This window comes from Coregonus clupeaformis, chromosome 3, assembly GCF_020615455.1.
Source record: "Coregonus clupeaformis isolate EN_2021a chromosome 3, ASM2061545v1, whole genome shotgun sequence".
In the NCBI taxonomy this organism is placed as follows: Eukaryota; Metazoa; Chordata; class Actinopteri; order Salmoniformes; family Salmonidae; genus Coregonus; species Coregonus clupeaformis.
The window spans coordinates 8,292,090-8,436,268 of record NC_059194.1 but is presented as its reverse complement, the minus strand read 5'-3'; the positions used below and the strand labels follow the sequence as shown (position 1 = coordinate 8,436,268).

Genomic DNA, 144,179 nt, shown 5'->3' with positions numbered 1-144,179 from the left:
TCCTTTACACGGATCAGTCGTCCTGGTCCCTTTGCAGAAAAACAGCCCCAAAGCATGATGTTTCCACCCCCATGCTTCACAGTAGGTATGGTGTTCTTTGGATGCAACTCAGCATTCTTTGTCCTCCAAACACGACGAGTTGAGTTTTTACCTAAAAGTTATATTTTGGTTTCATCTGACCATATGACATTGTCCCAATCCTCTTCTGGATCATCCAAATGCACTCTAGCAAACTTCAGACGGGCCTGGACATGTACTAGCTTAAGCAGGGGAACACGTCTGGCACTGCAGGATTTGAGTCCCTGGCGGCGTAGTGTGTTACTGATGGTAGGCTTTGTTACTTTGGTCCCAGCTCTCTGCAGGTCATTCACTAGGTCCCCCCGTGTGGTTCTGGGATTTTTGCTCACCGTTCTTGTGATCATTTTGACCCCACGGGGTGAGATCTTGCGTGGAGCCCCAGATCGAGGGAGATTATCAGTGGTCTTGTATGTCTTCCATTTCCTAATAATTGCTCCCACAGTTGATTTCTTCAAACCAAGCTGCTTACCTATTGCAGATTCAGTCTTCCCAGCCTGGTGCAGGTCTACAATTTTGTTTCTGGTGTCCTTTGACAGCTCTTTGGTCTTGGCCATAGTGGAGTTTGGAGTGTGACTGTTTGAGGTTGTGGACAGGTGTCTTTTATACTGATAACAAGTTCAAACAGGTGCCATTAATACAGGTAACGAGTGGAGGACAGAGGAGCCTCTTAAAGAAGAAGTTACAGGTCTGTGAGAGCCAGACATCTTGCTTGTTTGTAGGTGACCAAATACTTATTTTCCACCATACTTTGCAAATAAATTCATAAAAATCCTACAATGTGATTTTCTGGAATTTTTTTCTCTCAATTTGTCTGTCATAGTTGACGTGTACCTATGATGAAAATTACAGGCCTCTCTCATCTTTTTAAGTGGGAGAACTTGCACAATTGGTGGCTGACTAAATACTTTTTTCCCCCACTGTATTTGCAAGACCAAATGGGAATATCCCATTTAAAGTGACATTTAGAGACTATTGACATTTGGGGTGACACTGACATGACCTTCTCCCACCCAACATCTTCTCTAATTATAGATATGGAAAATATTTCGATACGAGCACGTATGTTGACTAACATTGTATCTTCTTAAGGCTTGATATCTTGCAGTTAGACACAATACTTCCTTGCTGTTTGACCATTATTGGAGCTAAACATGTTTAATATGTCACGCTTTCCTCTCAATGTCAGTTTAACAAATCTTTGGTAGCACAATGTCCTAAGGGCTACAGAAACAAGTTGAGAGGAAAACTCAAGTGTCATGATTCAACAGAGTACTAACACCCCTCAAACAACGAGGGCAGTTGGCTATTTCAAGGCCATTGAGCTCCACTATGTTTGAGGTTAAGACATATCATTGTGTTTTGAGGACCATAGTGAGTCAGCTGCCATCAGGACAGAGAAATAAAATACAATAGGCCTACTTTTAGTTTTGCTACTGGGTTTTTCTACTGTGTGAATTCACCTCAACTGACGTGAAGTGGTTTGACAGGATGTCAGAAATCACATCAAGGCCAAGCCAGGCAATTAAAAACAAGACCTACAGTGGCTTGCGAAAGTATTCACCCGCTTGACATTTGTCCTATTTTGTTGCCTTACAACCTGGAATTAAAATGGATTTTTTGGGGGTTTGTATCATTTGATTTACACAACATGCCTACTACTTTGAAGATGCAAAATATTTTTTGGGGTGAAACAAACAAGAAATAAGACAAAAAAAACAGAACTTGAACGTGCATATCTATTCACCCCCTCCAAAGTCAATACTTTGTAGAGCCACCTTTTGCAGCAATTACAGCTGCAAGTCTCTTGGGGTATGTCTCTATAAGCTTGGCACATCTAGCCACAGGGATTTTTGCCCGTTCTTCAAGGCAAAACTGCTCCAGCTCCTTCAAGTTGGATGGGTTCTGCTGGTGTACAGCAATCTTTATGTCATACCACAGATTCTCAATTGGATTGAGGTCTGGGCTTTGACTAGGCCATTCCAATACATTTAAATGTTTCCCCTTAAACCACTTGAGTGTTGCTTTAGCAGTATGCTTAGGGTCATTGTCCTGCTGGAAGGTGAACCTCCGTCCCAGTCTCAAATCTCTGGAAGACTGAAACAAGTTTCCCTCAAGAGTTTCCCTGTATTTAGCGCCATCCATCATTCCTTCAATTCTGACCAGTTTACCAGTCCCTGCCGATGAAAAACATCCCTACAGCATGACGCTGCCACCACCATGCTTCACTGTGGGATGGTGTTCTCAGGGTGATGAGAGGTGTTGGGTTTGCGCCAGACTTAGCGTTTTCCTTGATGGCCAAAAAGCTCAATTTTAGTCTCATCTGACCAGAGTACCTTCTTCCGTATGTTTGGGGAGTCTCCCACATGCCTTTTGGTGAACACCAAACATGTTTGCTTATTTTTTCTTTAAGCAATGGCTTTTTTCTGGCCACTCTTCCGTAAAGCCCAGCTCTGTGGAGTGTATGGCTTAAAGTGGTCCTATGGACAGATACTCCAATCTCCGCTGTGGAGATTTGCAGCTCCTTCAGGGTTATCTTTGGTCTCTTTGTTGCCTCTCTGATTAATGCCCCTCTTGCCTGGTCCATGGGTTTTGGTGGGCGGCCCTCTCTTGGCAGGTTTGTTGTGGTTCCATATTCTTTCCATTTTTTAATAATGGATTTAATGGTGCTCCGTGGGATGCTCAAAGTTTCAGATATATTTTTATAACCCAACCCTGATCTGTACTTCTCCACAACTTTGTCCCTGACCTGTTTGGCGAGCTCCTTGGTCTTCATGGTGCCGCTTGCTTGGTGGTGCCCCTTGCTTAGTGGTGTTGCAGACTCTGGGGCCTTTCAGAACAGGTGTATATATACTGAGATCATGTGACAGATCATGTGACACTTAGATTGCACACAGGTGGACTTTATTTAACTAATTATGTGACTTTTGAAAGTAATTGTTTGCACCAGATCGTATTTCGGGGCTTCATAGCAAAGGGTGAATACATACAGTGGGGAAAAAAAGTATTTAGTCAGCCACCAATTGTGCAAGTTCTCCCACTTAAAAAGATGAGAGAGGCCTGTCATTTTCATCATAGGTACACGTCAACTATGACAGACAAATTGAAGAAGAAAAATCCAGAAAATCAAATTGTAGGATTTTTAATGAATTTATTTGCAAATTATGGTGGAAAATAAGTATTTGGTCACCTACAAACAAGCAAGATTTCTGGCTCTCACAGACCTGTAACTTCTTCTTTAAGAGGTTTCTCTGTCCTCCACTCGTTACCTGTATTAATGGCACCTGTTTGAACTTGTTATCAGTATAAAAGACACCTGTCCACAACCTCAAACAGTCACACTCCAAACTCCACTATGGCCAAGACCAAAGAGCTGTCAAAGGACACCAGAAACAAAATTGTAGACCTGCACCAGGCTGGGAAGACTGAATCTGCAATAGGTAAGCAGCTTGGTTTGAAGAAATCAACTGTGGGAGCAATTATTAGGAAATGGAAGACATACAAGACCACTGATAATCTCCCTCGATCTGGGGCTCCACGCAAGTTCTCACCCCATGGGGTCAAAATGATCACAAGAACGGTGAGCAAAAATCCCAGAACCACACGGGGGGACCTAGTGAATGACCTGCAGAGAGCTGGGACCAAAGTAACAAAGCCTACCATCAGTAACACACTACGCCGCAAGGGACTCAAATCCTGCAGTGCAGACGTGTCCCCCTGCTTAAGCCAGTACATGTCCAGGCCCGTCTGAAGTTTGCTAGAGTGCATTTGGATGATCCAGAAGAGGATTGGGAGAATGTCATATGTCATATGGTCAGATGAAACCAAAATAGAACTTGTCGTGTTTGGAGGACAAAGAATGCTGAGTTGCATCCAAAGAACACCATACCTACTGTGAAGCATGGGGGTGGAAACATCATGCTTTGGGGCTGTTTTTCTGCAAAGGGACCAGGACGACTGATCCGTGTAAAGGAAAGAATGAATGGGGCCATTTATCATGTGATTTTGAGTGAAAACCTCCTTCCATCAGCAAGGGCATTGAAGATGAAACGTGGCTGGGTCTTTCAGCATGACAATGATCCCAAACACACCGCCCGGGCAACGAAGGAGTGGCTTCGTAAGAAGCATTTCAAGGTCCTGGAATGGCCTAGCCAGTCTCCAGATCTCAACCCCATAGAAAATCTTTGGAGGGGAGTTGAAAGTCCGTGTTGCCCAGCGACAGCCCCAAAACATCACTGCTCTAGAGGAGATCTGCATGGAGGAATGGGCCAAAATACCAGCAACAGTGTGTGAAAACCTTGTGAAGACTTGCAGAAAACGTTTGACCTGTGTCATTGCCAACAAAGGGTATATAACAAAGTATTGAGAAACTTTTGTTGTTGACCAAATACTTATTTTCCACCATAATTTGCAAATAAATTCATAAAAAATCCTACAATGTGATTTTCTGGATTTTTTTCCCTCATTTTGTCTGTCATAGTTGACGTGTACCTATGATGAAAATTACAGGCCTCTCTCATCTTTTTAAGTGGGAGAACTTGCACAATTGGTGGCTGACTAAATACTTTTTTTCCCCACTGTATGCCCGCACCACTTTTCCGTTATTTTTTTGTTGTTGATTTTTTAGAAAGTTATTTTTTTCATTTCACTTCACCAATTTGGACTATTTTGTGTATGTCCATTACATGAAATCCAAATAAAAATGCATTTCAATTACAGGTTGTAATGCAACAAAATAGGAAAAACGCCAAGGGGGATGAATACTTTTGCAAGGCACTACAATAGTGTAAAAGTATTTGGTTCACTTTCATCTGTCTACCTGGAATGGGTTTAGTTTTCTCATGGAAAATAAGCTTTTGTTCCTTGCAGTGTTTTGGTCTCTGAAAATAAATAACCACTGCCTACTCCAAAGAAGTTGGGGATTGGAGAATAATGCTGTCTATCACTTTATGACAGATTCACACAGCTCTGGGGCTAAGTTGACTCTTTGTACAAGGTTGTCCAGCAGACTGGAACTAACAACAACTACTCTCTGAAATATTCATATCCCTGGAGTGAGAGTGTGTGTTGGCTGTCGATGGAAAATTGGCACAACATTCAGGCAAACATGTGTGATTCATTACTAGAGGGGGAAGTCTTTTCTCTCTCTCTCTCTCTCTCTCTCTCTGTGCCTTCAGGCTACATCTCCCACTATCGATGCTAAAGATCCTGTGACTTCCCAGCATTACTATATTTGTCATACAAAGGCCCTGTGTATTGTATACAAAATGCATCCACTCTTTGTCCCTTACTTGGAGTAATCACTGATCTGACAAGGTTTGATTGGTCAAAGAAAGAGAATGGAAACTACACTAACCATCCACATACAGATCAGTGATCACTTCAAGGAGTATATTTTAAAGTATTTAAGGGGGCCATTAAATGTAATGAATCCCAGAGTGGACAATGTATGGAATGTTAATTCTCTGAGGTAATGCTTTTAATGGATGCTTTTAATGAAGTGTGGTTTTAAAATAACTGTCACAGGTTTATGCAGTCAGCCGTCATTCTTACTCTTTCCCAATGAGACATAAGGTATGGTATCCACATAGGCTATATCATTGAATTTAGAGCAAGGGTTATATGAGTCAACATTCATGTGAAGGCACCCTCATAACAAGCGAAACCACTTTTTTTATTGGGATTCTATTGCTGCACTGTTCCCAAATTCTATACCCAAATTCTCATTGTAAATTCATAACCTCTTGAGTACTGAATTATTCATTCTAAAATAACAGTATAAGATATGAAACAACAACATGTCATCTTCAGAAATCTAGGACATGGACATTGAATCGTGAGCATGTAAACAATGCAGACTTAAATAATTGATGAAGACTTGGTGGAATTAAAGGACTAGTGATAAGCCCCTAGACTGCGGTGGATACTCATGAGAGTATTAGATGTCTCTGTCTATGTGTCTATGAAGGACTCCTTTGAAAAAATAACAGCTTTGTCTCTGTATTTCGCTTATGTAACTGGCTCATCCAAGGCTACAAGTTTCACTCTTTATTTCCTACTTTCCGTCTTATCAGACCTATGAGATACGAGCGCCTGTGGAGGAGAAATATTTTGTGCAATGACTCTTTTACATCATGGCGCACTAGCGACAGAGACGGAAGAGGAAGCGAGACGCCCCACTCGCTGTTTTTTTCTGGTTCAATGAAAGTCAATGATCTAAGTAGACCAGACCCAGCTGCTATTGCATTGGTGTCTATGTGAGACACCCACTTACGTAGACCAGAACTGACCATACATTTTTTTTTAAAGGAAACCGCCTGAGTGAACTCTTCATTTATCCACCATCTTTGCTAGCGAGTCACTTGAGATAAACCCATAGAAGAAAAAAAGTACATTCACAAGTAAAGAGCATGGCATTGTGTCTGGGTGCGAAGTGATGACCTCATGCATTCTCTCTGGGTGCAGAGTGATGACCTCATACAGACAGCATAAATTCTTGGTGCTCCACCACACCATGTTACCATTGTTTGCATGGTAAGTGACACCAGTCTGGTTCCTCATATTGCACAAAGGACTAGAAGTTGTTTCAGTAGTGGTGAGAATATGTAAAACAGCCTAGTTGTAAAATCAATCTGAATAGAGGCCAAAAAGGTGCGGGTTGAGACCTATGTTGGCCAAAAACCTAACCAGTAATTAATAATGTATTACTAGTAATTAGAAATGCATTATGCTCATTTATGTAACATTAATCATTTGGGCCACACGGTCTGCAGTGCTGTTGGGTTGTATCCTTTCCCACTACTCAGGGATTGAGAGTAGACTTTCTGGCCCATTTGTGATATAAAGAAGTTAAACCAGGGAGAAATTAAAACCAGCAGTACTACGGACATTGAGGCAAGTATTTGGGTATCGGTATCCCCGACATACCCAGATATAATAAGTTATTTGATTAGAACTCTTAGAACTGCAGAAGTTCTTTGGCGATAGAGGTAGATTCGGGGTTAGGGGTGGATGGATACCTTAGCTGCTCCTCCGCCTGGACAGTCAAACTTCCTTCCCCTTGCAGTGACCCCCAACTGGCCTGGAGGTGACATGGCTGTCTGTTGTTTTGCCACACTGCCGTCCAGTTTAACGACTAGTTCAGCATGTTGTGTTTGTGCAGGCCATAAAGTTAATCATTCTGAGGCTGCAAGCTGCCTATTTCTTAGCTGCCTATTTCTTAGCTGCCTATTTCTTAGCTACCTATTTCTTAGCTGCCTATTTCTAGCTGCCTATTTCTTAGCTGCCTATTTCTTAGCTACCTATTTCTTAGCTACCTATTTCTAGCTGCCTATTTCTTAGCTACCTATTTCTAGCTGCCTATTTCTTAGCTGCCTATTTCTTAGCTGCCTATTTCTTAGCTGCCTATTTCTTAGCTGCCTATTTCTAGCTGCCTATTTCTTAGCTGCCTATTTCTAGCTGCCTATTTCTAGCTACCTATTTCTTAGCTGCCTATTTCTTAGCTACCTATTTCTTAGTTTTCCTATTTCTTCGTTTTCCTATTTCTTAGTTTTCTATGCCTTTTAAAAAGGAGAAGGACGCTGTAAAGGACCTTCATTATAAGAAAGACAATTTGGAAATGTGTGAGAAGACAGGTGACATCAGTTTTAAAGTCTCTTGCATTTGTCTTATTAGCTTAGTCTGACTTTCAAGGTCAGTGATGACTGGAGAGATACCATCAGGGATATCTGTATCATGGTGACTGGAGAGATACCATCAGGGATATCTGTATCATGGTGACTGGAGAGATACCATCAGGGATATCTGTATCATGGTGACTGGAGAGATACCATTAGGGATATCTGTATCATGGTGACTGGAGAGATACCATCAGGGATATCTATATCATGGTGACTGGAGAGATACCATTAGGGATATCTGTATCATGGTGACTGGAGAGATACCATCAGGGATATCTCTATCATGGTGACTGGAGAGATACCATTAGGGATATCTGTATCATGGTGACTGGAGAGATACCATCAGGGATATCTGTATCATGGTGACTGGAGAGATACCATCAGGGATATCTGTATCATGGTGACTGGAGAGATACCATCAGGGATATCTGTATCATGGTGACCTTCTCAACAAATGGCCCAATTACCGGAGAGGTCGAGGTTGGACCTGGCGTCATGCATTCTCTGATTAACCTCGGCCTGTTCAAGTGTGTGCAAGCCAAAGGGTCAAATGTTGCCACACTTCCAGAAGTCTTAATATGTTTTCCAGAACCTATGACTAATCTGATAGTTGAACAACCATTGCCTTCCACTGGCAGTCAAACTTCAGCACTGGGTCAGTTGAGCATAGCAAATGCAGTCATTAAACTCATACTGTAGACAATATGGGAAATGTTTAGATTCACATTTGCAATGTTGTGTATATGGCACTTCAACTACAAAAATACTTATTCTAGATTTGTCTTATGTTATTTAAAGTACACTATCGGTGTATAACATGTTTATTTCAATTGTGAAGCACTACCTTAATGGATAGCATAATTCTACCCTCTACGATTCCAAGACTCCGCACTAGTGTTGTTGGTGTTTTCAGAAATATACATGATGCCTAATACTTCTCTCTCTTGTTAACCATGTTTCAGCATACCTTTGCTGTGGTTTCAGTATTGCTGAGGAGATTACACTGTCAGACTCTCTTAAGGTAGCCATTCACAGGGTGGCATTTCCTTTTCCTTACCCACTATGCAATTACTGCCTAAACTGGGTTCTGTCTGAAGTCTTAGCAGGTGCGGCTGGAAATTGTGTGTTTGGCAAGAATGCCATCCGTTCAGGGAATACCAACATTATCATCTCCCTCACGGGCCTTTTATGGTTCTCTGTCATCGATAAAGCTAAAGAAACACAGCTGGCAATCTTGAATATTATGAATGCACTGTTACATATAAACAGTAGTTGTTGGCGTTTATACACTCAGTCCGAACATACAGTATATTGTAATGAATGTGTGCCATTGTATCTCAGCAGATGCAAACTGCATTCACAATGTAGGCTACCCATCTGTCCCTGGCACAATACCACTCTACTCTGTACACTGGTGTCAAGAACTGCCTGTTGACAAATGGACGAGAGCACGTTGGCTAGAGAAAAGCTCGCTTCACGTCCAGATAGCCATGTCATGCTGTTGAATTGTCTCCATTAGTTAGAGTGAAAGGGTAGATTCAGACGTTTTTCTTGCAGCGGAATAATGTACATTTGGATTTGATATACTGAACGAAACAATGTTCACCATGTAAAACACGCTCTTGTTAGGTGTTCATATTATTTATTTAGACTTATTGCAAAACTGATCATCCTCAGTTATATGAACAGTCCATTTTGAGTGGGAGAGGAGGACAAGGAATAGGGATGCCTCAAAGCTATGAAACATAACATGATGAAATGGAACGCAGGCTTGGTATTGTCAGAGGAAGTGAGATCCATGTTGTTCTCTGGGCAATCTGGAGAGGCTGTACAGAGATACGTATGGCTGTGCTGCATAGGTGGAAGAAAGAGAACATATAGCTTGTCAACCTCACCAATGTAGCTCAGTTGGTAGAGCATGGGGCTTGCAACGCCAGGGTTGTGGGTTCATTTCCCACGGGGGGCCAGTATGAAAATGTATGCACTCACTAACTGTAAGTCGCTCTGGATAAGAGCGTCTACTAAATGACAAAAAAATAATTTAAAAAATGTGGGTCTATGAGTGCTGTGATGCCAGCCTTGCAAGCCTATTCAAACATGTTCTCCTCCTCATTAAAATAGAAAATAAGTGAAAAGAGGGTTAATGAAGGATTTCTCAACGTCGTTTTGTTCTCTGTGGGGTAGCAAAGCGTTCTGTGATGCTGAAGACAAATGCAAATCTTGTTCGTGGGTCATTTGATTCCTAAGCTTTATCTAGCTGCAAACCAACAAGCTTTAACTAGCTGCAAACCAACAAGCTTTATCTAGCTTTATCTAGCTGGTCATGGCTCACATCAACAGCATAATCCCAGAAACCCTAGACCCACTCCAATTTGCATACCGCCCCAACAGATCCACAGATGATGCAATCTCTATCGCACTCCACACTGCCCTTTCCCACCTGGACAAGAGGAACACCTACGTGAGAATGCTATTCATTGACTACAGCTCAGCATTCAACACCATAGTGCCCTCTAAGCTCATCACTAAGCTAAGGATCCTGGGACTAAACACCTCCCTCTGCAACTGGATCCTGGACTTCCTGACGGGCCGCCCCCAGGTGGTAAGGGTAGGCTAACAACACGTCTGCCACACTGATCCTCAACACGGGGGCCCCCTCAGGGGTGCGTGCTCAGTCCCCTCCTGTACTCTCTGTTCACCCATGACTGCATGGCCAGGCACGACTCCAACACCATCATTAAGTTTGCCGACGACACAACAGTGGTAGGCCTGATCACCGACAACGATGAGACAGCCTATAGGGAGGAGGTCAGAGATCTGGCCGTGTGGTGCCAGGACAACAACCTCTCCCTCAACGTGACCAAGACAAAGGAGATGATTGTGGACTACAGGAAAAAAAAGAGGACTGAGCACGCCCCCATTCTCATCGACGGGGCTGTAGTGGAACAGGTTGAGAGCTTCAAGTTCCTTGGTGTCCACATCACCAACGAACTATCATGGTCCAAACACACCAAGACAGTCGTGAAGAGGGCACGACAAAGCCTATTCCCCCTCAGGAGACTAAAAGATTTGGCATGGGTCCTCAGATCCTCAAAAAAATTCTACAGCTGCACCATCGAGAGCATCCTGACTGGTTGCATCACCGCCTGGTATGGCAACTGCTTGGCCTCTGACCGCAAGGCACTACAGAGGGTAGTGCGTACGGCCCAGTACATCACTGGGGCAAAGCTCCCTGCCATCCAGGACCTCTATACCAGGCGGTGTCAGAGGAAGGCCCTCAAAATTGTCAAAGACTCCAGCCACCCTAGTCATAGACTGTTCTCTCTGCTACCGCACGGCAAGCGGTACCGGAGTGCCAAGTCTAGGTCCAAAAGACTTCTCAACAGCTTCTACCCCCAAGCCATAAGACTCCTGAACAGCTAATCATGGCTACCCGGACTATTTGCACTGCCCCCCCCACCCCATCCTTTTACGCTGCTGCTACTCTGTTAAGTATTTATGCATAGTCACTTTAACTCTACCCACATGTACATATTACCTCAACTACCTCAACTAGCCGGTGCCCCCCGCACATTGACTATGCAACGGTACCCCCCTGTATATATAGCCTCCCTACTGTCACTTTATTTTACTGTATATATAGCCTCCCTACTGTCACTTTATTTTACTTCTGCTCTTTTTTTCTCAACACTTTTTTTGTTGTTGTTTTATTCTTACTTTTTTGTTTAAAATAAATGCACTGTTGGTTAAGGGCTGTAAGTAAGCATTTCACTGTAATGTCTGCACCTGTTGTATTCGGCGCATGTGACCAATACAATTTGATTTGATTTGATTTGATTTTAGCTGCAAACCAACAAGCTTTATCTAGCTGCAAACCAACAAGCTTTATCTAGCTGCAAACCAACAAGCTTTATCTAGCTGCAAACCAACAAGCTTCATCTAGCTGCAAACCAACACAATGACTGGAAAATAGTTAGTGTGGCTCTATCCATGTCAAATGTTTCAACTGAAGATCATTTCCACGTTTTGCCACATGATGACCATTCAATAACATCATTGTATCTTAACCAAGTGGATTATTGTCATTAGCATGGCCCAGTTTTGTGCACATTTACACAGAATCCTGATGATCCTCAGATGATCTGAGCCTGACGTTTTCCGCTGTTCACACGTCATTACTAGTTGGCGACATTGTCACATGAATGTGGAGCAAGACGTCACCTCGACTGGAGGAGTGCTTTATACTGACACAACAGAAATAAAGCCAAGTTTCACAGCTATCCGTCACATCTCGGAGACGTGTGAACTATGCGTGATAAAGTAGGGACTTGTAGGGATCCATAAGTGGAGCACACAAGTATGTATTGTTTGATTATACAAGGGTGGGTCTAATCCTGGATGCTGATTGGTTAAAACCGGCATTCCAGCCGGTGTCTATTCCACAAGTTACCACTGGCTAAAGCTATGACTTTAAAATGACTATTTACTCTGTTCCATCTCACTGCGCAATTCACTGTCTCATCAGCCCAACCAGACATTTTATAAACTTGATCTCTACTGTAAAAAGCATCTAGACATTACCTCCCATTTCTTTTAGACTAGCATTTGGTTTTCAACAACAGAGATTTGTATAAACCTTGTTGTCTGTCTCTCCGACATTTGCAACATTGTTTCAATATTGAAATTCGATCTCTAGCTGTCCTATAGTAATCAACTTGTTGGGAGCTGGGACGAGACAGACAGGCAGACAGCTTTTCTCAGCCAGTCGAAATCATGAATCAGCTGGCATCATTTTAATGGTTTTATGCAAAGACATGCCAATAGAAAGCAGGTAAAACAAAATGAAATGCAGCTAGTTTGCAGTCTTTCCAGCTTCAGTTTGAAGTGATTGTGTTAGCTGTGTTGTTGGCTAGCTCCTCTGAACAACAGTGTCCTGACGGAAAAGCACATTTTCTATGCCAGGCGAAATCGTGCATCATTACTCATTGTTGTGTATCCAAATAATTTAAATGTCACTAGAAAACAGCTTAAACAAATGCAAATGCAGCTACTTTGTTGTTATTCTGGCAGCACTGTTTGACATGCCTGAAAGGTTAGCCGTAGTTGGCTAGCTAGCAAGCAAAGGATGAGAACATTGCTAGCAGCCAGTATGGCAATAGAACATTTAGAACGAACGACTGATACAGAACAAAAAGACTTAACGACTGGGTCGCGTCTCTGGCAACCGAACCGATATAACTAATGACCAGCCAGCTTGGGTACCAACCTTAGATTTGTGTCAGGACTATATCTCGTGGAAGGATGAAATATTATGAATACATTTATCAAAATAACATTTTTTATGTAAATATGTTAATCATTATTTGAATACGTTGGTAACCCGTTGTATAAAAGTGATAATGCCCTCGAAATTGGTGTTTGGAGGATATATTGGCACCCATGCCAATAATATATATCCTCCAAACACAGGCTTCGAGGGCATTACCACTTCACTACAGCCCAATTGTGGATGATGGAGTCAGATAATGGTTGTTTGACTGAGTAGCCAGAGGACAGTTTGGAATAGCAGACCTTTCAGCATAGAGAATTATGTTAATGTTTTTTGTTTATCTGCTTGTTATATCATTCAGTGCTATATCATGCTGCTACTAACAAAAAAAAGTAATTTTCAGATTGTCTGAAACAGTCGTGAAATTGGATTTAGTCTGTTACAAAAAGAAAGGGGGGGGATTTTTGTTGAGTATGCAAATAATTACCGGAATATAGATACACAGTAGCTCTAGCAAAGGGTTGATAGTAGCCTCAGGGTTGCCTGGGAGCTGTCCTTGTTAGCTCCTGTCGAGGTTAGAAATCTTTAGCCTTAACATTTATTTTGTCTGTTGCCACTTTACAGTATGCCTACTGATATGAGAAAACATCCTGGACGCTAAGAAGCATATCTAGCACTCTACCTCATAAATGTGACAGTTGTAAAAAAAAACAGTTATCATATTTTTTTCTAAAACCATGTTTTGAGAAAATGCGTTATTTATAAAGTCCAGATTACATATGCTGATGTTTATTCACCACAGACTGCCATTAGTCAGGCTACCCATGGTGTAGTATGAGACCATTTGAACATTACCAGAAGTGAGTTTGTCTGAGAATGTTAGGCATCTGGGTGGGAGGGTAGACTGATTGACAGATAAGTAATTATTGACCATTGAGAGGACTTGCTCCTTGGTAAATTTAAGGGAAAGAGGGAAAAAATAGATACATTAAAAAGCCTCACGTCTGCAGCCCACTCTGAGAAAAAGACAGCACACATACAATTTAACACATGCACACACACACACACACACACATGTGCACAGGCTGCTGCTGTCACAACAAACAAAGCAGTGAGTGACCCCGAGGTGTCGTGGAGGCGTCACTGAAATCAGCTGTCTTTATGTAAACACACTCACCCACTGGTAGTACAATAGACCAGACTGTATCTGAGACTGTCCCGTGTGTTGCAAAGCGTGCCAAGAGTATCGAGCCACCATAATGCACGTTTATAGATTTTTTTCTCAAAAAATATTTGCATTAATGTTATCTGGGTCCCACTTCAAAACTCCTATATTTATATACAGTATTTATAACTAGCCTTCGGGTAGCCTCTGGAAACATGCCCGTCAACTGTAGGCAGCAATGAAGCTTGCCATTGGCCCACTAATAGAGGCTGTATAATTTTACATTTACATTTGAGCAGAGCCCTCTCAGTGGCCGTCTGAGCAGTCTGCAGCCTTCCTTCCCAGCCTGCCTTGCAGCAGTGTCACCCAGCGCTGTTGAGGGCCCTGAATCTTGTCTGCAGCTCTGCCAACAAGCCAAAGGTGTCCATCTCTCACAGACAAAAGTAATTAGGCTTCCACTGAATCCTCAGTATACTGCAGGCCAGGAGTTTGCCTCTCTCCATCCAGCCCTGAATCAGACTCCATCCTGTTTCCGTGTGTGCGTGCGTGCACGGAGCCATTGAGGGCATTCTGTGTGTTCTGTCATTTCACGATTTTGGACAGCAGACAGAAGTAGGGCAACAGGAAGTAAGACATTTTATAAATGACATTTCTGGAATACACTGGTCTGGCTTTCAGGCAGAAGTAATGTTTTTGCTTTAGTCCAAAAATGGAAATGATGCATCTCCAAGTGTATTTTCTAGGCCAGAACTGTAAGCCAGAGTCATGGCAAAGCCCACTAGGCCAGTGAGAGCAAATCCATCTTGGTGTTTCTCTACATCAATGCTTGCACAAGCCTTACTATATCTGTTCATGTCAAATTCTGGCATGTCTAATTGGTTCCAGAAGTTCATAAACATCTGCCATCAGAAGTTAGCTAGTGTGTGTCACTGTCAATCTAGCCTGGCTGCAGTGAGCGTCAAACAAAACGTCCTAATAGAGGTAAGCATGGTGCTGTGAATTGGAGAGCAGTAGAGGTCCGCCAGCTCACACATTCTCGATTAGAAGGACTTGGCTGTTGACAGGGGTTAGCTAGTTCAGATCTACTGATAGAGCCCCTGAGAAACACAACAGCTGCCTTCTCAATCAGAGGTTGTTCAGAGAGAGAAAGAAAATGTCGCTCAACATTAGCCTCTAAAATAAAAATGTCTGTTGAACATACTACACTGAAAAAAAATATAAACACAACATGTAAAGTGTTAATGTGTTTCATGAGCTGAAATAAAAGAGCCCAGAAATGTTCCATATGCACAAAAAGGTTATTTCTATAAAATGTTGTGCAGAAATTTGTTTACATCCCTGTTAGTGAGCGTTTCTCCTTTGCCAAAATAATCCATCCACCTGACAGGTGTGGCATATCAAAAAGCTGATTAAACAGCATGATCATTACACATGTGCACCTTGTGTTGGGGACAATAAAAGGCCATGATGAGATCCTGAGGCCCATTGTGAGGTCAATTCTTTTTTAAAGGTATCTGTGACCAACAGATGCATATCTGTATTCCCAGTCATGTGAAATCCATAGATTAGGGCCTGATTAATTTATTTTAATTTACTGATTTCCTCAACTGTAACTCAGTAAAATATTTGATATTGTTACATGTTGCGTTTATATTTTTGTTTAGTATATATTTACATGTTGAGTAAGGCCAAAGCTTCACATAGCATAATAAAACACATGGGCAGCACTTTTACTTTCACCTGAAATGAATGAACCAGCTTGCATTTAAAGGGGCAATCTGCAGTTGCTACATCCATTTTGGACATATAAGTTAGCTTTAGATGAGTATCAACAATGCCGGTGTGTGTCCAATCGCATTATCTCTTACTGTAGTTCACCCATCTCGCCCACTCATGTCCGTGTGGCTCAAGGCATCCATATTAGGACATCCTCAGTCATCAGCCATAGATAAATAATAATGTAAAAGTTATGAGAAAATCAAACATTTGAGGCTTTTTAATTATTTGGTGTTTCAAATCTAGTTTTGTCCATTGTGCCATTTAAATAAATATATAAAATGGTGTACTGTTCAAATGAACATAGTGTGTCAGGATTGTTTGAAATCTACTTCTGGTTATGAGCGGAGTGATCTACATTTCCATGCCTGGTATTGGATGATTGCAGGCTATGCTGTTTCTACTTTAGGTGCTTCTTTAGGCCATGATGGCCCAGGGAGAATACATGTTGACCATTCTGTAAGAGCCACCCAAACTGACTGAAAAAGGGAATATACTGAAATTGCATCAAAACACAGCTTCTACTCGAACAAATAATTGCTCTTCTCTGCTTTAAAAGCAACATTTTCTCCCATCAATCAACATTTTGTCCCCGCAATGTAACTTCAACTGACTCCTTCCAAACCAGTTATCCTGATAAAAAAGCAGACACTTACACATGACCCCTGAAATAGTCAAACTCCCTCTCCCAGACACCCAATAATGTGCAATGGTGTATGTATGGCCATCCCAATAACACTAACCCTGCACAACATTAAAATGTGAGAGTGTTTTATAGTGATTGAAATCTTTGTTGGCTACCATTCATGCTGAATCCTCTGAGCATTGCCATTCAACCGTGTATTTGTCTCAGCACAATGTTTGTTTTGACTACAGAGGTTCAGATTCTATCTACAAGAAGACAAAACTCTTTATGCATCTGCTACCTTAAGAGAAAATCTGGTGCCACTCACTGATATAACCGTTTATGACACATGTTGCAAACGGGGACCTACTTAACCTAAACCATTTACAGAATTTCCTATGGATAATGCAAAAATAACCAGGAAAAAACTAATAGACCATAAGAACTATAACAATCCTCTTTGTACTCCCTGACCAAGGCCATGCTGCCGAAACCCATCAGCGTTTTAAACTTTTTGTTCTATTGAACATGCCATAACTTAAAGGCATTTTAAACTAATTATATGAAGAGTGCCTCTGTCCTTTAAAAATAAAAAAGACAATTTAACCCCTTTACCAAAGAGCACCTTCTACCTACAGAGTTCTACTGTTGTATCCCAGCAGCGTTCCCCTTCATTCTTTTTTCTACTAAAATAATGAATGTTGGAATTCATTTGATGATAGAACAGTGTTTACTGTGTTAATAGACAAATTCTACTTTCAACGGATTCAAATGTGACTTCTCACAGAGCAAGACAAATCTTGTCCAACCCCAGCGAACCTGGATATAGGTTTTGATTGAATAGGGCATCGGGTCTACCACAGCTGTTGTTCACACCATGCTTTTGGCTGGACTATTCTCCGTCAACAGTGCCAATCAATGATATTTCCTGTTTTACGGTTACATAAGCTTCTGTTCCGTTAGCGTCCTTTGCTAAGTGGCTCATAAAAAAAAGGGTATTCAGTTAGCCATGGGATGGATCCCAGAGCAAGTGTTGTGGCATAACTGATGTTGATTCATTTGAAGCTGAGTGAAACAGTGTAGATGAGATGTGTTATAGCTCACACAGGTAATGGTAGCTTATGTCTTATCGGTGATGATCTTGAATACATTGTCTACAGCCAATGGGCTGGCTTCCAATGAAGGAAGTTAGTATGATCCTCCATATCAACATTGCCTCAGGTTGTAAAAACAAAACACTAGCAGCATCCAGGGCTTGTTTCAGACACCCTGCTATAAGTCTTATGATACACAGTCTAGATGTGTCATTGTCAAAATACATGTGATTTCACCTGGGACCAAAACAAATCTTACTCGCAAATTCTTCATGTCTAGATTTCATATTTTCCACCACAAATGGATCCAATTCTTCTCAGAAAACCACTCCAGGGCCCAGTTTTTCAAAAGTTATCTGGATTTCGCTTATCAGATGGGATTAAATGCATAGAAATGGAATGAATAGAATGGACAAACAATTGACTTGAATGGGGGATCCTCTTTTTTTTGCTCTTCTATTCATTCTATTTCTATGTATTTAATCCTATCCGATAGGCAAAATACAGATCACTTTTGAAAAACTGGGCCCAGGGCATTTGTCAGATGAACATCCTAGATTCCCATTGTTCCAATGACATAAAAAAAACAACTCACATTTTCATTCATACACAAAAGGCCAAATGGAAATACATTCCGCTTGATCTATGGAATACGCATTATTCCCCTTTCTAATGAGCCATAAAGTCAATAGCATCTGGCAAAAAACCATTGGAATACTGAGGGAACAGGGTCTATACTCTAGAGGCTAGACCTGCTGCTCTCTGCTGAGCTGTAATACCCTCCTCCATCATGGATGAGCTGGACTCAGACACCACAGGACCAAGCAAGTACTGTAGAGATGAATATACATCTCACTCAGTGCATTATCAAGGCCAGACCTGGTGTGCTCACTCGATTGAATTCCAACTCTGCACTCGCTGATGGGGTCTGGCAGTTTTAATTGAGTTGTTTAGTATCTTCAAAATGGCAATTTCATCCTGGTCTGCATGTCAAAGGCTTGAAATGAGGAGCCTGGCCTAACTCAGTGATTAGGAAATGGGGTATCTCCGCTATGTTTTAATTGAATATAATTATTATTTACAGGCTGATCTCTATAGGGGACTTAGGGTCAGAGGATTAACATTTTTGTTTGACATTTAATTGAAACGGTCACTCTTTGTACGTTGGCACAGAGAATAAGTCTAAATTGATTGTGGAAAACAAACAGAACCTTAATCCTTCTTAATATACGGTACTTCTAAATAAAATATTGGCTAGTCAATTTGATTCTTGGAAGCCGCTTCATGCGTTGTAATTCTCTGTGACGGAGCCACAAGGCTTTTCCTCTCAAACTGGATTGCTGGTGCAAGATGTTAGCAATCTTATTAACGTGGCCTGTCCAAGCAAACAGTAAATTGATCCAGCCGGGATCCCACCGCTGCCATCTGCAACCTCCCCAACACCCCACCGACACCCTTTCCCTCACCTCAGAGAGATGTAATTGGCTGGGTGTCAGGTTTGCTTACACTCCTCTGTGGGCTGTGGTAGGTGTATAGCACAGAATTAATAGCAGACGGAGGTCAGCTCATAATCACCCTGTTGAATATGGAGGACCCTTTTGGTTTACACAGGAGGGCTGCCAAAAATGATAACGACCCCATTTGTGCCTCCTCTGGGGTCTATATGTTCTCATCTGAAGGTTGAGACCGACACACAGCCACTGGCTTAAGAGGAATGGACACTGTTGCCTTTATCTAGATGTGTTTGTCGCCATTTTAATACTTTTGCTAGGAAAGTGAAAGATACCTTGTTGCAACAGAACGTGTTCTCAAAAGCATTAGCCTTGCAAATTGAATGAGTCTCTCACTGTCCTATGAGACAAGGAGAAAGGCGGAAACAGTGTATTGACTCCCGAGTGGCGCAGTGGTCTAAGGCAGTGCTAGCTGTGCCACTAGAGATCCTGGTTCGAGTCCAGGCTCTGTCGCAGCCGGCCGCGACCGGGAGACCCATGGGCGGCGCACAATTGGTCCAGCGTCGTCCAAGGTAGGGGAGGGTTTGGCCGGCAGGGATGTGGGTTCGTTTCCCACGGGGGGCCAGTATGAAAAAAACAAAAAAAAACATGTATGCATTCACTAACTGTAAGTCGCTCTGGATAAGAGTGTCTGCTAAATGACGAAAATGTAAATATATCTCTCATCACAACCAGTGAAAATTGAGGTGGCGAGGAAAAACTGTAGCATACCAAAGTGGTTAGATCAGGGGTCGTCCATTTTTCAAGTGATTTTGTCGAGCCACCAGTAAGTTAGGTGGCTGTGTCAGTTCAGCTGTGAGTTATACAGGCTAATTAATATGGGCAGCATGCTGTGACAGGCTGAGCGTTGGCGGCTTTGGGTCCAGTCACTTCCCCTTATCTCCATCAGCCACTCTTGGCCACTCAGCAACTTCACACTCCTTTTCATGGCCCCGCCATTAGATTAGATATGTTGGGCTGGGTGAAAGTGGTCACAGTTGTCCTGCATGGCTGCATAAAGATACTACTGAGCTACTAGTTACCACACTGTCCTTCGTCAGCCATCTTGAGCTTGTGACTTGTTGGACACTAGAGGCCTGGTCAGACTGGCTAGACTTCTCCTGACCAGATTCCCTTTTAAATCAGTTACTTCAAGAGATTAATTGGAATTAATTTTGCGTGTTGGCTAAATGAAATTGCCCTGCTCCTGACTATCAAGAGAAACATTAAAGATGTAGAGATCAGCACGATTTGGCATGACCCAAGACTCTTTCAAGGAGATTGTGCCAAGGTTCAAAGTTCTGCAGATGAGACTCTGGTGGGAGAGCCCATCATCTCCACTCTAAACAGGGCATTAACTTTATGAAGTTTCTATGGCTGCCAAAGTCAATAAATTGTGCGCTGAGGTACATTAACTATAATCGATATCATCAGCTGATGGAAATGGGGTGTTTGAAGGGCTAAGGGAGCACATTATACGCATCATTGAATTTACCATAGGAGAGCTTCAACCCAATACTGTGCCAGGGAGGAAGGTTATAAACGGAGAATAATTTAGCAGTAGTTGGCACAGCAGATAATCCACAGCAGATACAGAAGACAACAAGAGCAAATGCATGCAGCAGTTATGCTGTAAAAGTCTCCATGCTGTTTTGCCCAACAAAACTATGTCTTAGGACCATCACTCCTTGATCTGATTGGAACATAATCTCACTGTGCTTTCAGAGCTGTCCCATCTGACTGCTATCACATGGGTTGGTACTGTATGTATTTATCTCTGGGGGAATGAAAAGGCCCCATCAACAGTTGAGATGCCCTGTCAGGCATAGCCACACAGAGGCCACCACCATCCCACCCAAAACACAGGCCACCACCACCACCCCACCCAAAACACAGGCCACCACCACCCCACCCAAAACACAGGCCACCACCATCTCACCCAAAACACAGGCCACCACCACCCCACCCAAAACACAGGCCACCACCACCACCCCACCCAAAACACAGGCCACCACCCCACCCAAAACACAAGCCACCACCACCACCCCAACCAAAACACAGGCCGCCACCACCATCCCACCCAAAACACAGGCCACCAACACCACCCCACCCAAAACACAGGCCACCACCACCCCACCCAAAACACAGGCCACCACAACCCCACCCAAAACACTGGCCACCACCACCCCACCCAAAACAAGCCCTAGCCACACTCCAAAACATGGTTGCTTTCCCCACTCACCAGACGCTCATAGATATGTAAATCTGTTTTTGCTTATGTTTTTGCTAAGCTGACAGACGTTTTGCATTGTTTTGCTATGGTTCTATTCATCAATCTAGCAAGAAGGCAATATTTTGAAGAATGTAGTAGTGTTATTCGACAGAGAAGCCTCTGAGTGTCTGTTTTCTTTGTATTTTATAAAACAGTGAGAAATGAATACAATTTGTCATGTAAACATTTTATCAGTAATCACCAGTAAATCTATTTCCTGAAATCAGGCACTGTAGTCTTAAGAGGTTTGCTTAATGTAATTTCCCTGTTGTGATCTAACACATTACTTACTATGTCAATTATTTATTGAATTGTTCCTGTTACTAGCTGTTGTGTTATATTCTCACAGCAATAAAACAACCCACAAAGCCAACTGATCGTGAGAGCATATACATCTGAAATCCATAAATGATCAAATATCACTTACTGTGCATTAACCTTGTTTGATTCTATGGTATGTGTCACATGTTGGCTCTTTATTCAGCTAATTTTATCCACAGCACAACCAGGTGTGCACAGCTGTCCTTTTCCTGCAAGTATCTATTCAACCTCTGTTCAAATGTTGTGTCACCTGCTCTCCAGTGGCTACAGCTCCTGGTTATTGATATTTATTTCATTATGCTACACCACTTAGTATACTGCTCCAACTCCCCTTCATTGGGTTGTATAGGAACGACTAACTTGAACAGAATTTACTTGAACACAAAACTGCATTAAAAAAAAGCAATTTTAGTGCTCGAAAATGACTTATTTCTTACAGTGTCATTAATTACTATTTCGTCAACGTATAGATCGAATATATTTAACAAACAATTGTCTTTGCTATAAGAAGCAATGTGTCTTCAACAAAGGCAAAACATCGCAGGCAAAACATTTTAGTGGCCCCCCGCTTGACTGCAGAGATTTAGTTGTTGTTGTGGTAGTTTTAGAGTTAATTTCCTGCAATTCTACAAATTTTTCCATGACTTATGCCATGTTAATATATCTGTGTGAGAGTGACTAACAAAATCAATGGGGGCCCCCTGGAGGTCAGGGCCCCTGGGCATGTGCCCTGCGTACCCGGTCGGTAATTTGACCATGATTACTACAAGTTAAGATAGCTGGCTAGACTAACTTAACAATCTAAACAATGTTAGCTGACATGGGCTAATTGAGTGATTGTCAGTGACTGAAATAACAAGAGAAAAACTGCTGATGCACAACCACATTTAGAAATTGTACCTTGTGTATTCTATTTTTCTAACTCTCAACAGTAAGTTGAGACCCGACTGAGATCCTATTTTTTTGGGTCAGGGGCCGCGGGGCCCTAAGCGGTCACTTATATCGCTTAGTGGCTAGGGCCAGCTCTGACTGAGCTTCTAGAACATCTGAGTTGATCTCATGGTAAGGACACTGTCAAATTACCGAGAGCAGCTGCAAGTATGTATCAGCCGTAAAAGACTGTTGACAAACATCAACATTAGTTTCAATTAGCTCTCAGTTTCCAAGTATCAGATCATCATATTTGACATGCTCTGTGCATTTATTTTAAGTGTCTTTCAATCTCAAAATACGATACAACTCTGCAACCCCAACATAGTAAGGAAGGTTGATGATTGAGGTGGATGGCTGGTGCATGATGATGAGGAAAGAAATGAAAATAAAGCAACATTTGTCAACATTTCTGGGATTGTAAGATGGCTATCCAATAAAGAGAACTGTAATGGGACTCTCTGCAGTTGGTGTTTTAATTTTCTCCCTCCTTTATGAGTTAGCGAGGAGGGCGGTCTATCCTGGCAGCTGCTACTGCTGCACTTATCTATTGATCCTCTTCAAGAAGCATTTAAAGAGTTGTCTTTAAGGCAAGATGGACTCAGGAAGCAGTGGGTTGACATGGACTGGCTGAACTTTTTGTTGTGACAGATGAGACGTGTTAGCTAATTAAATAACTGTTTGGAGAGATTTGATGCATGCTAAAGTAATTGAGATTGGTGGAAGCCATGTCGGATGAGAGAAAAACAACGTCTGTCCGTATTAATGTCTTACGGGATTTGTTTATAGGTGTGTGGTGCGAGGGACAGCTGGTTACATCAGCTAAAGTAATCTCACTGTCAGGTTTATCCACTGGAATAGTGTAGAGTGGGTCAAAGGAGACATCTCATACTGGTACAGAAGCAAGAGAAGGCCTAAACATCATAGGAGCGTGTACAGTAGCCTTAGTAATTTTATTCCCTATGAATTGACTCCTTGACAAGACAGTTGGTTTTAAAACTAAGTGTCAGTTATGAAATGGGCTGTGTTCTGATAGAATTCACCCAGCTGTTTGCACGTCTAGACTAACAGGTGTGCGACATCAATCTTGCGAGAGGACCGAAGATGAAAAATCGAATGCCACTAGGTGCTGATGTAAGAAGTGAAATGTTTGAGCAGCTGTCTTGTCTGAGGTACGTGCTGCTGAGTACTGGATGGACAATGCACTGTTCTTGTCATGAATAAATGAATTATGAATCTTTCTATACGCAGCAGTTGAAGACTTTGCATATACAAACTGACACACAAGTGTCTACAGAGAAGCACGGCAAGAGAGAAATAAGAGGATGCTGTGTTATCCTAGGCAACCACCACACACACACACACACTGTCCACTTCATTCAGACCACTCCCACTCACTCTGAAAGTGGAATGCTTTTGGCAGCTGTTTAAGTAGGCTTGAATCTGAACCCTCGACATAAAGCGAGATAAGAGGCAACGGGTGTTCATGTGCTGTGTTTTCAAATGAGCACTTAAGGATTTGTGTTTGCTAACACTCTACAATGTAGCTTGTATTGTGGGCTGCACAATGCAAATGTGAAATTGTACGAATCAGGTAATGAACAAATAAATACAGTCTGTGTGAAACAGAAGGGAGTTTGCTTTTATGTCAATCATACAGCCTACCTGTAGTGCTGAAGGAATATAATTTTGACCTCCTACACCTGGTAACTGTGTTTAATTGAATAGGGCCCCTAGAACATCTAGTGATTGAGGATGTTAAATAGGAACATGAGCAGGATAAAAGGTGCACTGTTCGATATCTGAATAGTTACTTCTGTTCACGCTGCCTCCGGGCATATGTACCTGGTATTTCATTACAGTCACTTAATAGACGGGCTGCGCTTTCTCTCTCAACCTCAGGTGTTGCTGCCATGCTAGCAGAAATGCAGATGTGTGACATTGTTGCGCTGACCACAGAAATGCTATCTACACCGGGTTCCAGAGACCACACAGTCTTGTTTACCACATTCCAGTTGCAGTGATACTGGCTTTGATTGACACCTGAATCCCAGCTAAGCCACGTAGTCCACATAAAGACGACCTCAGACCGCGCGGTAAGGTAATCCGACAGACATCTACCCAGCCTCCCCCTCTCTCCTCCTCGCGTCACCACCCCGCTCACCTGGGCGGCCAGATGACCTTGGGCTATCTTAGTCACGGAGGGCTGGCAAACACACACACACAGCGCCAACTGCGAGTCAGTCACACACACTTCAGACAACTCCCGTCTCTCATCGCTCTTCTTAACAACATGAGAGATGCAGGTGACTTGTCTTTCTGATTCCTGCATCAAAAAGCTCTGACACATTTTGATGCCTAAGGACCCACACGACGGCCTTAGGGATGAAATAACACTTTCCTGCTATTCAAAGGGGCCACTGTTCCTGAATACTTTATCATGTTTTGTGTAAACAATGGGGAAGTCTCTCCCTTAATTAGTAAAGAAGACTGATTTGCCTTGCTGACAGTTGGCTCAATGGACCTAATTGTGAGTCATTTCACAGAGGCAAAATGAGCTGCTTGGCTGATGGCCTGAATGCCTCTATTTTACACAATTATGAACTATATGGTTAATTTACATACAACCTTCTCACAATGTTCTTGCCTTTGGAACATTCTCAGCACATTTAAGGAACTTGACAAAATAATGTAATTTTCTTGGTATTTCATTAATTTAACAGAATGTTTACTGAAAGTTCAAACATGGTTACATTTAATTTAGTTTTCGGTAATGTTCTAGGAATGTTCTCCAACTGGTTTGACATTGGGAATGTTCTCACATTTTTCAGAGAACGTTAAGAAACAACGTTCTTCTGTGGGAATTTCAATACTTCATCATAACGTTTTCTGCAGGTTTCTTCATGTTATTTAAAAACATATACATTCCATTCTCAGCGTCAATACATCTCTCTCTATCCTCAATCTTGTTAAGTGTAATCAGGTGTGTTGGCCGCGACCACTAATTGGCCACACCTGATCTTAATGAGTGCTTGTTTCTTTTGAAATGGGGTCTGTTTGAATAGACAAAAATTATCAGCTTTTGTCCACTGCCCCACAGCTCCTGGTGGGGCAGTCGACTAATTCCATGGATAGAGAACATAAAATCCTAGGTTCGAATCTCACTGATGCCGTGCCACAAAAATAAATGTGTTTGCCTGAATAATGCCTAAGCAAATTACTTTCCAGGTGTCCTATATGTGCTTGGAGTTAAAAACAGTTAACCCAAACTAAGCTAGCAGTTTTATTAAAAGTCTTATTGAAATATCCAGTGAACGTTTTGAGGAAGTTGTTCAAAAACCTCAAAATAACCTTAACATTTCATTCAAAACATTCAACATTTAGAGAATATTCTCAGAGCATTATTTTATTAGTTTTAAATAACCTATAATTTCCGTTCTCAGAATGTTAATTAAACCTCCCAGGAAAACTTTCAGGGAACCATAGTAAAATATTCTCAGAACCTCCCTGCAACCTAAAAATGTACGTTCCCAGAACAGGCCAAATTTGTACTTTCCGTTTTACCGGTCAGAAAACATATGGCTTTGTTCCCAGAACCAATGGGGAAACAAAAACATGCGTTCCCACAACTCTGTAATGGAAAAGTTACAATACAACAGTGTTTTTCTGAAGTAAACTATCTTGATTATAACCAACATCCTTCTTTCACAGAGTGAAGAAAACAATGCTGTGATTACAACACTAGTCACTTAAACGGTGATTAAGTCAATAATCGACTCCCAAAGGCAAATTCTGTAGGGAAACCTCATTCTAGAATGGCAACAACACTGTATCAGAAGATATGTTGTAAAGGAAATCATTTTAGCCATTTGATTTGTGTAGTGTCAGATTGAAATTGCACTTGTTAAAATCCATATGTGGGTTAACAAGAACATGATGACTATAAGCTTCAAGGTAGCAACCTAATAAACATGTAACAACCTAATAAACATTATTCTATGATTACGTTTCACCGGTAATTGCATATTACACATACCAAATTGCATTAACCTACACTGACATATAATGCTAGCCCCTAATTTATTTGGGGTGTTTTGCTGGGTATTAAATGGCTAACATGGACCATGGCAAACACACTAAAGCAAATACTTGTCCCGCATTTAGTTAATGCTGCCGCAATTAACACTGTTATGATATAATAAAATCCCCTTGGCATCGCGCAGCAGCACCATAATCAGCTAAAATTGCTTTGTGCCACCTAAGCATATTCAGGCCTCTCCCACTGCCTTGGTCACAGACCATTTTGTTCTGTTGACAACTCAAACCCAAGTCCATCAAAACAAGTTTGATAAACGGCCTCTGCTTGTGTATGGAGAAACAATGGATCATTTACTGAGAATCCATCCTTGTTTCCAGAACAATAGCTTAAAATGGCATTCCTATTTCTACACAGTGCATAATGCACACACTACTGTACCTACACATCTCTATGTGGATGTTTCTCAAAGATGCACAAGACCAATAATACATCCGATACATTGTACATGTAATAAAGCTTAATTACATGAACTATAACAATACTCCAGCATGGTAAGGTATCTTGCTGCATCACTGAGGCGTGAACAAGCATCCGATAGAGCACAGCTGTTTTCATGTTGTTGGACGTGATGGATGGCACTGGAGATACACTCTCAAGGCAAGAAGGTCTACACCTTTGATCAAAGAGATCCACTGTACAAGCAATGCATTCAAGAGAGTAGAGGTTTTGTGTTTATACAGTGACATTGAATCCCATTTTGGGGAGAGGATGTTTTTCCAAGGAATGTCAGAGATAAAACGGGATTTGTTACATGATACAGATCTGCATTATGGTGGGAGTATTGCACATTATTGCCCCCAAACCAAATGAATATATTTTAGATGGATGGAAAGTTCTCCTCAAATCATTATCTGTATTCCAAAAATAAACAAAATGGGCTGTCATTAGCGTTGAATTATATTCACCCACATTTACCTTCTGAACCTTTTCTCCGTTAGCTAGTGAAGTCAGTCTGTCACAGTCATTTAGTTCAGAATAGACTTGAGGTTGTTCAACTAAGCATTCACCATTATAGCGCCACTCTACAGTATATACTGTAGCTTTCGGTAGTCATAGAGACAGATTTTGTGCACATCAATACTCCATGTTATGCATGTCCAGGGGTTTTGTCACTATGCCGACAAACATAAAGTGAAGCTAAAGAGGAGGAAGCCCTCACAGAGGCCATTATTGCTCCTAACCCAGTGACTTCTGTGGAGTATTTAATTAGCTCCTAATCCTGGACTTACTGAAACTCCTGTTCCCTTCTCATATGGGTAAAAAAGGGTTTTGTCCAGGCTTATTGACCAGAATTTTGATATTTGTTTTGCTTTGTACCTGACAAATTTGTACCATGACAAATTTGATCTAATTCATTGATTTTAACCAAATGGGGCTTTTAAAGTTTATGGGATTGAGGCGGAATGCCCCTCTTCTTCTATCTTTAAAAATGTAATCTCAGGCACCTTATTGGTTGCAGTACATTTGACACCGGTGAAACTCAAAAAATGCTTACATGGTTGAACTTGGTTTAATGGAGTGCCTCAGGGATTGGTCCTTAGGATATGTATCACTGAATCAGGGAAGACAGTGTTGTTCTTTCCTAGGAGATTTACACTACCGGTCAAGCGTTTTAGAACACCTACTCATTCAAGGGTTTTTCTTTATTTTTACTATTTTCTACATTGTAGAATAAGAGTGAAGACATCAAAACAATAAAATAACTCATATGGAATCATGTAGTAAACAAAAAAGTGTTAAACAAATCAAAATATATTTAATATTTGAGTTTCTTCAAATTGCCACCCTTTGCCTTGATGACAGCTTTGCACACTCTTGGCACTCTCTCAACCAGCTTCACCTGGAATGCTTTTCCAACAGTCTTGAAGGAGTTCCCGCATATGCTGAGCACTTGTTGGCTGCTTTTCCTTCACTCTGCAGTCCGACTCATCCCAAACCATCTCAATTTGGTTGAGGTCTGGGGATTGTGGAGGTCAGGTCATCTGATGCAGCACTCTATCACACTCCTTCTTGGTAAAATAGCCCTTACACAGCCTGGCGGTGTGTTGGGTCATTGTCCTGTTAAAAAACAAATGATAGTCCCACTAAGCCCAAACCAGATGGGATGGTGTATCGCTGCAGAATGCTGTGGTAGCCATGCTGGTTAAGTGTGCCTTGAATTCTAAATAAATCACAGACAGTGTCACCAGCAAAGCACCCCCACACCATAACACCTCCTCCTCCATGCTTTACGGTGGGAAATACACATGCAGAGATCATCCGTTCACCCACACCACATCTCACAAAGACACGGCAGTTGGAACCAAAAATCTCAAATTTGGACTCCAGACCAAAGGACAAATTTCCACCGGTCTAATGTTCATTGCTTGTGTTTCTTGGCCCAAGCAAGTCTCTTCTTCTTATTGGTGTCCTTTAGTAGTGGTTTCTTTGCAGCAATTTGACCATGAAGGCCTGATTCACACAGTCTCCTCTGAACAGTTGATGTTGAGATGTGTCTGTTACTTGAACTCTGTGAAGTATTTATTTGGGCTGCAATTTATGAGGCTGGTAACTCTAATGAACATATATTTTGCATCAGAGGTAACTCTGGGTCTTCCATTCCTGTGGCGGTCATCATGCGAGCCAGTTTCATCATAACACTTGATGGTTTTTGCGACTGCACATGAAGAAACTTTCGAAGTTCTTGAAATGTTCCATATTGACCTTCATGTCTCAAAGTAACGATGGACTGTCATTTATTTGAGCTGTTCATGCCATAATATGGACTTAGCCCTATTTGGTAAAATACCATCTTCTGTATACCCCCCCCTTGTCACAACACAACTGATTGGTTCAAACGCATTAACAATTCCACAAATTAACTTTTAAGAAGGCACACCTGTTAATTGAAATGCATTCCAGGTGACTACCTCATGAAGCTGGTTGAGAGAATGTCAAGAGTGTGCAAAGCTGTCATCAAGGCAAAGGGTGGCTATTTGAAAAATCTGAAATATAAAATATATTTTGATTTGTTTAACACTTTTTTGGGTACTACATGATTCCATATGTATTATTTCATAGTTTTGATGTCTTCACTATTATTATAAAATGTATAAAATAGTAAAAATAAAGAAAAACCCTTGAATGAGTAGGTGTTCTAAAACTTTTGACTGGTAGTGTATGTGCTTGCCACAGCAGTCAGAATACTTAAAAAAGGCTTTTGGGCACAGCTTTTCCATGGGCGTTATATTATCGAAGATATTATATTGCTCCTTGAGAAATATGGAATGCATTTGTTGGGTGATTTGTAGAACTGTGTGACGTTATGAAAAGCAACAAATGTGGAATAAAATTAAACACAAAGTAACACGAGGCAATCATTTAATTATGTGAAGGCTGTTAACCAGCATGACACCCACAGAAAAATAAGAATTTCACATTTTAATACTGAAAAGGTTGAAATATCGACGCCAACAGCACTGTGCTGCATGATGTTGTTTTTCCATCTGGGTGAGAATTCAATATCTCACTGTCATTAATGAATGGTAATTAAGAATGCTGTAAACATCAGAGTTGATGTACTGCCCTAATAAAAACCCTAACCGCAATTCTTGCTTAATGGAATATCTTTATGGCTTGAACAACGTTGCCCTTGACGTGGCATACAACAGGTCCACTGCAGTTTTCTTCATATCAACATTTTGTGGTTGTGGAGGGGTAAGGGTGGTGGTTTATGACACCAAGCACAACTTTGTATTCCTAAACCCTTGATGAGCTACGACGAAGCCTCAAACGTATTTACAGATACACATTTTTTTAAAACACTTACATGGATTTACACGTCTCCTGCGATCACACAATGTCCAACAAATTATTACATTTGCAGATACTACAAACAAAGTGAATACACAAAACACAGCATTATCATGCTCTTAAATGGATTGCGAATACTGGGAAGACAATGTCTTCTTCATGTTCCATATGAATGCTTAACTGTAGCTGTAATCTTTATATACTATCAACTCAACAAGCATTATATAGTGTGCAGTTCTCTGTTTCTCTTTGCACAGTTTCTCTTTTATAGCACCTACTGTGAGGTGCCTTTTGAAAATGTCACTTTCTTCTTTTCAATGACCTTGTAATAATATGCCTATCCATCTCAAGTCCCTTCGCATGGTCACAGGAGCTGCATACATGAGATACTTGAATATGACATTGGTTAAAGCTATCCTCACACTGCACCTCAGGGATTTTTACTGAAGTTCTACTCAGGGTCATCCAAGGAATCCATATTATCCACCCCCAATGCGAGTGTGAAATGGATACGGACCTAATGAACAGAACCACACTCCACTTGCAGCTATTTGTCACTGTCCTCCTAACTACTCTGCGCTGGGTTTAAAGTTTCAGATTGTTTTCAAAGGGATAAAAGATTGTGATCTGTCTAATCACCATCATTATCTTATCTTGAAATATGATCATTTTTGTCAATGGAACAATAGTAAATGCATGTAATAGGAGGGTTTAAATTACATTTCTATGCATGGATGGAGGCCTGGTAAAGATGAAAAAAACATTACAAGCACACTTCTCTGGTATTGTTTGAGTATGAAGTTGTTTTGCATGGTGATACAATGGCGACATCTGGCGGGCAAATGCCGACATAGGGACAGGTTTTGGTGCTGCATGGATTTAATGAATAACATTTATTTCTGGATGGACACTAAGGTTCATGCAAAACACTCTCTACTCCTTTCCACATCTCCTCACGCCCAGTCACCTCCAGTCTAAAGAAAAAATGTCTATGTAATGTTAGACTCTACACAAGTGGGATATTTCAAGAAAATATGACCACAATATTCTGGTTTTCCTCCAAAAAAGACTTACAGAGGATTGTTCAGTGAGCTCTCACACAAATGATCTCTTGTACCTGCACCACAGATGTATTCTAACGAGTTGGCTGATTGATATTTATATCCCGGTGCTGAGACCTGCTTAGCACAACTGGCCAGGGAGATGGAAATTCATGGTTGTACGCCACGGGAAAAACAGACCTTGTTGGGTAACAGGAGGCCCTTACAACTTACTTAACAATGAGGGGTCCAGGGAAAATCCCTGAGAAAGCATGGACGACAATTTAAAACCTGGAGGCATGTTAAACAAATACAGACACGCAATAGATCCACTGTCAGCGTTAATGCCTGGCCGTTCACACACTGGTTATTTGAAAAGGGGGACTTGTGTTTCACTGGCTCGTGCTTCCTGGTTGTACAATAACCTTTTGTGACTTTCATTTGAACTTATTCTGCCCTTGCTTGAACACTCAAATAAATTATTCTACTGTACAACGAATGATTTACTCTCCGTGTCTACTTGAAGATTGAGGTGAAAGAAGGCCTTGAAACTATGTTTGAATTAAAATAATGACTAGAATCTTATTAACAGTATGTTCCTACTGTATGTGTACTTCTCCCATTGAGTTAACGCTTCGCCTTTTAGACCCATTCTGTCGGCTGATGACAGTAAAAGTTTTCAATGAGGCACATCATGTCTGTTTTGAATTATGGCACTCCTTCATCCTCTCATTGACTGCTGCGTTTGATCTTTATTACTGGGCCTTGGCTTTACTGTATGTTGACAGATTTTACGAGTACATGTCCTGCAGGGTTGTGCTCATGTGTTTTTAAAAGGAAGCAGGCTACAGTATTCCAGTCCTTGAGGGGGTCAAACAAGGTAATCAGATCAATCACTTGCGATTCTGAGACGATAGGTAGAGAAACATCTACAAGTGTTGTGGTGATGTGCTTAGATGCAATAGCCATAGCTATCAAACAGATGATCACTGGGATAAGGTTATATTGTCCCTGCTTTAAAAAAAAATCCATACTGTGTACATTGAGATGTTAAAGTTAAAGAAACCAAAGTCACTGCTCAATAACAGAAATCTCATGACTCCAGTGACTGAGGGCAAAAGAGTGTGACACTGCCACAAGTGTGAGGTGATAGGCACATAGACAGATACAAGGCTAGATTAAACCTTTCCATGCTGTTTATGTGATGTATCTGCCTGACTACATTATTTGCAACAACAAATCAAAGATGGCCACCATAGCCAAAAAATATAGACAATTAGGAATATATTGCACATTTTTGTGGATTATTCTTATCCATCAAAGGAGTACATTTGTGTTGGTATTGTAAGGCTATATGAACGGTGAGCCTTCTGAAGCATCTGTGCTCTCTGAACTCTGATTGATTGGATTTTGGACTTCCTTATTTAGTTGGATATTAAGACCTTTGGTTGGGATTCTATTTGTTATTTGAACTTTTATTTTGGACTCTAATTTAAAGAAAGTGCATTTTTTATTTGTTTGAAACTCTGATTTTGTGACTATGCTTATTTTTGCTCACTTTATAACACTTTGTCTGTTTTGTTTTTGTTGCTCTCATACTGACAAAGTATTTCCTTGAACTTTAAAATTGTAACTTAGTTTGAGATCCAAGCTGATTGTTACAAGAGGTAAGACTTGGGTCAACTAGTCATCTGAGTTGGGGTTCGACTCCCCATATGGACTGAAAACCGTCAACTTTGAAATAGCTCATGAAGACATCGGTCCAAGTTTTTTTTTTTTATAGCACAAACACAATAACAAGATGATTTTTGATGTTAAAAGAATCCTGCAAGCTTCAGGCTTAGCATAATCAGTTTAACTGGCTGGCTGTCAGGCAGGAAAGACAGTGTGGGAAGCTAATCTGCTTTGATACGGTCTGTCTCTGTCTGGTAGGCTACTGGAACACTGAATGGGTGCATGCATTGGCTGTCAGTCCATGCAGTCTATGCCAACCATCCTGTTTGTAATTCAATTAAGATGGTTGAGTCATGTCCTCTTTGATTCTTCTGCACATCTACAGTTGAAGTCGGAAGTTTACATACACTTAGGTTGGAGTCATTAAAACTTGTTTTTCAAACACTCCACAAAGTTCTTGTTAACAAACTATAGTTTTGGCAAGTCGGTTAGGACATCTACTTTGTGCATGACACAAGTCATTTTTCCAACAATTGTTTACAGACAGATTATTAAATTTATAATTCATTGTATCACAATTCCAGTGGGTCAGAAGTTCACATACACTAAGTTGACTGTTCCTTTAAACAGCTTGGAAAATTCCAGAAAATGATGTCATGGCTTTAGAAGCTTCTGATAGGCTAATTGACATCATTTGAGTCAATTGGAGGTGTACCTGTGGATGTATTTCAAGGCCTAACTTCAAACTCAGTGCCTCTTTGCTTGACATCATGGGAAAATCAAAAGAAATCAGCCAAGACCTCAGAAAAAAATTGTAGACCTCCACAGGTCTGGTTCATCCTTGGGAGCAATTTCCAAACGCCTGAAGGTACCACGTTCATCTTTACAAATAATAGTATGCAAGTATAAACACCATGGGACCACGCAGCCGTCATACCGCTCAGGAAGGAGACGCGTTCTGTCTCCTAGAGATGAATGTACTTGGGTGCGAAAAGTGCAAATCAATCCCAGAACAACAGCAAAGGACCTTGTGAAGATGCTGGAGGAAACAGGTACAAAAGTATCCATTTCCACAGTAAAACGTGTCCTATATCGACATAACCTGAAAGGCCGCTCAGCAAGGAAGAAGCCACTGCTCCAAAGCCGCCATAAAAAAGACAGACTACGGTTTGCAACTGCACATGGGGACAAAGATTGTACTTTTTGGAGAAATGTACTCTGGTCTGATGAAACAAAAATAGAACTGTTTGGCCATAATGACCATCGTTATGTTTGGAGGAAAAAGGGGGTTGCTTGCAAGCCGAAGAACACCATCCCAACCGTGAAGCAACCGTTGTGGCAGCATCATGCTGTGGGGGTGCTTTGCTGCAGGAGGGACTGGTGCACTTCACAAAAGAGATGGCATCATGAGGAAGGAAGATTATGTGGATAAATTGATGCAACATATAATATGCCATTTAGCAGACGCTTTATCCAAAGCGACTTACAGTCATGTGTGCATACATTTTTACGTATGGGTGGTCCCGGGGATCGAACCCACTACCCTGGCGTTACAAGCGCCATGCTCTACCAATTGAGCTACAGACATCTCAAGACATCAATCAGGAAGTTAAAGCTTAGTCGCAAATGGGTCTTCCAAATGGACAATGACCCCAAGCATACTTCCAAAGTTGTGGCAAAATGGCTTAAGGACAACAAAGTCAAGGTATTGGAGTGGCCATCACAAAGCCCTGACCTCAATCCTATAGAAAAGTTGTGGGCAGAACTGAAAAAGCATGTGCGAGCAAGTAGGCCTACAAACCTGACTCAGTTACACCAGCTCTGTCAGGAGGAATGGGCCAAAATTCACCCAACATATTGTGGAAGGCTCCTGGAAATGTTTGACCCAAGTTAAACAATTTAAAGGCAATGCTACCAAATTCTAATTGAGTGTATGTAAACTTCTGACCCACTGGGAATGTGATGAAAGAAGTAAAAGCTGAAATAAATCATTCTCTCTACTATTATTCTGACATTTCACATTCTTAAAATAAAGTGGTGATCCTAACTGACCCAAGACAGGGAATTTTTACTAGGATTAAATGTCAGGAATTGTGAAAAACTGAGTTTAAATGTATTTGGCTAAGGTGTATGTAAACTTCCGACTTCAATTGTATGTACTGATCAAGACCTCACTGCGCAAATGGTCACATATGACTGCCACAATTGAACAGACACTGTAATGGTTCAGTATGAAATGTTTTATATGTTTAGTGAGTCTTTCAGACCTTTTGAAGATACACATATATGTAAAGTCACATGACAAGCCAATTGAAAGTTAAAATGTTTAATGTTACATACTAATAACATATTGGAGTCATTTTGGTATTTGGAGTCATCTATTCAGTCACTTAAGAATATTATTGGAACGTTAGTAAACTACAGTATGTGTGATGTTTTAGCTGCATATTGGCTTTTATCAAACATAGGTGGAGTATTATTTTACCCTCTTGCTGCTTGATGATTTAATTAAGACACTAGATGGCGCTACATACACATATGTAAACTCTACCTCATAAGAAGACACTTGATACTGTCTGTATATTGATACATTTCCAAATTGCAATCCTGTTTTGCATTTTTACATTAAGAGTAACAAGATGCATTGGGTAACATCTATGTTTAAAATGTGTGACTATATGATACATGCAATTGGTAGACTTTCTATTGAGTTTAAACTAGATACTTTTCTAATCAACCTGGCCTAACTATGTGGTTTAGGTAGATCAGTGCATTCCAGATTGTAACCTAATAAACTACATTTGTTACAAACTAACGGTGCACTCATTACCTGTCTCTCATGGCATAATGACCTTTCTTTAGTTTGATTGACGTTCACCTCCACAAGCCACGACAAGGGCTCCGGTTTACAATAGAAAGGAAGGCAAGTAGGGCGCGCAGGAGCACCGTTATCCAATGGGATCACAGGTGGGAGGGAGTTTGCCTAACTCGAGCTTTGTTCTAAGTTACTATGGACCTAAGCGTATATGACGGAAGCTTCTGCACCGTTATTCCACGGGACATTGCATTGGTACAGCTGAGAGTATTTGTGCCTGGCTTTCCGTTGTCTATAAATACAATTATTGAATCACTTTTAACTTTTGGATACACTTTTGACTACGGAGAGGAGTTAATATTGGCATGTTTTTTTCACTTTTGTAGTTCCTATTCATCAGTAATTGTATTGCGCATATGAACCATCATGAATTGCAGCTCACAGACGATGCGTTTTGCTACAGGGGGAGTAGTGGTGAAACTTAATTGACAAGCAAGGGACGTCCGAGCACCGCGGATTCATTGCATCCCAAGGATTCAATTACTACATCTAGATACGGGAGAAAATACTTCAGGGTACTCAAACAGTATCCTTATAATTTCTGGAATTATCATAGTGAGTCGCTCAATATTGGAATACAATGCTTTAGTGTTGCCCAAACTCGAATAAAGTTGATGCATCTTCGTCATGGACTTTTTTAAATAAAGGTGGACTGGGATTTTGACCATGGCGCTCACAGGTAGGGGTTTAGGCCGGTTCCATTTGATTTTATTGATGCTATGGACTCTGTCGCAATATTCTTCATCCAGTCAAGTCCGTCAAGAGTTTCAGGTATTGGAGGAACAACCGATTGGTACCTACGTGGGAACGATAGAGACGAGGCCCAGCTTCACCTATCGCTTCAGTGAAAACCACAAACTTTTTGCAATTAACGGCACAACTGGAGTCATTTACACCTCTTCTGTGATTGACAGGGAGATTTTGCAAAGTAATGTCATCAATGTGGTGGTCCTCTCCAGCCAACCTACCTATCCTACCGAAGTTAGGATTGTTGTACTGGATATAAATGATAATTCGCCAGTGTTTCCCGACGCATCAATTGTAGTTTCGTTTAAAGAGGACGCCACCAGTGGCAGACAAGTGATTCTGGACACCGCTACAGATTCGGACATTGGGAGTAATGGAGTGGATCACACCACCTACAGAATAGTCAATGGCAACGAGCAAAGGAAATTCCGTTTGGATATTACAGTCAATCCTAGTGGAGAGGGGGCATTCTTGCACCTCGTTTCAACTGGAGGCTTGGACAGGGAAATAACTCCCTTCTACCAACTCTTGATTGAAGTGGAGGACAAAGGAGACCCTAAAAAGTTTGGGTACCTGCAAGTAAATGTAACTATTCAAGATATCAATGACAACCCCCCTATGTTTGATCATGACCAATATCAAACTAGTGTTTTTGAAGATGCAGCAGTTGGTTATAGTGTTCTGCAAATAACAGCATCGGACCAAGATGAGGGAGCTAATGCAGACATCAGGTACTTTTTAGATGAGGGAACACCTTTTCAAATCGATCCTAAAGCAGGTACCATCATTATAAAAGAAAGTTTGGATTATGAGAGTAAGAAAGAATACTCTATGACTATTCATGCTATGGACAATGGTGTACCTTCTCTGTCAGGTAGATCAGAGGCCACTATCAAACTACTGGATGTCAATGATAATGACCCAGTTGTGAAATTTAGATATTTCCCCACCACATCTAAGTTTGCCTCTGTTGATGAAAATGCTCAGATTGGTACAGTGGTAGCCTTATTGACAGTCTCAGATTCCGACTCACCCACAGCCAATGGTAATATATCTGTCTCAATATTGGGGGGCAATGAGCAGAGACACTTTGAAGTGCACACTTCCCCAGTTCCCAACCTAAGCTTGATCAAAGTGGCTAGTGTTCTAGATAGAGAGCGCATTTCCTCCTACAACCTGACTGTGTCTGTATCAGACAATGGCAAACCCATGGCCAGGTCCTCTTTTGCCAGCCTGGTTATTTTTGTGAATGATATCAATGACCACCCGCCCATATTCCAGGAAGCCCTATACAGAGTAGATATCAGTGAAGACATTCCAAAAGGCAGCTACATTAAAGGGGTCTCTGCAACAGATGGCGACTCCGGGCAGAATGCCAACCTTCGCTACTCCCTGGTGTCTGGAAACGGTTTGGGCTGGTTTGCCATCAGTGAAAACAGTGGTCTGGTTACCAGCGCCACTTTGTTGGATAGGGAAGTAGCATCTGAAATAGTGCTCAACATCAGTGCCAAAGACCAGGGGCTGCAGCCCAAAATCTCCTACACTAAATTGATAGTCAACATAACTGATGTGAATGACCAAGTGCCCACATTTACACAGAGCACGTATCATGTGTTCCTGGTGGAGCACTCTCCGGCCGGTAGTGAGCTCCTAGTGCTGTCAGCCTCAGATGATGACCTTGGGGCCAATGGAACTATACGGTTCTCTTTTGACCCGGAGACCCCGTCTAGTGTACAAGAGTTGTTCCACTTGGATGTTGTATCAGGCAGGTTGAGCACAGCCACAGAACTGGACAGGGAGGACCAAGGGAGTTATTTACTTTACATCCAGGCTACAGACGCCGGCTGTCCCCCTCTCCACTCCATTGGTAAAGTAAATGTCACCCTGAGTGATATCAATGACAATAGTCCAGTTTTCTACCCAGTCCAGTACTTTGCCAATGTCAAAGAGAATGAACCCACAGGCTCATTCGTAACCACTGCATTAGCCACGGACCCTGACCTGGGGAGAAATGGCACAGTGAAGTATATCATAACCGCTGGAGACACATCTAAATTCCACATTGATAGTAACTCGGGTAAAATCACCACTCAGGTGCCGCTAGATAGAGAGGAGAAGACAGCCTACCAGCTGCAGGTGACAGCAGCAGATGGTGGTGGACTCCGTTCACACACCCAGGCCATCGTCACCATTAATGTCATAGACACACAGGACAACCCCCCTACCTTTAATCAGGATGCCTACAGTTTTGTCATGTTTGAAAATGTGGGCATTGGCACAGTTATTGGTACTGTATCTGCCTCCACTGTTGATCTGAATACAAATATCACATATTTAATCACCTCAGGGGACCAGAGGGGGCTATTTACTGTCAGCAGTGCGACAGGTCAAATCAAAGCATCCAGTCAGATAGACAGAGAGGAGCAGTCTTTTTATCAACTCAAAGTCATAGCCAGAGGTGGGGAGGTAACGGGCGAGGCCCTCGTCAACGTCACAGTCAAGGATTTAAATGATAATGCGCCCCATTTTATCCACACCACCGAGCATGTCAGTGCAGTGGAGAACTGGAGCACAGGGCATCTGATATTCCAGGTTAAAGCCTCAGACCCTGACGAGGGAACCAGTGGCATGGTGGTCTATAGCCTCAAGCAGAACCCCAAAGGCCTGTTCCACATCCATGAGAAACATGGGCTTATCACACTGACAGGGCCGCTGGAGCTTACCACAAGCTCCTACCAGGTGGAGGTCCTGGCCTCTGATATGGGGGTCCCCCTGCTCACATCCAGTCTAATGCTAACAGTCAGCGTGTACGACGTCAATGATAACTCTCCCATGTTTGATCAGCTCTCATACGAGGTCATTATTTTAGAGTCTGAACCTGTCAACAGTCGCTTTTTTAAGGTGGAAGCCACCGACAAAGACTCAGGCCTGAATGGGGAGGTTATGTATGACATAGTTGACGGGAACACAGCCAACATATTTGGGATCTTTCCGGACGGGCAGTTGTATATTAAGGCTGAACTAGACAGAGAGGTCCAGGACAGATATAACTTAGTGCTGGTGGCCACAGACAGGGCAGTAGAGCCACTAAGTGCCAGTGTCAATGTCAGTGTAATTCTGGATGACGTGAACGACAATCGTCCCCTCTTTAACAGCATTAATTATGTGTTCCACTTTGAGGAAGAGCAGAAGAGAGGGTTGCTGGTAGGGCGAGTGTTTGCAGTGGATAAGGACTTTGGCCCCAATAGTGAGGTCAGGTACACGTTTGAGACTCCACAGCCCAACTTTGAGCTGAACGCTATCACGGGGGAGTTGACCAGTACTCTGCAGTTGGACCGTGAGTCACTAATGAGACAGAGAGGCGCTGCAGTGTTCAGCTTTACAGTAGTCTCCTCAGACCAGGGGCTCCCCAAGCCTCTGAGAGACCAGGCCAAAGTGCAGGTTTACATCCAAGACATCAATGACAACCCGCCCAAGTTCACCAAAGACATTTACCAGGCCTCCATCTCCGAGTCGGCCCAGAACATGACGCAGCTGCTGAGGGTGTCTGCCGTCGATGTGGATGAGAACAGAAACGGACTGGTCCGCTACCACATAAAGGAGGGCAACGAGGAGAGCCAGTTCACCATCGACGGCAGCTCTGGACAGGTCACACTAGTGGGAAAGCTGGACTATGAGGCAACATCCTCCTACTCATTAAAAATTATGGCTGTTGACTCTGGAACCATGCCCCTCTCCTCCTCCTGTATGCTCAGCATTAGCATCCTGGATGAGAATGATAACTCCCCCTCCTTCCTCAAATCTGCCATATCTGTGGATGTTCTGGAGAATATGAGGATTGGAGCGCTGGTGGCCTCAGTGACAGCCACAGACTCCGATTCGGGTCATAACACAGACATAACATACAGCATCACAGCCACAAACAACCATGGGACATTTAGCATTAGCCCCAACACAGGGAGCATCTTCCTAGTAAAAAAGCTGGATTTTGAAACTCAGTCTTTTTACAAACTGAATATCACTGCAAAGGACAATGGGAGACCACCAAGGTCCTCAACAATTCCTGTGGTCATTCATGTCAGAGATTTCAATGACAATCCTCCTATATTTACCCCCGGTGACATTTTTAAATCCATTCCTGAAAATATGCCCCTCTCTGCATCAGTAATGACAATCACTGCTCATGACACAGATGCAGACATCAACGGCCAGCTGGAATACTCCATAGTTCAACAGACACCCAGGGGAGGTCACTTCAGCATTGACCCCAGTAGTGGCCTCATATACACAAACAAGGAGATTGACAGAGAGTTCTCCAATCTCTTTGAGTTGACAGTTAAAGCCACTGACCAGGCAGTTCCTGTGGAATTCCGGCGCTTTGCCTTGAAGAATGTCACAATATGGGTGACGGATCTGAACGACAATGTCCCCAAGTTTGTTTCCCAGAATGCTCTGGTCGCAGAGTCCACCATAGTCATCGGCTCCATACTCACGACGGTGGTGGCGTTCGATCCCGACGAGGGCTCCAACGGCGAGGTGGAGTACGAGCTGGTGAAGGGGGACTCGGACACGTTCATCATGGACCGCTACAGCGGGGATATCCGGTTGGCCTCACAGCTGGTGCCGTCTCGCCTCATCTACAGCCTGACCGTGTCGGCCACCGACCACGGCTCGGACAGGAAGACCTCCAGGACCGAGCTCGCCATAATCCTCCAGGGCGCTGATGGGCCCGTCTTCTCCCAGCCCAAGTACATCACCATCCTGAAAGAGGGCCAACCACCAGGCACCAACGTCATCTCCCTGGACGCCTCCAGCCCCAGGGGCTCAGCCACCAAGGTGGAGTTTTTCATAGTGTCGGTCCGCAGCGGAGGCAAGGCCGTGGGACGCCTGTTCACCATAGGCCGTCATACTGGAGTGATCCAGACCGTGGCCGAGCTGGACCGGGAACAGGGCTCTGACCTCTACCTGGTGGATGTGTACGCCATCGAGACGGACGCCAGTCAGCCCAGGACACAGAGAGCTGAGGTTAGTAGCGCGTTTATTTATCTTCTCTTATTCTAGGGCAATGGCTTTTTCGTATTGTGGTCGATGGCTTCCAGACAATCTGAACCCATACAGCCGTTGAAGTCATTTAGTGGGATTAAATGAAATGAGATCAAGGTTTCGACTGGAAAACCTGGGAGTGAAAGGAAAATATCCAAGTCGCACATAAAACAGGTCTACCTAGTGCATTCGTACGCACATTAATTACATTCCTTTTTTAAATATATTGCTGAAAGTTCTGTGTTACATTAAATCTAAATTGCCTTGGATATGAGTAAGTAGGCCTTGGTCTTTGGCAAGATAATTGTATTGTTCCAGTTCCCAAAAAGGACTGGCCATAACAATCCTTCTAGCGTTTGTCTGTGTTTTCTGGGAGGGGAAATGAGTGCCTCGTATCCTGTGTTTCTGCTGTGCTCATGCTGTTTTGAACTTGGATATTCTTATCAGTGAATAAGAACTACACAAATCAAAACTTAACACTTTTGCTCTTTGCAGGCATTAATCATGCTGGGTTGCTTCATATGATAAAGTTCCATGATTAATTTTTATAGATTTCTATAGGTAGTAATGGAACGCACAATGAAAATATAATGATGAGTTAGTGCAGGTAGACTATATCAGGCCAATATCACGTTGGAGTTTGGAGCCTGAGGCTCTTTTGGTTTAAGGGTGTTCCTGTGGTACTCTCCTCCACCACTGGGCCGGGCTCTGCAGGCAATATGTGACCATTAAAATTGCATGACCTCCTAAGATTGTGAAAAGATTTTTGGGGAGAGAAGAAGGGGAAAATATCTGGAAGACTGAAACCTAAGCTCTCTATTCAGTTTGCATTATGTAATGCACCTCTTGCTCTTCGTTTTATCCTTCCCTTGGGGGTGGAGTTAAATTCTCTGAAGTTGAGCGCTGAAACTGTAAACCCAGCTTTGGGTGGTTAAGCCCTAGCCACTCCTCAAATGAAAAACAAATGTGATTCTATATGCTATATATGTGTTTTGGAAATTTCAACTGGAACCTAGAATTTCATGTTATTACAGGCTTGATGATACGCATTTATAAATTTGAGTTTTCTGAGCGCAACCAGAAAAGATTTCACTGCTGCTTCCTTTAAGAAAATGTGTTTTTTATTATTGCTTTGGAAGTTGCTGGCAAAGGGCCTATCCTGAAACACTCTAAGAGTATGACAGTAATCGGATGCTTTGACAGTTTTTGTGGATACCACTTGAACCATTACAAATACTGAAATTGAAATCCAATACAATAATCGGTTATTTGGAGGCAAACTCAAATATGATTAAAATCACAGATTTGGCAAAATCGCGTTAAGTCATTTAACTTAATGTTAGTATGGTCAAATGGGGATATCAAATGCTCTCCCATTTTGCCCACAGCACGGCAGATACTAATCTCTTCTTTTGAAAACTCTGCAGTCGACATAATGAGAGAAATAATGCTTAACACATTTCTTACGTTTTCCCTGTACAAACCCTGTTCTCAAAGTCCAGTGACGTTTTATACTGTTCTGTCCTCTGAGAGATGACTTAAACATACCCCATGACTGGACAGGCACTCTCTTTATTAAAGTGTAAAAGCTCAGTCACTTTGCTGGTTTTAAACTGCCTTTCCTGTGGGTGATATGGCCTTCTTTAAAGCAGTCTCAGGTACTGCTCAGCAGTGTGGCATCTGACAGGCTAAGGTTTGGGTTTTAGACTGATACATTTCAAAATGAAAGCGTAACTTTTAAGGTCCCTAAAGAGGGAGAGGCTTTCACTTTCTCAGCTTTAAATCCATTAGCCTTTTATAAGTATTCGTATTGATTATTGAGAGAACTTTGACAACCGCTTTTCTTGTGCTTTGCACTGTGCACAATGTTTTGGAAAGACTAGAACAAAGAATTCAGTTGAGTATGCCGTATCAATGATTGGTATCATAAACAACCTGACATAGCGCTGAGCTTGTTATGAAACAGAAGTTGCCGCTGACTTGTTTTGAAAATGCCTCTTGGTATCAGATTAAGTGAGTATAATTGCCATTGATTGTTGATTTGGTTTCTGTCTTTTGGGATTTAGAGTTTGCTTTGATAGCAGAACATGTTGTAACAACCTGCTTCAGAACATGTTGTAACAACCTGCTTCAGAACATGTTGTAACAACCTGCTTCAGAACATGTTGTAACAACCTGGTTTATTGCTTGACCTTTCAGTCAATATTGGTCAGGGTGTCTGGCCCTCGCTCTCTTTATGTCTTCCACTCTCTCACTCACTCTTTCTCACCCTCCCTCCCTGTCTGTTCCCCCTCTTTCCCCCTCTTTCCCCCTCTCTCGCTCTCGCTCTCTCTCTCTCTCTCTCTCTCTCTCTCTCTCTCTCTCTCTCTCTCTCTCTCTCTCTCTCTCTCTCTCTCTCTCTCTCTCTCTCTCTCTCTCTGTTCTATTCATTCTCTGGCTCTTCCTCTCTCTCTCCACTCTCTGCCCTTCTCTCTCTCCACTCTCTGCCCTTCTCTCTCTCTCCACTCTCACACTCTCAAGCCCACTCCCTCCAGCTCCAGCCTTAATTGTTTTATTTTGCTCATTGTGAAAAAGAATAAAGGATCTTTTAGGAGAGAGCCTGAAGTGCTACATCACTTCTTGCCCCCCCGAAAGCATTGTTCCCTCTGGAAATAAACACTGCCGACCGCAACAGTCCTTCCTTTGTTTAGCCTTCACAGATATAGTGTTGCTCCGCTCTGACACTGATTCAGTGGGCTTTGTTATTTTTTGTCTGTGCCAGCGTCATTCACTGACAGATTTAGGGTTGTGTATTAGACCCCCTCCTCCCTGACGAAAAAAAGAATACTTGGGATACGTTTCGGATCATCTCACAAACTGAGGAGGGGGGCATCAGCATTCTGCCTGGTGGCCTGGTGTTCCGGTGGCCTGGTGTTCTGGTGTTCTGGACATCGCAACAGGGGAATGCAGATGGCTAGGCTAGATAGACAAGTCTTATTAGTGTTTATTTTACTCAGGACAGTGGAGCTGACCCCCTTTCTTCTTTATTTTCTCCCTCCCATCTTTCTCTTCCTCACACTTTCTTTTTCTATATTCCCCCTCTCCTCTGCAAGGAACGTTTTGTCCAGACAATAACCCTCTATCGTCTTGTACACTTCGAAACAGTTGGGAAAACAGACTGTTTATTAATGTTACCCCGCTGTTTGAAGCATACTTACTGGATATGAAATAGACTGCGACTCAACCTTGAATGCCTTTACATGCTTGGTGTCAGTGCAGCACACTTAAACCAGACCTGGGTTCAAATAGTATTTTAAATACTTTAGCTGTGCTTGATTCAGCTCAATCAAATGCTCAAAGTATTTGAAAGAAAACAACTACTATTTGAACCCAGGTCCGATAAACTCCTCTGACTTGAACCCTGAGGAAATGTGATTAGGGCATTAGTGGCGGGTGGAGTGCTTGATGTTGTGTAGATAGGAAAAAGCACTATGAAACACAAAACCTCTACAGGCAGGTCAACAAGGTAGAGCGAGGGCTGCGCTGCCCTGGTACCATATGATATGTTTGTTGGTATGGGGGATGAAGGGTTTCTGAGGCGAGCAGAACAGTACATTCATGGGGTAAATTAAATTGGCTGGACATGTGTTTTGTAGCGGTCATCGCCAGGTTCCTCACAGCCTTCATGGAGTTGATGCGTATGCTGGTCCTCCCATGTAGGTGGTCCTCTCTGAGGCCAAAGTTGAGACAAACGGGAGACTCTCTAAGTGCCTGTCTTTTATGAGACACAAACTATAAACCCCTCCTCACATGCATGCAGGGAGAAACACACACACACACACACACACACACAGCTGCCCTATTATTTAGTTTTCAGTGTTCTATTTAATAGGTGGATTACAGGGGTAGAGGTCAAATATTGTGTTCAAGTTCACACATATTATCTTCTATGCCAAGAAACCAACACTCCAGTTTTCATGCTACCACTTTAAAGCATTCCCCCTGGAAGAATTACTGTAACTGTTACAATATCAATGCTGTTCCAGTGATAGCATTGTGGGGCATGTCCCCACAACACAGAAGCCACAGTAAGCCGTCTCTGTTTACTTGTTAAACTTTCTCTCTATCTCGCCTGGTTTCAAAGCTAGCGGCAATCGCGGCTCACAATGAGCGTTTGTTTAGCAACGATGATACCCTCAGGGCTCATGTTGAAAACAAGGCTGTAGGTCCTTATCCAGGCCATGTGTCGCTAAGTCTCTTTCTCTCTTTCTCTCTTTCTCTCTCTCTATCTCTATATCTCTCTATAAATATCTCTCTGTCTCTCTATCTATTTCTCTTTATCTCTCTATCTCTAACTATCTCTATCTCTCTATCTCTATCTCTATCTCTCTCACTATCTCTATCTCTCTATCTCTCTCTCTATCTCTATCTCTGTCCCCCCCACCCCCGTACTGTATAGACACCATAAAAAGCAGACAAAATTGCAGATCAAACTTATATTTAGCATTTTAGCACACATCAATTCAGTAGTTTTATTAATAGAATAGAAGTGTCATTGAAAATAAATGCTATAAGCACTACATTAGGTCGACTAATGTCAACAAAGGGTCAACCTCAGACCACAGACTGACCATATGTTTCAAAACGTTTTTTAAACGGTCTTTAAACGGTCTTCTCTGTCTGCTGCCTCATCCTGCTCCTCCATTTGACTCGGTCGTCTTCCAAAGAGAGCACAGGTTTTCAGTTAGAATAATAAATGAATGTGGCGAGAGCTGTGCACGCTCGCATGGACTTTATTTTTACTTCAGAGATACATTTCTCTGGTTCTGGGAGTTTGATTGTCACGTCTCATTTGCAGGTAATTCCTAGTCTTCAGCACACATGGTCCGAGCACAGAGGCTGATCTACTATCGGGTCCACTGGGAATGTCCTGCTGCTTTGGTCTATGGAACAAATGATCAAACAACAACAGGGCCATAGGCTTACTGAGTAACTTTGAATAGGAATGTCTTGATTGGCTCACTGGTGTAGGTGTAACACGTTGTTAGCATCCAGCCGATATAGAAACTGGATCAAGCTGATAAACTGTGTCTTCAGGTGTTGTTTACTTTCTGTTATTAAAGTTGCTCTCATGATAGTACTGTGTAGTAATAGGATACTAATGTAGTCATCTACAATATAGTTATTGTAATAGCTATGCTGCTCAAGTCCACTAAACTTGACTGGTCTGTAAAGGAACTGTTACTGTAAATCTTGTCCAATTCCAGTAAAAAAGATTCCACTACTTAGACTAGTAAGAAGTTAGGAGTCAGAGAAAGAGAATGTGCAAGGAAGATTGGGGAGAGGTGTGGGGGGGAGGGGAGGTTGATTTTGGCTCATTTTCAATGCAGTAATAATGGATCCCAGCTATGGAATGATTTGTTCTACACGTGACTGACACTGCAACAAACACACACACACACACACACACACACACACACACACACACACACACACACACCTCCCCCTAGACCTCCATTGTTTTCTCTGGACAAAAGTACACTGCATCTCCATTTTATCTTGAAAGAAAAACGCTCCTGTACTTTTAGAGATCTTCATTCCCAGACCCTATATCATCAGCACCTTCTAAGTGCCATTAAGTCACGCCACCACCCCTGTGACATCAAACGAGAGGGGGGAAAGAGGATTTGGGGCAGGAAGGCTATCTCCCGCAGGCAGACAGATAATTTAGGAGTGGAGAGCGAGATGGGGGAAAAGGAGGGAGGTGGAGAGGAGGAGGGGGGATTGAGGTTTGAGCTGTGGGAGAGGGCCAGAGCGAGTTTAGCAGCGTCAGGCCTGGAGACAAGGAGAGAGACTGGTACCAGAGAAGAAAGTTCATGTTATTGTTGTCTTCCCTCTTATTTTAGGAGGTTTCCATTAAGAGGGGAAAAAGGTGCAGAGCAGTCTACTGTGTCCTGGCTGTGTCAGGAGGTTTTGACGGTGAAGGGTGATTTAAGCTTTACCAGTTTTTACAGTGTTGGCTGGTGTTTACTTTAAAATTATGTATGGAGTAGTGGGGGGGGGGGAGGGGGGGAGGGTTGCGTGCATGTGTGCTTTGAAGCATCTCTCTAAATTCACTTTTTATTAGCTTTCATTATACATGCACACCAGCGTGTAACTGAATAGTTATGGCATGTTTGGCAATTGATAAAAGAGGAACTACTCTTGAAAATATGTTGGCCTTTTCATATGACTGAAGTAATGCTCACTAAAGATAAACCATATTATGCTATATTAAAAGTGAGCTGAATCAAGCAGACAACTTTGGCTTGTGAGATATTTTTCAAAAGCTATTCTCCCAAAACGAGTTTGTAGTCTCCAAGAGTTTCTAAAGAAGATTTTAAGGTTCGCTGCACGATTTATATTGAAAAATGGAGATAAGACTATTTTAGACTTTAAACAAATGGTTTGAATTCGCACGGCAACAAATAAACCTTGCCTTAATAACAAAACAACACTTTTGTTTACACAATTCTAACAATTGATGTCTCCAGTTTGAGTGAGAAACAGAGCTCTCCTCTCTGCCATTTTGGTGAGTGCAGCCTTTTTCTCCCCCCTCTGGTAAGACTGCCTAATTGAAAACATCTGGGTGAAGCACTTTTTTCGGGGCAGCAATGTTGGGGCCAGCCAACGTGACTCAGGCTCTCATTCCTGATTGGGTACCTAAGCAGCTCTCTCTGAGCTTTGTTGTCAGGCAAAAGTGATGCTTTTATTAAACCGGACAATATCACAAGGAGCAATGGGAAACTTTTTACTGTTTGTGCTCCGTATGTTGGGACACAGAAACAGTCCCTCTGCTTTCGATTACACACGTTGACATTGTGCTATTTGTACTATTTTTTCCCCCTCAACTTTTCCTATGGCTGGAGTGGCCTAATTAGACCAGCTGTATTGTATCTGATTCCATTGGTGTGTGTGTGCGAATGCGTGCGAATGCAGGTATGTTTATCACACTTAACAGAGGTTAAGTCAAGAATGCCCTATTTATTGGCAGAAGGAGCATGCAATGTCCAACAGGCAAAATATGCTGGCTGAAGCATTGTGTTCTGATATCTCCCCTGTTGATAGGAACTTCCTAATGAAGTTTGCTCTTAATGGGAGTAGTTTCCCTGGACATCACAGTAATCATACATTGGGAGTAGTTTCCCTGGACATCACAGTAATCATACATTTGCAGTAGTTTCCCTGGACATCATGCACTATAATCATACATTGGGAGTAGTTTCCCTGGACATCATGCACTGTAATCATACATTGGGAGTAGTTTCCCTGGACATCATGCACTGTAATCATACATTGGGAGTAGTTTCCCTGGACATCATGCACTGTAATCATACATTGGGAGTAGTTTCCATGGACATAATGCGCTGTAATCATACATTGGGAGTAGTTTCCCTGGACGTCATGCTCTGTAATCATACATTAGGAGTAGTTTTCCTGGACATCACTGTAATCATACATTGGGTGTAGTTTCCCTGCACATCACTGTAATCATACATTAAAAGTGACCACGTACTACTCATGTATATCTATCTCGGGATCTGTGCTGTTGGTTTTAACCTTCTGGACTTGGTCTGTGGTAAAACACACAGCAAAAACCTACAAGTCCCAGTCTGTGTTATCATTCTGGAGCTGCCCCTCCATTAGAGCCAGGTGGTTGATAAGATCAGGCAGCATTCCTTTCTAAAGGATGGGATTTCCTTGTCCAAACGTATTCCTCTACCTTATAAACAGACACATACTCCCATTGCACTCTAGTCTCCATTCTGAGTATTGGCGTGAAATTGATTACATAAAAAATTACATTAATATGATTCTAGTAACACATAAATGAGATAAAGACGTATTTGTTGCCTCAGTCTTGGTTTGATTATGAGTTAATTCCGCGAGGGAAGGTGATGAACATTCACACTGCAAAGGGTCAGGTTACCAGTGACTGTAGTGACATTTGGCTTGCCTTGGCAGAGCCTGCAGCATTAGCGGAAGCAATGTCCCTTGGCAGCTGAACCACTGTGCCAGCTGTGTGTGTGTGACAGGGCCCTACAGTGCTGGAGACTGGCAGAGCCTGATCTACCCATGGCGTCTTTATGCGTCTGACGTGTGACAAGGCTGACACACTGTTAATAATGATGTGGTTATTACTTCCCATCATGCTTCACTGCAGGCCGGCCCATAAAACAGCTCTGTGTGCTCCTTTTGTCTCTGATAGGTTGCCCATGGAGCAAGTAATGTTGTCATATGCACATCACATTATGATTCTACTCAGGCCCAGGTGGTGGGCGCAACTTTATGAACTTTAAGTTCCATTTTGATTTCGTAAAGTCACAGTCATTACACCTTTTTAAGTCTTCACACCTTTAAACATTTTATTCTGAAAATGCGACAACTTAAAGTATTACAATTATTTGTACATTCTGTAGATTAAAGGTGCACTATGCAGAAATTGCTCCGCCATTTTCTGGTTGCAAAAATTCTAATAGTTTATGTGACAAAACAAGCAATCTAAACCGCTGTGAAATATTGTTTCCATAACCAAAGATATTGTATTTTCAGCTGTTTGAAGCTGGTGTACAATGCCGAAAGTAAAAGATGCAAAAATGAAACTGAAGAACGGGAAGCATAGAAATAACACGCACAGAACAGATCTACTGCTTCTTAGACTTGCTTTCAATAAGCATGACAGATCTATCACTCACATTTCTATATGAATTTGGTCGGGTCACCGGAAAAGTTACATATTGCAGCTTTAATAATAGGAAAATGTGTGTTAGTGCTAGGTCAAATAGCACAGACGTGATGAAAGGCATGTTATCCCAAAGTTAGCCCCAGACCTTCCTTGGTACAGAGATCACACTACTCCATATATCATTCATATTCATTGGCTGTGTTCATTGGCTGAGAATGAGGTCTGGCCATAATAGTAAACACACATCAGATTCAGATGTGTCTTTGAAACCTAATCTCTATTCACCAAGATCATATACCATCCTACTGTCAAGATTCTAGTAAGTAGGCCAAAAGGTGGTTGCCCTCGCTTGATGTCTTGGCATTATTGGTCATATGGAGTCAATCAGAGAAGGGCATTTTTCCCTCTGACAGTCAAATGCCCTGTCTGACTGCTGCATTAGGTTTCATAGCAGCTTTGCAGACACTGCACTGTTTGGCATTAGGGCCATGGTGACAGTTGTGCTTCTTAAGATCTGGATTTGTAAAAACTTGTCTGCCTCTAAGATTTGCAAAATTAAGAAGGAAATGTTTATCAGTGTTAATCTTGGACATATGGTTTTGACTATACTGTTGTCTTGATTTTTTCCCCCCATTCACTTACGCTACTGAATATAACATTGAAAGGAATTATGACATGGAAAGCATTCAGTATGCAACTCTGTTGTGATGTAGGCTACTACAATGCTTGGTGAAGTATAAATTATGCAAAAATTATGCAAAGAACAAGCAGTGGATAGCACCCTTCCACCCCATTTTAGATCCTCTAATCTTCAAAAAGCCCTATTTTTCCTGCTCATTAAGCATGCTAGTCATCTGATGTCCCATTCATATCATTATGACATAAATTAGCCTCTGATCATTATCCCATTGTTGTTGTTGTTTTTCCACTCTACATACATCAATTCGAATACCACATTAATTAATTTCTTACCCAAATCAGCGCTAATAAAAATACTCCCAGGATGATTAATTTAGGGTGGTATGATTAGCACAAGTAGCGAAGATCAGAAGCTCTTGTTAATCCTTCGCACCAATGTTGATTCATCCTCTCCCCTCAATCCCCACCCTCTCTCTCCATATCTTCATAATAGTCTATTCCGCGGTCTGGTTTCATTCTTTGCGATTACTAGACCTCCATCAGAGTTGGATGGAAATGAGGCTGGCTCTCCGTCGCTGGGGATTTGCTGGTCAGATGGATGGATGGAGAGATAGAAGGATAGAGTCTCATCTGGAGGTCTCTCTCCGGGTCTGTGGCTCGTAGGCCATTGAGAGGAGATTACATAGCCCCGCCGGTGGTTGTAAAACACCGGCCATCCTGGCAGACACCAAACGGGACTCACAGGAGTCCTTTCAAACATCACTATTGTTAGCCAGGGATTATGCTTTTGAGTTTTATCCTGTTAAACGCAGCCATTTTCTGCTTGGGATCCAGAGATTTCTTTGGGCAACCAATGCTGGAATGCTTTAGAATCAGTTATCGACAATCTGTAAATTAGTAGCAGGATTAGGTATTCATATGTCATTCATTTTTTTCCCAGTTATACATTTACATTTTAGTCATTTAGCAGACGCTCTTATCCATAGCGACTTACAGTTAGTGAGTGCATACATGTTTATTTTTTATTTATACTGGCCCCCCGTGGGAATCGAACCCACAACCCTGGCGTTGCAAGCGCCATGCTCTACCAACTGAGCTACACGGGGCCCATCATTATTCCTGCTTGTTTTCCAGCAAATTCAATTATATATGTTTTATTTGCAATATGTGATAATATCGACCACAAATAAAACATTGTTGTAGAATTCGCTTTAAGCCTCAAGTTGTTAGGAAATGACAGAAGTCCTTTAGTATTGTTCTTAAAGCAGTGGGAATGGATCCTTTTCTTAACTCCAGACTGAAAATAGAATTGTACATTTAAGTCAAATTCTTGCCATTTTCAGGGTATACATTTTTTCTCGGAGTGAGCAATAGGAGTCCTTTATTTGTGTAAAAAAAAAATACTCTGCCGTCAACAAGGCTTTTCAAAGTAATGCTCTTAGCAGGTCATTAAGCTTTTTCAGAGTTTTTCTGTAAGTTTGCCCAAACACTAAAACCCTGTGTCTTTCACTTCTGATTAGTGACACTTTAATAAAGTTCAGTGGACTGAATTTTCCACCTTTTCTAATGTTTCTATGGTCACAGGGAAATGACCTGCATTCAGGCCTCTATGCCATCTTTTAAATGCAAATCCTTTAAAAGTAACTGTGTAATTCTGTGTATTGGGACTCTCCCGACTTGGCTGTGAGAGAAAGTGTTTTTTATATAAGGCAACCGCGGCTGTTTTCTTTCTGTCTTCTTGATCTGACAGCATTTGACTAAACCAGCCCTTAAAGCGTGACAAAAACTTGGCAAAATCTTTACATTTATTTTCCTTTTTTTCTTTCACTGTTGCACTTTCCTTGGATGGGCAAAGGTAGACAAAAGCTGTCTCTTCCACTTGATTGGGTCATAAGGGTGAAGTTAATGTTTGGTTGAAAAATTTCTTAACATTCCCTGCATTTTGTTTTCCTATTCTGGGGAAGCCAGGAAAACTATGTCGAATCAGCCACAATCAAATAATTTACGGTGAGCTCACAGAGAAGGAATTAATGCATTTTATATTGGGCCGCAGGGCTGGGCGAACTGCCCCCAAACACGTGAGAAAACCCCTCAGTCACCCACTTCACAAGGGGAGCGGGGAAGCAGGTCATTGACTTGATTTTCATGGGAAGGCTGGTTCGGCCATTCAGATCCTGATAGGTCCAGTATTGACAGCCTCAGAGAGGGGAGTGGAGCATGCCGCCTTCATTGTACCATGGTTTGCTGAGGAAAAACAAGAGAGGCCCAGAGACAAAGCGCTCAATGGGAACAGTAGACCCTGTGTCCCCGCTTCTGACTGCTGCCGGGGCTTGTGTCTCCCATTCGGCTGAAGTGCTACTCTCCCCCTCCTCCCTTCCACTCCACTAACCTTCTCCCCCCTTTTTCACTCTGTCAAGTGGCTGCAGAGGTGTTGCAGTCTCTTTCCCTGACACTGAGTGCAGAGGTTGTTTGCCGTCCTCATTTATTGGAGACTTCTTTAATGAGCCTGTATGGTTCTCAGGCTGGACATGCAGTATGTGTAGCTGTACTCCTTTCTCTCAAATATTGGCAGTAGTTTCCATTGAGTTACTGTTATAGAGAAACAGTTGGCCCCCCACTCACCATGGCTGTAGTTCAGTAGTCTGGGTGAGGGTTATCAGTTCAGGCTTATCAGGCCAGTCTTTGAAGTTAAGTGTTAGCTCTGTTTTCCCTGGATGAAAATGTTGGTTGGCTATGGGATGTTGGCCAGGACTTCTGAGGGATGGAATATTATCTAGTTGATGTTTTGATGTTTTCAAAACACCAATGAATTATGAAGTATCTTTATCTAATAAAAAGATAAGGGTTAGATATACACTACCAGGCAAAAGTTTCTGACACACCTACCCAGGGTTTTTCTTTATTTTTACTATTTTCTAGATTGTAGAATAATAGTGAAGACATCAAAACTATTAAATAAAACATATGGAATCATGTAGTAACCAAAAAAGTGTTAAACAAATCAAAATATATTTCATATTTGAGATTCTTCAAATAGCCACCCTTTGCCTTGATGACAGCTTTGCACACTCTTGGCATTCTCTCCCTTGAATGAGTAGGTGTGTCCAAACGTTTGACTGGTAGTGTATTCTATAATATACAGTTTATTAGGTACACCCATCTAGTACCGGGTCGGACCCCCCTTTGCCTCCAGAACAATCTGAATTCGTCGAGGCATGGATTCTACAAGGTGTGTCATTCAAACATTGCTCAATTGGTATCAAGGGACATAACGTGTGCCAGGAAAACATTCCCCACAACATTACACCACCGCCACCAGCCTGTACCGTTGACACCATGCAGGATGGGGCCATGGACTCATGCTGCTTCTGCCAAATCCTGACTCTGCCATCAGCATGACGCAACAGGAACCGGGATTCGTCGGACCAGGCAATGTTTTTCTACTCCTCAGTTGTCCAGTGTTGGTGATGGCGTGTCCACTGGAGCCGCTTCTTCTTGTTTTTAGCTGATAGGAGTGGAACCTGGTGTGGTCGTCTGCTGCAATAGCCCATCCGTGACAAGGAAAGGGAAAGGGGGATATCTAGTCAGTTGCACAACTGAATGCATTCAACTAAAATGTGTCTTCCGCATTTAACCCAACCCCTCTGAACAGACGAGTTGTGCGTTCCGAGATGCCGTTGTACTGCGCCGTTATTTGCCCGTTTGTAGCCCGCCTGTTAGATTGCATGATTCTTGCCATTCTCCTTCGACCTCTCTCATCAACAAGCTGTTTTAACCCACAGGACTGCCGCTGACTGGATGTTTTTTGTTTGTCGCACCATTCTCGGTAAACCCTAGACACTGTTGTGTGTGAAAAGCCCAGGAGGCTGGCCGTTTTTCTGAGATACTGGAACCGGCGCGCCTGGCACCGACGATCATACCATGCTCAAAGTCACTTAGGTCACTCATTCTGCCCATTCTAACGTTCAATCGAACGGTAAATGAATGCCACGATACCTGTCTGCCTGCTTTATACAGCAAGCCACGGCCACGTGACTCACTGTCTGTAGGATCAAACCATTTTCGTGACGCGGTCTACCTAATAAACTAACCAAATCACGAATTACTGTGTTATTGAAAAATAGCTTTATAATGGTGTACAAACTTGATACAATTGTAAGAAGTTGCTCAGTAACTTAAGTTTTGTACTCAATAATGACATTATCCTGGGATGTGTTCGGCTTCTAATCTCACAAATGCTGCATCTGTGTTCTGGTCAAACAAGGATTAGGAGAATGGCGGGACAGTAAACAAACAGGGAGAGTTATGAGATTATAAGAGATGATAGGGATGAGAAGAAATCACATGATTATTTTTTTGGGGAGGTGGGGTTAAACCGTGATTTTTCTGGGGAGGAAAAAGAACCACGACTGTGTGGGGTGAACTCTGACCCTTCCTGACTGGGCTTCCGACCTCTCAGTACACCCTTTGACCTTTTTTAGTGCTCTGGCCAACCCAGGAAACTGCTCTTCCCCCTGACAACTAATCAACACAGACCCTATCCCCTTGCTTCCCTTTTACTCATTTGGTTCAAGTTATTACGACCCAACTGATAGTAATTAGAGGCCATTGAAAAGTCACATTTTCAAAGAGCAATAATGTTTGGAGAGAACACACCACATGCTATTTCAACATCTTGGATCCCCGTAAGCTTGAAGTACCCCCCCACACACACACACACATCACCCCCCTACTTCCACCCCTCACTCCCATTCTGTCTAAGACAGGGGTTCTTTTGAAGTGTGGATTTTCTGGAGAAGTGTTTTGCACCCCCCCAATCTGTCCAGTGATGTCCTGGCTTTCATATGAGGATATAGTTCTCTCTATTTGGTCGTGAGCTCTCTATCCAAATATACTGTATCAGGGAGAGCTTCCCTCTGCTATGTAGGGATTGAGAGGGCTGGTCATGTGCTGGGCTGATTAAGAAGTTGGTGGTGACCTAAGGTTAAACCCTCCAAGGGGGGGGGGGGTGGACGACACAAAAGCAGAATGAATCAAGTGGTCCGAGGGAGACGCTAAAAATGGGTCAGACCCAAACTTCCCTGGGAGAAGTTAAACTTTCCAGGACACGAGGGAGTCATCTTACCTGCCACCTTGGCTTTGCTCGCTCTGTACATTACTTGGAAAAAAGAGACTCTGTTTTGGATAATACCATTAACGCTAAACCTCAAACCCCTTTTGAGTTATCATCTAGGCCAGTTTTGGTAAACATTCTCACTCTCTCCTTATCTTAGTCCATTAATCGAAGATCACCTCTCTTTCTCCCCCTCCTCTCCGTATGAAGTCACTGCTGGGTTGTTTTTGTAGCTGTTTTATCTCCGTGGATGATTTGGACGTCCTGAATGGTGACAGGTTTGCCAGCCAGGCCGTGAGTCTGTGAGTCTAGCCTGCTTTTTTTCTCTCCTTTCCCAGTGTCTGATAGGAGTCAGATGAGCCGAGCCTGGGCTGCTTGAGTAAGTACAGAGGCCAGCTCTGTGTTCAGGGTCTGCCTGCGCTAGTGGCACAGCCTGGGACAGCCCAGATGATGAGTTACCAGGCCGAGGCTTTTTTTTATTTGGTTGCCTTCAAAGGGAAACTTGGCCATTCATTTCCATTATTCATTATCATCATCACCATCATGAGTCAAACGGACAATAAGGCCAGAGAGAGAGAATCGAGTCATGAAAGTGCAACACATCTGTGCAATTGCAGTTGAAATTCTAATTATTTTTTCCATTCATTTTTTTACTGCCCTTAGACAAGGGCTCAACTAGGTGTTGTGTATTGCAGGATTTCCGCTTTCCTTTTGACAATTATTGAGTGCTGCTGTCCTTCCAGGCAAAGCATTGGCATTAAAAGTCATTGAACCATTTTGATGGTTAACTCAACCCAGCTGAGCGACGCTTGTTTCTGCAATCAGATGTAACGGTATGTTGCATTTAATTTGGAAAAACTGTGTTAAGGGCTCCTTTTCACTTAAATCATTGTCGTCAGGACTGGATTGGAAAAACTCCTCCCTGCCAAATTGTAGCTATAGTGTCAAATTTTTACTGCGTCTACAACATCATGTTTACAATACTTTAAGCGTATTGTGTAGCGAAGACGAAGATGTCTTAACACTGTCATCATGGGCCGCTTCTCATTCAATAAGCACTGAAAACCATACAAAATTGAGCTAAGTGGAATTAATTAGCGACTTTTCCCTGGAGGCACCTCCCTAGCCTCTCTATTTTGTCTGTTAAAATGAACGTTTTGCACCACGCCCCCTGTGCCCTGGCATGGGCTCGCCAAGATCTCTCGGGTCCAACAGGTAATTCCCAGGCATTTCCCCTTGTTTGGCTAAGGAAAAAATGCTCAGATTCATCCCTGTGTGTTTAAATCATCAGCCAAAGGAGGTTGTGGTTGCTCTGCGGCAGTCTAACCCTAATGCTCATTACTTCATTCAGAAAGGATGTATCCATCCTGGGAAATGTTTCAAACTGAGACATGGCGAAGAAGAGAAGCCCAAGATCTAAATGGCGTAGTCTTTTTGATGTATGTCACAATGCACTTAGCTCTTGGGAATGGGGATAAGGTTTACACAGAGGGGGAAATGTATGTATTAATCGTCAGCGTTTCCATTTCAATTCTGTGTATATTTCAGAATAAACAGTACTTTTGATACACTCATCTCTAAAGGATGGAGATGGATGATCGTTGTTAAACAAACTTGCATCATTATTTCGACCAAAGACATATTAAAGTTTTGTTTACAGTGTCCTTTGATGGTCCAGCCGTTTTCCGAGAATGCGTATGGCGATTATCCTCTGGACTAAACATCCCCACCCCATCGCAGACACACTTTCACCACAAAGCGAGGGAGAGGGACCTTCCTTCAGTCTCCTGATCATAAAGATACGATTACACAACCACATTCTTGGACCCTCCCTCTGTGGCGGCCATTGTGTACTATATGATAATATATGTGTGTGATGCGTATGTTTGAATGGTGCTTGCGACACATGTAGGTATGTGTGTGTATGGTGTGTTTGTATGATGTGTGTGTGTGTGTGTGTGTTTGTGTTTGTATGATGTGTGTGTGTTTGTATGGTGTGTTTGTATGATGTGTGTGTGTGTGTATGGTGTGTTTGTAAGATGTGTGTGTGTGTGTGTGTATGGTGATGTGTGTGTGTGTATGGTGTGTTTGTAAGATGTGAGTGTGTATGGTGTGTTTGTATAATGTGTGTGTATGGTGTGTTTGTATGATGTGTGTGTATGGTGTGTTTGTAAGATATGTGTGTGTATGGTGTGTTTGTAAGATGTGTGTTTGTATGATGTGTGTGTATGGTGTGTTTGTAAGATGTGTGTGTGTATGGTGTGTTTGTAAGATGTGTGTTTGTATGATGTGTGTGTGTGTATGGTGTGTTTGTATGATGTGTGTGTGTATGGTGTGGTTGTATGATGTGTGTGTATGGTGTGTTTGTAAGATGTGTGTGTGTATGGTGTGTTTGTAAGATGTGTGTTTGTATGATGTGTGTGTGTGTGTGTCAAATCAAATCAAATCAAAATGTATTGGTCACATGCGCCGAATACAACAGGTGCAGACATTACAGTGAAATGCTTACTTACAGTGTATGGTGTGTTTGTAAGATGTGTGTGTGTATGGTGTGTTTGTATGATGTGTGTGTATGGTGTGTTTGTAAGATGTGTGTGTGTATGGTGTGTTTGTATGATGTGTGTATATGGTGTGTTTGTAAGACAGCAGGGAGGGGTCCTATGGGGTATGGGTGGAATCCACCCGGGGGCCCGCTGGTTCAAAGATAATAAAAGCCCCTAGTGACACTGAGCCACCGCTTTAGAGGATTTCCACGGCCTTGAAAGGCAACTGTGATAATGCAGGGACAATCCTGCCCCGGTGGTCCCCCATTGGCACCCCTTAATAACTATATTAGTAATTAAAGGACAGGACAGACCCCCACGACCCCTCTGCTTCTCTCCTCTTGCCTCTGGGAGACTAATGGCATTTGGGTTAATGAGCTGTGGGAAGACTTTATCCATGTTCCTCTCACTCCTTTTCTCTCCATAACAGATAACCCAAGCACAATAGATAATGTCCACGCACTATGATAATGGATATGTGCTCTGTTTCCTTTCAGTCACCTTAGTCATAGATTGTGGAGTGTTATGTATGAAGGGGGGTTGTGGAATGAGATATTGAAATTGGGTGTGAGGGTTCATATCTTAAATCCCCCTTTTTCAACACTTGGAGTCACCATGAGCGATGTACTCTTAGGCCCTAGGGATATTTCCTGGAGTTGTGGGTAAAATTCTTTCATGATAGTCATTAGATATGTTTAAATTTGGACTAAATCTGCAAGAGGATCACTCGCAGGCGTAATGCATGCTCAGGCTTTTGTGTAAGTCTACAGCGTTGAGCTCAAACCCCTGGTAAACCTCACGTACAATAGCCATGTGAAGTGCATGTCTAACATTACACTCATGGTGATCCCTTGGTTTAGTCTCTGGTGAGTAACTCTCTGACCAGCCTTTTCCCTCATGTCTATGTCTACGTAGGCTAAACATTCTCATTAAACCAGGGGTCTCCAACCTTTTCTAGCATGAGAGCTACTTTTTTCTTTTCTTTCAAATAGGCACATTATTTTCTTCTCCTCTCCCCTGCATCTCTTCCCCAGGTCCTTAGTGTACAAGAGAAAGTAGTGCACTATGTTTTCTGTCAATATACAGTGAGGGAAAAAAGTATTTGATCCCCTGCTGATTTTGTACGTTTGCCCACTGACAAAAAAATGATCAGTCTATAATTTTAATGGTAGGTTTATTTGAACAGTGAGAGACAGAATAACAACAAAAAAATCCAGAAAAACGCATGTAAATTTTTTTATAAATTTATATGCATTTTAATGAGGGAAATATGTATTTGACCCCCTCTCAATCAGAAAGATTCCAGGTGTCTTTTATGCAGGTAACGAGCTGAGATTAGGAGCACACTCTTAAAGGGAGTGCTCCTAATCTCAGCTTGTTACCTGTATAAAAGACACCTGTCCACAGAAGCAATCAATCAATCAGATTCCAAACTCTCCACCATGGCCAAGACCAAAGAGCTCTCCAAGGATGTCAGGGACAAGATTGTAGACCTACACAAGGCTGGAAGGGGCTACAAGACCATCGCCAAGCAGCTTGGTGAGAAGGTGACAACAGTTGGTGCGATTATTCGCAAATGGAAGAAACACAAAAGACCTGTCAATCTCCCTCGGCACGGGGCTCCATGCAAGATCTCAACTCGTGGAGTTGCAATGATCATGAGAACGGTGAGGAATCAGCCCAGAACTACGCGGGAGGATCTTGTCAATGATCTCAAAGCAGCTGGGACCATAGTCACCAAGAAAACAATTGGTAACACACTACGCCGTGAAGGACTGAAATCCTGCAGCGCCCGCAAGGTCCCCCTGCTCAAGAAAGCACATATACAGGCCCGTCTGCCAATGAACATCTTAATGATTCAGAGGAGAACTGGGTGAAAGTGTTGTGGTCAGATGAGACCAAAATCGAGCTCTTTGGCATCAACTCAACTCGCCGTGTTTGGTGGAGGAGGAATGCTGCCTATGACCCCAAGAACACCATCCCCACCGTCAAACATGGAAGTGGAAACATTATGCTTTGGGGGTGTTTTTCTGCTAAGGGGACAGGACAACTTCACCGCATCAAAGGGACGATGGACGGGGCCATGTACCGTCAAATCTTGGGTGAGAACCTCCTTCCCTCAGCCAGGGCATTGAAAATTGGTTGTGGATGCGTATTCCAGCATGACAATGACCCAAAACACACGGCCAAGGCAACAAAGGAGTGTCTCAAGAAGAAGCACATTAAGGTCCTGGAGTGGCCTAGCCAGTCTCCAGACCTTAATCCCATAGAAAATCTGTGGAGGGAGCTGAAGGTTCGAGTTGCCAAACGTCAGCCTCGAAACCTTGACTTGGAGAAGATCTGCAAAGAGGAGTGGGACAAAATCCCTCCTGAGATGTGTGCAAACCTGGTGGCCAACTACAAGAAACGTCTGACCTCTGTGTTTGCCAACAAGGGTTTTGCCACCAAGTACTAAGTCATATTTTGCAGAGGGGTCAAATACTTATTTCCCTCATTAAAATGCATATCAATTTATAACATTTTTGACATGCGTTTTTCTGGATTTTTTTGTTGTTATTCTGTCTCTCACTGTTCAAATAAACCTACCATTAAAATTATAGACTGATCATGTCTTTGTCAGTGGGCAAACGTACAAAATCAGCAGGGGATCAAATATTTTTTTCCCTCACTGTACCTGGCAAAATAATGGTTAATATTTTTTTTATTTTTTTCAAAATGGCAATTGTTCATAGAGAAACAACGAAATTGGATGGTCCGAGTCGATGTCAATGCTTAAATCACATCTAAATAACACATTTTTAGGTCTGGAAGAAAATGAACACATTTTCTAATGTAATTCCCATTTAATTGCACAGAGTGAGGAATGTGCCGTCTAATGTGCTGGTCAAGTGAAGGTTCTGTACTGCTGCTGCTCAGTTCATGGCAAAGTTTGCAAATAACAAATAAAATATACAAATGGTATACTTACTCATGATATACTTCTGCCAGGTAAGCCTGCTTTACAGTTAACATTTGATTGAGAAGGTTTTGGGGAAAGTATTTCTGTCAACCTACAAGACTGTTATCACATTTAAAAAAACATTTTAGTCATTTAGCAGACGCTCTTCTCCAGAGCGACTTACAGTTAGTGAATGCATACATTTTCATGTCATCAACTGGCTACTAGTGATGGGCATTCCGAGTATTTTCTGTGAGCCAGATCATTTGGCTTGGTTCACCTATAAGAGCCGTTCATTTAGTTCCCAAACAGCTCTTAGTTCAGTAATGCTTAGAAATGGACCTAAAACCATAAAAAAATGGTCAACCTCTAATATAAAGCCTAAAACGTTGCCTACCCTTATGTTAGATTGTGAAATGTGAGTTCAAATACATTTTTACCTGACTAAATGATTAGATGACCTCCCCAAAACATTTCAGACTGAATGAGGCTCTCTCCTCACTATATTGTTCATGCACTGAGGAATTACCATTTTCAGAGAATGTTTTTATAATTTATCTGCAGATAATCGATGTTTGGTGCTCAAAAAGCTATAGTAAACGTATGCAAATCAGAGAGCCAAATGAACGGCTCTTTCACATATGCGATTCGGTTCCCAACGTTCACCAAAAAGTGCTGATAAAAAAAGCAGTTCACAAACGACCCATCACTACTGGCTACACAAGGAGTAGTAGACAAACGCCCGCACCACACAGACGGAAAGGGGCAATATTGCTGGAAATTAATTGGCAGATATTGTGTTTGGCTTTTTAAGCCAATAGTGGCTAACCAGGGGTGGCATAATGTCAATGTTGCGTTGATTAGATAGTAGCTGGGAGCTTGCGGTGTCTGATACCTGTGAGATTTTGTTTATTTAAGTTTGCGGTAGAACACGTGAAAATTGCATGTACTTTCAGAATTGTTTGGCGAGCTACTCATAGGTGTTCTGGTAGCTCCTGGTAGCTTCTGGTAGCTGGTGATCGAACTGTTGGAGACCCCTGACCTAAACACACACTTTGTATGTGTGCAGTCGTTCATGTTTCCACTTGTCTGGTTGTCAGGATAGGCTTAGAGAATGTGTGATATATTTTTGGTATCTTTCCTTATAAAAAAACGATGACTTTAAAGCTGGTATGTCTCTTGCTCTGACACTTCTCGTCTGCCACCCAGAGCCTCTCACGCACTCCGCCCATCCCTTCCCACCACCGCTCTCGTCAGCAAGTGTTAGAAGTTATGGATGAGCATACTGATTCTGCTGACAAGCCCCTCTAATAGGAAACAGAGGATTCTATCCTCCTCCCCGGGGCCCGTGATTGGGTAGGGGAACAGGGGTGACAAATAAAGGCTGAACTCTTGAATGGCAAGGTTCTGCTTCCCGGGGCTGTGTTTGCAGCATGGACCCCAGAGGCCATAGCTACGCCGCCCGGGGGGTTGTCAGTTACTGATGGCACTGTTGTTGGTTCCAGTTTGAAGGGGGCCGAAGAAGCCCCCACAATCCCGCTTGTTAAATAGCATGAATTAATCAAGTGGCAGAGCTGGGAACTTCCTATCCCCGAGCAACAAAAAAAGGACCACTTCCTTAGCATTTCTATGGGCCCCCAACTTCTTTTCATCCTGCTTTTTTTCCAACCCCAAACTTAAAAAAAAAAAGTCATTTAATCCTCAGGATTTATGCTGGGTCGGGAACTGCAACTGATAAGCGGTTCTCAATAAGCAAGAATAAAACGGGGGCGGAGTCATATCTAAATGCTAATGCGAACAGTGGTCATGGCTAACGGCATGGAAAGCCAAGATGAAAGTATTCACAGATGTGAGAGAGTGTTTCTATTTTTCAACCGTACATAGCCCACTTCATACATAACTACTTTTGCAGTTCACCAAGTGTTCATGCTCAAACTTTGTTTTACATTTCTAGTTGTTTTTGTGTGTGTATGGTTCTGTGGTACCCTGGGCCACAATCCAAGCATCTTATGGTGAAAACAACTGCAATCCTTATGCCCATGACTCTCAATGATACATTTAAGATGCTGTTGCGAGGCTAGGAGAATTTAAAACTAGCCAGGCCTTGTAGGATATATTCCATGGCACATTGGTCTCTTTTTATGGCCATCTTGCTTTCCTCATATACCTCATTTTTTGTTACTTATGAGCTGGGGTCCTAGATGCCTGATTTACAGACAGGCAAAGACACAGGAACACTTTTATAGAACTGTAAACGGGTCCAATGATGTTGATGGATTACGCTAGCAGTGTAGAGCCTGACACAGACCTGGTTGATGTAGTGTGGCCATCAATACCCATACCTGGGATCCTATTTATCAAGGCTTTAATAAAGTAACTTATTAAACTAATAGAAGAGAAAAACATTTTAGGAATAGGGCTACTGCCACAACTTGTTTATGTTATAGAAGGTACATATTTTGCTGATTTTAATGCAGTCTGTGTGTAGCACACAAACTAAAAGCACCAATGTGGTATTTGAAAGAACACATGGCTCAAAGCATTCTGCCACCCCATTTTTTTATTTTGGTAAAATTTCATTTTTATGGAGATGGATTGGCCTGAGAGGCTGAGACTATGGCTGATGATGGCCTGCCTCAAGGCAAGGCCTAACAGAACAGAAGTCCTGCAGTGAATCAGTTCAGTGCAGATCTAGGCGCTGGACTGATAACACAGATCCCTTTGAGGTAATGCTGGTTGGCCGCCAGAGCCTAATGGGAGCATGTTTATACTTTGGGTTTATCTCCTGTTTTCGACTGTGACGGCCCTCCAACATACAAAGGCTGGAATTCGCCTCGTAAAGCAGATACCGTGCAAGCAAAATAAATAAATAAATAATCACAAGGTTGAGGGAGGGAAACAATGTTACAGCTGCTGCACGGGACGAAATGCTCGATTGGTATCTCACTCTGGACCAGACACACGCATGTACCGTCCACTTTGCCAATGCGAGGAGTGTAAACATTGTTTGAGGCTCACAACGGTTCGGCTCTAGTAAGGGAAAACACTTAGGCAAGTTTCAGACGCCGATCACGAGCTGTGATAAGGTTTCAATTATGCTTCCTTTATGAGAGGGCCACGTATCGTGGCAGCGTCTTTTAGCGGGGCAAAGTAACCGATGTAGACGTGCGGCTGTCTGACTGCACCAATTTCTAAGGCGCGCAAGCAATTATATATTGTAGAAGGATTGCCTTCGTGCTACACTGTACATCCATGGTTTGTTAATCATGTGTTATTTCAAGCATATTAACTCTTACTTCCAGTACCCATATGGAAATAATAGCTTGCTTGATCTGATACCAAGCAAATATTCAGTCTCTAATATAACAGGAAATGATACCAAGCATAGGCTATGTACTCCAAAAAAGACCAAAACAACTGTACTTTTCCATGCAGAGTCATATCCATCCATCCAACCCACTCCCTGGAGCCCACGGTGCCACCTCAGGCTGAAATGACATGTAAGGCAATGGGGTCTTGCCCCTGGACGAAGCACTGGAAGTGACCAGCTCAGACTCTTCCCCGTCTGGCCTGTGAAACTAGACTCTGGCTATTATATCCTCTCTGTTTCTCTCCAGGCTCCCCCGTGGTCTCTGTCTGACTGCCCCCCCTCCAACAAAGACCCAAGGAACTGCAGGTAGCGATGCTTCCCCTTCCCTCAAAACCCTCGCCAAAGCAGGGCCTTTTTACAAAGGGAGTTTATGAAATTAGCCAATTAGGATCTGCACGGGGAAGATAGAGAGATGGAGAGAGGGAAGGAGAGAGAGAGGGATGGAGGAGAAAGGCTTCTCTCACTCTCCCAAAGTCCCAGCATGGATTAATCACCCTGTCTGGAGAATGAATGGCCGCTCACATCCCTGGGCCTGTTATTTACAATTAAGTAGTTAGACAATAAAACTCATGCCACAGAGTCTGCTCTGGCCCTGCCTGCCTGCTCTCTCTGTTTCTTTGTTCACCCTCACCCTCACCCTCTCTCCCTCTCCCTCTCCCTCTCCCTCTCCCTCTCTCTCTCTCCCTCTCCCTCTCCCTCTCCCTCTCCCTCTCCCTCTCCTTCTCCCTCTCCCTCTCCCTCTCCTTCTCCCTCTCCCTCTCCCTCTCCCTCTCCCTCTCCCTCTCCCTCTCCCTCTCCCTCTCCCTCTCCCTCTCCCTCTCCCTCTCCCTCTCCCTCTCCCTCTCCCTCTCCCTCTCACTGGCATTCTGACTGTTGAGAAGTAACAGAACCTTTGGAACCAGATAATGGTGGAAGGAATGTCCCGGACTATTAAGTTTTGATGAAGGAGAGCAGATTTGTATATCTTTTTTTGTTGCATTTACTCTGAGCCCTGCATACCTCGGTACACATATTTATACTACTACACTCCTCCCAGTAAAGCTCAGGGGAAGGTAATTGGTGTCAGAAGGCGACCGGTGGCAGACATGCAGGGTCAGTCTAATCCCCTGGAGAGAATCAGCATTTACTACAAAACAAATAACAGGAAACATGGCCGCGCTGCAACTTTTCCAACAATCCCAGCCGTTGTATTTCCACCCCTGCTCCTCTCTGTCTCTGTGGTGACTCTATTTTAGGACTTCCAAAGACTCATATCCTTGTCGTCAAATAATGCACGTATCTCTCAAGGCGTGGTCTAGGTGTTTTTGATAGGAGGCTGCATTGTACATTGTTGATTGTTTAATCCACTGTGATTAAGTTTAATTAATTTGGCAATACAATGGGATCAAGTAGTTATATACTGTATTGTCAACATAGTCGTCATGGGTACCCCTGAAATAACAAAGATGTTAGAGGGAATGTATAGTGAACCCCACAGTCTCAGGCTACAGTTGGTTACAACATCAACTAAGTCAGACTTAACCCTGTTTATTCTCCAGATTTGGGTACAACATTGCTTTAATTAGCATCAATAGTGGTTTAATTATTCCATTTGTTTTCATGTCAGAGGTTATGTGCAGTGTAGTGCATAATGTGCATACCGAATGTTACACACCGAATGTTACACTTGTGGACGTGTGGAAAATGACCAATATATAATAAATACCCTGTAATTTGGAATCCCCACACTCAGACAAATGGGTATACCCTCCTTGATTAACTGGCAGAAGCGAGTGAATACTTCTCTCTGTATTTATCTTACTCTAAATTTAGTGAACAGCAAGCAGGCTCGCTCGTTTCGGTATTCTAATTATAATACGAAACCATAAAGGTTTTTTAGAGGCCTAATGTTTCATACTTAAACATGAAGCAACGTTGGACAATGTCATCAAGCTCGAAATAAACAGTCGCTGCTGGCAAAGCGAAGGCGTAGAGAGTTTGGAAAACTGATTACAGGCTTTAGATTTGAGCCCACTCTTGACCAAAGAATCAACCTATCAACATAATGTTTCAAGAATAGAAGGAGAGAAAAATACCAAATAAGAGGGAGAAAATGTTCAACAGAAAATAGCATCACTCTTTTCGATTGCCAGTCCAGCAGCATTCGCCAAGAATAACAACGAGGGGAGACTGTAGTTAAGAGAGAGAGAGAACTCCTCACTGGAAAAAAGGAATGATATGGCCTTTGTTAAACTCCACCAAAAAAATTACTCCTCCTCCTCCTGTCGTGTTCTCAATCACGATGGCTCCGCTGTGTAAAATGTTCGCGGAAAAGCTCCCTGTTTATCTCGTCTTTTTCAATTTACAGAGTCTAGAGTTTCCTCTTCCAAACATATCTACCACCTTGCGTGTTTCATAGTCTATGTTTTAGAATATGTGTATATACTTTTGCCCTCGTTTTGACTTATATAAGAGGAATTGCACCTGTAAACAATGGGGAGTGGACCTGGGGGAGAGAGTCAGAGATAATGCAGACTTCTAGACTGAGAACTCAAATTAGGTGGGGGAACCATGTTGAGAGATCCAACTTCTGTGTTATCTAACAGAATGGTAATTTGGACATTTGAGAGAACATTTCTTGACTACAAATGATTCTCATCATTCCCATTGCTGCCTCAATGGTAAATTGACGTTGTTATATGGATGTATAACATGTACAGCATTGGACAGAAGTTGTACCTAAAACAAGCCAAGCGTAACTTTGAGGTATGAACGTTTCTCATCATTGGCAAACATTCACAGCTGTGTTCTATTGCACTTTGGATCTAGACTACAATGGATAGTGATGGACTTTAGTTGTACCTAATGGTGATGGACAGAAGTTGTACCTAAAACAAGCCAAGTGTAACTTTGAGCTATGAACGTTTCTTATCATTGGCAAACATTCACAGCTGTGTTCTATTGCACTTTGGATAGAAACTACAATGAATAGTGATGGACATTAGTCAAGGCTTCAGCAAATGATTGATTGGCCAAAGACAAAGGTCATGACCTCTTCTTTTACAGTATTTACCATGGCCAAACTATAATGAACATCTGCAAATGCGACACAGCTTAATATAATTTCCCAGCCCTTTCCACCCCATACAGTAGATAACATCACAATAACCATTCTCTTTCCCTCCCTCGCTCCATTGTGTCCAAATGACATGTCTCCGTTGGCAGTGACTAGACACAATTCATTAGTTTGCCAGAGTTTCTAGCGGTGTGGAGTCTATTCTAAACACAGAAGAAGGCGTGAACACCGAGAGCCGTCTTAATGCTCTTCCCAGCTGCTAATGCACTAATTGTAGAGGGAGCCGCCGTTCAGACGGAGTATCTGTCTTGGACGGGAAAGTGATGGATCTCGGCGAGCAGTGCTGATGAGACAACGTGAGCTAGCTGGACCCAGGTTAGAGCGGAGAAGCGCCATATATCACTCCCAGTTTAAAAATGGTTTCCTTCTCCAAACACAGCTGGCTCTCTGAATTTGGCTTCTTTTTTTCCTTCCTCATGGCAAAGAACCAGTTGGATAAATGTTAGATTCCCACCTGAAAACATTCAGTGGAGCGCAGAGAGTGAGTGGCGATCCAGTATGTGAAGTGTTGTCCTCCGTGTCCACCTGCCTAATGCTTTTTGACCTCCTGATCTGTCAATTACCACACAGTAGTCTGGAGTGGATGTGAAAAGCTCCACAATTACATTTCAACAGATACAGCTATTGTCTTAAGACCATCTTTCCCTAACTGTCCTCCATTGGTCTCCCTCTGCAGTTTGTAATAGGTTCAAAGGACCTATTTGATGCATTTACCAAAATGTTTTATCACACATGTCCAAAGAACATCGCATAAGCTTCTCCTGATGTCCCATGTTTGAACTGCATCCATAGACAGAAATTACATAAGCCCGTAATTTTCACTGAGACAGAGATTTGTATGTCAGTCAGCATTTTTTATTAATTTTTTATTTAACCTTTATTTAACCAGGTAAGTCAGTTGAGAACAAGTTCTCATTTACAACTGTGACCTGGCCAAGATAAAGCAAAGCAGTGCGATAAAAACAACAACAACACAGAGTTACACATGGGATAAACAAAACGTACAGTCAATAACACAATAGAAAATCTAAATACAGTGTGTGCAAATGTAGTAAGTTATGGAGGTAAGGCAATAAATAGGCTATAGTGCAAAAATAATTACAATTTAGTATTAACACTGAAGTGATAGATGTGCAAAAGATGATGTGCAAATAGAGATCCTGGGGTGCAAATGAGCAAAATAAATCATTTTACATTTTAGTCATTTAGCAGACGCTCTTATCCAGAGCGACTTACAGTTAGTGAATACATATTTTTTTTATACTGGCCCCCCATGGGAATCGAACCCACAACCCTGGCGTTGCAAACGCCATGCTCTATCAACTGAGCTACATCCCTGCCGGCCATTCCCTCCCATACCCTGGACGACGCTGGGCCAATTGTGCGCCGCCCATGAGTCTCCCGGTCGCGGCCGGCGGCGACAGAGCCTGGATACGAACCAGGATCTCTAGTGGCACAGTTAGCACTGCGATGCAGTGCCTTAGACCACTGCGCCACTCAGGTCTAAGTAACAGTATGGGGATGAGGTAGTTGGGTGGGCTAATTACAGATGGGCTGTGTACAGGTGCAGTGATCGGTAAGCTGCTCTGACAACTGATGCTTAAAGTTAGTGAGGGAGATAAGAGTCTCCAGCTTCAGAGATTTTTGCAGTTCGTTCCAGTCATTGGCAGCAAAGAACTGGAAGGAATGACGGCCAAAGGAGGTGTTGGCTTTGGGGATGACCAGTGAGATATACCTGCTGGAGCGCATACCATGGGTGGGTGTTGCTATGGTGACCAATGAGCTAAGATAAGGCGGGGATTTGCCTAGCAGTGATTTATAGATGACCTGGAGCCAGTGGGTTTGGCAACGAATATGTAGTGAGGGCCAGCCAACGAGAGCGTACAGGTCACAATGGTGGGTAGTATATGGGGCTTTGGTGACAAAACGGATGGCACTGTGATAGACTACATCCAATTTGCTGAGTAGAGTGTTGGAGGCTATTTTGTAAATGACATCGCCGAAGTCAAGGATCGGTAGGATAGTCAGTTTTACAAGGGCATGTTTGGCAGCATGTGTGAAGGAGGCTTTGTTGCGAAATAGGAAGCCGATTCTAGATTTAACTTTGGATTAGAGATGCTTAATGTGAGTCTGGATGGAGAGTTTACGGTCTAACCAGACACCTAGGTATTTGTAGTTGTCCACATATTCTAAGTCAGACCCGCCGAGAGTAGTGATTCTAGTCGGGCGGGCGGGTGCAAGCAGCGTTCGAAAGAAGAGCATGCATTGTGTATTTAAGGTCAGCATGTGTCTCTTAGTGAGGTTGAGTGCGTGTGTGTGCGTGCGTGTGTCTGTTCATGTGTGTTTAAGAGAGAGTGACACAGCGGTCTTGGCCTATGTCTTAGAATGAAATTGATACCTCAGTTTGGCAATGTCGGTGACAACAGCTATCAATCCAACAATTTTCGCGTAGTAATCACTAATAGACATTCAGTCATGAAGGAACACAGTCAAATTTTCCACCCAGAACTTTTCACACACTATGCCTTTATGCACCAACAAACAATTGTTGAATTAGATTATGACAAACCTCAGTGCTCTCACACTGTGAAAAGACCTTCCGTTTTGTGGTATCTATTTCCTACGAAATTGTTTGACCCTTAGCCAAAAGTATCCGATGTATGCAGCTTTCAAAGCGAGTGCTTTTGACAATTTCATTCCCTGTCTGTCTGACCTTAATCTGGATTAGTGATTTCATTCAGTGGATTACTGTAGTAATTTGCCATTTAATTGAACAGTATGTTGTTTAATGAGTTTGTATCAAGGCATTGCAAAGAACCAACAGCTACAGAAGCTTTCAGAGAAAGACACTTTTTGCATTTTAGGCATCATATATGAAATAAGATTATTTTCAAGAGTCAATTTAGTATGAAAACCTTCGCAATAATATATTGTCATTAAATGATGCAAAAGTCTTGTCAACGCACGTCATTAATCACCTTCAATGTTATTTTTATGCATGGCCAGTTCTATTGTTAAACCAAGGAGTAAAGAACCGGGCCCAACGTTACTATCATAAAACTTAAGCTTGTGCTAGGGATATCCCAAATGAAAGAAGAAATCAACTACAGTGGAAAATAGTAGAGTGCTAAAGAAGGGAAATGGCGGAGAGGAAGAGTAAGAAGGAAGAGAGAACACTGTTAAGGAGAGTAGGGGACAGCTGAGAGGAAAAGAGAAAGAATAGAAAGTGGGGAGAAGAGGGAAAGAGAAAGGAGGCTAGGAGACTAAAGAGGAGGAGGCCCAATTGAAATATGTCTCTGGGCCACTCTCTTCCTCTCTCTCTCTCTCTCTGCCTCTGTCTGCCTCTCTCCCCTATCTCTCTCTCTCCCTCCCGTCCTCTCTGGCCAAGTGGTGGTTTCGGGCTTTGCGTGCCGCGGTGTGGGGGAGGTGGAGGTGGTGGCTGCTCCTGTCTTTGACTGGATCATATGTGACACTGTAAGCCCTTTTACCCCAGCGCAGCCCTTCTTAATTCCTCTGCCCTCCACTGATTGACATCGACCAGACGATCGGATTAAACCAAACCTTTTTTTGTGTGCATTTACTTGAATGAATAAAGTGTGTTTGCAATTTAGTGTCTGGAACGTTGGGTTAAATAGATAGAATATGGTGTTATTTGTTGCAAAAGTATTAGTTATTTTTATGTCAGTACAGTCATGGTTGTAACGTGACATAAACAGAACGGCAGCCATCTCGGATTTTGAGTTTTCTCACGGCATCTCAAATACCTTATTGTTTCTTTGACAGTAAATAATGTGGGGAATACCCCTGACTTTTGCCAGCCTCTAAAGACAAATACTTGATTTGACTTATCTTAAGACCAGAGATAAAACATACAGTATCTCACCAAGGTTGGGGGCAGACATGAATTGGTCATTCTTTGTGTGTACTGTCGCGAAGGTTGAGTAAATGTTGAATTAATAAGTGAATGACCGCGGTCCATTTGATTGTGTGTTTGTGGGCATGTACAAATGCTTTCTGTGTATCTTGGATTGCATATCCCAAGGAGCATTGTCTGTCATTGTTATGTCAATGACTTTCAGTATTTGTTGCCAGACTAAACATTTCCTTCATTACTAAACACAACTTTATTTATTGTGACTGACTTAATTTACAGTGCCGAATTAGCCTTCCCACTACAGTAACCAGAGAGACAGTTGGAATGTTGTCTGAGTATTTATGCTCAAATTCTCTGTAAACCACAAACTTTTTTATTTTGTACAGTTTGTCTACTTGCGTAAAAAAAGGGGGATTGTTTTGGTGAATAGCAATACAAATGAACAATAGAACCAGTCCCCCCATCCCCCTTTCCTCCATCTTCTAGAAAACTGGAGAGTGGAGGAGTGGACGCAAAATAGATGTCAGGGTTGGAAGTAAAGGTCAACTAACAAATGACAGTGTTGTGCTAAACTGGGGTCCTGACCCCCAAGTATCCAGGAGCTCCCACAATGCCAATGCTCTTCTGGCCCTGTGAAGTGACCCCAAAAAACCCCAGAAAGCCCATAGGTGTTATGGATGATAGCAAAGTAGGAGTAGGAACGTATGGGCGGCTTCCTCCCCCAAAGCTCGTTCTGTGGGTTCATGAGTTCACAATTAATCGTCTATATACGTTTCTTGAATGGGAATTGAGACGGATTGTTTTGAAGCTGTTCGGCTGCAGTCAAGCGCGCTAAAAAAAAAACAGGGTGGCTCTGAAGCTGGATCTTTTTGAAACATTTCCTTTTTGTTCCTCAGACAGGCGCAAAGGGAAGACCCTACTGCTCTTGTCACCAATTCAGCTAAATGAGGGCCAAACTAAACATGCTAACTAATACTAACTAAAATAATTCAACATTTAGCTTCTTAAACAGCATTTTCTGGTTTGAAAATGATTGAAACTGGTCCAAACTGAGTCTGACATGTTTGTTGTTGCTGAAAAGACAGTAATTATAATTACCCATTTGAGAGGTTCCAACAGGACACTGTGTACATCATTCATTTATGCTATTGGGACAGTGAGCACTTCATGCTACAGACAGAATATCAAGAGGAGAGCGCTTCAAATTAAGGTTACTCAAAATAACTTACCTAGAAGGGATGTAAAGTGTCAGTATGTGGAAGATTTTTTTGAAGTAGCAAAGATGTACATTTTAGAAGGTTTATAATAACAAATGTATAATAAAAGTCATTGATAGTAGTTAATAAGACAATGAAATGCACTGTCAACATGGTGGAGACATTTACGTTTTAATCCAGTAATGATCTCAGTGATTTGAGAGCTCCTCCAGTCGATTGCTTCCCATGCTAGCATTCATGGCGGTTGAAGTGCATACAAATGACAAGTTATTTACGATGGATGGTATCCAGAGCGAGGCCATCTTCATGAGAGAACATTAAACATTAAACTCCTTTTGAGGGGGGTTGAAAAGCAGGCTGCTCAGTGGAGAGGAAAGGCTAGCTCCAGCCCCCAGTCTGTTGCTATGAATGGCCTCTGTAGGGGGAAACTGTCTCTTATTGTCAAGTTATTTGGCAGATTATTTTTTTTTTTATGCCGCCTCATGTTAAATGCATCAACATTGCTCTGTCATTTTTTTCAGCCCTCAAAATGTATTCGGATCAGGCCATCTTTGCCAAACGGTTCCTGTCAGGTTCCTAAATGACCGACGCAGATGTATGGGACGCAAAATGAGAAATAGCTGCGTGGCTTCGTAGGAGAAAAAAAATTGGTTGGATCAGGAATTATCAAGTCTAATTTTATGATTGAAGCAGTGTTTAACTCACGCAAGCTCTTCAGTAGTAGTTGCAGTAGTAGACTAAGGTTCCTTAATAAAATCTCAAACGCTCATTGCACATATGCTAGGCACATTTTTTCAACTCAAATGATTAACCGTCCTTCTAGTCTTATTACTACTCTACAACTCTAATGTAGTGTATGAGAATACTTTCACACATGAATGCTGTGTACTTCAGTTTCTTTACCAAAAAGCTAGCAGCAAGTCTCTCAGAACTACATTTCAACAACTGTTTCTACATTATCATTATTTGTTTTCTGGGACTGAAAAAATAACTCGGCATTCCGTTAGTGACTAGTAAACACACAAAAGGTGTGATTGTGGTTTGCGATTTGCATGTTTATGTTCTTGCGGCGGTCCTGGAGCGACTGTTGGCCAGAGCGTGTGTCTGCTCTGTCCGACCTCCCTCTAAGGCTGTTAAACAGTCAGGGAGCTTGGAGAGTCGCCGCCATGCACAACCATTCATGATTAGGTACCAACCGCTGGGCTCTCTCTCTCTCTCTCTCTTTTTCCCCTCACTCCTCCCTCTCGCTCTCTTTCTCCCTTCACTCTTCCCATTGTTACTGTTTTTGGGGTTTTCACATAAACAGAGGCTGCAGGGGGTGCCCAGAGCTGTTCTCACACAGAGTTGGTCCTGTTTTAGATTTAATCACGCCACACACACACACATATACACACACACATTCACGCACACACAGACACAGACACACACGCACACACACACACACACAGTCACGCACGAGCTGGAGGGTACACACACAAGCATGCACACACACCGCCCTCCATTCACTCTTGTAGAATAAAATGCACATAAGACTTCAGTATCCTTCCTCCCACCCAAATCCCTCCTCCTTCCTCCCACTCCAATCCCTCCTCCTTCCTCCCACCCCAATCCCTCCTCCTTCCTCCCACCCCGATCCCTCCTCCTTTTTCACCTTCCCAATCATGTTCTGTTAGTGGACCAGGGTGAGGTCATGTGGTCAGGCATGTGGTCAGCTCTTGCCTCCCCTGGTGCCCTCGAAGCGACATCATCGCCCTCACATTTTAATGAAATTTTCTTAGCTTCCGTAATAGTTTAACCGAGTGACGTACATCACTGAAAATAAATGAGCAGCCTCTGCAGATTTGACTGTCTTTCATGCATAGTTTGGCCAACTCCAGACGAGCATATCAACAGTGCCTTTTCTGCTCCCAGTGCCTGAAAATCTTACACATCAATCACTGGCGGACAGCGACTATTAAATGGATGCCGGAATAGTCTTTAAAGCCTTCTCCTTCCAGAAGTCTTGGAGACTGACTTTGGCTTGAAAGAGACATGCCTTGTATCTGTATCCCTTAGATTTAGTAGTTGTCTTGTTGAAATCCCCTGGGTTGAACTTGAAACTGCATGCAGGGGCACTCCAGTATTATCTTCCAGTATTTATGATGACTCTGAATCACCATCAGTTGGCAATGGGAAAGACAGTTGCATTGTACTCTATAGTTTTTTCTTCTTCATTTAGGCATCAGTTTTCGAGGGTTAACAGCAGGCAGTGGTAGGAAATGGGATTAGTTAGATTTTTTGTCACCATTCTTTATGAGCAATTAGCGTAGTGTTTTATTCCCCCTATTTCTTTCCTGCATGCTCAATGTGGTTTGAATGCGGTAATGGATGGTGATAGTGGATCAACTGTAGTTATAAGGCCATAGACTCACGCAGGGCTCGTGGCTCCAAGATGGAGATGGTCTCCCATAATGGTCTCTTTCCATTTTGTCAGGAGCCTAAGAACGACTGATACAAATGTGTTTTTGTGAACTTCAAAGCATCATTTTTGCTAATCCTGTTTTTGTTTTTTACCTTATCGTTCACTTGGGGTGATATAAGGTGTGCTTGTTTTGATATTCTTATATTTCTCTAACCTTTTATCTTTGGTATATGTAGTTAGTAGGCTATGGAGGTTTTGAGGATAGCTTTGTAGTGGGCTGGGGCCTCAAGGAGAGGTAAACGTTGTCTCTCGTCTGTTTCGTTAGCTCTGATATAGCTAATTAAACTTTCCACTAAATTCTCCCTGGTACCAACAATATAGAAGAAATATGACTGTTTATGGAGAAAAATAGCAGCGCTGCATCCACATTCTGGATAATGCAAGACCTTGGACCATTAAAAACGACAATTCATCATGATTTGTTTCAAGTCTTTATGTGGGGAGTACTCGACAATGAGCCCAGAAACTCCATGAAACAATACTCCGGTCCAAAACGACTGTGGGTTATTAGTTTAGGATTATATATACCTCCTAAACACATTGACGGAACCTTGCTTGGCAGAGGCTGCAGGGGGTTTGGAGGGCCGACTGTAGACAAACTATCTTTTAACAGTTGCTGAAGTGCTCCTCTGAGGACGGTGATCCTCTTTATTAAAGCCACTTGTCCGGCATTGTCTCTCCACCACTCGTTGGTTACATAAGAACGAGGTGCTTTGTGATCGTTTGCAGGCACTCTTGTTTTGTTTAGTTTTCTCTCTCCGTGGTTTTTTTCCGGCAGGAGAAGATTTGGAAGCTCGGGGGATAGGACCGTATTCTGACTTCTCCCCGGCACTGTGCGTTGGAGTCTGGCGGCGTTCCAGCTTTGTCTAGCTTTTCCTGTGTACATTCCCCATCCTGGCACGGTCGAATTCCCATCTCTGGAGCACACGCTGCCGACTGCGGTCAGGAAGATTGATCGTGGCGGGGGCTTTTGTTTGACAAATCAAGCCGGTCGTGATTGCGTATGTGTAAAAAGCAGGAGGATAGGATAATATATACCTGAGCCGTCGTCTTTATTATTTGCTTATGTTTCCTTTTGCTCTTAAAAACGAAGCCTGGAATGGTACTTGGAGTTTTGCTTGACCCTCAGAACTCGCCGGATCCTAAGCCGCCATGACCATAAATCTGGGGCCCAAAAAATCCCTGACGTTATATCTAAACAGTTAAATGAGTAAAGGAGAGATGGAGGGAGAGAGAGATGGGGAGAGAGAGTGAAGATAAAGTGAAATAAAGATGCTCTTTGTCTGCAAGTCTCAGGAACCACAGGAAATAAATAATGTTGAATGTGCCGTTATATCACCCCAGTCTGCCTTTACATTCTCTGAGCTATAGCAGGGCATTCCTCAGACGTGCACGGATCATGACATACGCTTTTCAGATTAAGCAATGCAAACACAGACACCGGGCCTGGGGTTTTCTAGAGGGTCGGCCATCCATTCCCAAAGTCAGGAAGATGACAGAGCCCTTCAAACAATACAGTGCCTCTTAAATACCACTGAATATCATGGAAGGTTATGATTTCACTAATGCATAGGGTTGCTTAGAGCCATGGAAGGGTATGATTTCACTAATGCATAGGGTTGCTAAGAGCCATGAAAGGGTATGATTTCACTAATGCATAGGGTTGCTAAGAGCCATGAAAGGGTATGATTTCATTAATGCATAGGGTTGCTTAGAGCCATGGAAGGGTATAATTTCACTAATGCATAGGGTTGCTAAGAGCCAAGGAAGGGTATGATTTCACTAATGCATAGGGTTGCTTAGAGCCATGGAAGGGTATAATTTCAATAATGCACAGGGTTGCTAAGAGCCAAGGAAGGGTATGATTTCACTAATGCATAGGGTTGCTAAGAGCCATGGAAGGGTATGATTTCACTAATGCATAGGGTTGCTTAGAGCCATGGAAGGTGTGTTCATTGTATGAAATCACCATCTTTATTCATACAAGTTTAGTTTATTAAGATCCCCATTAGCTACTGCACATGCAGCAGCTACTCTTCCTGGGGTCCACATAAAACATACAAATACATGACAAAGTACAAAATAGTTATAGACAAGAACAACATAACATATTACATTAAACTGAAAATAAAAAATGAAGTTATATTAGAAAGACTCCAAGAGACAACAAAAATACTATTTACACACTATTCATATATACATATTCATATTCTTACATATAGTACAGTTAAATTAGATCTCTAGAAAGAGGAGAAGCGCTTTGATACAATATTTTTTTAACACATTTTTTACAAATGTCTTGGCTGACCTTAGTAATGGGTAGTTAGAAGTTGGATTCAATCTATTTGCCCCGAAATATTAGCGTTACCTGCATTCACGGTAAATTACCTTTACATTTCAACCGCGCTAAAACTGTGATCTTCGTCGCTATGGATTGAATCCAGTCCTTAGTGCTTGGAAGTCAGAAGTGAATGTGAGATGCTCCAGTGATGGCACCGTTTCCTCTCTTTCCCAACATGCTCTCTGTCCATACTCCAGCTACCTCAAGGCCCTATCGAATTATTGGCTAAACGTAACCGCGGATGAACGTCATTTCACTGCAAACAAATAGTGCATTCTGCCTCTGCCAATGTTTTTTTCTAATACTTTTTTATAGAATCAGCACGTTTTATAGGTTTTAGTATCGAGTTCATTTTCTGGCATTACAAACATTCTTTGTACCCTTTATTTTATTCAGAGCCAACGTCTGAGTAATTTATTTTAACTGCTCATGATTTTGGCCTTGTGCTATGATGAAGTGTTACAGTGAAATAGCCCTGGTGATCCAGGTTTTCGGCACATTAGTTCCAAGTACAGTACTGCTACAAAATCATTTTTTGGTGATGCAGAATGGAATTATTCAATTTTCAAAGGCCAAAGAATAATGTGTTGGAAGTCGATACTTCCCTGAACTTTCAACTCAAGTCGTCAACAACGTCTAATGAGACCTGTAATCATTTTGAAATGATTATTCTCTAGATGAGACGCTCCCCTTTCCCCTGTCAGTTTTTATGATCAATTGAACCAGACTTGGCTTTCCAACATGTTGCATCAGAGGTTATAGTGTGTTTGTTTTTGGAACCCTCTCTTAGAAAAGAGAGACGTTACTTTGCTGATGTTTCTTTTACTCTGTTCAGATGGAGTCTTTGCGATCACAGTAATGAGTAGGAGTAACTGATGTGTAGCGTATTACTCATCTTTAATGCAGACCAGCATTGAGTTAATTAATTAGCGGCCCCCTCCACTGGTAGAAAACACTGACTGACTCACTAACTCACAAAATATGTGTGCTGACTATAGGGGGTAATGTTCAAAGACTGGATGTTTTTCCTTCATGACCCCTTTCCCACCCATCTCCCCATCTCTGTGCAGTCATCTTGGCACGATTGCAAGTATGAGACATGGGGGAAAGTGTGCGTGAATCACTCCCAGTGCTTCCACCTTTTAAAATATGAGGATGATAATAAGGTAAATGTGTGCTCTCAGGGATGCAGGCGATGCCTATACCATGGAAACCAGATCCTATGTTTCACTTCACCGTACTCAAGCGCACCAGGATAGAGTGGCTGTTTCAGTACATTTTGCTACTGTTAGGGAGAGGTAGTGAAACCGTTGGAGTGTTCAGGGTCTGCAGTCTCAGCCTTTTTTGCAAACTGAGTTTATGAAGTGTTTTAATCCCACAAGGTTCTTAGTAGCTCAATGGATGAAGTGTGTGCAATTATTCTCTTCTAATTGGCAAAGGGCTGGAATGTTTGTCCAGAAAGTTGAATGGAATGGTACAAGGAGGATTTTATGAATCATCTAGAAGGATAGGAATCCACCTGACTCTCTTAAGAAATATGTGCCCTTGATTAATCGATTTGACCGACTAGATTGTGTGAACAATTCCTGTCGGATAACAAATCCTCTGGCCAAGTTGCAGGCCTAGACAGGCGTAGACCCTGGCAAATAGTCCTCGGTCTCTTAAGGTATCATAATCGACAGCATTCAGGAGTGGCTCGGCCTGTGAATGATTCATAGCAGGCATAAATAATGGAGCCTAGCAGCCAGTTAGCAGCTGCACTTCGAAATAGTAGTGGCCTGAAACACAATCGTTTCCCCTGTAAACTATGAGTTTCACCTGCACCACACCGGGGCGTCTGGGCCTGAGTGACAGGTTGAGCAGGGGAACGAACCAACTCCTTCCTCCCTCCAGACCTCGCTTCATCTTCCTCCGATGAATTTTTCCACCAAAGCCTCTTTGATATCTCTCCCCCAGGGGAGCTTGGGTAATGTAAACTATAATTATTTCTCACAACTGCACTTCTTCTCTAATTAGTTCACTCCTCAGAACTGGACCGTGCATTATTTACACATCAAGAGGACACGGGTTGGAAGATAAATATTCATTGTTTGTTGACTTTGTCGGGTCCCTCGGCTCTGCAAGTGCTGTCGTCTCCCGTCTTGTTTTTACATGGTAAATGGCGCCCCGGTCGGGATAGCCGGCGAGGCCCCTCGTTAGGTCTTGTTGTCCAATTATCTGTACCCAGGGTCAGATCCACCTCATCCTCATCCCAGACAGAGACCCAAACCACTGAACATCCCAAACCACTGATTCAGAATCAGATTAATAAGCGGTCAGCGTGGAGACACGTTGTAATCATAGTCTTTTGAAGACTGTTCTTGGTTTTGGACAGCGTTAGTAAACATTCCATTTTCATCTGGCTTTGGAATGTGTGAATGAAAATAGTTATAGCTCAAGTCATCAATAAGAAAGATCTCAATTAATTTGCTATATGTTAAGCCCCTCTCTGTCAAGGCATCTTAAAGCCTTTCCTACTGGGTCATCTGTAATGGACTGCAGCTCTTGAAAAGGGTCTGGATGGTGGCATTTGTTGGTAGTTCCTGCATGCGGCTTGTTTCAGAGTGGATTTGCAGGAGCACTTGAGGTCTGTTTTTCCTGGCATAAATAGACTCCTGTATCTCCCCCCTCTTGGTGGTCCTGCGGCCTTGAAGCCCATTGTCTGCATAGTAAATGCCTGTGGGGGAAACTTGGGTTGGTGGATGTGACGCAGCTGTTCCTTTCCCATTTCAAATCAAATCAAAGTTTATTTGTCGCGTACTAGGGCTGGCCCCATTTAGTCGACTGGTCGATTGTTTGGTCGATAGGCAGTTTGTTGGTCAACCAAGATTTTTTTTGTTGACCAATGGCAAATGTAAATCACCATCCCTGTGAATCTTCTCAAAGTATTTTTTTCTTCGCCTCAAAAAGCAAGTAAACTAAGTATGTTTTTACATCCATTGAGAATGACAATAGTTCCTCAACGTAGCCTATTTGAAAAGTATTTCCAGCTCTCTCCCTTTCGATTACCACTCAGCATGAAAGGGGAAAAAATGTCATGCTCTGATCTGGTGGAAATGTCATAAAAAAGGTCTACCTGATTACTTCTTATCCCTTGCGCAAATAGCCTACAGCTGTGTCTGTCTGTCCGGAGCTCACTGGCACAGGACACTCTGAGGGCCCAGAATATTTTATACAATGTTGCAAGTTTGCTAGCACAAGCTTCAGGCCAGACCCAAGTTAATAGTTGATACAATGTTTCAAGTTCCTTGCAGACTGGCCATGCAGAGCTAATGTGATTTATAGGATATTTATTTTTTATCATATTTTCTACCTGCGTGCTGCAGTGTTTTTATTGGTTGGCTTTATGTAGGCTATTTTTTACATATTGGCAATGGCAATAGAAGTTACTTTTAGATTTGTATCATTTTCATTTAGATAGAATTTTGATGAACCACATTACATTGATTTTGAGATATGAAGACTATTATAAATGTTTTTGAAATATGAAGACTATTATAAATTAAATTAAACTGTTCCACGAAAATATGCATATGAAAATCATAACTGGCACGCAGATCAGTAGAAATGGTATGATAACTTGGCACTACAAATGGAAAAGGTTGCCGATTGCTGGTGTAGCGTATTACCGGCAACTTCGGGAGCTTAATGGCAGAATCTGTGAAGGCCAGCAGCAGCGGGTAGCGATAGGAGGAGAGTAGGGAACAGGTTTTTTTCTTCTTGCTAGGCTATATTGCTCTCTGGCTCCCTCTTTAGTAATTTGTGTCTTCATTTTTAATTGCAGTGCGTAAAGCATCAGACAAGCTCAGTAGCCTACATATAGTTGATTTTATTCAAACATAGGGTGTGTCTATATATGGAAAAATACACGTTTAAACATTTTGACCAATCAATTGGTATACAGATTTGCAGATGTTATCGCAGGTGCAGCGAAATGATTATGTTTCTAGCTCCAACAATGCAGTAATATCTAAAAGCTCCAAAAGTGCAGTAATATTTAAATGATTATATTTATAGCTCCAAAAGTACAGTAATATCTCAATCATTATGTTTCTAGCTCCAACAGAGCAGTAATATCTAGCAACACAATAACAATACACACATGATCCAAAAGGTATACAGTGGGGAGAACAAGTATTTGATACACTGCCAATTTTGCAGGTTTTCCTACTTACAAAGCATGTAGAGGTCTGTAATTTTTATCATAGGTACACTTCAACTGTACCAGAAAATCATATTTTAATTTATTTGCATTTTATTGCATGACATAAGTATTTGATCACCTACCAACCAGTAAGAATTGCGGTTCTCACAGACCTGTTAGTTTTTCTTTAAGAAGCCCTCCTGTTCTCCACTCATTACCTGTATTAACTGCACCTGTTTTAACTCGTAACCTGTATAAAAGACACCTGTCCACACACTCAATCAAACAGACTCCAACCTCTCCACAATGGCCAAGACCAGAGAGCTGTGTAAGGACATCAGGGATATAATTGTAGACCTGCACAAGGCTGGGATGGGCTACAGGACAATAGGCAAGCAGCTTGGTGAGAAGGCAACAACTGTTGCCGCAATTATTAGAAAATGGAAGAAGTTCAAGATGACGGTCAATCACCCTCGGTCTGTGGCTCCATGCAAGATCTCACCTCGTTGGGCATCAATGATCATGAGGAAGGTGAGGGAACAGCCCAGAACTACACGGCGGGACCTGGTCAATGAACTGAAGAGAGCTGGGACCACAGTCGCAAAGAAAACCATTAGTAACACACTACGCCGTCATGGATTAAAATCCTGCAGCGCACGCAAGGTCCCCCTGCTCAAGCCAGCGCATGTCCAGGCCCGTCTGAAGTTTGCCAATGACCATCTGGATGATCCAGAGGAGTAATGGGAGAAGGTCATGTGGTCTGATGAGACAAAAATAGAGCTTTTTGGTCTAAACTCCACTCGCCGTGTTTGGAGGAAGAAGTACAACCCCAAGAACACCATCCCAACCGTGAAGCATGGAGGTGGAAATATCATTATTTGGGGATGCTTTTCTGCAAAGGGGACAGGACGAATGCACCGTATTGAGGGGAGGATGGATGGGGCCATGTATCGCGAGATCTTGGCCAACAACCTCCTTCCCTCAATAAGAGCATTGAAGATGGGTCGTGGCTGGGCCTTCCAGCATGACAACGACCCGAAACACACAGCCAGGGCAAATAAGAAGTGGCTCCGTAAGAAGCATCTCAAGGTCCTGGAGTGGCCTAGCCAGTCTCCAGACCTGAACCCAATAGAAAATATTTGGAGGGAGCTGAAAGTCCGTATTGCCCAGCGACAGCCCCGAAACCTGAAGGATCTGGAGAAGGTCTGTATGGAGGAGTGGTGTCACGATCGTCGAAGGAGGAGGACCAAGGCGCAGCGTGAAATGCAAACATACTTATTTATTAATAGTGATAACACAAACAAAAACAATAAACGATAACGTGACGTCCTAGGTCTAACACAACCAACACGGAACAAACCAAAAGGAACAAGATCCCACAACTACTGTGGGTAAACTGGCTGCTTAAGTATGGCTCCCAATCAGAGACAACAAGCAACAGCTGATACTCGTTGCCTCTGATTGAGAACCATACTGGCCAACAGAAAACACAACTCTAGAATACCGACATAGAACAAGAACACATAGAATCTACACACCCTGGCTCAACATATAGAGTCCCCAGAGCCAGGGTGTGACAGTACCCCCCCCCAAAGGCACGGACTGCGACCGCGCCTCAACATAAACCAAACAGGGGAGGGCTGGGTGGGCATTCCTCCTCGGAGGCGGTTCCGGCTCCGGGCTTGCCCACCACCCTCCAATAATCCCCCCGTAGCGCCCCTGGTCCGGTCTGGCCCCGCTGGCTGGAGCTGGACTGGACATCGTAGGAGCGGATTGCTTAAGCTCCGGTGTGGAGCAGCTGACCGGTACCTGACCAGGCACCGGTGACCCAGGCACGGGTTGTGCCGGACTGACGACGCACACCCCTGGCTTGGTGCGTGGAGCAGGAACAGGCCGGACCGTACTGGGAACACACACCACTGGCCTTAAACGGGGATCAGGAACGGGCCGGACCGGACTGGCAATACACCTCAGTACCTCTCGCCGTGCCTCTACATCTTCCTTCCCTCCTCTCACCAATGGCTCCCGTAACCCGGTGGCCTTCTCTCCTCGTCCACCTACTCGCCCCTTATCTGCCTCCAGCAGCCCCGTCGTCCATGCCATGTGCCCCCCCTAAAAAATGTTTGGGGGTGCCTCTCGCCTGTCCGACCACGGCCCGGTTGGCGCCGCTTCTCTCTACGGCGCGCCTCCACCGTCTCTTCCCACGGACGCCGATCCATCCCGGCCTGTATCTCCTCCCAAGTCCAGGACCCTTTCCCGTCCAATATCTCCTCCCATGTCCAGGCTGCCTGCTCCTGGACACGCTGCTTGGTCCTGGTATGGTGGGATCTTCTGTCACGATCGTCGAAGGAGGAGGACCAAGGCGCAGCGTGAAATGCAAACATACTTATTTATTAATAGTGATAACACGAACAAAAACAATAAACGATAACGTGACGTCCTAGGTCTAACACAACCAACACGGAACAAACCAAAAGGAACAAGATCCCACAACTACTGTGGGTAAACTGGCTGCTTAAGTATGGCTCCCAATCAGAGACAACAAGCAACAGCTGATACTCGTTGCCTCTGATTGAGAACCATACTGGCCAACATAGAAAACACAACTCTAGAATACCGACATAGAACAAGAACACATAGAATCTACACACCCTGGCTCAACATATAGAGTCCCCAGAGCCAGGGTGTGACAAGTGGGCCAAAATCCCTGCTGCATTGTGTGCAAACCTGGTCAAGACCTACAGGAAACCTATGATCTCTGTAATTGCAAACAAAGGTTTCTGTACCAAATATTAAGTTCTGCTTTTCTGATGTATCAAATACTTACAGTATGTCATGCAATAAAATGCAAATTAATTACTTAAAAATCATACAATGTGATTTTCTGGATTTTTGTTTTAGATTCCGTCTCTCACAGTTGAAGTGTACCTATGATAAAAATTACAGACCTCTACATGCTTTGTAAGTAGGAAAACCTGCAAAATCGGCAGTGTATCAAATACTTGTTCTCCCCACTGTATATATTATTTTTGGGGTCTATTGCGCCTCACCAACCCACATCAACCCGCACAGCGGCGGAATCGACTGGAGGACTGAATAAGACTGAATAGAGAGGCTCAGGAGAAAGCAACTCGCAGTTTAGTTTTTATGTCTGGCAAATAATTACCATAATCACTGTCAACATTAATGGAGATTGCAACGCTGGAGAATTCAAACCCGGCTTTTCCATATTTATAGAAGCAATAAACAAAGAATGCAAAGGGAAATGTCTGTTATGATTCAAAGTGAACACTGTTTACTGGCATTGAAATTCATATTTGGGTAAGGGGATGAGATTGGATTGTGGAGTATGAGTGGAAATGCAATATTCCTGGGTTAAACACAATTTGACACCATAATGTGTATGTGTCCATCTCTATTTATCTTTCTCTCCCTTCATCTCTCTCTCTTCCATTATGCTGAAAGAAACCACAGAATGGTTTTGGGTAGTGTAAAACACTAATAAGAAGTGTGTATCTCCAGGCTTTAGTTGAACACTGTCTGGACACTGTAGACGTGTGTGTAAAAACATAAAACAGCGCCCTCTGGATGGAACTGTCCCTGTCTAATGCATTGATAACTACACTCTACTTTTGGCATCAAACTACCATTGATCTCTACACTTGGCATCAAAATAAGACTATACAGAATGGGAATATGAAACACTTGACATTTCAGTAAGTCTCCTCTCCCCAGCCCTCTGCAGTTTTAAGAAGAGGGGGAGAATGATCACTCGTCGCTGCTGGGTGCATATCTGTCAGAAATGCGAGCAGTACGTTTCGTGGTGAACCTAACGGCTATAGCAGGCGTTGTTTGGCACTGTTTTCATGGAAATGGTGGTGTTTTTCTTTCTCTCCAGGTGGAAATTACGCTCCAGGACGTCAATGACAACCCACCTGTTTTCCCGAACGATCTTCTTGACGTGACCATCGAAGAGAACATCAGTGATGGCTTCAAGATAATGCAGCTAACAGCCACAGACGCAGATGAGGTAAAGTCTCCCAGGATTGGCCTTTTCTATATTCTGTCTGTACGGATGCCTATTTGAATGAAATGCTGGCAGATAACCCCCGTCCCCATCCCCGTCCCTGTCCCCGTCCCCGTCCCCTATGCCAGAGGGAAGGATCAGCCAAAAGGCAGCCATTACAAAAAGTAAATGTAAAAGGCATACTGTCGTTATCTCTGTGTTACCATCAAAATTGATGTTTTTTTTATGTACATCTTGACTAGATTTGGTGACGTACTTAAATGTAAAGCGCTCAACCTCCTAAATACATTATATTGCTCTTATCTGCATATAGGAACTCAGAAGTGAAAATCTGGAAATGAGCAGATGTGACCCTCTGTTAGGGGATTTCTTACAGAGAAAAAAAGAAAGTGGCTGCAGGTAGAAACTTAGTTTCCAATATCCCCCCCAAAAAAGAAATCTGTCCAAATCATGCGCTCTGCAATTATTTTACAAAGTATCCCACCATAGCCACTGGCGTAACGCAGTTTGATCAGTCACATTCCACACTTAGCTTCCTAGTACAAATGGAAATTTAAAAGGTTTATTAATGACTTTTTGGAGGGTTACTGTCAAAATTATTTATAAAGTTAAAAAAATAAACAATCAATGAAGGGCGCATGGGCCTCCAGCGCTCGTGGGCCCCCACACCTTGCGGAGGCTGCAGGGGTGTCTGGTACGCCAGTGACCACAACTTGAAGTTCACTTGGAGCAATCGCAGCACTTTTGCTTTCTCACACACACACACACACACGGTCCCCAGCGATCACGTGTTTTGACGTTACCTGAGATGGCTAGGGGCCATGGGTGTCACCGAGCCCTGAGGAGAGCGGCTAACGATTGGCTCCTCGCGCCGGCCAGATTTTCCCTCTGCGGCCTCTGTAGTTTATATTACATCACTGGCTTCGCCCTCGATTAGAAAAAGGCTCCATCTTTCGCAACCTAGGCAGGATGTGGACATAAAATCCAGCACTGAGCGAAAAGCAGGTCCTCCCTGCATCTCCAAGGCCTGCGGTTCCTTTCCAATGAGACAGGGGAACTGGATGGAAATAACTGGGGCCATTGTGAGGAGGGATTAGTGTGTGAGAAAATGTGGACTCATACTTAACGTTAACTTCTGAGGCCACACGTTTTTATTACACAGCTGTTACCTCACCAACCTTGCCAGTTAGAATGTGAAAAAAATCATGCACAGTCCATTTCTGGAATGGTCATTGTATTCAGAATAGAACATTGACTGTAAATCCTGGAGTCAGGTCAATATTTTGACTAATAGGGCGTTTTAAGTTCGTTTGAGTAACTTCTCTTGGACTCAAGTGAACTTGAACTTGGAGCTCTGATCTTGAAGGATTTGATATATGGTATTGAAATGGACTTGGACGGTTTCTGTTAGTTTCTTTATCACTTTTTCCTCATTGTCAAAATCAAAGGGAAGAAACACTTGAGCTGTGTTCCAGTAGTATTGAATAGCTTCCTTCCTTTGCCTCCTCTCCATGACCACTGATCCAAAAGTACCTGAAAGGGAAAAGCAATATGATGAAACCTATCCAGTCATTTTACCTATTATGGGTCATGAAGGAAATTAGAGTAGGAAAAGGCACTTGTTTAGAGTATTGGGACACAGCCTCGGATGTAGTTGCACTCAGATATGATCATTAAACTGAACTCCAGATAAGGCCGGCCAATTTCTGCCCACATCCTAACGCAGGAAACGTAAGTTGCACTGACACTAAGCGTATGGAACGCATTCAGGCCTTGTTCAGAAATCCACAAGTGATCCACGGAGGCGTTGCCAAGTGTGGCAAGCTGTTGGCCAGCTGACTGGCTGAATTCAGACATCATAATGATCCCATCCAATTTAACAGTGCTACATGTGGGATTCATGTGTGAGCATATTAAAATGCTGTTTCTATGCATCCGTTTTCCGCTACACCCGAAATGAAGGGAACGGTTGCATTCAGTTTGGAAAAGAAAAATAATAAAGCTTTGCTCTCTCCCGTAATGAAGGCCTCTTTTGGAGAAAATGGTTCTCACCTGATTATTTGAAAGAATATAAAAAAACTGCACTTTTTGGAGAGAACGTTCTAGTTTTATTAGCATTCTGACATAGAGTGGAAAATATGCAGGTACCAAAAGTCTAACTAAGAAAAGTCTCTAGAACAATGGGTGCTAAAGAAGCAAAACAACAACGTAACAGCCAAAAATAGTTGCTACAAGACAGTTACTATAGCCTTCTATGATGTACCCCAAATGTAAATACACAGTCATTTACTAAATCAACAGCCCTACGGGGGGGAACATAACTTTCAAAGTCCCTTCTTTTGGTGCTGTGCATCACCTGAAAATCTAGTTCTTAAATGACTATCAGTTTAGATTGATGCATTGTAAATAGAGGTATGATTATAGCTTCTCAACACGTTGCTGTGATTGGACTTTTAACACCTGTCTTGTGATTGGCTCACATGGCCTAGTCGTGTTTCAGGAAGCTCCGCTTCTCGACAGCTCTGGGAGTCTCTCTCCTCACCCCGAGCTGCTGCTGCTGCTGAAACTCATCTGCTAAATGAGTTTCCTTATGCCCAAGTCTGGCCCGAATCCTGCCCCCCCCCCCTTTCTTCCCACTGTGCCTTGGGACGGCTGTAAACTAGTCAGTCTTTTTACTGAGGAAGGTCAGGGGGAGACGATGGACCCCCTACTCCTCTCCTCCTCTCTCCATTTGGTCCCCCTACTCCTCTCCTCCTCTCTCCTTTTGGTCCCCCTACTCCTCTCCTCCTCTCTCCTTTTGGTCCCCCTACTCCTCTCCCCTCTCATCCCCCTCCTTTCCCCTCTCCTCCTCTCTCCTTTTGAACCATATCAGATAATTAATTAGCAGACGAAGGGTGTCTAGTTCCGGTTTGCAGCCCAGGTGGCTGATGGGAATCCCAGATCCAGCATTCTGATGAACACAGCCTCAATCTGACCTCTCACTAAAAATGAGAATGGGCTCTCTGGAATTGCAATGAGGCTAACTCACAAGGATGGGGTTTTTGTCCTTGGGAAACTAGTAATAAACTATTACTACTTACTAAATGGGAGATACATCAACTTTATTTTATTGCATCAACTCCATTTTATTGTATATTGGCAAGATCAAAAGTACCCTTGAAATCACCCTGAAATGAAAGATGCGTTTAGCTTTTGACCAGTCTGTTGAAAAGTAGTAGCTTTTGAAGTGGACTTTCTTCCTTCACTTAGCATCAGACATCAGGAGAGAGTATTCTGCTCTGGTATTGTCCTCAGCACAAACATCAATGTCAAGCTCTGTCGCCACTGTTATTCAGTTGTCATACCACACTCAGTCCTCTACTCCAATTGCAAAGGACCACTATGGCTTTCACATGTGTACTGGGTTGTACTTGTCCAAGGTATCAAGGGATCTATTAGTTGCGTTTATAGAGGAACTCTATAGCCCCAGAGTTCAAACACCAAGAGTACGGCCCAAGAGAATACTGCCATTCAGCTCCTGTGAGTTTTTCTCTTATTCTCCCGTATGACCATTCTATTTTGAGGGGAGCTTGCTAAGTGATGCGTTTGCAATATATTTCACTCATTGAGATTTATAATATAATCATGTCTAATATATTAGCCCTAGAATAAAGTATTTGATTAAAGTGTGAAAGCACGCAGTGGGTGGTTGTGAACATTAATTTCACTCTTACAAAGAAAGTAGTATGACGTCCCTCTCTCTCCCTTCAGGACTTTGACTAACCATAACCCTTAACCCTATGTTAATCATCACATTCTCATGTTCAAGCATCATAATAAAAAGTCTACACTGAATCTTTCTGCCATTAGAAATAACCAATTATAACCGTTTGTATTTCTTCAGGGTCCTAATGCTCTGGTGACCTACACCATTATCAGCGGTGCCGATGACAGTTTCCGGATCGACCCGGAATCGGGGGACCTGATCGCCACCAAGAGACTAGACCGGGAACGTCGCTCCAAGTATTCCCTGCTGGTTCGAGCCGACGATGGAAAGCAATCTTCAGATATGAGGCTGAACATCACTGTCAGTGACGTCAACGATCACACGCCGAAATTCTCCCGTGGAACGTACTCCTTCGACATTCCCGAGGATATGACACCAGGTAAAAGGCTTACTGTGACATGGCGTTGCTTGTAACTGCTAGGTTCTTTCATGCTTACTCAGTGTGACAGGTCCCAAATTAATTTCTGCTAAGTTTTATGCCATTCCACTTGAATGTGGTCTATCTGTATTTAAAATGCTTTTAATGCAGGACGTTTCTCTAGTTAGCTAGGTCAACAGAGACTGTATGTATGTTATTATTCATACCTGTATATTAAGTTAGTTAAACATCCTGTGTTGTGTGCTTATTCTATTACCAGGTAAGAAAATTACACTAGTCACTCAAAACATTTATAAAGTATTTATACAGTATAAATGGCAATCACTTTAGATTAGGGACTGCAAAAATACTTTAATTATGATTAGTAAATGGTTTATTAATGTGGGAGTAAATATTAATAAATGGTGAACACACAATTTATAAATTCCTTTTAAATGGTTTTTTTCCGAACCATTAAAATAAAGTGTTACCGGGACATTGGATCTGCTCATCAAACTGTGGCACTTGGAAATATGAAATATGTTATTTTTGTTCAATATGGCAGTTGAAGGAGTTGGTATGCAAACGTGAGGGAATCCCAATCCAAAAACCCTCTCAAATCCTCACTGTCTGACTGTCTGCTTCTTGACTTGTCAGGCTCCATCGTGGCGGCGATCCTGGCAAGTGACTTAGACTCGGGGGTGAACGGCGAGATCACGTACTCCCTGGAGGAGGATGACGAGGACGAGACCTTCCTGCTCAACCCCGTCACGGGGGTCTTCAACGTCACGCGGCCCCTGGACTATGAATCCCAGCGGTACTACATCCTGACCGGGAGGGCCCAGGACGGCGGTGGTCAGGCCAGTGCGGTCAGGGTCTACTTCAACGTCCTGGACGTCAATGACAACCCGCCCGTCTTCAACGCCACCTCCTACAGCACTTCGGTCACCGAGAGCCTCCCCCCTGGCTCCAGTATCATCACCGTAGGGGCCAGTGATGCAGATGATGGTATGTATGTCCCTTCTGTCAGTTGCTGATTTCCATAAAAGGATAATCTGCCACAGCAATGACGGAAATGGATGGTTTACGAAAAATGCAGGTGAACATGGTTAATATAGCATGGCCCATAACTATTTTTCTATGACACAACACCTGTAATGATCATGCAGTGAAGGGAGTTAGCTAAACATAATATTAAACCATACATTTATTTTCAATTTTTCATTCCTGTCACATTAGAATCATCTTGTGAAATACGGTCCACTAAGCCTATAATCAAGTGGCTTGAGGTATTCGTCCATTTCAGGTGGTTACGGTTAGACTGTCTTCATGCTATTATAACAGCCCTGCCGTCCCTCTGACTGCAATTACCACTCCGACCATACCAGGCCTGATGCGGTTACTGTGACCCACATTCCTGAGGCAGAAGCCTGTTTTGTGTCTCCCAACGGCAGGCTTCCTCTCCTCCACTGTCCACTTGCTCTCATTGACCCTCGTTGTCGATAGTCAGTCAGCGTTCTCTCAACGTTCTCTCTCTGTTATCTCAACCTTCTCTCAGCATTCTCTCTGTGTTACCTCAACATTCTCTCAACGTTCTCTCTGAGTTATCTCAACGTTCTCTCAGCGTTCTCTCTCTGTTATCTCAGCGTTCTCTCAACGTTTTCTCTGTGTTATCCCAATGTTCTCTCAGCGTTCTCTCTGTGTTATCGCCCCCCACTAAACATAATTGTTAGCACTTCCAGAAGTTCCTCAACCCTTGACCCCTGTAGACATGGCTGTAAACTAGGGATAGAAGTAGACTTGGCCTTTTGATAAGGGATTACCTGTGTTCAGTACACACGTCTGGAGTGTTGGAAGGTGCCGGGCCGCTTTCCACATGAATACCCCAATGACTTGAATTACAGACGCTCAATTTAAGCTCGTTTTCCCCCGGCTCCAGGGCAGGAACGAGGGTTAAGCTGGATTTCAAGGTCTAATAGTTTTCATTTGTGCGGTTTCTGTAGTTAGTTATTTAATTGAAATGAATGTTTCGATTGTGAGGGAAATTCCTAAATTGTAGAACGTGGCCTATCAGTAAAGGAGGTGATTTTAAGTTGCTGTGCTGTTTCTCTTTTGAAAAGGATAGATTACACTGCATAAAGGCATCCTCCGTTTGGAGGAAGAAATTGGAAGGCGGCTGAGACAGTAGTTATTGTGAAGACATTAAGACAATATGTGGAAATGCATGTTGATAGCAAATATAACATTCTAATTCAGACATGCAGAACAGTCATATCTAAACAACCTGGCATGAACAGATGTCAGTCCAAATGATCTACACTTTATTTGTTTTAGGTACAGTGCAGTATATTACATTACATGTTCTCTGGGCTATTTTAAGGTAATCTAATCCTACCCCTTCCAGATGAATACTTCTCGTCTTGAAACAGAAGGGTCCATTACACTGTAACTACCCCCTACCATAACAAACAGCTGAAGCAAGCACACAAAGCTTCTTCAGAACTTCACATTTTCTAGTACAAGTAACTAACACAAGGTAACCAACTCCAAATCTATTGCTATGGCTTGTCTTCCAGGTCTGAATGCCCAGCTACTCTACACCATCATATCGGGAGATCCTCAGAGCCAGTTTGACATCACCAAAGCTGGGGTACTCCAGACCAGAAAGGCCTTGGATCGGGAGGCCCAGTCCTTCTACAACCTGGTGGTCATTGTCCACGACCTGGCCCTCGCCCCCATGACCCGCTACACCAGCACGGCCCAGGTGTCCATCATCCTGCTGGACGTCAACGACTGCCCGCCAACCTTCACCTCCCAGAAGAGGACCTATATCCAGGAGAATACTCCAGTGGACACGGTGGTCTTCACGGCCCAGGCCATTGATGCAGACAGCGGGCCCAACAGCTACGTGGAGTACTCCCTGAAAGGCCCCTTTGGGAACAAGTTCAGCATAGGAACTATCGATGGAGACGTAAGGCTGGTGGGCGAACTGGACCGGGAGGAGATGTCCAATTATACACTGACGGTGGTGGCCACGGATAAGGGCGAGCCGCCGCTGTCTTCAGCCATGGATGTGACGATGCTGGTGCTGGACGTCAACGATAATACGCCCAGTTTCTCGCAGAACATCTACGACGTCGAGATCGAGGAGGACACGCTGACGGGCACCGACGTTATCCAGGTGTTTGCCAGCGACGCTGATGAGGGAACCAATGGGCAGATCCGCTTCTCCATCGCTGGGGGCAACATCAACTCAGATTTCAGGATTGACTCGGTCACCGGAGTGATCTCGGTGGCCAAGCAGCTGGACAGAGAGATGCGGCCGTCTTATTCGTTGTTGGTCCAGGCAGCCGACCGCGGAAGCAGTCCGAGGGTGGACCGCGCCATGGTCAACATCGTGCTGTTGGATGTGAACGATTGCCCGCCGGTGTTCGAGCTCTCTCCTTACTCTGTGAACGTTGAGGAGAACGTGGGGAGTCTCCCAAGGAACATACTACAGGTCAGTGTGGTCTTTCACTTTGTCAATCATTCTAGACGATCATGGTCAAACATTATTGACATTTCTGGACTGGGATTTTAAGTCTCATAAACAAAGCACTAATTCATATGCCAGGCCTAAGACCTTCAACGAGCTAATGGCTTAACTACATTTGTAGGAATATTAACCCAATAAGTATGTATGGTATCAGTTTACAAAAACATAAAGCATGGTGGTCATGTTTTTGTGAATTGGCATGGAAAATAGGCGATTAAAACAATAAAGAATGATAGCAATGGGTGCTGCTTGTTTCACTATTTTTTTGATTGCTTTAGAAAATATAATTGGGTTATTACAATCCAAAGTACCAAATTGAAGTAAATGAGAAAGGACCTGTCTCCACTGCAGTGAGCAGAAACACAAAGGACCTGTCTCCACTGCAGTGAGAAGACACACAAAGGACCTGTCTCCACTGCAGTGAGCATACACACAAAGGACCTGTCTCCACTGCAGAGCATACACACAAAGGACCTGTCTCCACTGCAGTGAGCAGACACACAAAGGACCTGTCTCCACTGCAGTGAGCAGACACACAAAGGACCTGTCTCCACTGCAGTGAGCAGACACACAAAGGACCTGTCTCCACTGCAGAGCATACACACAAAGGACATGTCTCCACTGCAGTGAGCAGACACACAAAGGACCTGTCTCCACTGCAGAGCATACACACAAAGGACCTGTCTCCACTGCAGTGAGCAGACACACAAAGGACCTGTCTCCACTGCTGAGAGCAGACACACAAAGACCTGTCTCCACTGCAGTGAGCAGACACACAAAGGACCTGTCTCCACTGCAGTGAGCAGACACGCAAAGGACCTGTCTCCACTGCAGTGAGCAGACACACAAAGGACCTGTCTCCACTGCAGAGCATACACACAAAGGACCTGTCTCCACTGCAGTGAACAGACACACAAAGGACCTGTCTGCACTGCAGAGCAGACACACAAAGGACCTGTCTCCACTGCAGTGAGCAGACGCACAAAGGAACTGTCTCCACTGCAGTGAGCAGACACACAAAGGACCTGTCTCCACTGCAGTGAGCAGTCACACAAAGGACCGGTCTCCACTGCAGAGCAGACACACAAAGGACCTGTCTCCACTGCAGCTAGCAGACACACAAAGGACCTGTCTCCACTGCAGCGAGCAGACGCACAAAGGACCTGTCTCCACTGCAGTGAGCAGACGCACAAAGGACCTGTCTCCCCTGCAGCGAGCAGACACACAAAATACCTGTCTCCACTGCAGAGCATACACACAAAGGACCTGTCTCCACTGCAGCTAGCAGACACACAAAGGACCTGTCTCCACTGCAGCGAGCAGACGCACAAAGGACCTGTCTCCACTGCAGTGAGCAGACGCACAAAGGACCTGTCTCCCCTGCAGCGAGTAGACACACAAAAGACATGTCTCCACTGCAGCGAGCAGACACAAAGGGCCTGTCTCCACTGCAGTGAGCAGACACACACAGTGTAGTTTGTCTGTATACTGTTCCTACAAGGAAATTATTCTGCAGCTGTGTGGAAACGGCTCAAGCAGCGGTGGGTTGCCACACAATAATATGTCCCTGTGCCAACCTGACAGCACCCATAATGCACTGGCACTCACTAATGAGTTATTTTGGTCTCAAGATTTATGCCCAACCTTACAGCATAATGAGTGGGGGTTGGAAAAGACCAATATCAGATCTGACATTTTTTTTGCACATTTTCGGTAATGACTGTCCTCCCAGACAGATGTTACAGTCTTATATTTTTCTGATCTCTGAGAAAATCTATTTTTACGGTGTCCGTATTAGGATAGCCTCAGAGTCATAAGGAGTGTGTCACTGACTCATCCGTCTCATCTTTGCTCTTTAGGTTATGGCCAGGGATGATGACCTGGGTTCCAATGGCCAGCTGAGTTACATGCTGAGCGGTGGGAACGAGGAAGGAGCCTTCAGTCTGTCATCCAATGGTCAGCTGATCCTCACCCAGACCATGGACCGCGAGGCTAAGGGGAACTACACCCTCGTCATCACGGCAACCGACTCCGGTAAGAACAGCTGAGTGGGCGGTCAACATATCATCTTGAAATGTTTCTAGCATTTCAACACAACAGCATGAAGATGGATAGCGACTGTTTTATTAAGTCTCTTCATCCATTGGTGTTCGAAGTGGCGCTCCTGTGCAAAATGTATACCATATTCAACAAGTTCGACTAAGTGTCAATCATCTCCTTGAAAAGAAAAGAGAGCCTATATCTGGCGAAGGAAGAGCGATGCTCCATAAGATGCATCTGTGTTGCATCACATGGACATAGACCGAAGTATCTTGACATAAAGCAAATATCTCAACAGATCATGGAGTTCATTCACTGTAAGCTACACATTGTTTTGTCATGCAAATGTATATATAGGGATATTATGTTTGACGATATATATCGTATCGTTTTGACAACAATTGCAATATTACTTTTGCTCTAGTTGGCTGTACCAGCACAAAAACTCCAGTATTTTTCTTTCATAGCTTGTTCTCCATCTTCTTTTTAAATAGTGAGCCAATTTGTTTTCAGCACTTTTATTTCCATGACTGAACAAAACTAGTTTTCTCATGGCTCTCTCTTGTCCCTCAGCAGCAGACATATGGTGAGCAATACATCGATTCGCAATAAATTGGAACATCGAATCGCAATAAAATGACAGTATCGAATCGCAATACATATAGAATCGCCAGAATGACAAAACATATCGTACCGTGATAATATCATATTGTGAGGTCCCGGGTAATTCCCAGCCCTAATTATTTCCACACAAGGCTTTTTAAGAATATCCCAGAAACCTTGTTGCAGCATTTGATAGAATAGGGCCCTTCTCTGTTTGTTTGGAGACTGTGGTGGAGCTTGTTTTATCCAGATAAAAGGTTAGGTTGTTATTCCATAGAGGTCAGTAAATGTGCAGTTAAGCGAGTACATGCATATCCTCGTCCGAGCCAAATCACATGGTATGTAAGTTAAGTATATGTTTCTTTGGGCTACTCTGGCATGGCCGTCATGGTCAAAGGGTGGTTCTGTTTAATTCCTGGACTGACCATGTGACCAGCAGTAATGATGGGTATTTTTGACTTGGTATTGACTTTGGTGAGAAATGTTACAGTAAAGAGATCCACTCTTTATAGTGTGCGATAATGTTGGCTAGTGTGCATTAGGATATTGGATTATAATACACGCTTACCTCTTTGCAAGGTCTCAATGGTGTATTGTGTCAGACCCTGGGTGGCATCTTGCCCCAGTGGTTGTTTTGGACAAGTGCAAAGGGCTTAAAGGCACAATCTGTAACGTTAATATCCAGTCAAAAGTACTGCCTTTGCACTTGTCTTTTAAAACTGTGGCAGTGACAAAGCCATGAAGTGTGACATACAGTCAGGGAAAAAAGTATTTGATCCCCTGCTGATTTTGTACGTTTGCCCACTGACAAAGACATGATCAGTCTATCATTTTAATGGTAGGTTTATTTGAACAGTGAGAGACAGAATAACAACAAAAACATCCAGAAAAACGCATGTCAAAAATGTTATGAATTGATTTGCATTTTAATGAGGGAAATAAGTATTTGACCCCTCTGCAAAACATGACTTAATTCTTGGTGGCAAAACCCTTGTTGGCAATCACAGAGGTCAGACGTTTCTTGTAGTTGGCCACCAGGTTTGCACACATCTCAGGAGGGATTTTGTCCCACTCCTCTTTGCAGATCTTCTCCAAGTCATTAAGGTTTTGAGGCTGACGTTTGGCAACTCGAACCTTCAGCTCCCTCCACAGATATTCTATGGGATTAAGGTCTGGAGACTGGCTAGGCCACTCCAGGACCTTAATGTGCTTCTTCTTGAGCCACTCCTTTGTTGCCTTGGCCGTGTGTTTTGTGTCATTGTCATGCTGGAATACCCATCCACAACCAATTTTCAATGCCCTGGCTGAGGGAAGGAGGTTCTCACCCAAGATTTGACGGTACATGGCCCCGTCCATCGTCCCTTTGATGCGGTGAAGTTGTCCTGTCCCCTTAGCAGAAAAACACCCCCTTAGCATAATGTTTACACCTCCATCCCCGGTGGGGATGGTGTTTTTGGGGTCAAAGGCAGCATTCCTCCTCCTCCAAACACGGCGAGTTGAGTTGATGCCAAAGAGCTCGATTTTGGTCTCATCTGACCACAACACTTTCACCCAGTTCTCCTCTGAATCATTCAGATGTTCATTGGCAAACTTCAGACGGGCCTGTATATGTGCTTTCTTGAGCAGGGGGACCTTGCGGGCGCTGCAGGATTTCAGTCCTTCACGGCGTAGTGTGTTACCAATTGTTTTCTTGGTGACTATGGTCCCAGCTGCCTTGAGATCATTGACAAGATCCTCCCGTGTAGTTCTGGGCTGATTCCTCACCGTTCTCATGATCATTGCAACTCCACGAGATGAGATCTTGCATGGAGCCCCAGGCCGAGGGAGATTGACAGTTATTATCTGTTTCTTTCATTTGCGAATAATCGCACCAACTGTTGTCACCTTCTCACCAAGCTGCTTGGCGATGGTCTTGTAGCCCATTCCAGCCTTGTGGTGGTCTACAATCTTGTCCCTGACATCCTTGGAGAGCTCTTTGGTCTTGGCCATGGTGGAGAGTTTGGAATCTGATTGATTGATTGCTTCTGTGGACAGGTGTCTTTTATACAGGTAACAAGCTGAGATTATGAGCACTCCCTTTAAGAGTGTGCTCCTAATCTCAGCTCGTTACCTGTATAAAAGACACCTGGGAGCCAGAAATCTTTCTGATTGAGAGGGAGTCAAATACTTATTGCCCTCATTCAAATGCAAATCAATTTATAACATTTTTGACACACGTTTTTCTGGATTTTTTTTGTTGTTATTCTGTCTCTCACTGTTCAAATAAACCTACCATTAAAATTATAGACTGATCATTTATTTGTCAGTGGGCAAAGGTACAAAATCAGCAGGGGAACAAATACTTTTTTCCCTCACTGTAACTATACTGATTCTGTTTGATTTGTTACTTACAATAGCCTCAAATTCAGAGATTTTGATTATAATGCTTAACTAAACAATTCTAAACCAATTATGACAATTATTGTGTTCCTTTTTATAACTTCTCCACAAGTATGCCATTAATTAAAGCCCTGTCAACAAATCCAAAATATTTTGATAGAACATTTTGGAAGTTTTACCAATGAAAGTGCAGAAAGAGGGATTTGAGTAGAATATAAAAAAAACAGAATCATAGTACAGTTGAAATTACCCTCCAGCGTTATCTAAAAATGTTTAGGCTGAGGCTAAGACAGGGAAGGAAATCGTTATCCCATTTACTATCTGGCAGGACGTCTTTAAGGTAGATGTTGAAGACTGGATCCCACTTTACCACTGTCAAGTACAAATCATTTGAACACTTTAATTTAACTCTTTGTTTAATGCAAGACCACTTCTTAAGAAGTAACTTACAATAGTTTTGGAAAGTGTTTTAATTTCACAATTCAGAACTAGCTGTCTTGCCAAATTGATGATGCCTTTGGGTGACATAAAGTAGGCCTATGATTAGTTATGCTTAGTTAAAATATAGTCGATGTGTGGATCATGGAATGAATTCCACTTAAGGGCTTGTTTTGCTCCTCTGTCTTGTGACTGCCACTCTTTCAGGGCCTGTCTGATGGTTTCAACGAAGGTAAACTCATTAACCGGAGGCTGAGTGGAATTTTAAGGCCAACTCTGTTGAGTGAAATCTGTCATGAATTGTATGGAAACAAAAGAGCTCTCTGGTCCTGATTCTCATAATGCTTCCTGGCTGGGGAGCAGGGAGTTTGGCACGCTCCTGTCAATGTTTGGAAATCTGGACTCCGGCCTGAAATGTGGCACAAATACAAGCTGCATAAAGGTGTTTTACAAGGAGGCTTGTTGAAGGGAAACTAGAAGATCAGATCCGCTTGCAGTGGAAAGTTGTTGGCATAATTTCTGAGGGAAAAGTGTGACCAAAAGAGAAAGATAACGGGACTGTGGAGTCCCAGGCAACTGTAATAGCTATATGGGTTCAACATCAAACATCTGGGATCAACTGAAGGTAAATCAGATTTGTAACCCACTGCCACATAGCCACATACCAGCACAAGTTATCCCCCCCATAGAAAAATGTAGGACATAAAAAAATCTGAACACACACACACACACACACACACACATAGACATTGGACACTGACACACGTTACAATATGTTGGCAATGAGTGATACTGGAACTGTTTTACTCGGCCACCACAGTTTCAAAAAACACATTTTCTGTATGATATGTTGGTAAGTTATAGTAGCAGCAAGCCTTGAGTATGCATCATTAACTTTCATAGTGTTGCTTCTCACAAAACAGGGATTTTAGAAGGCCATATGTTTACAGTGCAGTTCATGTATTAACTCAGCAGTTTCTAACCATTGATGCAACCTGAATGCATTATACATGCATTCATTTAGGCTGTCTAGGGAGCCATGCTCTGTTGTGAATGCTTATAGCACAATTATAATGCACGATAGACTACTGCCTTTGTGTAATGCTAGATGACACTGAAAGTTAACAAGTTGTGCTCACCCTCATACTGTAGAATTTCTCCATTGTCTAGTGCACGTGCATGTGGTGAGAACGTCCCCAGAGGAACATTGACATGCACCACGTTTGGTCCCATTTATTAAAGAGGAGGGCACAGTAAATCCCCCGGCCCATGCCTATGGCGGTGGTTACCGTCGCATAGAAATCCTCTCTTTCACATCTCACCATAAGGCCAAAGTGTGTGTACTTTCTCCTTTTCAGGCCTAAATGACCGCTTAGCAGATAAAGGATTGTAATGAACGTCCCATTTGAAGGCAGGATCTTTTATGTTGTTCAATGGCTTCTCGTGAATCTGGTCTGTAAACCTCCTAGGTTTCTTAAGTATTTCCAGCGTAGGATTCATCCCTGTTAGCAACAAATTTGTCTTGGATTCTAATTATTGCTTTTTAAAGAGGTTTTGGAGAGATGTCTCATCATGCCCCTTCCGTGCTTGACCACATTAGGACTTAGCTCAGTAGAAGGATTTCAATGGAAAGTGAAGCTAACAAAGTTTGGAGAATTACTGATATGTGTTGTAAAAGCATAGCAGGGACCTTGCCAAATCATTGTCCAAAGCTGGCCACAATAAATATTTAATGGGGTCCATTTCTGAAGTCCTCTCCAAGGCAGACTAGTGGCAACACAAGACGAGGCCAAATAAAATATAAGGTTCCTCAAATGAACTTTAACAGACCTGTAACATTCTAGATCAACTCTTAAAAACCGTCTCAGTAACAATGTGGTCTTGCAGGAGCTTTTTTTCCTATGACTCTTTTTCCACTCCTGGTTTCTAGTCTGCTTAACAATTGCGGGAACTTAATGTTTGTGTAAATAGCTTTAGTGTCTAATAAGAAGAGGTGGTGTGGGTTGAATTATTAGTGCTTTGCGGCAGCCAGGAGATCCACGTTTTAAAAACCGTGGCTCTCTGTGACCCTGATCCGGTCTTCTCAACCATGATCACATCACTAACACACAACACAGTTAATATCAAATTAGCGATTTGCTGCCACAATAATGCCAATAATGTCTTCTAAGCTGTACGCCATAGGCATTGAAAACTAGTTGCATAGATGGCTCTTCTTCAGTTGTTGTTACTCTTTTTCACTTTTGGAAACAGCAGTCATATTGTCGTTTGCACTTAGATCTATTCATATGGCTATGTGACGATACAATGAAAAAACATGTCATTTAAAAGACCTGTGGGCCTACTGGTTGACAACAATGTCAAAACCATTGAACAGTTCAGCAAATAAAAAGCGCCATGGTAATAAAAGCACAAAAGGCAAATCACTTCATAAACTCCCAGTACATGCCCTGCAGTAGGAGAAAATGGCAGTTTGTCCATGAATGGACTTTTCCTGTCTGTCTGCAAACCGCCAACCCCTATTCATAACATAATGGGGGAAAAATATGTCTAACCATTCAGACATGGCACTCCATAAATAACTGAAAGCTCTATAACATTTTAGGTATAATTTGATGAATACTTCTGAGATTGCTGTATTATTAGAAATATGTTTTTTAAACGGGGAGTGGTCTGTTGTGTATAGCTGGGAATATCCTCTTATATTCTCTCACTCATTAACGGTGAGAAAAAGCCCTGTTTACTTTGTTACGTTTGGCAAACGCAGCAGTGGGATAGCTCGCACCCTACACACACAGCTTCACCATCCGCATTCAGGCGTGTTGGAGTGGGCGCATTAAAATGAGCTTTGGTCGCAAAGCAACAGGTTCTCAGGAGGAGAAAAATGTCAATGTCTGGCGAGATGGTGGCCAATTCACTGTGAGTAATGATGTGTTTTATTTACGCTGTCCCAAAAGAACACAATCTAGCCGCTGTCCATAAAGCGTAATTAACCGTTTAGCCTTAAACTCTCAGCTACAGATGACTGTCAGATAAATGTACACATTCATCCATCTTCCTAAGTCAACCTGTCCGGAGCTTCCAACTTTAATGAACCCCAGAGTTTGGACAACGATGCTATTGTTCTGATGAACCAGGGTGTTCAACAAGAGATCACTCAATGATTTTGAAGGCAGAGATTATCCCCAGTGTCAGTAAAACACCCAAACCTAGCTCTTACCACGGCTCAGATTGGCCAATCCCTGGAGGACACAACAACCTTTCTCAAGGGGGTTGCAGCCATTTCCTCCAAATCAACCCCCTGCACAGATCTCCATGTGTGGCATATGCTCAACAACCAGCTTCAGATAGTTTAATTGTAATTATATGTCTTTTGTACCCCCTCCAGCTCTGAAAGTATGGCCCATGCCACCTTTTCCAGGGCTAATGTGATTTGTCCTCTGGTAATGTACACTAATAAGGTTCTTAGACTCGGCCATATGTTTATGCTAGACAATGCTTACTGGGGAGGGCTTATGGCCGGCTTACAGAGAAAGCTGTCAGTGTGTGTTTAAGACCGAACAGGCTGAGCAGATGGAACACAGCACTCCCAGTGAGTCTTCGGGGCTTGTTATTTTGGACACTTAAGGGTTATTTAGGGTTCTCTCATTCACTCATTTGATCCCACCAATAACAAACCTTTTAGGCGCACAGGCTTAAATGCAATAATTGCATATTAGGGAGGAACTGAACATTGTTCTTCTCACGACCACTCCAGTCTCTTAGGTATAATTTAGAAATATCAAATAGACAGTTATGTTTTGGTCTCAGATGGCCAAATTGTCATGGAGCGAGCCTAGGGGGAATGCATTACACATAAAATGGTATTGCTTTTGTGATTGAATTAAAGTGGTGAGGAATCCTCATACTGCATTAGTGCTTAAAGTATTTATCTGAGGTGTTGTGTTTCTGCGTGTGAAATGGGCTATGATGACTCAATGTCTCTATCATTGACTTATTTATCCCGTACTGTAATGCCTGCCGATGGAATCTACACGGTTATCTGAAGACCATCAGCCAGTAGTCTTGGAAAATAAAAGTTAACTGTGGAGACAGGCCTCTGGTCAGGACTTAGCTTGGGCTTAGCATGTATCAACACTATTGCAGAGCTTGCTGACTCCACTATGAGTCTCGGGGCAATCCTTGTCTTGGAAACAAAGTACCATGAGGTAAAATATTTGCTGATTGAAAGAGCACATTTCTTGTGCCCAAACCCCATTTCTTCATGTTGTAATCTCCAAGACATATTTTGATTAAATATATACACTTTGAGCCAGTCGCCAAACAATGAGTGGCGTTTGCTGGCAAAACATTTTAGAATCACAGCAAAGTCCCCCAAGTAATATATACAATTTATCTCCTAAAGATGTGAGCGGTGTTGTTGATATGTGGTGTGAGGTAAACTGATGTATAAAAGTGTAATCATCAGGACAGGAATGTCAGGTCAGAGCAGATTGTTTTCCTACCCTCTTAGAAAAAAGGGTTCCAAAAGGGTTCTTCGGCTGTCCCCATAGGAGAACCCTTTTTGGTTCCAGGTACAACCCTTTTTGGTTCAATGTAGAACCCTTTTTGGTTCCATGTAGAACCCTCTGTAGAAAGGATTCTGCATGGAACCCAAAAGGGTTCTACCTGGAACCAAAAAGGTTCAACCTGGAACCAAAAAGGGTTCTTCAAAGGGTTATCCTATGAGGAAAGCCGAAGAACCCTTTAAGATTCTAGATAGCACCTTTTTTTCTAAGATTAACCCCGGTGTAAGATTATGCTAATGAGCCTAACTCAATTCCAATAGAGCAGAAGTGATATCTGACCTTTCCAGCTGCTCAAGTGTAGTAAACAAGGTTCAGCAGGTCGATTTCACCCTAGTCTTTTTAGTTGAATCTTAAGTTAAGAAATTTTTTGAATCATGTAACTGTGCCATGTGATGGATAGTCAAGCCTTTTTCCAGTGGATGTAATGAAGTTAGGCCCTACCCTGGAGTATCACCGGAGATGGCACGAAAAAACATGGTGCGGTGTCATACTAGCTCGTAAATGGTGTCAAATACACAGAACTGCTGGTGCAGCAGGAAGAAAGAGCTCTCTGGGAACACGTTTTGCCTATGGAAACAATACTTTTTAACCACAATGAATGGCACCACCACCAGTGCTGCAGACATCACCAGCTCTCTTTCCATGGCACAATTATGTAATTTGTCATATATCGGCAGGCCAGACAATTGTTGCTTGCAGCCAAACCTACTGTATGCCTAGTTCTGCCATATCTCCCCCGGCTCAAGCCATTGGTCACAAGTGGTGGCAACGTTCACCATTCAAGTCAGCTTAATCATTGACCTTGATACTCTGGTTGCCAGATTCAAGTGCAGACTGTTTGGTTGAGATGCTGGCATTTTCAACAGCCATTTTTCTGGAGAGAGCATCCTATTGAAATGGCGTCACCTTCTCACTTTTTTATTCCAATCACAGTCACAATTATGAACTTGTCTTGTTATCAATATGGGTGGGGTCTTAGCATTAGATTGGTGTGGGCGGTAGCCCTGTTCTCTTCCTCCCTTACTCAATGTCACAGAAGCAGTGATGGAATGTTTTCTCCTAACCAAAACTATGCATCATCACCATACTTTGCATACTTGTATTTGCACACAGTATTTTATTCCATGATGACTGAATCTGTGAGCCCACAGAATGTAACAAGAGATCTTCTGAACCATGTACACATTATGTACACACAGCAGGTCAAAATGAAGAAACTTGTTATGTGATAGCAGTGATCCCCGGGAGGTTAAGAGGTGGACAGTGGAGAGAGCAGGATGATGTGAGACTGATCCACACAGAAAGATGTGGAAAATACCTTGTTTGAACCTTGGCTGTCAACAAGGGTGAGTTCAGTGCAGGTTCAGGGTGAGAGAGGAGTGTTTAGTGGGGTTTAAGGCCGGGGGGGTGGGCTTTCTTCAGGCTTACCCATGGATTAGCTAGGGTAACAGAGTCCGTCCCTATCACCCAGCCCCTGATGCGCTGGTGGTGGGGTGCTTGGCACAGGGTCAGGAGTCAGACAAGTGCAACGACTGCTTTGGTTCTCCAGTGGCGGGGTGGCAGGCAGTCGTGCTGATGCCGTCTCCTCTCCTGAGTGGGTAAACAGGTTGTGACTTCACATCCTCCTGAAAAGGGAAACGTCTGGACGGAGGCCAAAAGTATCCCACCTAAAAAAAAAAAAACACTGCTCCAAGACCATTGGCTTCCGTTTTTCAAAAGGGAACAATGCTCTGACTAGCAGGAGCCAATTATATGTGCTGAAAAACATGAACACACCTTGGCTTTGGAGAACATTCTGTATTTTAACTAAACATGTTTTTCATTGAATTATTTTTAGATAAGTTAAACAGATATCCACGCTCCACTGAGTTAATGACTGTCGCAGACAAAGCCAATTGGTTTTAAAAGCCGCTAATCGGTCAAGGAGTTGCAGACCAGAACATCCTTAGCCGGCAACATTGCAGGGCTCTTACGAGTTGTTGTCTGTCAAACAGAGCTTGCCTGGAAACAGTAGCTCAGCATTCCCTACCTTAAACTGATGCAGACACCTCCTGACATGGATTAAGAGGATCAGTTGTAGAGTGGCAGCCATTTCATCTGCTTCCATAACAACCTGTGAAACAATGACTCAATCTGGTCAATCCCGTCACGTTGCACCCTTGTATGGGTGATGACACTAGGCATAGAGACCGACATGTAAATCACATCGGACCACTATTAAGCAGTTTGCTGACTCATATGTTTTGATACTGGTGCCACTGGTTATGTAATTTAATGATGACAATCCAATGTAATGCTATTTAGGTTATTCAGTGTTCCATGCATTTCATTTGGGGGGGGGGGTCTTAAAAAATGTATTGCCTTTGAATGAGCAAATACGTGAGTAAAGGCTGTCCTATTTTCTACTTTGAAACACCTTGCTTGAAATGATGTACTGCATGATTGTAAATGACCTTGTCATATGCTATTTTCAAAGTCTAACAAGGCCTATAGTAGCTAATAAACATACAATTGTGAAAATTAGCAACTTTTCTGAAGGGAAAGCAATGAATGACTCATCCTTGTAATGACTCACCAGTATAAAGATTATAGTTTGCGGTTTCTGCGCCTGGTATTTTGGGATAAAACTGTTGACTTTTTCCCTGTGTATGTTATCATTTATTTTGTGCTGGAATGCATTTTTTGTTTGGGCTGTTTGTAACAATTTGAAGTGTGTTTGTGCTAACAACTGCTGTGCTGATCATAGCGGCTGGATGCATGAAGGATTTATTTAAACCTGCAGGTATTAGATTAAAGTTCTTTCATTTAACATAAGTATTTGGGAAGGATTTATTTCTTGCCCTGTTCTCTTCTGAATCTGGTTCTATGACAGCAGACATCACCCCACCGCTCATTAAATAAAAATAAGGCTCATCACCGTACCATAATCCCTTTGTCATCCAAATGAGCAGATAAGCGTTAGTTATGCAGCAAAGAGTTTATGAGCACGTGTTATTAATTAACATGATCTTTACATATCAAGAGAGCCCTCCTGGCTTTAAGGGATAGGCTCCATCTTGTCCCTCTGCATTACATTCTGGAGTTTCTTTATGTTTTGGTTATGCACAGGCTCCAGATCAAGAGAGATTATTCATGGTCTCTTTCCAAACGTTTATTTGTTATTGTATTATTAATCTGTACCTCTGCACAAGGTTAAATTATTTGATGTTAACAGCTGAATATACAGCTGCGTATTAGCCACAAGTTCATTGGTAACACATTACATTAACAGGCCATCTAAAGAGAAGTTGAAGGGGCAACTCAAGCCAGCAGATGTTTGAATTTCTCAGTATTTCTGCATTGCAGTTGGTTTTCATCTGCTATTGATTTCAATCCATCCCTCAGGGCCCAGAGAGCCTTATTTCGTCACTCGCTTGGCGAAAGAACGGTTAGATTTTTGCTGAAAATAGACATTTTCTGTTCTCTCGATTTCCACAAAGTAACTCACTGAGTGCTGCTTGCCTCAAAATAGATACCAGTACCTCAGCAACCAGATTAAATCTATGATATCCAAGACCCAGGGAAGGACACGTTCGAAAGATTCTGTTTCAGAGTTATTTAACTCTTTTGACGTGTTGTGTGTTGATGTGGCAGCATGGCTCAGAAAGCAGGACTGGTGGTGGCCGAAGACGTTTGCTGGATTAAATGCAGGGATCTTGTGGTACAGTTCCTGCAAGGATATAAATTGCTTCAGCATGTAAACGATAAACCCGCATAATATGTCATCTTTCATACAAAATGATATTCTAACTGCGTTCATATGGAACTGCCTTAGGTATTTCAAATAAAGAGTTTGCTCTTGGTCCTTTGATATCCTCTCATTCCCTTTATTTGTTCTTCCCCTTTTATGACCAGGCTCTCCTCCCCTGAGTGGAACGGGTACAGTCACCGTCTTGGTAGATGACGTCAACGACAACGTCCCTGTGTTCACCTCATCCACCTTCCACACCACCATCCCAGAGGACGCCCCCACCGGCACCGACGTGCTCCTGGTCAACAGTTCCGACGCAGACGTGGGCCTCAACGGTATCATAAGGTACATTCCAGAGCCAGACGCCCACCCCACTCCATCCCTAAGGTCATAGGCGGGCTCCTGTACCCCAAGCCGGACATTTTACTCAGATCCGACCCCCGCCTGTTCACCCTCCCCTCGCCCCGGTACCCCCATTGGGGAGGCGCAGGGGGTACGGCAACTCGCCCCACTTTCCCAAAACATCGTAATGAGGATATTAATTGGCTATGACAGAAGTAGTATCAGGGGTTCCACGGGTTCTAGGACTTACTGGAAATCAGAACCAGTTGCCATCAGTTATTAGTTTCCATGCTCACAGTCCATTAACTTGGGCTTTTTTTTACTTCTGCTTCTGGACTGTTTGAACCACTTCTGGTTGTGAACAGTTTGGTTGTTTGCTGTCCCAATAAGTCTGTGTTCCATCTGTGTTCACACTTTATTCCATCATTTGTCACCAGTTTCAGGGGAAATGCTTTTCTAGGAAGCCTTTTCAAAATATGTGCTCTTGTGTACATGTATATGTCAGTATACGTTTGTGTCTGCGACTTACTGGAAACTTCTGAAAAGTTAAGTGAAACACTATCCTCTTTGGGAAACCAAAAAAGTATGGCTCTTTGGTCATAAATAATTCTGGGGTGTCTCCAACCCTGAACTTCAGCACAGAGAAGCTTGAATTAGAAGCCTCTGTGAGAATGAAAAAATACAGGAGAAAATAGATTGAGTAACTTGGATAGAATATTAAGATGGATACCTTAAGAATTGGGTAATGCTTTGCGCGATAGATGGTGCTTTCTTCAAACCACAGAAACAGTAAGGAAGTTATATTATGTCTGTGTTTTTCTATTAAATGTACTCTCTGCCTCTTTAAAGCTTGAAACAGTGCCCTCCATATGATTATTATGGCAATGCTGATCAAGAGCTTTAATCCAGGCATTTGCAGTACCACAGTATGTGCAGCATATTAATGTCTGTATAATGTGTACGAAACTACTCCTTCCAGTAACAGTATTCAAATATGATATTCTGGACATGTAATATACCGCTGTAAATGTTACATAAATAAATCAAACTCAAATGCACAATGAAATGCATTTAATCTGAAACGGTATAAATCTTGCCCTAAAACATGTCCTCTTCTGTGTGTCCCTACAGTTACAGCTTGACTGGAGGCAACGGTCAGTTTTCCATTAACCCAGCTACAGGCCAGATCATCACCAGCTCCCTACTGGACCGGGAGGCCAGGGCCAACTACCAGCTCCTAGTTGTGGCCACAGACGGAGGGCAGACCCTGGGCATGTCCAGTTCCGCCACTGTGTCGGTGGTGGTGGCTGACATCAACGACAACCCTCCCCGCTTCCACCACCACCCCTACGTCACACACATCCCCGCCTTCACCTCAGCAGGTGGGTTCAGATTTGATACATTCATCTTAATTTCAAATATGAATGTTCTTCTATATCGAATTATATCATGCTTATACAGTATAATATATGATTATAAAATTAAAGTGTACAGTATATGAACTCCTATGAAAATATTACTTTTGTGAAAAATATTGATGATGAAGTGAATATCAGTTATACTTATAGTAGTTATTCTGAAGTATTTTGTCTCATTTTGTATTTTTCAGGCAACTTGGTATTCGCTGTGACGGTGACAGATGACGACGCTGGACTCAATGCTCAGCTCCACTACTCTCTAACTGGCCGCAACTCTGACAAGTTCAAGATTGACCCCATAAGAGGAGCCATTACAGCCAATGAGAGGTTGACAGGCAGCTCGGAGGTTACCCTCACTGTCCGAGTGAAAGACGGAGGAACCAATCCCAAAACAGACTCGACCACTGTGACCGTCCGGTTTGTGACCGGGGGAGACTTCCCTGTCATCAAGCTGAAGGATATTACTTTCACATTCCCAGAGAGCCAACCTACAAACACGATAGTTACCACAGTCACCGGGTCCTCTACACGTGGCGGGGCCCTATCATACTACATCGCCAGTGGAAACCTGGATAATGCCTTTCACATCGACCAGTTGACAGGAGAGCTGTCAATCAAACATTCACTGGACTTTGAACACATTCAGAAATATGTGCTCTGGATTGAGGCCAGGGACCAAGGATTCCCCCCCTATTCCTCCTATGAGAAAGTGGAGATCACAGTGCTGGATGTAAACGACAACCACCCTGTATTTGACAGGGAACCATTCCATGCAGAGATACTAGAGAACCTGTCCCCTCAACGGGTGCTCATGTTGTCTGCCATGGATCAGGACAGCGGCCCTAACGGCCAGCTGGAATATGCCATTATCGACGGCAACAAGGAGAACAGCTTCAGCGTCAATCGGGCCACTGGTGAAATCCGAACGACCAGGCCTCTTGACAGGGAAAAACTATCTCAATATGCCCTGAAAGTGAAGGCCACAGACCGTGGCAATCCTCCCAAAAGCACAGCTGTGAAAGTCCTGATCAACGTATTAGATGTGAATGATAACGCTCCCAGGTTCTCTAAGATCTTTAGCGCCACAGTGCCCGAAAACGCCCCAGTGGGGTACACTGTCACCAGGGTTACAACCACAGACGAGGACGCAGGTGCTAATGCCATAAGCAAGCATTCAATCACAGACACAAGTCTACCGTTTACTATCAATCCAAGTACTGGAGACATAACTATCAGTAGACCTCTCAATAGGGAAGACACTGATCATTACATTGCCAAAGTCTCTGCCCATGATTCTGGCTGGACAGTTAGCACGGATGTCACAATATTTGTAACGGATGTAAATGATAATGCCCCCCGATTCAGTCGGCCATCTTACTACCTGGACTACCCTGAGCTTACAGAGGTGGGGTCACTCGTTACTCAGGTGTCTGCAACTGACCCCGACGAGGGTGTCAATGGCAAAATATTCTATTTCATCAGGTCCCAGTCTGAATATTTCAGGATCAATTCAAGCTCTGGAGAAATCTTTATCAAGCAGCATTTAAAATATCAAAACTCAACTGGCAGCAACATAAACATAAATCGGCACAGTTTCATCATTACTGCTTCAGACCGTGCGACCAAGCCATTGATGAGTGAAACTACAGTCATTGTAAACATACTAGATAGTAATGACAATCCACCCAAGTTCGAATCCTCTAGCTACTTTACCCCTGTCACTAAAAGCGTCAAAGTTGGCACCAAACTTATCAGGGTCATAGCTCTTGACAAGAAAGATTTTGGCCTCAACTCTGAGGTGGATTACATAATATCAGGAGGGAACAGCACTAGCAAGTTCAAGCTGGATATACAGAGTGGATGGGTCGCTGTCGCCTCCTCACTCACCTCAGATATGAACAAGGTGTTCCTCATGGATGTTACTGCCAGAGACAAAGGGAACCCCCCTCTGAGTGCTAGAACCACTGTAAAAGTGGCAGTCACTGAGGAGAACCACCACACACCGGAGTTCTCCCAAAGCCAAGTCACAGCTACCATACCTGAGAGCCTTGCCGTGGGGACAGCCATCAGGACGCTCTCTGCCAGGGACAAGGACAAAGAGATGAACGGGCATATCACATACAACATCACTTCAGGCAACGACAAGGGCAAGTTTGCCATGAACAGTAAAACAGGAGTCCTATCTCTGGCCAATCATCTGGACTTTGAGGAAAAGCAAAAGCATGAGCTCAGAGTGACAGCCACCGACGGGGGATGGATCGCAAAGACCAGCTACGTCATGGTCACAATCCATGTGACCGATGTGAACGACAACCCACCTATATTTGATCCTGATGAGTATTTCCCTGTGGTACAGGAGAACGTTCCCAGTGGCACCACAGTGGTGAAAATGAATGCCACAGACAGCGATTCAGGGCCCAATGCTGTCATGGCTTACGTGATCCAGTCGTCAGACAGCGACCTCTTTGTAATTGATCCAAACACAGGCGTAATCACCACCCAGGGTTTCCTGGATTATGAGGCTAAGCAGGTCTACCACTTAACAGTGAAGGCCTTCAATGTCCCAGACGAGGAGCGCTGCAGTTTTGCCAATGTCAACATTCAGCTCAAGGGAGCCAATGAATACGTTCCCCGCTTTGTCTCCAAGCAGTATTACTTTGAAGTCTCTGAAGCAGCTCCAAGAGGCACAGTGGTGGGAGAGGTGTTCGCCAGTGACCGTGACCAAGGGGATGACGGAGTGGTTTACTACCTAATTTTCGGGAAGAGCAGAAGAAAGGGCTTCAGCATCAACAGAAAAACAGGTCAGATCTACGTCACAGGTCCCCTCGATCGTGAGAAAGAGGAAAAGATCTCCCTCAAAGTCCTGGCGAAAAACGCGGGAAGCATCCGTGGGGCTGATATCGACGAGGTCTTCGTGAACATCACGATCCTGGATGCCAATGATCCTCCTGTTTTCAGCCAGGAACTCTATGATGTTCAGATCAGTGAGGGTCTTTCCCCTGGCGGTCTGGTCACCTTCGTTAGTGCACAGGACTCTGACTCTGTCCCAAGCTGGAGCAGATTCTCGTACTCCATAGCCTCAGATTTAGAGAAAAACGTCTTCACCATCAACCCCCAGACTGGCCAAGTATCTGTAGCAGCTGAGCTGGACAGGGAAACCACTCCTGTGTTCAGCCTGACTCTGCTAGCTGTGGACTCTGGCTCACCCTCCGCAACTGGAAGTGCCACCCTGGTTGTGAATCTGGAGGACATTAATGATAACGGTCCTACTCTGAAGACGGTGAGGGCAGAAGTCATGGAGAACCAGCGAGCTGGGACAGATGTCGCAACTCTTACTTCAACTGACCCAGACCTTCCACCCAATCAAGGTCCATTCTCATATAGTCTGCTCAGCGCCGGCTCGGCCAGTAACTACTTCAGCCTCAGCCCCGCTGGAGTGCTGACCACCAGTCGAGAGATCGACAGGGAACAGATCAGCGACTTTTACCTGTCTGTGGTTATCAAGGACTCCGGTGTCCCTCAGATGTCCTCCACTGGAACGGTCCACGTAAAAGTAAATGATCAGAATGATAACCCGTCAGAGCCGCGCTCCGTGGAGATCTTCATCCACTATTTCGGAAACATGTTCCCCGGAGGATCCCTCGGGGTTGTGAAGCCCCAAGACCCAGACATACAGGACAGCTTCCACTGCTCCTTGACTCCTCCTTCATCCAGTCTGTTCACCATCCCAACGGGCACCTGTGACCTCAACTCAAAGGCCCGCTCAACAGACGGAACATTTGAATTAGCTGTCCGAAGTAGTGATGGTGTCCACGGCTCTGTCAGCAGTAACGTCCGGGTCTTCTTCATGGGGTTCACCAATGCCACTGTGGACAACAGTATCCTGATTCGCCTCCGTACCCAGGGGGTCACCACCTTCCTCACCAATCACTACCTCAGCTTTGTGCGCATCGCAAACTCACAGCTGGCGGGGCTAGGCACTGGAGTACAGCTGTATGGCGCCTTTGAACTCAACAACCAAACTTTCCTGATGGCTGCCATAAAGCGCAGCCACGGACAGTATGTCAACCCCAGTGGAGTGGCCACCTTCTTTCAGAGCATCAAAGATGTTCTGCACAGGCAGAGCGGGGTGCAGATAGACTCAGTGGATCACGACCCCTGCACACGTAACCCATGCCAGAATGGGGGCAGCTGCAAGAGGCGCCTTAGTGTGGGGCCAGATATGAAGACAACGGAGAGTGTCCCGGTGATCCTCGTCTCAAACCACCCCCTTCAGCCCTACGCCTGCAGTTGCAGACCAGGGTACGCAGGGGCGCTGTGTGAGACGGATATAGACGAGTGCCTGCCGTCTCCGTGCCACAATGGCGGGACCTGCCACAACCTGGTGGGGGGATTCTCCTGCACCTGCCCAGAGGGATTCACGGGCATGGCCTGCGAGAGGGACATCAACGAATGCCTCTCCAACCCCTGCAAGAACGGGGCACTCTGTCAGAATTACCCTGGTGGATTCAACTGCCTCTGCAAATCCGGCTTTGCAGGTACCGTACACCACCTTAGGAGCCATTTAGATTTTATGAGCAACACAACCACAGATGTTCAGCTAGGCTCAAGTATACACACACTGCACATGACTCACGTTTTTTTGTCCAAGTACAATATTTGCCTCCAAACTAATGCAAGAGGTGTTGTAACCCTAGCATACAGGCCTGACTGCCAAAACCCAAAAACATTTTGGTTTTATGATTACAAGTTGGGGGGTATCAGCTTTGATGCATATCAGCTTGTCATGTTTACTTTAATAAAAAGGATGATGCGAAATTGACCCCAGTAAGGGCCTTACTGTGGACTGCACAGAGTTCAGTAGTCTCATATAGTCTCATATTCCTCTGCATGCCTTTCTTTCTACAGTACTTAAGCATATTTCTGATATTTAGGGCTCTGCTCATCTTTCATTTGGTCAAACATTGAGAGGTTTAGTATGTATTAAAGATTGCTCCTTCTAGATCCTTAAAGATACAAATATTTTTGAAAAGTGAACTAAAGAGAACTAGCTACTCTCTTTTTGTGTAAATCACTCCCTCCCTGCTTGAATGTTGATGGTGTGATAAATACAATAATATTAATCTTAATGAAGGGAGTGCACATGGAGAACCATAAATGAGAACAGTAGTTTGAATCATGTCTGTTTGGCCAGCTGCTGGCTGTAGTGGCTGATAGATACTTCCACTGATCAACAGCAGACATTTTGCCTAAGCATCAGTCTTTTTTTATTATGACCATAACAAATTACCACAAACCTTGTCGTTTCATCAAGATGAATGGCCCTCTTGAAGAATTGCACCTTTTGACTTACAGAAGTTTGCATGCCCTCACGTTGAACTCCACACTTCCTGTTTTCCCTGCCTGGTTGTGGTGAAAGAATGTATCTCCTTTAAGCTATTTGTCTCATGGTGCAGGAGTCAGTGCCTAAAAATACATAAAGCTGCAGGTCATTGTCAGTGTTGCCCCTTGCATACCTTGTTCTGTCTGTTATTGTACTGTCTTATATTAGTGATCATATTTTCATCATGCTTTAGTTCATTGGCCTCAGAGATCCATTGAAGAGTCTACCGTTCTAAAATCTCTCTCTATATATTTAAACCCTGTCGTAGACCCCCTGTGATTTTCAACTTCAATGACAGGGTGTCATAGGAAGAAAAAAAACATGAACTGTGTTTGCCCCCACATCTTCCTGTCAACCCCACCTCGTTCATTTTAATTTGTGTTGTTTTGTGAACCCAGGCAAAACGTGTGATTCCATCATCAATCACTGTGAGTGTAACCCATGTTTTAATGGCGGCTCCTGCCAGAACAGAGTGGATGGCTATAACTGTCATTGTCCATTTGGTAAGTATTGACTTAGAGGAAACCGCTACGTGATTGAAAACTATCTGGATTGGCAAAATGACTGTTGCTATCCCCAGTGTAATGAATTGTATGTATCCATGTCACATTTATTCACATACTGTATGTTGTGTAACTGTTTCTCTATTCTAAGCATGATACCCTTATTGTTAGCCTATGATAGCGGATGGTTCCCAGATATGTGCTGCTTTTATAGATGCTGTATGGTGAATTATTCATGACATCCCTGTTTCATTTATTCATTCCTTTCCTCCTCAGGGGTCTTTGGAAAACACTGTGAACTCAACAGCTACGGCTTTGAGGAGCTGTCCTACATGGAGTTTCCGAGCCTGGATCCCAACAACAACTACATCTACATCAAGTTTGCCACACTAAAGAGCAACGCTCTCCTCATGTACAACCATGACAACCAGACCGGAGACAAGGCGGAATTCCTGGCTCTGGAGATCTTTGAGGGACGGATGCGCTTCTCGTTTAACTTGGGAAGCGGGACCTATAAACTAATCACCATGATAAAAGTTTCAGATGGACAGTTCCACACTGTCATCGCAAGGAGAGCTGGAATGGTGAGAGGCATTTTTGTTATATATGGCTTTATTACCAAGCTGTTTTTATTTGTTTTGCACCCTAAACAGTTGGAAAATATATTGTATTTGAAGTCTTAATGGTTTTATGGGCCTATAATGGCAAAGATGTAGAGTAAAATCCTAAAGCCCCCACATGTAGGCCTATATAGAAGTATAGCTTATGTTTCAACAGCAGTTATGACCTCCTGGGTTTTTATAGCTGAGAGCAGCATCCAAATTTGGCATCATATTCTTTTTTTGCACCGTGAGATGATAATTAAACTACCCACACACTGGTAGTTCTGAATATAGCTTTCATAGTTGTAATTATATTTGATTGCTTGTTGTGATTTACAATATGGCCTCCAAAATAGCCTCAGACTCTGAAATTCCTTGTATTTCCTCCGAATGTAGTTGTTTCTCTGCCAGTTGTTCAATGGTATGGAGAAAAAAATCACCAGCCTGTCCAGAGTTGTATAAGTCTCCTGCTGGACTTCAGATTTGTCATTGCACTGGGATTTCATAGGAAATTGGTAAAATCATTAAACTGTCAGCTTGGAGAGAGTGACAGGATAGACAGGTACACAACATGCAGTTAGAAATACGATGCACTACAAATATTATGAGTAGGTTGAGGAATTACCATGTTGAGGCTCTTAACCGAGCTAGTAGAACGAAAGCAGAGCGTGCATCTGCCCGCATTTCAGGCACGGGGGGGGAGTATTTTTCTCCGCTCTGCTGACAAGTTTTTTTTCTTCCGATTTATCAGGGGGTGCTGTGCAGCATCCTCAGCACCCCTACTTCCCGCGGCTGTGCCTGTGAAGGCCATTTTTCAGTTCCTCCACTTTTGGATTCTGAGCAGATGTGATAACCAGACCTAGTAATGTAGGACACACCGGGAGAGTCAAGGACACTGTTGTATATATGAAAATAATATTCTAGTTCACCCAACTGAAAGCTGCAACCCAGCAAGCATAATTTATATTGCCTATACTCTGTTATTATAGCTGTATTATAACAGCAATAGTTATGAGTATGACCACTAAGTTAAGAAAACTAATGTAGGTTACATATGTAATACAGTCATGTCACAATTTAACTGCAAGAATTGTTGTAACATTCTTCTCAAGGCTATTTTTGCCTTATTTCCTATTTCTTCCCATTTGGAGGAATGAGAGTGGTTTCAGGCCTCACATAAATAATTTACAACTATTTACATCCTTTAGCATCCACATTCTGTTTTCATCCTCAACAAGTGTTGAACCTGACTTTCTCACATAAATAATCCAACATGACGAATGGAAGACAATAGCATGTTTCTGTAGTGTTCAACAGCAGCCATCTATTTGGATTTGTCATCTAGAAGGTTGGTGATGGGAAAATGATGCTCTCCAGTGGCACTTTTCCACCCTCATTTGTTGTGACATCACTAATCTGCGGTGTTTACCGTGTTCCCTGATAGTTAAGCAAACAAAAACAATGCTCTTGGTCTTTTGTCACATATTATATCCATTTTCAGAGGGTGTTTCCTTGAGAAAACCCTTCGCCAGTCATGTGAGACACTTGACAGTGTGTGTACGCTGTGGTTTGGCTGCAGGGGCTTTGATCTAAGAGAAAGGCATTAATAAATTGCCCATCTGGCGCCGAAGTGTAGCCCTAGCCCTTCAACAACAGCGACAAAGCCCTGAGACAAATGTCTCTTTTTCCCTTGTTGTTTTTTTGCCTCATAAATTGTAAGTTTCTGTGTTAGCAATTAGTGAGGGAAGGGAGGGAGGGGTCACGCTCTCCGGCATCTCTTGGATGATTTGTGCTCACGTTCCAAGCAGGCCGCTCTGTGTTTATCTAAGATCTTGGTGTAGGTGGAGCATGCTGCCATGGTTTTTAAACACGTTCACGCACTTCTCATTTCTCCTGCCACCTCTTTTTTCACCTCAGTCAAGCTTCAGAGACCACAGAGGGAAAGGGAAAGTAGAACAATTATTAGCCTTGGCTAACGGTAAAGGTCATATCTTAGGGAATCTTAGATTGCCATTTAGGTCTACTGCGTCTTCATAAGGATGGTTTCAAAACAGTATGCTATCAAACAACATTAATTGTGACTTACAAAATCAGACATGTAGTTGTATTTACTGTTGTCTGTCTGTCTTTCTGCAAACTGGAGTGCTCATCTGAGTAAGATATTACTGTCTGTGCTGGTACGACCATCAGGAAGTTGCAACGTGTGTGGTAATTTGTTGTGTGTCAGTATGTGTGCTGTACAGTCACAGGAGAATAACATATCCGTGACTGTGTCTCTGCTCCTCTCGTCATGCAGGCTGCGTCCCTGACAGTCGACGTGTGTGGGGACGATCAGGAGCCAGGCTACTGTGCTGTGAGCAACGTGGCTGTGCATACTGACTGGTAAGAACACATACAGTAGAGCTTACCACACCATCAACTCTGGCAGAGTACACCCAGCTGTGAACTACATAGTAAAAGGTTCCATTCGGTAGAAGAGACTGGTTATAGGGGAAGCATTTATTTCCAGATGCAAATAGCACTTTATTTCCATGATATACTGTATCTGTTGTAAATAAATATAATTCCTTGAGAGAAAAAAAACAGAATGCCATTTGAGGCTGTTTACTCTCAGAGTAGCCCTTGCTGGCCATCTTGAATTCATACAAACATCCTTATCGGTCACTATTGTTTCTCATTCTGGGAAGTTAAAAATATCAACAGTACAACAATATCTCATGTCTCTGCAAAGAATGGTCTGTGGACCCATCCATCATGTCGACTGTTCTCAATGAACCCTTGCATGTCCACCTTGGCTTGTGTAAACCATAGTGTCTGTAAACATATACATGTACATCACATGTACCGTTTAGCATTGTGAGACGCCCATAGTGAAAAGCTGTCTGGACCCATGGGGGGGAGACTGTGTGTGAGACTTACTGAGTGAGCGATCTGGCAGATGACGAGGGTCTGCTGCAGTTTATTTGCGGATGGCCCGGGCCCCTGTGGGGCCATGTTGTTGTGAGAGGCGCTGACCCCCAGCGGCTTCTCCTTCTCCTCCTCGCAGGATCCTGGACGTTGGGCCCAACCGGCTCTCGGTGGGAGGCGTCAGGTCAATAGAGCCCGTCCTTCATCGCCGTGGCCAGGTCGCCACCCACGACTTTGTGGGCTGCATCATGGAGTTCGCCGTCAACGGCCGCCCACTGGAGCCCAGTCAGGCCCTGGCGTCCCATGGCATCCTTGACAGGTCTAGCGCCCTCCCTACCTCTTTCTTTCCTCCATCCTTCCATCCTACTCAACCCCCTAACTCCCAAACTCTCCCAGCAGGATATCTGGTCATTCACTGTAGCGCTCAACCCTCAAGAACCTCTGAAGAGCCATCTTTGATATAAATAGCAGACGTACAGTTTTTTGGAATAGTACTCGTAGAATTGTAGAATGGAGATTCTTTCTTTTAGTTTGTTGTGAATAGTGGCGAAGACAGATATTTTAATATGCTAATTCCCTAGGTTTTTTATGTTTTTTGTATTGGGGGAGTTGCATCTTCCAGATCCTATAGAGGGCCCGCTGTCCACCATGGTGGCTGACTTGTCTGTCTGTCTGTCTGTAGATGTCCCAGACTGGAGGGAGCCTGCACAGCCAACCCCTGCAGACATGGGGGCACCTGTATTGACTACTGGTCCTGGCAGCAGTGCAAATGCATGGAGGGCTTCACCGGCAAATACTGCGAGAAATGTAAGAATCCCTTTGGAGGGGAATTTTGGCTGACTGTGCTTGCAGTCTGAGTCATACACTTCTTGTGAATTTGACCATCAATCAGATAAATATTGTATCATTTCCTTTGACTTACCCTGACTTGTGCTTTTCATTCTTGCATAGACATCACGGCCGACACGGCTCTCTCGCTGGACGGGACTGGTCGGCTTGACTACGCCATGCGCCAGAGCCCCAAACGGGACGTCCTGCTACGCCAGAGCCTCATGGGCTTGACCTCTGACCTCTCTGGGCCCAGCAGCCTTGAGATCAAGTTCCGCACCCGCAGCAAGAGTGGCACCCTACTCCATGTCCAGGAGAGCAGCAACTACACCACCATCAAGGTAAAGGGAGGCTCCATGGAGCGAAGCCAGAGACATGCTAGAATGTGTCTGCTGTTCCCAAAGCATCCAGAGGCACAAATGAGCGTACACACAGGCATGTTAGTATATTTGTCTGTTTCTCCATCTGCTACTTGGTCGTCATCTTGAGATCCACATGTAAACATGTCACACATACACCTAGTCCTCCCTTAACCCCCCACCCCTGAGTCAAAGCTATAAGGGGACCTGTCTTCATCACCTCCTCCCATTACCCTTATATATACGTTCCATACGTTACTTCAATCTGCTGCTATACACTTCAAGGCTCTGAGTGATCCGGGGCAGCTGCCCAAGGGCCTCGCATTCATCCACTTCCATTTTCCCCCAGTCCGCTTCCTTTCCTCCAGGACACACCGAGTCTCTCTGGTTATGTTTTCCGGTGCAGAGCAGGCCCCCAGAATCCCTCCTACCACTACTACTATACAGCCCAAAGAGCAATATTGAATGTACTGTGTGACCCTAGAAAAGAATATGTACAGGAGTATAAATAATGTAAAAGAGATAAGTTAAATTGGTTCTACAAATCTCTTTTCCTGTGTTTTTGGCTTTCCAGATTTTGTCGTGGACCTTTAAAATCAATTCCTCCTGAAGCTACTTATCATTGCTGAAGTTTTGTTTCTTTGAAGGGGAAGCAAAGAGATTGCATTTCCACTTTAGGCTGAAATGTATGAGATTACCATACACAATGCCTGGCACACATTCATTTTCTAAGACAAAGTTATATTGGTTCATTACTTTTATACGATTAGCTCTATTGCGTATGGATATAGTTTATGCATATTGAAAGTAATACTATTAAATGGTCCTGTATACATAACATGATCATAATAATAATAGCAGTCTGGTTCACTGGTATTTGGCACATGCAACCTTTTCCACTGCACTGCAACTAGGGTTGCAACCAGAGGAAAAAAAACTCTAGACCACCTTTACTTCACACACAGAGACGCATACAAAGCTCTCCCTCGCCCTCCATTTGGCAAATCTGACCATAACTCTATCCTCCTGATTCCTGCTTATAAGCAAAAACTAAAGCAGGAAGCACCAGTGACTCGGTTAATAAAAAAGTGGTCAGATGACGCAGATGCTAAGCTACAGGACTGTTTTGCTAGCACAGACTGGAACATGTTCCGGGATTCTTCAGACAGCATTGAGGAGTACACCACATCAGTCACTGGCTTCATCAATAAGTGCATCGATGATGTCGTCCCCACAGTGACCGTACGTACATACCCCAACCAGAAGCCATGGATTACAGGAAACATCCGCACTGAGCTAAAGGGTAGAGCTGCCGCTTTCAAGGAACGGGACTCTAACCCGGACGCTTATAAGAAATCCCGCTATGACCTCCGACGAACCATCAAACAGGCAAAGAGTCAATACTGGACTAAGATTGAATCGTACTACACTGGCTCTGACGCTTGTCGGATGTGGCAGGACTTGAAAACTATTACAGACTACAAAGGGAAGCACAGCCGCGAGCTGCCCAGTGACACAAGCCTACCAGACGAGCTAAACCACTTCTATGCTCGCTTCAAGGCAAGCAACACTGAAGCATGCATGAGAGCACCAGCTGTTCCGGATGACTATGTGATCACGCTCTCCGTAGCCGATGTGAGTAAGACTTTTAAGCAGGTCAACATTCACAAGGCCGCAGGGCCAGACGGATTACCAGGACGTGTACTCCGAGCATGTGCTGACCAACTGGCAAGTGTCTTCACTGACATTTTCAACATGTCCCTGACTGAGTCTGTAATACCAACATGTTTCAAGCAGACCACTATAGTCCCTGTGCCCAAGGACTCTAAGATAACCTGCCTAAATGACTACCGACCCGTAGCACTGACGTCTGTAGCCATGAAGTGCTTTGAAAGGCTGGTCATGGCTCACATCAACAGCATTATCCCAAAAACCCTAGACCCACTCCAATTTGCATACCGCCCCAACAGATCCACAGATGATGCAATCTCTATTGCACTCCACACTGCCCTTTCCCACCTGGACAAGAGGAACACCTACGTGAGAATGCTATTCATTGACTACAGCTCAGCATTCAACACCATAGTGCCCTCTAAGCTCATCACTAAGCTAAGGATCCTGGGACTAAACACCTCCCTCTGCAACTGGATCCTGGACTTCCTGACGGGCCGCCCCCAGGTGGTAAGGGTAGGTAACAACACATCTGCCACACTGATCCTCAACACGGGGGCCCCCTCAGGGGTGCGTGCTCAGTCCCCTCCTGTACTCTCTGTTCACCCATGACTGCATGGCCAGGCACGACTCCAACACCATCATTAAGTTTGCCGACGACACAACAGTGGTAGGCCTGATCACCGACAACGATGAGACAGCCTATAGGGAGGAGGTCAGAGACCTGGCCGTGTGGTGCCAGGACAACAACCTCTCCCTCAACGTGACCAAGACAAAGGAGATGATTGTGGACTACAGGAAAAAAAGAGGACTGAGCACGCCCCCATTCTCATCGACGGGGCTGTAGTGGAACAGGTTGAGAGCTTCAAGTTCCTTGGTGTCCACATCACCAACGAACTATCATGGTCCAAACACACCAAGACAGTCGTGAAGAGGGCACGACAAAGCCTATTCCCCCTCAGGAGACTGAAAAAGATTTGGCATGGGTCCTCAGATCCTCAAAAAATTCTACAGCTGCACCATCGAGAGCATCCTGACTGGTTGCATCACCGCCTGGTATGGCAACTGCTTGGCCTCCGACCGCAAGGCACTACAGAGGGTAGTGCGTACGGCCCAGTACATCACTGGGGCCAAGCTTCCTGCCATCCAGGACCTCTATACCAGGCGGTGTCAGAGGAAGGCCCTCAAAATTGTCAAAGACTCCAGCCACCCTAGTCATAGACTGTTCTCTCTGCTACCGCACGGCAAGCGGTACCGGAGTGCCAAGTCTAGGTCCAAAAGACTTCTCAACAGCTTCTACCCCCAAGCCATAAGACTCCTGAACAGCTAATCATGGCTACCCGGACTATTTGCACTGCCCCTCCACCCCATCCTTTTTACGCTGCTGCTACTCTGTTAATTATTTATGCATAGTCACTTTAACTCTACCCACATGTACATATTACCTCAACTACCTCAACTAGCCGGTGCCCCCGCACATTGACTCTGCAACGGTACCCTGTATATATAGCCTCCCTACTGTCACTTTATTTTACTTCTGCTCTTTTTTCTCTCAACACTTTTTTTGTTGTTTTATTTTTACTTTTTTTGTTTAAAATAAATGCACTGTTGGTTAAGGGCTGTAAGTAAGCATTTCACTGTAATGTCTGCACCTGTTGTATTCGGCGCATGTGACCAATAAAATTTGATTTGATTTGATTTGCAAAGCTACTGGTAATTTACCAAAGTTACTGGAATCTTCAGTAATTTTGGTAATTAACAGCAAATCAATGGCAATCTATCGTAATTTTGAATAACTAAAAAAATATATGTATATTGTGATGTCACGAGAGGCTGTGTCCTGGAGGGACGTTACATCCCCCTGAGGTGGCTGCAAACCCAGACAGCTATGGCTCCATCTGCTGGTATGGTCGGGAACTCCACCCCTCTATGGCCAATCTTCCCACGCAGCTGAAACAAATGAGGAGCTGATGAGCTGAAGGTTTGGGAAGGGAAGAGACACAGTCTCCAACCTGGGCTCTCTGGAGGACAAGAGTGCTGCACGTCCACTTCCATGAGGAATATAAGGATTTGGAGATACTTACCTTTGGGAAATACTCACCTTTGGATATATGCACCTGTGGGAAATACGTGAGAGACATTTGGAAGGACTTTTGCTGGGTTGGCCACTAGCTGCAACGTGGACTACAGTAAGGCTGGGGAAAAGTTATCTGAGCGAGTGAGAATTATGATTTTGGATGTGGAAGAGACATCCCTGAACTGTTAACCCTTAAAGAGCCACAAGAGAACAGAATTTTGTTATATTTTCGTTAATTTCCCAAGACCTATAATAAAATCCTTGTTTTGTTTGAACCTTGTCTCCTTGCACTACTTGAGCAATCCCGCTGAAAGCTGTGTAGCCTCTCGTGACGTCACAGATGGTGGAGAATACGGGCATGCTCAAGCGTTAATAGTGCATGTCAGAGGAGGATACCGAAGGTTTGATCACCCAGTTTTCCAAGTTGGCCGTAGGCTCCCCCCGACTGAAATGGAGGACATATTGAAAGCCCTTGTTGCTGGCCAGCAAGCCCAGATGCAAGCAAACGTGGCTCTCTTGGAGGAGCAAAAGAAAGCCAACCTTCTGAAGGCAGAGGAATTGCAGTTGCAGAGACAGAGGGTGGTCCAAAATACCCGCCCAATAAAGGCAAGTGACTTTATATCTAAGATGGGAGCTACCGATGACATTGAGGCATACCTGCATGCATTTGAGGCCACGGCCACTAGGGGAAGCCTGGCCCAAGCAACAGTGGGTTGGTCTGTTAGCCCCCTTTCTAACCGGGGAATCGCTGAATGCTGTCCGGGACCTGGGCCCTGACCAGGTTACTGACTATGATGCCCTGAAGTCTGAGATCCTCAGCAGATATGGACTCACAAAGTTTGGTATGGCCCAGCGCTTTCACAGTTGGACCTTCCAACCAGACCAACCTCCTCGGGCGCAGATGCATGAACTTGTCCGAATCGCAAGGAAATGGCTGGATCCGCAGAGGAATACAGCAGCGGCGGTGGTGGAGGCCGTTGTGGTGGATCGTTACCTACGCGCCCCTGCCTTATGAGGCAAAACGGTTCATCAGTCAACAGGCCTTGACCACGGCTGATCTGACCGTGGAAGCTGTGGAAAAGTACCAGGCCACAGCGGAGATGCTGAATGCTTCCCGAAAAAGACCCCAGGAGGGCGGCCCCACCACAAATGGGAAGAACCCGTCCAAAGGACCCCAAGGTCTCGAACCCAGCCACGTCAGGACTTATCCCGGCTCCAGGGGAGCCAGAAACCAGGCGGGTCCAAGAAGAGTACACCAGGAGGGGGAAACTCGACAGTGTTACCGGTGTGGGGAGATGGGACATATCTCCTGGCAGTGTGGGAAACCAGCCGATGAACCTATGCCCACTGCGGAGTCCTCCAGCTCAGCACCCACACACCGTTTTGCCTCGCTCTTGGGAGTCGTAGATGGCGGCCCAGATCGACCCCCCACCTGCCCGGTAACTGTGAATCACCATGATGTGGAGGCCTTACTGGATTCTGGTAGCCGGGCCACCCTGGTGCGTAAGGATTTGGTGGGCCCAACGTGTCTGACCCCGGGAAAGTCCTCCCAGTTTCCTGTGTCCATGGGGACACCAGAGAATACCCCATTACTGAACTTACAATGACCAGCACACGGGGAACCATACACACGACGGCGGGGTGGTTGATTCCCTCCCCGTCCCTGTCCTAATTGGACGAGACTGCCCAGCCTTTTACCCACTCTGGAGAGAGTCTCAGGAGAGGAAACCCGAGTACCTCGGAAACGGAGAGGCAAGACTCATCCTGGGAAGGCTCCGGTGCAATCCTCCGAGTTACTCACTCCCGCCCGGGCTCTGATAGGGATGGCAGGTGGCCAGACCGACACAGAGACGGAGCTACAGAATCTGGACAAAGAACTGTCTGGTCTGAAGGGGACCGCTGAGAGGTATCGTTTGTTAAAGCAACAGTTAGACATGAAGACAGAAGAGTTAGATATCCTCCAGGCTAAACTCCAACAGAGCTCCTTCCCTAAGCAACAGGAGGAGCTGGAGAGGCTGCGCAGGACCATCGAGGAGTGTGAGGAGACCCTGCGCAGTAGTAAGGAGGTCCAGAAGAAGGCAGAGGAGAAGTACAAGGTGTTGGAGAACAAGATGAAGAATGCGGAGGCAGAGAGAGAAAGGAACTGAAAGCTGCTCAACAGAAGCTAAACTCTGCTAAAACCAAGGCTGATGCGTTCAGTAAGAAACTCAAGGAGAGACAACAGGAGGCTGAGTCCCTGGTCCTAGAGTTGGAGGAGTTGAAGAGAGAGCAGTCTGGCAAGCACCACGGCAATGCGGACGCCCTCTCCCGGCGTGATGCCTTCTTCGCTGCCTTTACCCGACGAGGACGTCGGTCCCGAGGAGGGGGATGTGTGATGTCACGAGAGGCTGTGTCCTGGAGGGACGTTACATCCCCCTGAGGTGGCTGCAAACCCAGACAGCTATGGCTCCATCTGCTGGTATGGTCGGGAACTCCACCCCTCTATGGCCAATCTTCCCACGCAGCTGAAACAAATGAGGAGCTGATGAGCTGAAGGTTTGGGAAGGGAAGAGACACAGTCTCCAACCTGGGCTCTCTGGAGGACAAGAGTGCTGCACGTCCACTTCCATGAGGAATATAAGGATTTGGAGATACTTACCTTTGGGAAATACTCACCTTTGGATATATGCACCTGTGGAAATACGTGAGAGACATTTGGAAGGACTTTTTGCTGGGTTGGCCACTAGCTGCAACGTGGACTACAGTAAGGCTGGGGAAAAGTTATCTGAGCGAGTGAGAATTATGATTTTGGATGTGGAAGAGACATCCCTGAACTGTTAACCCTTAAAGAGCCACAAGAGAACAGAATTTTGTTATATTTTCGTTAATTTCCCAAGACCTATAATAAAATCCTTGTTTTGTTTGAACCTTGTCTCCTTGCACTACTTGAGCAATCCCGCTGAAAGCTGTGTAGCCTCTCGTGACGTCACAATATATATATAGTGTTCATTTATTATATCTGTGTCCATATTGTCCTTGATTTTCTAGTAGGTAGACCATATGGTTCAAGAGACAATAGCCTATTTAATGAAAAAGCATCTAATGAACAATGGCATCCATTTCTGCAACTCTTCCAACTGTTGACTTTTTTCACATCTACCACCAGTTTGACGCCAAAACATTGCCAACAAATAGAAATTGACATAGTAAAATAAATAAAAGTTTGTAAAACTATTTTTATAACGGACGTTTCATGCTAAAACCCTCATATACTGGTCCCGTGTAGCTCAGTTGGTAGAGCATGGCGTTTACAACGCCAGGGTTGTGGGTTCATTTCCCACGGGGGGCCAGTATGAAAAAAACAACAACAAAAACTCACTAACTGTAAGTCGCTCTGGATAAGAGCGTCTGCTAAATGACAAAAATGTTAAACAAAATAAACAAAATAATTTAAATGTATATACCAATGGTATTCACTAAATTGATGGTTTATATTTAGGATAATGTTTTACAGCTTTGTCATTCTATTTTGTATTATTTAATTATTGAATATATTTTACGTGATAAAGCCACACAGAGGGCCAGAGATTATTACGGACACCTGTCATAATCTGAAGTAACCAAAAGGGCCACTAGATGTCTAATGATAGATTACATAACATTCTTTAAAAATACAAGAATTCTGGTAGTTTACTGGTAACCTTCTAAAGTTTCCAGTATTACACCCTCCCTTTGCACACCTAACTGCAACAGTTGTTGTTGTAAAGGAAAATGTGTTTTCAATCAACTGTCCTACCTGGTACATTAACAATACTGTACATAAATAGATTATTAGTATTCCAAAACAAGAACTCCAACTGAAATGAAACATCAACAACATCCTTGAGTTGAGAATTATCAGAGCCTGAGCATATACAGTAATCATATCGTCATGCTGATCCATTTCTCCAAGCTCTCCTTCTCAACAAACATGTACAATACAGTATCTGTCTGTCTGTCTGCCTGTCTGTGTCCTTCTGTCTGTGCCCGTCTGTCTGTGTCCGTCTGTCTGTGTCAGTCTGTGTCCGTCCGTCTGTGTCCATCCGTCTGTCTGTCCACGTCTATCTATCCATCCATCTAACTTAGTCTCTGTCTCTTCCCCCAGCTGAAAAACGGCAATGTCCAATACATCTCTGATGCGGGCGTGGGGGGCAAGGTGGAGAGGACCCTGGGGGAGATGGTCCTATCAGACGGCCAGTGGCACGTCCTGCAGATCTTCAAAAATGGCTCAGCCACCTCCCTTCACGTGGACGGAGCCCTCCTCAAATTCATCCAGCACCCCACCCAGGACTTTGGGGGTCTTGACGTCCTGACCATGTCCCTCGGTGGTGTTCCCTCTGGGCCCACCCAGCAGAAAATTGCATTAGGTGAGTTGGTGATGTGTGAAGTTGCTGTTATTCTCATATACACTGAGTGTACAAAACATTAGGAACACCTTCCTAACATTGAATTGCACCCCCGCTTTTGCCCTCAGAACAGTCTCAATTCATCGGGGCATGGACTGTACAAGGTGTCAAAAAGTGTTCCACAGGGATGCTGGCCCATGTTGACTCCAATGCTTCCCACAGTTATGTCAAGTTGGCTGGATGTCTTGGGTGGTGGACCATTCTTGATACACAGGGGAAACTGTTGAGTGTGAAAAACCCAGCAGCGTTGCAGTTCTTGTCACACTCAAACTGGTGCGCCTGGCACCTACTACCATACCCTGTTAAAAGGCACTTCAATCTTTTGTCTTGCTCATTCACCTTCTGAATGGCACACATACACAATCCATGTCTCAATTGTCTCACGGCTTAAAAATCCTTCTTTAACCTGTCTCATCCCCTTCATCTACACTGATTGAAGTGGATTTAACAAGTGACATCAATAAGGGATCATAGCTTTCACCTGGTTTCACCTGGTCAGTCTGTCATGGAAAGAGCAGGTGTTCCTAATGTTTTGTACACTCAGTGTAGTATGTGAATGGTAGAGACCTTTTTCACTGAATAAAAGGTATTCTGTTGGCCATATTAGGTGGTGTTCCAGTCCTGATGTCTGCTGTAAATTGGGTTTTTGACATTGGACACATATTTGCCTGTGAGATATTTACAGTAGAAGAGAGTTAATGTTGCTCTCTTTTACGGATCATTTCTAGACAATAACTAATGTGAAAGTAGTTTGATTAGGTGGGAGAGCCCCACCTTTAATGCTTTAATGTTTTCATCTTATTGCCCTGGAATCTCGGCTTTGGTTAGACCTAAATCACGTATCAAATGTCCTCAACTTTGACTTGAAAATAGTTTGGATAGGGTGAACGAGAGGGCTTCCAGAGGGAGGGATACACCACTGTACATTTCTGACTTTTAGGGGCAAGAAAATGACTTAATACTATGGACTGGACTAATATGGTAAGAAATTAGCAATTTGAATGATTTGTTGGCATCTTTCACACAGCAAGGTCCAGGATATATTTCAAAATAAACACTCTCTGAACACGCAGCTCTATGGCAGGCTGCCTTGCCTAGCACAATGATAATCTGGTCCCGGTTTCTTGGGGCCACGCCTGCACCAAATAGGACCTGACCCTCGCTCAATATGCGTATCGAAGCAGTTGTGTTCTGGTGTGCATTCAACTAGTAAGGATATAATGAATAGGACAAAATTGTTTTCATTTATATTGGGATAAATTCAATATGTTTACATCTGTGAGGGAACATTGTGAGGCAATATGAAAGCGAAGGTTTGAATTAGTCACCAAAACATTTCTTCCACATGGATGTCTTGAAGTGATATGAGGTCTGAAGATAGATTGTCTGGAATCGACTTCCCACGTTTTAGTCAATAATCATATTGGCTTCTCTCAGAATTTCCAACAATTGATTTACCCATTTGAGAATGTGATTTGTCAAGGTTTTTTCCATGAGGAAATTTCATTGATATTTTGGCTGATGCTGAACAAATTGCAGACAAAATTCAACAGCTCTGATTATAGCTTTCAGTTCCTGTTATTTACAAGGAGGCGATCCCCGATCCCAGCCTTATAGCACGTTCTGAAAAGCGATCAAACTTGTGTCATTCGGAATCTATGATCTTCCAGGCCACTGTGTTGTCTTAATAACCGTCCCGGACTACTTCCTGTTATCTGAACACCTCTTCCTCGTCCTATTCTTCCTGCAGGCTTCGACGGCTGCCTGGCCTATGTGAAGTACAATGGGGAGAATCTACCATTCAGCGGAGATCACAGCGCCGTCACCATCTCCAAGACCAGCTCAGCCGTTAAGATCGGCTGCAGAGGGCCCAACCTGTGTGAGAGCAGCCCTTGCAGGGACGGCCTGATGTGCGTCAACCAGTGGTACACCTACCAGTGCCTCCCACCCGGTGAATGTGCCTCCAGCCCCTGCCAGAACCGAGGGAACTGCGTCCCTGGCCCCCGCTCTAGTTACACCTGCGTCTGCTCTGAGTTCTACACTGGCCAGACCTGTGAGACCCTGGTGGCGTGCCTGGGGGTTCAATGCCCTCAGGGCACCCTCTGCAAGATGGCCAACAACGGTGGCTTCATCTGCAGCCCGAGCCCCACGGCCAAGGAGCTGACCTTGCCCATCTGGGCGGTACCGGCCATTGTGGGCAGCTGTGCCACAGCCCTGGCCCTGGTGGTGCTCAGTCTGATCCTCTGCAACCACTGCAAGAGCCGCAACAAGACCAAAGTGCCAAAGGAGGAGAAGCAGCCCAAGGAGAAGAAGAAGAAGAAAAAGAAAGGGAGTGAGAACGTGGCGTTTGACGACCCAGATAACATCCCGCCGTACGGTGATGACATGACGGTGAGGAAGCAGCCTGAGGGGAACCCCAAGCCTGACATCATCGAGAGGGAAAACCCCTACCTGATATATGACGAGACGGACATCCCTCACAACAATGAGACCATCCCCAGCGCCCCCTGTGCCCCCTGCCAGATGCCTGAGGCAGACATGGAGCACTATGACATAGACAACGCCAGCAGCATCGCCCCGTCCGATGCCGACATCATCCAGCATTACAAGCAGTTCCGCAGCCACACGCCCAAGTTCTCCATCCAGAGACACAGCCCTCTGGGCTTCGCCAGACAGTCTCCCCTGCCCTTGGGGGCCACCAGCTACACCTACCAGCCCCAGTACAGCCAGGCCCTGAGGTCCACCCCTCTCAGCCACTCAGCATGCCCCACGCCCAACCCCCTCTCCAGGCACAGCCCAGCCCCCTTCACCAAGCCCTCGTCCTTCTACCGCAACACCCCCACCAGAGACCTTAACCTGGCCCGCAGGGATGGCAGCCCCCTGGACCTGCACCACAACGAGATGGGCCAGCCGGGAGCCATGTTCAACTACGCCACCCGGCTGGGCCGACGCAGCAAGAGCCCCCAGACTATGGCGGGCCACGGCTCCAGGCCCGGCAGCCGGCTCAAGCAGCCCATCGAGCAGATCCCCCTGGAGACGGGGCCCCCCGTGGGGCTGTCCATCGAGGAGGTGGAGCGGCTCAACACGCCGCGGCCCCGCAACCCCAGCATCTGCAGCGCCGACCACGGCCGCTCCTCGTCTGAAGAGGACTGCCGGAGGCCCCTGTCACGGATGCGCAACCCAGCCGATGGCATCCCTGCCCCGGAGTCATCGTCTGAGAGCGACTCACACGACTCCTTCACCTGCTCAGAGATGGAGTACGACCGGGAGAAGCCTGTGGCCTACAGCTCCAGGGTGCCCAAGCTGTCGCAGGTCAACGAGTCCGACGCCGACGATGAGGACTACGGTGGGCGGCTCAAGCAGAGGCGCTACTCCAGCCGGCGGACCGAGGGCGGGCCCGCTGCACAGGCGCCAATGACAGACCACTACACTTTGCCCCAAAAACTGGGTCAGCAAGCCGGGGGCTTCAACTGGGACAACCTGTTAAACTGGGGCCCAGGCTTCGGCCATTACGTGGATGTGTTCAAGGACCTGGCCCTGCTGCCGGAGAACGCAGCCACAAAAGAGATGAACATTGAAATGAACATTGAGATGAACAGTGGGAACGGGTCAGTGACCATTCTGAACGAAGGGGAGGCTGAGCAATATGTATGAGACTATTTATTACAATCCTGTACAATATGGTATGTTCTCTAAAAGAGAAACTAAGACGATGTAGATAAGAAGCGGAGAACATTGGGCTAGCAGTCTCCATTCATTTCTTTGTGCAAATAAGACGCCTTTAATGCATTACGGCAGAAAAGGACACCTGTAATATTACTTCTAATGTAGTTGGAAGAGTATACCAGTCCTTTACAGACCTCTAACTGTACAATCATTAATCTCTGCGGTCTCATTAGGCGTTATACATTAACACTGAATGGTTGGAACAAAAAGCCTGTGTCTGAATTCAATTTGATGACTGCAAAGCTAAATTTGATCTTAATCAAATGTGGCTGGTCTGTATTACCAATATTGCCTCTCCTTTGCAAAACTTCTGTCACATTCACAAGTGAAAGATAAGATGAGCGATAGCATTGAAACACTTGCAGGAGAAATTCCAAAGGCCATAGCTATAGAAACCCCCAGCCTGTGTCTTTTTTGTCCTATTGCTAATTTTTAAAAGGAAGCATGTGTGTTTGATCCCACTGCACCTTTAGGCATGAAAATATAGCCCTCGGTGTGAAAATGAGCACACAACTTTGCTCGCACAGTAATCGAGGCCTGCCAATGTTATGACCCAAGCATGGTAACCGCTCTCTGGCTGTATGTGTTCTCTCAGATGACTGGCTAAGCCCTCCAAGAGTCCCTGCCTTACAGACATTTGAGGATTTAAGAATGCTGAGGACACTATTGGTTCTGTTGGCGGGGGTGGGAAGGGAAGGTTCTGGAGTGAATAGTCTGTGTCACAATCCCCCAAGCCTGAGTGTTATTTGACCAGCCAAAAGGTTCGGCCAATGATAGCTGATCCATCCCATCTTGACGTGAACCCCGCCCTACTAAGACTATGAACTTGTGTACATTTTTTTGTATCCATGGGAAATCATGGATGTCATCGTTGTCAGTGTTTTTGTCCATTCTTTTTAAATGTATGGTTTCTACTTTTTGTACTGTTTATTAACTTAAATTACTTAAGATGTGTTTTTATGGATATTTTCACATGCTGAAGTGTGTTCTTACTTTCAGGGAAAGTAAGATTGAAGACTTATTTTTTACATTTGTTACATACAGTGCCTTGCAAAAGTATTCATCCCCCTTGGCGTTTTTCCTAGTTTGTTGCATTACAACCTGTAATTTAAATGGGTTTTTATTTTTATTTCATGTAATGGTCATACACAAACTTGTTTCAAGAAATTCTAAAAAAATAAAAGTTGTGCGTGCATATGTATTCACCCCCTTTGCTATGAAGCCCCTAAATATGATCTGGTGCAACCAATTACCTTCAGAAGTCACATAATTAGTTAAATAAAGTCCACCTGTGTGCAATCTAAGTGTCACATGATCTGTCACATGATCTCAGTATATATACACCTGTTCTGAAAGGCCCCAGAGTCTGCAACACCACTAAGCAAGGGGCACCACCAAGCAAGTGGGAACCATGAAGACCAAGGAGCTCTCCAAACAGGTAAGGGACAAAGTTGTGGAGAAGTACAGATCAAGGTTGGATTATAAAAAAATATCAGAAACTTTAAACATCCCACGGAGCGCCATTAAATCCATTATTAAAAAATTGAAAGAATATGGCACCACAACAAACCTGCCAAGAGAGGGCCGCCCACCAAAACTCACAGACCAGGCAAGGAGGGCATTCATCAGAGAGGCAACAAAGAGACCAAAGATAACCCTGAAGGAGCTGCAAAGCTCTACAGCGGAGATTGGAGTATCTGTCCATAGGACCACTTTAAGCCGTACACTCCACAGAGCTGGACTTTACGGAAGAGTGGCCAGAAAAAAGCCATTGCTTAAAGAAGAAAATAAGCAATCACGTTTGGTGTTCGCCAAAAGGCATGTGGGAGACTCCCCAAACATATGGAAGAAGGTACTCTGGTCAGATGAGACTAAAATTGAGCTTTTTGGCCATCAAGGAAAACGCTATGTCTGGCGCAAACCCAACACCTCTCATCACCCTGAGAACACCATCCCCACAGTGAAGCATGGTGGTGGCAGCATCATGCTGTAGGGATATTTTTCATCGGCAGAGACTGGGAAACTGGTCAGAATTGAACGAATGATGGATGGCGCTAAATACAGGGAAATTCTTGAGGGAAACCTGTTTCAGTCTTCCAGAGATTTGAGACTGGGACGGAGGTTCACCTTCCAGCAGATAATGACCCTAAGCATAATGCTAAAGCAACACTCGAGTGGTTTAAGGGGAAACATTTAAATGTCTTGGAATGGCCTAGTCAAAGCCCAGACCTCAATCCAATTGAGAATCTGTGATATGACTTAAAGATTGCTGTACACCAGCGGAACCCATCCAACTTGAAGGAGCTGGAGCAGTTTTGCCTTGAAGAATGGGCAAAATCCCAGTGGCTAGATGTGCCAAGAAATAGCCCAAGAGACTTGCAGCTGTAATTGCTGCAAAAGGTGGCTCTACAAAGTATTGACTTTTAGTAGTTATGCACGCTCAAGTTTTCTGTTTTTCTGTCTTATTTCTTGTTTGTTTCACACATAAAAATATTTTGCATCTTCAAAGTGGTAGGCATGTTGTGTAAATCAAATGATACAAACCCCCCAAAAAATCAATTTTAATTCCAGGTTATAAGGCAACAAAATAGGAAAAATGCCAAGGGGAGTGAATACTTTCGCAAGCCACTGTATGTAAAATCAGTATTTTCCACTTTTGATAAAACTATAACATACTTTATGCTTTGTACATGTAAAAAGCCAATAACAGAATAAAAAAGTATTTATTTAAAGGTCTCTTTCAATACAAAGTGAGCTTGTCTTGTGGTAAGCAATCTCACTGCAGTCCCCGGGGGGGAGGGGTGGTCTAAAAATACCCCAAACTTAAAATAGACACCTTTGAGCTCAGATAGCAGCTTCATAATGTGGGTGGTCAGGTATTTTATACTCTAAGGACTCTAAGCCTGTTGTGAGCAGAGTTTAAATAAAGCTTGTGCTGAATTGAACAAAACATGTTAAAAGGCCATTGAGGACCTAAATGAAACTGAGCCACAGTGCTGGGAGCCAAGCACAACATCCAGCGGACTCGGCGACGCAGGGCCCTCTATTGCTTTCAACAATTATTTACATCTGGCTTATTGAGCAGAACTATTTTTCGTAGCCTGGTGATCCGGTATGCAACATGCTTATGTTCTCCGTCATCGAGAGAGAGGGGCCACGAAGAGAGAAAGAGAGAGCGGGTAGCCATGAACCAAGCGAAGAGTGACAACCCAAATCTGGTAGAATTACAGTGGGCTCCTGGAGAGGTTCTGTCCTGCCGAGACCAATGTTGACGTAGACTGCTTGGGAATGCTGTACCATGCCGATGCTGAAATAATAACACTCATAAGGATAATGATAGTAAGTGAAAAAGGACCTCGTGTAAATACAAGAGAAGATGAATTCAAATAAACCTCACAGCAGCTCTCTCGCTTTACTGTGTGAGATTGGCATGGCAGGGTATCAAAATGAAACCGAGAGAGGAGTCAAAGTTTGCATAGCATGCACTCCACTTCAATTAAATGTGAATTAGAAAGGGAGACATACCCCCATAGGTGAGAGGGAAACAGACAGAGGTGGACTGGTCATCTGGCATTTCGGGCAGATGCCAGATGGGCTGGATTTTGTTTTTATTGCCTAGTATAACTAGTTTTTTTGTGTGCAAAATTATAATTATCTGGCTAATAATGAGGGCCTCAAGGGGACAAAATGGGCCGCTGTGGGGGCCTGAAGGAAAAAAATGGTGTTAGAAATGCCAGGGCCGATTTCTGGTCCCAGTCCACCTCTGGAGACAGGGCTGCTGCATAAAGGGAGCATTGTCCTACTATATAAAACAGGAGAAGTGGGTAGATATATTTGCCCGAGAAGGATTTGTTGTTGTAAAGTTGCAAAAATTGGGTTGCAGCATTGTCTTATTGTAATAACTTACATTAGTTGGATATTAAATGTAATTGCTACAGTGTATACTGTATATTTCTGAGGAACATAACATAACGTATAACGCTGAGTAAATACAGTTAATGTTATTTCAATAGAGTCAAATGGACAATCATTCATAGTCTAGCATAACTTCACATGAATAACATTGTTATTAGTCTAGCAGTGCAGTGTGACTATGTTATCAACATTCGCCACATGAAGTTATCAACGTGTCAAGATGAAATTTGAACGAGTTGTTTTCCAAGCGAGTGATAATGACGGAGATGCCAACAAGACGTTCCTAATGTTCTGTATCTCCCCGTGCCAAAGCCTCATTATCTTGAATGAAGGTGCGAAATGAGCTAGAGGCAATTTCCCATGTGGCTTATTGCTGAGCTAAACTATTTTAAAATCCACAAGTGTCATAGAATAAAAGTCAAATTAAAATTATTTTGATATTTTTTCTGTTTACTTTGACTTCTCCCCCATGTTTATAAGAGGATGTGGTGTGGTGAAATTGCCTTTCTTAAATCATTCTGTTCCTTCAAAATCTGCCCAGAGTTTGTTTATAAAGATTGATTATTCCTAAGACTCCGCATGATTAAACAATAACAGCTTAAATTATGTGGCTTTTAATTAAAAGCATCGTCAGATGACCATGAGCCTTATCCACTAACAAGAGTCAGAGTTGTTGGTCAATCCTAAAACCTATTCCGGGAAGTGGCATCTTCCATGTCTTTAAAGCTGAAGATGATAATCTACTATTTGAAACGTCATACAATGACTAACTTTCTGAGGTAGGTGTTCAGGTATGCTTACAGAATCGTACGGCCTCGATGGATACATGGAAGACAAATCACTGGCTCATTCGTGAAATATGTGCACGTGAAATAACAGCAAAAGACTATCTACAAATTACTGCTTCATCTTAATAGCGAGTGTTCAAGTTCACATCTGTATCAAAGCTGTGTCATTGCCTTCGAAAGTGTTCCTCAATGCTGTGCGTACTGCAGCCAAGTCGATGCCTTTCAACTGACATGAAAGCATCAATTAATTAAACTGTGGGGAAAGGGAAAAAATATGCATACTTTTCTGTCTGCACATCTTTGGGATATAATATATATTGTTTCTATGACTTGGCACATTTTCTAGTCCAAAGGGTAGTATTATGTAGGCTTATATGCTACCCTCTTGAAAACGTTAACAGAAGTGTCTGTTAAGTTCTAAGCAGCGAACATCAACTGGTACCAAACATCCCGTTTCAGTGCCACTGTTTCATCGTCAAACACGAAGATGACCAACATGGCACATCTGGTATGAGTTACGATGTGACATTACTGCCTCAGCACTTTGTTTTGTTTTCTAATTCAGGGGGATGCTGACTTAAGTGCCACCTAGCTCTCTGTGCTTGGCAAAAGGTTGAAGTAGTGTCCCCTTGGAAAAAAGAACACACTGTACTGTATTTGCCATGGGGTTTTCTGTCATCTTTTCTTGGACTTGAAAAGATAGTCAAATCTCTTTCTCTGGTTGACACTGATTTAGAAAGAGATATAATCAGCTATGACTCCAGTAACTACAGTGGACAGTGCATTCAACCCATAACAGAGATAGAGAGAGGTCTCCTTCAAATCATCCATGATCTCAGCTTCAAGACAAATACATGGAAAAAGAGATTGTCAACAAGCAATGGTCAACAAGTAATCCCCAGTCAGACCGAATCCACAGCACATAAGAGAACACCTAGAAACATGTGGGCCAAGTCCTTACACTCCCAAGTATTCATCTGTGGGTGGTTCGCCTATCTAAATATTTACTCACTCACTCTGGTCACCACCTCCTCATAAAATATTGAATGCATATTGATAGTCATTCCTCCATATAATGGAGCGTATGCTAAATCCCTTTTGGGGGAATTTCTATAGAGCAAAGAAAGAGACAACTGAGACATAATCAATGCTGCTAAGACCTAGCTTGGCAAAGAACACAGAACATCATAACTGGGGACACTACTCAATCGAAATTGTACCACAGAGTTTCCTAGGTACGTCAAGCAATCACTCTTTGCACTATAAATCAGTTTAATTAATTGTTGTGTGAATTAAAAAATTGTTAATTATCACAATCACGGTTAGTCATTTTCCCATTACTTTTCCCAGACTAATCCTGGGAAAGAAGACACCAGTTTTAAGTTGAGGTATACACAGTCTTTCATTGTAATGCATATCTTTATAATATTCCCTTTTTCCAGTGACTGTGAGGCCCAGACCAGACAGCTCTGAATTATGAGTTGCTGATTTTTTCTCTCAACTACAATAAGAAATGTAGAAACAGCTGCCTTCTATTTAATCACCATGTATTTCAGTACAGCATGGCTGTTATAATGTTTATGAAATCATTCTATAGGGGGATTTTACACACATTGACCTGCTGGGCAGCAACTCTGAGCAGCAACTCTTCCAGAGGACCTTTTCAGTACTTCTTGTGGACTTGTATTTTATGGACTTGTAGTATTGTACTCTGCATTGAATGAGGGTCATAATGTAAAATACCAAGTAGGACTATGGATCCCAAGTTGACTTAATTATGTACCTGAGGGAATTTTGTACTTCAATACAACTTTTGCTTTCACCCTACTTCATCAGTCTTTTTCTCTTTTACAGGCTTGCATGTACATATAGAGGTTGGTAAACAAAAGTCATGTCCAAATAAATGCATCTCTTTAGAATGAAGGAATGCACAGACACTTACTTGGCAGCTGTTTCAGGCACATTAATTTTCACAATAACATTCATTGCCTAATTGTCCACCTTCACTCATTGGGTATACTTCAGTCGCTCTGTATCCCCTTTGGACTTTCCCATGCCCCCGCTATCTTTTCTCAAGTCTTAATCTTTTCATGCTGTCAGGCGAGCTCTCGGCAGCCTCATTGCTTTTTCCAAGGTCTGGGCTTCATGCTAATTGTGTGTCAATGGCTGGGTTACCTCCCACCTACATAATGCACCTTGTTTCCTCAGCTCAATCTGGACTGGACCATTTGCGGTCTCATTAAAAAGCGGGGGGAGAAGAAAGGGACTGACTGTATAAGGCAAGCCATGCCCCGAGCATTTGATGTAAACTACGATACAAGAAAAACGTGATTAGTGGTCTTGTTTTGGAGGGAAACGGATAGCACAATTTCAAATGGGGGTTAATCACTGTATGAAGTTCTTAAATGATGAGACTGGACATACTTTACTTTAATCCTTAAGGAGATTGTTGTATTAAAATAATCTGAGCATATCTTAAAAGTTCTTCGCTTGTATTGACCAAATCTATCAGTTTGAATGGCAGTGCTGTCATGCACTTTATTCGGACATTATCCTTAACGACTGTATAAAGTAGCACAAGGACTCTATTGCTAGTATCATAATCTATCAGTGTTTTAATGAAAAGACACAAGAGGGAAAGGTTATGAAAATCATAGCTCAGAAGTGAATGCTAAGCCCCTTTCTGTGGGTTAAGTGGAGGTTCCTAAGGGAAAGGCACACATACATTGTTCTAATTGTGTCCATGTAGACCCCAACCACTCAGCATGGCCATCTAGTCAAGTGGACTTCCTTTGATCTTCTCAGAGAGGGAGTAAGGAGAGAGCACAGGGATAGATAAAAAACATAATCAACAATTAAAATGTGCCCAATTATTGGACCATAAATACAAGCCTAATTAGCATAAATTGCTTCCACATTGTTGCTATTTTTACATTATTATTATTATTTTATTTTTTATTTTTTTGGGAATGTTCACTAAAGAATTCAACATTAGTGTAATGTTTGCTTGAGTTATGATGGAGATGCTTAATTTCATAGTGAAATTGCTGCCTAATGAAAACTGGTGGGTAAATATTTACTTCTCCCCATTGCAATATCCACATCTGTTTTAGTTTTTTGGGACACAGCGAGCATTCACAACTCGTATTGACTCAATTGCAAAAACAGATGATTTTGTTTCTCTGATTGATGGTCAGTATCATCAAGGGTGACTATCCCGATATGGTATTGATTTTGATTCCTATCAGGGAAAACTCAATGAGGCATCAGTGACTATGATGTATTTCTTCTATGATGTCATGAGCATGGAGGCAATTATAGAATGTTATGAGAGAATCTGTGTTGACTCAATAAATGTTGCTGATTGTAGCTCTTACCAGTTAATTAAGAGCAGAGGAGACTTGCTTAAATATACACTACCGGTCAAAGGTTTTAGAATACCTACTCATTTTTACATTTTAGTCATTTAGCAGATCCAGAGCGACTTACAGTTAGTGAGTGCATACATTTTCATACTGGCCCCCCGTGGGAAACTAACCCACAACCCTGGCGTTGCAAGCGCCATGCTCTACCAACTGAGCTACAGGGGACATTTAAGGGTTTTTCTTTATTTTTACTATTTTCTACATTGTAGAATAATAGTGAAGACATCAAAACTATGAAATAACAGATATGGAATCATGTAGTAACCAAAACATTTTTTACAAATCAAAGTATATTTTATATTTGAGATTCTTCAAATAGTCACCCTTTGCCTTGATGACAGCTTTGCACACTCTTGGCATTCTCTCAACCAGCTTCACCTGGAATGCTTTTCCAACAGTCTTGAAGTAGTACCCACATATGCTGAGCACTTGTTGGCTGCTTTTCCTTCACTCTGAGGTCTGACTCTAAATAAATCACATACAGTGTCACCAGCAAAGCACCCCCACACCATAACACCTTCTGCTCCATGCTTTACGGTGGGAAATACACATGCAGAGATCATCCGTTCACCCACACCGCGTCTTACAAAGACACGGCAGTTGGAACCAAAAATCTCCAATTTGGACTCCAGACCAAAGGACAAATTTCCACCAGTCTAATGTCCATTGCTCGTGTTTCTTGGCCCAAGCAAGTCTCTTCTTCTTATTGGTGTCCTTTAGTAGTGGTTTCTTTGCAGCAATTTCGACCATGAAGGCCTGATTCACACAGTCTCCTCCTCCGAACAGTTGATGTTGAGATGTGTCTGTTACTTGAACTCTGTGAAGCATTTATTTGGGCTGCAATTTCTGAGGCTGGTAACTTTAATGAACTTATCTTCTGCAGCAGAGGTAACTCTGGGTCTTCCATTCCTGTGGTGGTCCTCATGAGAGGCAGTTTCATCACAGCGCTTGATGGTTTTTGCGACTGCACTTGAAGAAACATTCAAAGTTCTTGAAATGTTCCATATTGACTGACCTTTATGTCTTAAAGTAATGATGGACTGTCGTTTTCTCTTTGCTTATTTGAGCTGTTCTTGCCATTATATGGACTTGGTCTTTTACCAAATAGGGCTATCTTCTGTATACCCCTCCTACTTTTTCACAACACAACTGATTGGCTCAAACGCATTAAGGAAAGAAATTCCACAAATTAACTTTTAAGAAGGCACACCTGTTAATTGAAATGCATTCCAGGTGACTACCTCATGAAGCTGGTTGAGAGAATGCCAAGGGTGTGCAAAGCTGTCATCAAAGCAAAGGGTGGCTATTTAAATAATCTCAAATATAAAATCTGTTTTTCTTTGTTCAACACGTTTTTGGTTACTACATGATTCCATATGTGTTATTTCATAGATTTGATGTCTTATTCTACAATGTAGAAAATAGTAAAAATAAAGAAAAACCCTTGAATGAGTAGACTTTTGACCGGTAGTGTAGATATGGAGCAATGTGAAAATAACACTCTCACCAAGTAGACTAGATGTACAGTGGGGAGAACAAGTATTTGATACACTGCCGATTTTGCAGGTTTTCCTACTTACAAAGCATGTAGAGGTCTGTAATTTTTATCATAGGTACACTTCAACTGTGAGAGACGGAATCTAAAACAAAAATCCAGAAAATCACATTGTATGATTTTTAAGTAATTAATTTGCATTTTATTGCATGACATAAGTATTTGATCACCTACCAACCAGTAAGAATTCCGGCTCTCACAGACCTGCTAGTTTTTCTTTAAGAAGCCCTCCTGTTCTCCACTCATTACCTGTATTAACTGCACCTGTTTGAACTCGTTACCTGTATAAAAGACACCTGCACACACACTCAATCAAACAGACTCCAACCTCTCCACAATGGCCAAGACCAGAGAGCTGTGTAAGGACATCAGGGATAAAATTGTAGACCTGCACAAGGCTGGGATGGGCTACAGGACAATAGGCAAGCAGCTTGGTGAGAAGGCAACAACTGTTGGCGCAATTATTAGAAAATGGAAGAAGTTCAAGATGACGGTCAATCACCCTCGGTCTGGGGCTCCATGCAAGATCTCACCTTGTGGGGCATCAATGATCATGAGAAAGGTGAGGGATCAGCCCAGAACTACACGGCAGGACCTGGTCAATGACCTGAAGAGAGCTGGGACCACAGTCTCAAAGAAAACCATTAGTAACACACTACGCTGTCATGGATAAAAATCCTGCAGCGCACGCAAGGTCCCCCTGCTCAAGCCAGCGCATGTCCAGGCCCGTCTGAAGTTTGCCAATGACCATCTGGATGATCCAGAGGAGGAATTGGAGAAAATCATGTGGTCTGATGAGACAAAAATAGAGCTCTTTGGACTAAACTCCACTCGCCGTGTTTGGAGGAAGAAGAAGGATGAGTACAACCCCAAGAACACCATCCCAACCGTGAAGCATGGAGGTGGAAACATCATTCTTTGGGGATGCTTTTCTGCAAAGGGGACAGGATGACTGCACCGTATTGAGGGGAGGATGGATGGGGCCATGTATCGTGAAATCTTGGCCAACAACCTCCTTCCCTCAGTAAGAGCATTGAAGATGGGTCGTGGCTGGGTCTTCCAGCATGACAATGACCCGAAACACACAGCCAGGGCAACTAAGGAGTGGCTCCGTAAGAAGCATCTCAAGGTCCTGGAGTAGCCTAGCCAGTCTCCAGACCTGAACCCAATAGAAAATCTTTGGAGGAGCTGAAAGTCCGTATTGCCCAGCGACAGCCCCGAAACCTGAAGGATCTGGAGAAGGTCTGTATGGAGGAGTGGGCCAAAATCCCTGCTGCAGTGTGTGCAAACCTGGTCAAGACCTACAGGAAACATATAATCTCTGTAATTGCAAACAAAGATTTCTGCACCAAATATTAAGTTCTGCTTTTCTGATGTATCAAATACTTATGTCATGCAATAAAATGCAAATTAATTACTTAAAAATCATGCAATGTGATTTTCTGGATGTTTGTTTTAGATTCCGTCTCTCACAGTTGAAGTGTATCTATGATAAAAATTAAAGACCTCTACATAATTTTTAAGCAGGAAAACCTGCAGAATCGGCAGTGTATCAAATACTTGTTCTCCCCACTGTAGGTGTGAAGTTAATGGTAGGCTGCCATTGAGATGAATAGGTGTTCTGTTAAGCATGATGTTATTTCCATTCTAGGAGAGGACAGTTAGAGTACATTATGGGTTACTTGGTTGGGATGTGAAGACACCCATTCTATTGATTACCAAAACACCATGGTAATGGAAATTCTATTCAAATACAAAGGCCTGTCCAAACATAAATGTCCTCGGTAACCTCTTGTTTTCACAGACTTAACTATGCATCCAAAAATGGATAAAGCAGCTTAGAAAACCACTATATTTCCTGATGATTAATTGACATGGATATCATTAATGATAGGGCTATATAGTTGCCTCTCCTCAAAAAGCGTGGAGAATAGCATTACGTTCAATGAAGACTTCCTTTGACGCCTTTTGGTTGAAACCTCAACCCAAAGAGATGGTCCAATGACTACTCCCACACACTTAGATGGAGTGAGCTGAAATTTCAGCCTTCGACTTCCAGTGTCTTTTGTTCTCTGTTGTGGGTTTGGTTGGTTTAGTTTTTATTACACGCCTCGATTCATGTAACTCCAATTTATAATCACCAGTTCCAGCATGGAAGGATACAATAATAAGCCGTAATTATTTTCTCAAGTTTGAATGTTTTGCTTGGTCGCTGTTGATGTCACCGGGCCATTAAAATGCCAAAAATGACTTAATTGTAATTTCCATCCAACTTTGAGGGGAAAACCGTACTGTTGTCCCTATTATTGCTCTTCTGGCCTGATATTTCAGGTCGTTCCGGATTGTAA

General features: G+C 43.4%; 1 protein-coding gene across 1 annotated transcript; it reads left to right on the top strand.

Annotated features, from left to right (window-relative positions):
• The first annotated feature begins 36,387 nt into the window (after positions 1-36,387).
• On the top strand, positions 36,388-133,240 carry LOC121541796 (protocadherin Fat 4-like). Its single transcript, XM_041851102.2, has 17 exons — positions 36,388-41,948; positions 86,363-86,494; positions 90,375-90,636; positions 91,273-91,623; positions 93,192-94,114; positions 96,010-96,184; positions 108,073-108,253; positions 109,382-109,632; positions 109,860-114,206; positions 115,450-115,554; positions 115,831-116,138; positions 118,453-118,538; positions 119,203-119,382; positions 119,746-119,870; positions 120,015-120,232; positions 128,122-128,383; positions 130,173-133,240. Exons 1-17 carry the CDS (start codon positions 36,843-36,845, stop codon positions 132,074-132,076), a joined length of 14,916 nt encoding a protein of 4,971 aa, XP_041707036.2. The 5' UTR covers positions 36,388-36,842; the 3' UTR covers positions 132,077-133,240.
• Positions 133,241-144,179: the final 10,939 nt, after the last annotated feature.

Bases quoted from the DNA above. Each gene is read 5' to 3' on its own strand.
- LOC121541796 (XM_041851102.2), top strand. From the start codon at position 36,843: ATGGCGCTCACAGGTAGGGGTTTAGGCCGGTTCCATTTGATTTTATTG. The intron at 90,637-91,272 runs GTAAAAGGCTTA...TTGACTTGTCAG, and splicing joins TCCCGAGGATATGACACCAG to GCTCCATCGTGGCGGCGATC. The intron at 120,233-128,121 runs GTAAAGGGAGGC...CTCTTCCCCCAG, and splicing joins GCAACTACACCACCATCAAG to CTGAAAAACGGCAATGTCCA.